We start from the raw sequence: 119,658 nt of genomic DNA on the forward strand, positions 1-119,658 counted from the left end.
GGGGTAAGGGGGGATAACGAGTCATATTTTGCATCGTCACTGCAAGCGATCATGACTCTCAAAAAAACGGTTTACTTCTGAAGATCACTTTAGCACCGTCCTAAAAACCTGATTCAAATTCGACACAAACCTTCAAATAGGTATGTCATCACACATTATATAAACTCTTTATAGTGTTTTACTTACATTTTAGAGGCAATAAGGTGATAAGTTGGACAGATCGAGTGAAAAAAAGCAATTTTCCCACACAACATCTCTCCTCACTATCACGCATTAGTTTCGCTTCCCCACCCGCCATTTTTAAAAAGACCCGACGGTGCTCATTGCCTTCTTGAATTATGCAGAAACGGGCAGTGTTTAGGTCATGTAATTGATTCTGTTGGAAAGGGGAGAAATTGTGCTTTGTAATGGTATTGACATTAAAGTTGATCTGGAAGTATTACGTTTTTGGGGCGTTAAAATAAGGTAAATTGTATGGACCAAGGCGATGTACAAAAGTGAGTGCGTTTACGTTACTTGCCTGCTTCAGCAATGTCATCGTATTTCCAGTCCACTATAGTGTCCCCTCAGATGTTAACTAGATTGCCTGCTACCAGTCTGTGAGCTAATTAATGGTAGCTAGCCTGTTGACTGTTGTTCAAGCTGTAGTCATTCACCCAAAACGGACCAAGGTAGCCTACTTAGGGTTCTCCCCAAAGAATGTACGAGAGGCGCTGGGAATCTAGATTGCAGGAAATGGCAGTTACAGGTGTTTTAAAAAATCCCATCCCCCCTCCCACCTTGTTAAAAAATCCTGGGGAGAACCCTCCTACTTGATTTAACTTGTCATCTTTTTTATGTTTGTGTTTTCTTTGACGACTGTACAAAATCAATTGCTCAAATTTACAATTTGAAGAGTACTTGTCATTAGGTATTAGTGCTAAAATAAACTGGCTTGTGATTGGATTTGTAGCTACTAGCCTACCAGCCAGAAGAGAGAGGGTAGCTATTATGATTATTAGCTACCTAGCTAATTGTATGTTTATCTGTGTAATGACGCCTAACAAATAGTAAGCCTTCTGGCTGAGAACGCAATAACTCATGTATAACCCTTATCTATGAGGGGTTAAATGAAATGATGTTTCTCAAATGTCAGAGTGAAAACTTTAGAATGATAAAATGTAACTTTGTCACCTTGCCAACAGGTTGATAACTTGTAGCTACACAGTCCTTCCATTCATGATCCCATTATGTGCTAAAGGATGAGGAGGACCATGAGGTCATGGACCTCTTGGAGGAAGATGCTTTTGATGGGGAGCTACTTGGTGAAGAGTATGAGACACACAGACAGATGAACTGGTTTCCCCCCTWAACTTCCTAGGTTGATGCTGGTGGTGGCTGCTGTACATACCGAGCTGGTGGTGCAGGTCGTAGAAATTCTATAGCCTGGTCCTAGATCTGTTTACACGGTCTAGCTAACTCCTAATGTATGCTTGGCTATACATAGGAGTTGGCTGTATACAATGGTGTAAAGTTTTTGGGGGTATCTGTACTTTACTATTTATATTTTTGACAACTTTTACTTCACTACATTCCTAAAGYAAATATTGTACTTTTTACTCCATAAATTTTCTCTGACAACCAAAAGTACTTATTTCCTTTTGAATGCTTAGCAAGACAGGAAAATGGTCAAATTCCCGCACGTATCAAGAGAACACGTGGTCATCCCTACTGCCTCTGGACTGGCGGACTCACTAAACACAAATGCATCTTTTGTAAATAATGTGTGTTGGAGTGTGCCCCTGGCTATCCGTAAATTTTAAAAACAAGAAAATGGTGCTGTCTGCTTTGCTTAATATAAGTATTTTTGAATGATTTATACTTTTACTTTTGATACTTAAGTATATTTTATCAATTACATTTACTTTTGATGCTTAAGTATATTTAAAACCAAATACTTTAAAACTTTTACTCAAGTAGTATTTTACTGGCCGACTTTCACTTTTACATGAGTAACTTTCTATTAAGGTATCTATACTTTTACTCAAGTATGCAAATTGGGTACTTTGTACACCACTGGCTGCACAGCACAAACAGATCAAAGACCAAGATAACATTTGGCTGATTGTCAGAACAGAAAGAGTGAAGCTTCAATGTACTTGAGAACTACTGTAGAAATTGTTGGCTTTGTTACAGGACATATAGAAAAGAGAAGATGATGTGGTTTGCTTGTTTGGCACCTGAATGCAAGGGCAACAGGTTGTGTATGATGTTACGGTTATGATAGTGATGTAACTTACACTTTGTTTTCAGCTTCAATGAGAATGTATTCCCCTAACTGTATTCTTTCAATAAAAGTATTGTTTTAATAATGTTATATTAGTTGTCTATGTCTTTCCTTATCATATGTAAGACTCAATGCTTTCTGTCATTTGTTTTGGTGCCTACAGGAAGTATTCACGCCCCTTGACTTTTTCCAAATTTTGTTGTGTTACAGCCTGATTTTAAATGGATTAAATAGAGAATTTGTGTCACTGGCCTAAACACAATACCCCATAATGTCAAATCAAATTTTATTGGTCACACACATATGGTTAGCAGATGTTATTGCGAGTGTAGTGAAATCCATGTGCTTCTAGTTCCGACAGTGCAGCAGTATCTAACATGTAATCTAACAACTCCACAACAACTACCTAATGCACACAAATCTAAATAAAGGAATGGAATAAGAATATATACAGTTGAAGTCGGAAGTTTACATACACTTAGGTTGGAGTCATTAAAACTCGTTTTTCAACCACTCCACAAATTTCTTGTTACATTCAAACCTATTACCGTTTTCGGCGAAGTCCGGAGTTCACGCACCATCTGAGCTTCTTCTTGCATGACACAAGTATTATTTTCCAACAACTGTTACAGACAAGATTAATTTTTAACTTATAATTCACGCGTATCACAATTCCAGATGGTCAGAAGTTTACATACACTAAGTTGACTGTGCCTTAAACAGCTTGAAAAATTCCAGAAAATTATGTCATGGCTTTAGAATCTTTTCTGATAGGCTAATTGACATAATTTGAGTCAATTGGAGGTGTACCTGTGGATGTATCTCAAGGCCTACCTTCAAACTCAGTGCCTCTTTGCTTGACATCATGGGAGAAAATCAAAAGAAATCAGCCAAGAACCTCCGAAAAAAATATGTAGACCTCCACAAGTCTGGTTCATCCTTGGGAGCAATTTCCAAATGGCTGAAGTACCACGTTCATCCTGTACAAACAAAGGTACGCAAGTATAAACACCATGGGACCATGCAGCCGTCATACCGCTCAGGAGGAGATGCATTCTGTCTCCCAGAGATGAACGTACTTTTGTGCGAAAAGGCAAATCAATCCCAGAACAACAGCAAAGGACCTTGTGAAGATGCTGAGGAAAAACAGGTACAAAAGTATCTATATCCACAGTAAAACAGAGTCCTATATCGACATAACCTGAAAGCCGCCTCAGCAAGAGAGAGAGCCACTGCTCCAAAAACCGCAATAAAAAAGCAAGACTACGTTTTGCAACTGCACATTGGACAAAGAATCGACTTTTTGGAGAAATGTCCTCTGGTGTGATGAAACAAAAATAGATCTGTTTGGCAATAATGACCATCGTTATGTTTGGAGGAAAAGGGGGAGGCTTGCAAGCCAAAGAACACCATACCAAACGTGAAGCACGGCGCGAAAAACCGTGGCACAGCATCACTGTTGGGGTGCTTTCTGCAGGTGGGAATGGTACACTTCACAAAATACGATGGCATCATGAGATGAAAATTATGTGATATCTTGCAAGCAACATCTTAAGACATTTCCAGTCAGGGGGAAGGCCTCTCACAATAAGAAAGGGATGGCTTTAGGGAATTAAATACGTCGCTAAATGGGTCTTCTAAAATGGACAATGACCCCAAGGCCTACTTCCAAAGTCAACAAAGTCAAGGTATTGGAGTGGCCTCACAAAGCCCTGACCTCAATCCCATAGAAAGTTTGTGGGCAGAACTGAAAAAGTGTGTGCGAGCAAGGAGGCCTACAAACCTGACTCGGTTACACAAGCTCTGTCAGGAGGAATGGGACAAAATTCAACCAACTTATTGTGGGAGCTTGTGGAAGGCTAACCCGAAACGTTTGACCCAAGTTAAACAATTGAAAGGCAATGCTACCAAAATACTAATTGAGTGTATGTAAACTTCTGACCCACTGGGAATGTGATGAAAGAAATAAAAGCTGAAATCATCTCTCTATCTATTATTCTGACATTTCACATTCTTAAAATAAAATGGTGATCCTAACTCCTAAAACAGGGAGTTTTTAGTTGGATTAAATGTCAGGAATTGTGAAAAACTGAGTTAAATGTATTTGGCTAAGGTGTATGTAAACTTCCGACTTCAACTGTACATATAAATATATGGTGCTCTCGATTGTGCATCTGTAAAGGTTTGTGAGTGTTTTTGGTGACAAGCCGAATTTCTTCAGCTCCTGAGTTGGGAAGAGCGCGGCTCTGCACCTTCTTACCACGCTGTCTGTGTGGGTGGACCATTTCATTTCGTCCGTATGTGTATACCGAGGAACTTAAAACTTTCCACCCTCTCCACTACTGTCCCGTCAATGTAGATAGGGGGCTGCCCCTCTGCTGTTTCCTGAAGTCCACGATCATCTCCTTTGTTTTGTTGACATTGAGTGTGAGGTTATTTTCCTGACACCATACTCCGAGGGCCCTCACCTCCTCCCTGTAGGCCGTCTCGTTGTTGTGTTGTATCAAGCCTACCACTGTAGTGTCGTCTGCAAACTTGATGATTGAGTTGGAGGCGTGCATGGCCACGCAGTCGTGGGTGAACAGGAGTACAGGAGAGGCTGAGAACGCACCCTTGTGGGGACCCAGTGTTGAGGATCAGCGGGTGGAGATGGTGTTACCTACCCTCACCACCTGGGGGCGGCCCGTCAGGAAGTCCAGGACCCAGTTGCACAACGGGGTCGAGACCCAGGCCTCTAGCTTAATGATGAGTTAATGACGAATAATCGGTGAACAGCATTCTTACATAGGTATTCCTCTTGTCCAGATGGGTTAGGGCAGTGTGCAGTGTATGGCGATTGCGTCGTCGTGGACCTATTGGGTCGGTACAGCAAATTGGAGTGGGTCTTAGGGTGTCAGGTTGGGTGGATGTGATATGGTCCTTGACTAGTCTCTCAAGCACTTCAAGATGAACGGAATGAGTGCTCACGGGCGGTAGTCATTTAGCTCATTACCTTACTGTTCTTGGGAACAGGAACAATGGTGGCCCTCTTGAAGCATGTGGGTGAACTAAGCAGGGAACTGGGGATAAGGATTGATTGAATATGTCTGTAAACACACCAGCCAGCTGGTCTGCGCATGCTCTGAGGACACGGCCGGGGATGCCGTCTGGGCCTGCAGCCTTGCAAGGGTTAACACATTTAAATGTTTTACTCACGTTAGCTGCAGTGAAGGAGAGCCCGCAGGTTTTGGTAGCAGGCCGTGTCAGTATTGTCCTCAAAGCGAGCAAAAAAGTTGTTTAGTCTGTCTGGGAGCAAGGCATCGTGGTCCGCGACAGGGCTGGTTTTTATTTTGTAGTCCGTGATTGACTGTAGACCCTGCCACATACCTCTCGTGTCTGAGCCGTTGAATTGCGACTCCACTTTGTCTCTATACTGACGCTTAGCTTGTTTGATTGCCTTGCGGAGGGAATAGCTACTCTGTTTGTATTCAGTCATGTTTCCGGTCACCTTGCCCTGATTAAAAGCAGTGATTCGTGCTTTCAGTTTTTCGCGAATGCTGCCATCAATCCACGGTGTCTGGTTGGGGAATGTTTTAATAGACGCTGTGGGTACAACATCACCGATGCACTTGCTAATAAACTCGCTCACCGAATCAGCGTATTCATCAATGTTGTTGTTCGCCGCAATGCAGAACATATCCCAGTCCACGTGATCGAAGCAATCTTGAAGCGTGGAACCAGATTGGTCGGACCAGCGTTGAACAGACCTGAGCGCGGGTGCTTCCTGTTTTAGTTTCTGTCTATAGGCTGGAAGCAACAAAATGGGGTCGTGGTCAGCTTTTCTGAAGGGAGGGCGGGGGAGGGCCTTATATGAGTCACGGAAGTTAGAATAACAGTGATCTAGGGTTTTGCCAGCCCTGGTAGCACATTCGATATGCTGATAGATTTTGGGGAGCCTTGTTTTCAGATTAGCCTTGTTAAAATCCCCAGCTACAATAGGATATGTGGTTTCCAGTTTATATAGAGTTCTTTCAGGGCCGTCGATGTGTCTGCTTGGGGGGGAATATACACGACTGTGATTATGATCGAAGAGAATTCTCTTGGTAGATAATGCGGTCGGCATTTGATTGTGAGGAATTCTAAGTCAGGTGAACAAAAGGACTTGAGTTCCTGTATGTTGTTATGATCACACCACGTCTCGTTAATCATAAGGCATACAACCCCGCCCTTCTTACCAGAGAGATGCTTGTTTCTGTCGGCACGATGCGTGAAGAAACCAGGTGGCTGTACTGACTCAGAAACAAAGAACGTGAAACAAAGAACGTTACAGTCTCTGATGTCTCTCTGGAATGCTACCCTTGCTCGGATTTCGTCTACCTTGTTGTCAAGAGACTGGACATTGGCGAGTAGTATGCTCGGGAGCGGTGCGCGATGTGCCCGTCTACGGAGCCTGACCAGAAGACCGCTCCGTCTGCCCCTTCTACAGCGCCGTTGTTTTGGGTCGCCGGCTGGGATCCGATCCATTGTCCTGYGTGGTYGYCCAAACAGAGGATCCGCTTCGGGAAAGTCATATTCCTGGTCGTAATGATGGTGAGTTGACGTTGCTCTTATATCCAATAGTTCCTCCCYACTGTATGTAATAAAACCTGAGATTTTCTGGGGTAACATTGTAAGAAATAACACATAAAAAACGAAATACTGCATAGTCTCCTAGGAACGCGAAACGAGGCGGCCATCTCTGTCGGTGCCGAACAGCAAGGTTCTACTGTTGGTTCATCTGAAACTTGATGATTGAGTTGGAGGCGTGCTTGGCCACTCAGTCATGGGTGAACAGGAGGGGGCTGAGCACTCACCCTTGTGGGGCCCCAATGCTGAGGATCAGCGGAGTGGAGGTGATGTTTCCTACCTTCACCACCAGGGGGCGGCCCTTCAGGAAGTCCAGGACTCAGATGCACAGGGCGGGGTTCAGACCCAGGGCTTCAAGCTTAATGATGAGCTTGGAGGGTACTATGGTGTTGAATGCTGAGCTATAGTCAATAAACAGCATTCTTGCATAGGTATTCCTCTTGTTCAGATGAGATAGGGCAGTGTGCAGAGTGAAGTGGGTCAATTGGGGTGGTAAGTAAATTGAAGTGTGTCTAGGGTGGCAGTTAAGGTAGAGGTGATATGATCCTTGACCAGCACTTCATGATGACAGAGGTGAGTGCTACGAGGCGATAGTCATTAAGTTCAGTTACCTTAATCTTCTTGGGTACAAGAACAATGGTGGCCATCTTGAAACATGTGGGGACAGCAGACTGTGATAGGGAGAGATTGAATATGCCTGTAATCACACCAGCCTGCTGGTCTGCGCATGCTCTGAGGACGCGGCTAGGGATGCCGTCTTGGCCGGCAGCCTTGTGAGGGTTAACACGTTTAAAAGTTTTTCTCACGTCAGCCACGTGAGCGAAGGAGAGCCCAGAGTCCTTGGTAGCGGGCCGCGTCGGTGGCACTGTGTTATCCTCAAAGCGTGAGAAGAATGTGTTTAGCCTGTCCGGAAGCAAGACATTGGTTTCGGCGACGTGGCTGGTTTTCCTTTTGTAGTCTGTGATTGTCTGTAGTCCCTGCCACATACGTCTCGTGTCTGAGCCGTTGAATTGCGACTCCAATTTATCTCTATACTGACGTTTAGCTTGTTTAAATGCCTTGATGAGTGAATAACTATACTGTTTATATTCTGCCATATTACCAGTCGCCTTGCCCTGGTTAAATGCGGTGGTTCGCACTTTCAGTTTTGCGCGAATGCTACCAGCTATCCCCAGTTTCTGCTTAGGGTAGGTTTTAGTAGTCACCGTGGGTACTACATCTCCTATACACTTACTTATGAACTCAGTCACCGTATCCGTGAATGTGTCTAGATTATTTCCGCAAGCTACCTGGAACATATCCCAGTTCACGTGATCAAAACAATCCTGAAGCGTGGATTCCGATTGGTCATACCAGCGTTGAAAAGTACAAAGCACGTGCACTTCCTGTTTGAGTTTCTGCCTATAGGACGGGAGGAGCAAGATGGAGTRGTGGTCAGATTTGCCAAAATGGCCTGGCCCACCACAAGAGTCGCTAGAACGCAATGACATCCCTGCCGGGCAAACCCTCCACTAGGCTGAACGACGCTGGGCCAAATGTGCACTGCCACATAGGTCTTCCAGTCGCGACAGAAACTGGACTCGAACCAGGATCTCTAGTGGCACAGCTAGCATTGCGAGGCAGTGCCTTAGACCACTGCGCCACTCGGGAGTCAGACAAACCATTTCTGTATGGACCTCGCTTTGTGTATGGGGGCATTGTCATGCTGAAACAGGAAAGGGCCTTCCCCAAACTGTTGCCACAAAGTTGGAAGCACAGTATCCTCTGGAATATCATTGTATGCTGTAGCGTTAACATTTCCCTTCACTGGAACTAAGGGGCCTAGCCCGGAACATGAAAATCAGCCCCAAACCATTATTCCTCCTCCACCAAACGTTACAGTTGGCACTATGCATTTGGGCAGGTAGAGTTCTCCTGGCATCCGTCAAACCCAGATTCATCCGTCGGACTATGTGAAGTGTGATTCTAGAAACCCATTTCATGAAGCTCCCGACAAACAGTTCTTGTGCTGACGTTGCTTCCGGAGGCAGTTTGGAACTCAGTAGTGAGTGTTGCAACCGAGGACAGACAATTTTTACGCGCTACACGCTTCAGCACTCGGTGTTCCTGTTCTGTGAGCTTGTGTGGACTACCACTTCGCGGCTGAGCCATTGTTGCTCCTAGATGATTCCACTTCACAAAAACAGCACTTACAGTTGACTGGGGAAGCTCTAGCAGGGCAGAAATTTGACGAACTGACTTGTTAGAAAGGTGGCATCCTATGACGGTGCCACGTTGAAAGTCACTGAGCTCTTCACTAAGGCCATTCTACTGCCAATGTTTGTCTATGGAGATTGAATGTCTTTGTGCTTGATTTCATACAACTGTCAACAACAGCTGTGGCTGAAATTGCAAAATTCTTCTAATTTGAAGGGGTGTACACATACTTTTGTATATATAGTGTATACACTACCGGTCTAAAGTAACACCTACTCATTCAAGGGTTTTCTACATTGTAGAATAATAGTGAAGACATAAAAACTATGATATAACACATATGGAATCATGTAGTAATCAAAAATCTGTTAAACAAATAAAAATATATTTTGTATTTGAGATTCTTCAAAGTAGCCTTGGCATTCTCTCAACCAGCTTCACCTGGAATGCTTTTCCTTCACTCTGCGGTCCAACTAATCCCAAACCATCTCAATTGGGTTGAGGTCGAGTGATTGTGGAGGCCAGGTCATCTGATGCAGCACTCCATCACTCTCCTTGGTCAAATAGCCCTTACATAGTAGTCCCACTAAGTGCGAACCAGATAGGATGGCGTATCACTTTTTTGGTTACTACATGATTCCGAATGTGTTATTTCACAGTCTCATCGTCAACAGTGAAGAGGCGACTCRGGGATGCTGGCCTTGTTGCAAAGAAAAAGTCATATCTCAGGCTGGCCAATAAAAATAAAAGATTAAGATGGGCAAAAGAACGCAGACGTTGGACAGAGGAATTCTGCATAGAAGGCCAGCATCCCGGAGTCGCCTCTTCACTGTTGACGTTGAGACTGGTGTTTTGCGGGTACTATTTAATGAAGCTGCTAGTTGAGGACTTCTGAGGCGTCTGTTTCTTAAACTAGACACTCTAATGTACTTGTCCTCTTACTCAGTTGTGCACCCGGGGCCTCCCACTCCTCTTTCTATTCTGGTTAGAGCCAGTTTGCGCTGTTCTGTGAAAGGAGTAGTACACAGCGTTGTACGAGATCTTCAGTTTCTTGGCAATTTCTCGCATGGAATAGCCTTCATTTCTCAGAACAAGAATAGACTGACGAGTTTCAGAAGAAAGTGCTTTGTTTCTGGCCATTTTGAGCCTGTAATCGAACCCACAAGTGCTGATGCTCCAGATACTCAACTAGTCTAAAGAAGGCCAGTTTTATTGCTTCTTTATTGATCAGAATAAGTTTTCAGCTGTGCAAACATAATTGCAAAAGGGTTTTCTAATGATCAATTAGCCTTTTAAAACAATAAACTTGGATTAGCTAACACACTGTGCCATTGGAACACAAGAGTTGTCACGTTCTGACCTTTATTTCCTTTGTTTTTGTCTTTATTTAGTATGGTCAGGGTGTGAGTTGGGGTGGGCAGTCTATGTTTGTTTATCTATGTTTTTCTATTTCTGTGTTTGGCCTGATATGGTTCTCAATCAGAGGCAGGTGTTAGTCATTGTCTCTGATTGGGAACCATATTTAGGTAGCCTGTTTTGTGTTGGGTTTGGTGGGTGGTTATTTTCAGTCTTTGTGTGTCTGCACCAGACAGAACTGTTTTGTTTCGTGTTATTCTCGTTTATCGTTATTTTGTTTGTTTGTTTAACGTATTCTATTCAAATGGATACTTTTCACGCTGCGCCTTGGTCCTCCTCTCTTCCTCCATACGACGAACGTTACAGGAGTGATGGTTGCTGATAATGGGCCTCTGTACGCCTATGTAGATATTCCATAAAAAATCTGCCGTTTCCAGCTACAATAATCATTTACAACATTAGCAATGTCTACACTGTATTTCTGATCAATTTGATGTTATTTTAATGGACCAAAAAATTGCTTTTCTTTCAAAAACAAGGACATTTCTAAGTGACTCCAAACTTTTGAACGGTAGTGTATATACAGTATATATAAAAAATACAATTATTTGATGAAACATTTGCCTGCTATTAGCCTATAGAAATGCATTGAATAACATATTCATACATGGAAAAGCAAGGAAGTAGTTTTGAAGTGTCTGTCCTATATCTGAGAGGTATTGTCAAAGACTCTAGTCATAGACTGTTCTTTCTGCTATCGCACAGCAAGCGGTACCGGAGCGCCAAGTCTAGGTCCAAAAGGCTCCTTAACAGCTTCTATCCCCCCAAGCCATAAGACTGCTGAACAATTAATCAAATGGCCACCCGGACTATTTACATTGACACCGCCCGATTTGATTTGATAGGAAAGCTACATTTTTGTATTACATTTTTTACCATGAAATGACCCGTATACCTTTGACGTGGAAATGCCCTATTCACGTCCATTGCTTTTTCGGCCAGGTACCGGGTAACCGTGACACTTGGGTCGCAGAGCAAAACGGAGAATAGCGTTCGTGAGTCTCTCATCTTTCCATTAGTGTGTACCAAAACCGTTCGGGCGCTACAGACATTTTCGTGAGAAGACCGATTTTKGAGGTTGTCGCCTGTTCTGACAAACACAACACTGTACCTCTGCCACCTTCCACCGCATATGCGGAAGGCCGACATCGGCGAATGCGGAGGATTGAGACTTGAAGAGACGCAGCCCTTGCAAAAACAACAGATATATCTAACTTAAACAGACATTTTGATGGGAATGTTTGTATTATGTTAATTAGATTTCCACACGGGGGCTGACATCAACTCTGTTTATTTATTTTTTTAGAAAAACTATTATAGTAGATCAAAATATATTCACTGTTACAGAGACATTAGTAATGCAGGGATCGAGGAGGCTGTCAAACTTGGCCCTTTTATCAAGGTAAGGGGAAAAGAAGACATGAATGAAGATCAACTGACACTCAAGCCAGCCTGGTTCTCATATACACAATATATAGTTGTGGGGATTTAATAGCATAAAACAATAGTACAAAACATTTATCCTATTACCGCCATTATCCCTGACTGTAGACTATAACATATTCTGTGCCTTTGGAAAGTATTCAGACTTTTTACACATTTTACTACATTGCAGCCCTATTCAAAAATTTGATGAAATCGTTTTTTTCCCTCGTCAATCTACGCTCAATACCCCATAATGCCAAAACAAAAACTGTTTTTTAGAAATGTTTGCTAATTTAAATAAATACATAAAATATTACATTTACATAAGTATTCATAGCCTTTACTTTGTTGAAGCACCTTTGGCAGTGATTACAGCATCGTGTCTTCTTGGGTATGACGCTACAAGCTTGGCACACCTATATTTGGGGAGTTTCTCCCATTCTTCTCTGCAGATCCTRTCAAGCTCTGTCAGGTTGGATGGGGAGCATTGCTGCACAGCTATTTTCAGGTCTCTCCAGAGATGTTCGATCAGGTTCTAGTCCGGGCTCTGGCTGGGCCACTCAAGGACATTCAGAGATTTGTCCCGAAGCCCTGTTGGAAGGTGAACCTACGCCCCAGTCTGGGGTTTTCATCAAGAATCTCCCTGTACTTTGCTACGTTCATCTTTGTCTCGATCCTGACTTGTCTCTTAGTCCCTGCCGCTGAAAAACATCCCGGTAGCATGATGCTGTAGCCACCATGCTTCACCGTAGGGATGGTGCTAGGTTTCCTCCAGACATGACGCTTGGCATTCAGGCCAAAGAGTTCAATCTTGGTTTCATCAGACCAGAGAATCTTGTTTCTCATMGTCTGCGAGTCTTTAGGTGCCTTTTGGCAAACTCCAAGCGGGCTGWCATGTGGCTTTTACTGAGGAGTGATTTCCGTCTGGCCACTCTACCATAAAGGCCTGATTGGTGGAGAGCTGCAGAGATTGTTGTCCTTCTGGAAGATTCTCCCATCTACACAGAGGAACTCTTGAGCTCTGTCAGAGTGACCGTCAGGTTCTTGGTCACCTCCCTGACCAAGGCCCTGCTCCCCCGATTGCTCAGTTTGGCCGGGCGGCCAGCTCTAGGAAGAGTCTGGTGGTTTCAAACTTCTTCCATTTAAGAATGATGGAGGCCACTGTGTTCTTGGGGACCTTCAATGCTGCAGAAAGGTTTTGGTACRCTTCCCCAGATCAGTGCCTCAACACAATCCTGTCTCGGAGCTCTATGGACAATTCCTTCCACCTCATGGCTTGGTTTTTGCTTTGACATGCACTGTCAACTGTGGGACCTTATATAGACAGGTGTGTGCCTTTCCACATCATGTCCAATCAATTGAATTTTACACAGGTGGACTACAGTCAAGTTGTAGAAACATCTCAAGGATGATCAATGGAAACAGGATGCACCTGAGCGAAGGATCTGAATACTTATGTAAATAAGGTATTTCTGTTTTTTATATTTCATAAATTTGCTAAAATATGTTTGTCATTATGGGGTATTGTGTGTAGATTGCTGAATATTTGTTTTTTATTTCATCAATTTTAGAATAAGGCTGTAACGTAACAAAATATGGAAAAATTCAAGGGATCTGAATACTTTCCGAAGGCACTGTATGAAATTATACTTATGATTAGATGTATGCAGATCACAATTGAGAAGGGTTTTCGCTATAAAGTTGCTCATCTGTGGGAAAAACTGGAAGGAAGAAAAGCAGGTGTAGGCCGGGACGTAGTTTATACCATCAACTTGTTGTGTTGTTCTAGTAGAATCTTAAAGTAGATGGAAGGGAATCTGAACATGAATCATTTATAACGTAATGCTTTTCTTGAGTTAGCTTGTGAGGAGTTAGGTTACTGATGCCATAGCTTCTTTCAGTGTTTTCCTCTTCGATTGTGGCACCCGCTGTGGGTTGCTGGCACGGACTACATGAGAATCAGGGCCTTGTCACACTGACTTCAAGTTTACTCCAGAGGGCAGTAGACACACACTGATCTCAGGGACATAGCAGACATAGCTGACATAGCTGTGGTGCTGTATGGAGAAAAGTGCATCATCATGTTGGGAAAATACAAAATAGTACACTGCGTGGTTTTGACCATTTAGGAGACATTATGTCTTACTGACTCTTATCATGTGACACTTTCTACTTGTTGCTTTGCTCGAATACTTCAACACTTTTGTCAACTTGCTAATGCACAATGGTATTCTATGATGTTTGGTGTTACGGTACGTGTTTTGGGCAAAAGTAGTGCACTATAGTGTAGGGTGTGGGGTATCAAGAGAGATATTTCCTGAACCTTGTGGTCTGCTCTGAGTCTGACAGAGATCGAGTAGGTATTGGTGAGAATAAGGGCGAGCAAACAATATCATAGATTCTTTTAAAGTGTTGCTCCCTTTGTGTTTGCTGTAGGTCTTGATATGATCTTTTCTCTTCCCTTTCTTATTTTTCCTCTACTTTCCTCTTTTTCCTCTCCTTTCCCCTTTTTCCTCCCCTGTTCCTCTTTCTCCTTACTCCAGCAGGTCTGCATGGAGAGCAGAGGGTGATCCATGTGCATGTATCCAACCTGAGGTTCCTCTCCTGCACCGCTGCCTTACTCGGATTCTGGACCACTTCAACCATCTCTACCGTCACAGGTTTCTCCAGGTGTGCAGGCTTGCTGCTCGCCACGCCCTCCCACCACTATTCCATCCCAGCGGCAAACGTGGAGAACATCTCGCCACCTGCTAATAGGGCTCCAGCCCCGGTGAGGCCCTCGTCTCCTCCAACCTCAACAGCAATGGCTCTGGTTGCAGCTGAGTAACACAGGGTGAGTCCTTGTCCCCTCCTAATTCATTTCATTGTAATTATTTAGCCGGGATAGTCCACTAAGGAAAACACTTGACACTGTTTACCAGGGAGTCCTCCTCCCTCTCCTCTGGTATCTCCAGACCACTATGATCAAGCTGGAATAGCTCAGGAACTGGGAGCAACTCAGTACTGCACGCTCTTACCAAGATGCCTAATGAGGATAGAAGTTGAGGACTTTTAGTACGCTACATAATATTGATAAATATACAATATAAAGTAGATGATAAGATAGTTGATATCATTTGAATAGAAAGTCGTTCATTTGCAACTATCAAACTGTCAACTGGTTATTCATTACAGTATGAACTGTAAAATGATTGGGACAAACGCAACACAGCTCGCCTCATGGTAGTTTTTACAAACAGTACAGCACCACCCTCACCCAAGAGGTCTGTGATACATGAGTCTACAACCTTATCATATTATCAATAATATTGGAATATTTACTAATCATTGTAAAAAAATGTGGATTTGTTATTTGGGGAATACCAAAATAAACCGAAGGCCGACCCAGGTAAAACCAGGMTCATATTCATTAGGGTCGACCATAGACAAATATTTTGCTAAGGAAAACAAGAGTTTCTTATTGGAGAAGTTCACATTCCCTCCCTGTTTCAGTATGTTTTCTTATGTTTGGTGCATAATGAACACTGCCCAGGGTTATTAGTCTGGGCCAGATGTATCATGGGTCCTAGAGCAGCACTCCTACTCTGAGACCCTTGATACATACAGCCTCTGGTGTATTTGGAGTTAAAAATGTCACTGTTCCTGATCATTCACAAGGGGGCAGCCTCCACTACGAATAGAAAGTGACTGTCTGTACGTGAGATATGGGCTGCATTGCCATAGTCTAAAGTGGCTTCATCTGTTAAATCTCATGTACACTGAATCTGATGTGAAAAAACTGGACAAGTGGAAGCAAATGCCTAGTAGAACTCTACCGTAATGATTTTACCTAGTCTGTTTTCACATCAGGGCAGATGGAGGAGATGAGGAGCCATTTTGGGAAATGGCCGATAGGGAGCGATCTATTATGACTTCTGTCTGTTCTCATATATTTGGCTTCAAAACTTTCCAGTTTCAATTAGTTGATGCTCTTCCAGTATTATCTGTACATCTACACTTTTTACATTTTGTGTTTGAAAATTAAGAAATTCCAATCAACATTTTGGTCAATAGACCCTTCATTCGTTGAAAGCCTGAAGAAGATCTGCGGTGTATTCATTACATCGATTCAGTTGCAAAATGTTTCTTAAATGGAAGCAAACAGAACAAAATGGGGAGGGACCAACCTGAATTTGTCCTATAGAAACTTTCGTTTTCATTGCAAACGCAACTTTTTGGATGAATGATTACACCCCTGTTGACTGAAATGTTGCTCGGCGTTTACTTCTTTTCGAGTGCAAAATGTGCAAAACATTATGTAAATGATGAAAAAGCTACAGTGATTGAAACGGTAAACTTTTGAGAGCAAATATATCAGAACTACCCTTTTGTGTTCTTCTGAGATAACTTTCGTTTTTTTTGGAAGACTATGCCAGATTACCAGTGTGCTGGAGCTTCTTTCGTTTCAAACAGGTGTTTTTCTCTATTTACCTGAAAATGCACTAGCATTAACTACAGTTTTTTAAAGTACATTTTCTATTAGTCATGGATCATGGTCACTGCATCTATATCAACAACGTCTTAGTCAAAACTCCATCAACGTCACAACCCTGGATGGTCATGAAATTGTAGACTGACCAAAGAGATGGGATATAATGTTTCACTCACCGTTCTATATTTTACACCCATATATTTTCTCTGTCATGAATATTTTACTCCCATTACAGAATAGTGAGAACATAATAGAATGGATTGTTGTGGGAGATTGATGCCAGATCAGAAGATCTAAAAGATCGATTTCCAATGTACAGTACCAGTCAAAAGTTTGGACACACCACATTCAAGGGTTTTTCGTGATTTTTTTACTATGTTCTACATTGTAGGATAATAGTGAAGAATGAAAACACATATGGAATTTTGTTGTCACCAAAAAAAGTGTTAAACAAATAGAAATATGTTGTATATTTGAGATTCTTCAAAGTAGCCACCCTTTGCCTTTATGACAGCTTTCCAATCTCTTGGCATTCTCTCAACAAGCTTCATGAGGTAGTCACCTGGAATGCATTTCAATTAAAGGGTGTGCCTTGTTAAAAGTTCATTTGTGGAATTTATTTTCTTCTTAATGTGTTTGAGCCAATCAGTTGTGTTGTAGGCCAATCAGTTGTGCTGTAACATACAGAAGATAGCCCTATTTGGCAAAAGACCAAGAACAGCTCAAATAAGCAAAGAGAAACGACAGTCCATTATTACTTTAAGACATGAAGGTCAGTCAATGCAGYTAATTTCAATGACTTTGCAGTCGCAAAGACCATCAAGCGTTATGATGAAACTGGCTCTCATGAGGACCGCCACAGGAAAGGAAGACCCAGAGTTACCTTTGCTGCAGAGGATAAGTTCATAAGAGTTAACTGCACCTCAGACTGCAGCCCAAATTTTAAAAAATGTTGCTCTACAACATTCGCAGAGTACGACCCTGCCTCACGCAGGAAGCGGCGCAGGTCCTAATCCAGGCACTTGTCATCTCCCGTCTGGATTACTGCAACTCGCTGTTGGCTGGGCTCCCTGCCTGTGCCATTAAACCCCTACAACTCATCCAGAACGCCGCAGCCCGTCTGGTGTTCAACTTTCCCAAGTTCTCTCACGTCACCCCGCTCCTCCGCTCTCTCCACTGGCTTCCAGTTGAAGCTCGCATCCGCTACAAGACCATGGTGCTTGCCTACGGAGCTGTGAGGGGAACGGCACCTCCGTACCTTCAGGCTCTGATCAGGCCCTACACCCAAACAAGGGCACTGCGTTCATCCACCTCTGGCCTGCTCGCCTCCCTACCTCTGAGGAAGTACAGTTCCCGCTCAGCCCAGTCAAAACTGTTCGCTGCTCTGGCACCCCAATGGTGGAACAAACTCCCTCACGACGCCAGGTCAGCGGAGTCAATCACCACCTTCCGGAGACACCTGAAACCCCACCTCTTTAAGGAATACCTAGGATAGGATAAAGTAATCCTTCTAACCCCCCCCCCTTAAAAGAGTTAGATGCACTATTGTAAAGTGGTTGTTCCACTGGATATCATAAGGTGAATGCACCAATTTGTAAGTCGCTCTGGATAAGAGCGTCTGCTAAATGACTTAAATGTAAATGTAAATAAATGCTTCACAGAGTTCAAGTAACAGACACATCTCAACGTCAACTGTTCAGAGGAGACTGCATGAATCAGGCCTTCATTTGTGAATTGCTGAAAAGAAACCACTACTAAAGGACACCAATAATAAGAAGAGACTTGATTTGTCCAAGAAACACGAGCAATGGACATAAAACCAGTGGAAATCTATCCTTTGGTCTGATGAGTCCAAATTTGAGATTTTTGTTTCCAACCGACGTGTCTTTGTGAGATGCAGAGTAGGTGAACGATCTCAGCATGTGTGGTTCCGACCGTGAAGCATGAAGGAGGAGGTGTGATGATGTGGGGGTGCTTTGCAGGTGACACTCTTGTTATTTATTTAGAATTCAAGTCACACTTAACCGGCATGGCTACCTTAGAATTCTACAGCGATACGCCATCCCATCTGGTTTGCGCTTAGTGGGACTATCATTTGTTTTTCAACAGGACAATGACCCAAAACACACATCCAGGCTGTGTAAGGGCATTGCATTGTTAGATATTACTGCTCTGTTGGAGCTAGAAACACAATAATTTCACTACACCCACAATAACATCTGCTAAACATGTGTATGTGACAAATACAATTTGATTTGATTTGGCTATTTGACCAAGGAGAGTGATGGAGTGCTGCATCAGWTGACCTGGCCTCCACAGTCCCCCGACCTCAATCAAATTGAGATGGTTTGGGATGAGTTGGACCACAGAGTGAAGGAAAAGCAGCCAACAAGTGCTCAGCATATGTTAGAACTCCTTCAAGACTGTTGGAAAAGCATTCCAGGTGAAGCTGTTTGAGAGAATGCCAGTGTGCAAAGCTGTCATCAAGGCAAAGTGTGTCCACTTTAAAGAATCTAAAATATAAAACTTCTTGATATAAAAATAAAAATTGGTAACAAAAACTATTAGATAAATGACAAAGTTATACACATAAAAACATGGTTCAATTAACTTTTTCATGAAACATATGCTTCATGTTTTCAGTAGGCTACTGGAAAGCGACAAACAAGTTTGAAATAATTTATGAACGTAATACGATTTGAAACCGATTCTGATTGTAAATTGTCACGAGAATGCATTTTCTGAACCCATTTTCCTTTGAAAAAAATGGGACTACTTTCTCTCAAATTGTAACGGTTCTCGTCCTCTTCGTCTGAGGAGTAGCAAGAATCGGACCAATACGCAGCGTGGTAAGTGTCCATTTTAATTTATTAAAACTGATCACTGAAAAATACAAAATAACAAAGTGAATAATACCGAAAACCGAAACAGTCCTGACATGTGAAACAAACACTACAACAGGAAACAATCACCCACAACACACAATGACAAACAGGCTACCTAAATATGGCACCCAATCAGAGACAACGACTGACACCTGCCTCTGATTGAGAACCATACTAGGCCCAACACATAGAAATCGAACAACAGAACAAAACATAGAAAAACAACATAGAATGCCCACCCCAACTCACGCCCTGACCAAACTAAAATAAAGACATAACAAAGGAACTAAGGAACGTGACACGAATGGAGGACCATGGTAACAGTTCAACACCACAAGATGACCCATGTGAGCTCATTAGAAAATAGCCCACACACGTTAGAAACATAATTGATTGTGATTTCCTTCTTGATTCGTAAACGGTTAAAGAAATACACAAAGTTTTACAACTAACTCGAAAGATATAATAATAAAATGCAAGAATGTCCCAAAATGAGGTTAACTATTCTACTCTTATGTATCAGTGCTGCGTGCATGTCTTGAAACCGTTGGCACAGCCGTGTGTCTGCTGCCAAGCCAGCAGCTTCTCTTACTGGAGTCCTGCAAAATTAAGGCAGTTATACCATTTTTAAGAAACATTACAACAGAATTCACAACACACTGTGTGCCCTCAGGCCCATACTCCACTACCACAAATCTACAATGCAAAATCCATGTGTATGTTATCATGTGTTTGTATAAATGTGTCTGTGTCTGTGCCTGTGTTTGTATTACTTCACAGTCCCCCGCTGTTCCATAAGGTGTATTTTTACCTGCTTTTGAAATCTGATTCTACTGCTTGCATTCGTTACCATTCTCTGTTTCACGGAAACATGGCTCACTCGGGATACGTTATCAGAGTCATACAGCCACCTGGTTCTTCACGGATCTCGCCGACAGAAACAAACATCTCTCTGGGAAGAAGAAGGGCGGGGGTGTATGCCTTATGATTAACAAGTCGTGGTGTGAACATAACAACATACAGGAACTCAAGTCCTTTTGTTCACCTGACCTAGAATTCCTTCCAATCAAATGCCGACCACATTATCTACCAAGAGAATTCTCTTAGATTATAATCACAGTCGTGTATATCCCCACACGCAGACACCTCGACGGCCCTGAAATAACTTCATTGGATTCTATGTCAACTGGAAACCACATATCCTGAGGGTGCATTTATTGTAGCTGGGGATTTTAACAAGGCTAATCTGAAAACAATGCTCCCTCAATTTTATCAGCATATAGAATGCGCGACCCAAAATTCTGGATCATTACTATTCTAACTTCCGTGCACACAAAGCCCTCCTTTCAGAAAATCTGACCCCGACTCCATTTTGTTGCTCCCAGCCTATAGACAGAAGCTAAAACAGGAAACGACCGTGCTCAGGTCTGTTCAATGCTGGTCCGACCAATCTGATTCCACGCTTCAAGGTTGCTTCGATCATGTGGACTGGGATATGTTCTGGATAGCCTCAGACAACAACATTGATCTATACGCTGATTCGATGAGCGAGTTTATTAGCAAGTGCATCGGTGATGTTGTACCCATGGTGACTATTAAAACCTTCCCCAACCAGAACCCTTGGATTGATGGCAGCATTCGCACAAAACTGAAAGCACGAACCGCTGCTTTTAATCAGGGCAAGGCGACCAGAAACATGACCGAATACAAACAGTGTAGCTATTCCCTCCGCAAGGCAATCAAACAAGCTAAGCGTCAGTATAGAGACAAAGTAGAGTTGCAATTCAATGCTCAGACACGAGACGTATGTGGCAGGGTCTACAGTCAATCACGGATTACAAAATGAAAACCAGCCCCGTCGCGGACACCAATGTCTTGCTCCCAGACAAACTAAACAACTTATTTGCTTGCTTTGAGGACAATACAGTGCCACTGACACGGCCCGCTACCAAAACCTGCGGGCTCTCCTTCACCGCAGCCAACATGAGTAAAACTTTTAAACGTGTTAACCCTCTCAGGGCTGCAGGCCCAGACGGCATCCCTAGCCGCATCCTCAGAGCCTGTGCAGACCAGCTGGCTGGTGTGTTTACGGACATGTTCAATCAATCCCTATCCAAGTCTGCTGTTCCCACATGCTTCAAGAGGGCCACCATTGTTCCTGTTCCCAAGAAAGCTAAGGTAACTGAGCTAAATGACTACCGCCCTGTAGCACTCACTTCCGTCATCATGAAGTGCTTTGAGAGACTAGTCAAGGACCATATCACATCCACCCAACCTGACACCCTAGACCCACTCCAATTTGCTTACCGCCCCAATAGGTCCACAGACGACACAATCGCAATCACACCGCACACTGCCCTAACCCATCTGGACAAGAGGAATACCTATGTAAGAATGCTGTTCACCGATTATTTAACTCATTAAGCTAGAGGCCCTGGGTCTCGACCCCGCCCTGTGCAACTGGGTCCTGGACTTTCTGACGGGCCGCCCCCAGGTGGTGAGGGTAGGAAACAACATCTCCACTCCGCTGATCKTCAACACTGGGTCCCCACAAGGGTGCGTTCTCAGCCCTCTCCTGTACACCCTGTTCACCCATGACTGCATGGCCATGCACACCTCCAACTCAATCATCAAGTTTGCAGACGACACTACAGTGGTAGGCTTGATTACCAACAACGACGAGACGGCCTACAGGGAGGAGGTGAGGGCTCTCGGAGTATGGTGTCAGAAACATAACCTCACACTCAACATCAAGAATACAAAGGAGATGATCGTGGACTTCAGGAAACAGCAGAGGGAGCACCCCCCCTATCCACAGGCGGGCTGTATCACCGCCTGGTACGGCAACTGCTCCGCTCATAACCACAAGGCTCTCCAGAGGGTAGTGAGGTCTGCACAACGCATCACCGGGGGCAAATTACCTGCCCTCCAGGACACCTACAACCCGATGTCACAGGAAGGCCAAAAAGATCATCAAGGACAACAACCACCCGAGCCACTGCCTGTTCACCCCGCTAACATCCAGAAGGTGAGGTCAGTACAGCTGCATCAAAGCTGGGACCGAGAGACTGAAAAACAGCTTCCATCTCAAGGCCATCAGACTGTTAAACAGCCAACACTAACATTGAGTTGCTGCTGCCAACATACTGACTGAAATCTCTAGCCACTTTAATAATTAAAAATTGGATGTAATAAATGTATCACTAGTCGGCATCTGCTAACCATGTGTATGTGACCAATAAAATTTGATTTGATGTGGAATAGAGTTCCATGTAGTCATGGCTCTATGTAGTACTGTGTGCCTCCCATAGTCTGTTCTGGACTTGAGGACTGTGAAGAGACCTCTGGTGGCATGTCTTGTGGGGTATGCATGGGTGTTCGAGCTATGTGCTAGTATTTTAAACAGACAGCTCGGTACCTACAGCTTGTCAACACCTCTTACAAAAACAAGTAACGAGGCAGTCAATCTCTCTTCCACTTTGAGCCATGAGAGATTGACATGCATGTCAGTAATGTTAGCTCTCCGTGTACTTTTAAGGGCCAGCCGTGCTGCCCTGTTCTGAGCCAACTGCAATTTTCCCAAGTCCCTCTTCYTGGCACCTGACCACACGACTGAACAGTAGTCCAGGTGTGACAAAACCAGGGCCTGTAGGACCTGCCTTGTTGATAGTGTTGTTAAGGCAGATCAGTGAGTTATTATGGATAGACTTCTCCCCATATTACTACAACTGTATCATCAAAGATATTATCTAAGTGAGTTTCAGAGATAGTCAGAATATGAATGTTTCTCAGGCTGCATATGTTAATATGGGCTATTMTTTAGCACTTTTCTGGGTTGCTTGATTGTTTTTAATGCTTTACTGGGAAGCTTATCAGAAGTAGACTTGATAGTGCAGGGTGAGCTGCACAAAGTGGTCTTCCTACTAGGGCACACCGCCTCAGTGCTAACAGTGTGACTCTGATTCATAGGCTCATGATTACTGCATCCAATAGCTGTAGGATTAACAAAGGTATTCAGGGCAATTAGAGGGACATAAATTAAGTTACTTACTATTTGTCTGCCAACGCCCCTAGGATAATGTACATTAGCTGCATCATTATGATGACTCATTGTCACAATGGTAGGGATTAGCTGAGGCGGTCTTGGGTCCTTGATAAGTCATTGTTTCAACGCTGCGTGGACAGGAGTCCAGGAGCCAAGAGTATCTCCTGTTTCCAGAAGGTGCCAAAGTTATCTATAAAAGTGACTCCAGCAGAGATACAATAATATTTTAGCCAGATGTGTACAGACGTGCCAGATGTGTACCAACGATGGTACGATGGTAATACAAAAATCAGTTCTTTAAAATCAATTTTCAGATGTTCCGAGCTAGCCCTCCTGATGTCGTTAGATCCCACATGGACTACGACAGTGCCAGCTCCCGGCATCTGTCGTAGAACAGCCGGAAGCTGCTTTGTGATGTCTTGTACTCGTGCTCCTGGGTAGCACAGAGTTTTTGCCTTGGGAACTGAGATGTTTCTCCCCATAGAGCTGCCTATGATGACAGCTGGCGATGTTAAATGGGCCGGTATCTCAGGCAGCCTCATGGTCTGATGAGGGTGGGCGCTCCGAGGATCTGAACCCGAGGTAGAAGCCACCAGAGAGGGAGACAGAACAGAGGACGAAGACGCAGGTACCCCCGGATCCGATCTTGAATGGAAAGCCCGKTGGAACCTCTGGATCCAGGGTGGCAAAGCTGTTTCTGGTCTCTGTCAGGTCCGGGCTCAACATCTCCAAGGAGACTCCCGTTGCCAGAGGACGCTGTCTTCGACTTCCACAGCGAGTGACGTATCTCCATGGCTGGTTGGTTGGGTCGAGAACAGCTCCGTTCTCCAGGGAAGGGGGAGACCCCTTTGGGGATGGAACCCTGCTGAGCACCTGCCAGTCGGCTGTGGAGAGCCAACACAGCYACGACACTTCCACCAGACCAGAGCGGCATCCGGCTACTGGGGTGGAAGAAAAATAAAAAGTAGACGGTGTGGATTCCCCAGTAGCTTATGTAGGTTTGCCACGTGCTTGCTAAGAGTAGCCACTTCGCCCCTGTAGTCCTCCGCAAGCAAGCAGCTGCTACATTGAAAGACAGCACGGTCCACATTGTCCCGGAACAAAGCAAAATTAAACACAGCTCCTGCAGCGCTGGAAATGTTCAATGGTGGTCTCAAATGGAGGACCCTGAGCCAGCTAGGCTAGCTGGGCTTCGGTGCCTCTCTGCGGAATCTGGAGGGATCCCGGGACAGACAGCAATGCTCACAGCAACTAAGCGCAAAAGAGCCATCAGAATCCAAAATAAAATTGGAAAAATGTTCAAGAAATGGAACAATGTATCAATCAATCGAGTACAAAAGGTAAGACAGGGCACGCCACCCAAGAACCTATGACAAACATGTAAACAATGCATTGTGTTTGTCACCGACAAATGAACATTGAAATTGTCAGCTACAGGAGAGGCTGCAATGTTTCGAGACTTAATTGAACAGGGGAAATAATCTTAAAAACAAACTTAGAAAAGCATGTCGCCATATGGACTAGATGGAAAACGGTCTATATAGGACTGAAAACAGCTTGCAAAGAAGATTACGCTAGGCCTTSCTTATGAAAAAATATTGCAGTCAGAGTGCAGTATCACTGCAGTACACTGTAGTATAACTATAGTTAGAATGCAGTATAACTGCAGTATTCTGCAAATACTGCGTCCAAAATAACACTTTTTTTAATTCGAATAATTTTGCAGTCTAACTCCAACTTGGGCGGCAGGCAGCCTAGTGGTTAGAGRGTTGGGCCCATAACCGAAAGGTTGCTAGATCGAATGCCCGAACTGATAAGGTAAATATCTGTCATTCTGCCCCTGAACAAGGCAGTTAACCCACTGTTCCTAGGCCATCATTGTAAATAAGAATTTGTTCTTAACTGACTTGCCTAGTTAAATAAAAAAATTCTGCAATCACTGCAGTTTAAAAACTGTTATCTTTTTTTGTAAGTGATTTACAATACAGCCTACGCTACACCACAACTTTCTTAGCTTCTGCAGCAGTGCGTGGGTAAAATCACTGGATAAGCTAAGAAAATGTATTGTGATTATTGCATTGTTTTCTCTATAACCTGTTAGTTCATATGTCTTGCGACCTTGATATATAGGTCTAAGGCAGAGACAAGAAGACACAGTGGCAGAATAAATTCAACCATGCCTTTGTTTCATCACAATGAGCAAACTCTGTCCAGTGAAGTGCACATGAAGTATATTGCATGTAAAAAACAGTTACATGACCAACAGCATGGTCAAGCAAGTTAATGTTTCTGACATTTTCGGACTACTAAACAACTGTTGATTTAGAACCACAGCGAGTTACCACAAGTCACTATGAAAACAGGAGCTGCCTCCACTATTCCAGCACCATTTCATCATAATCAAATGACTCGGTCAATAAAGAAGTMGTCAAATGACACAGATGCTAAGCTACAGGACTGTTTTGCTAGCACAGACTGGAATATGTTCCGGGATTCTTCCGATGGCACTGAGGAGTACATCACATCAGTCACTGACCATATGTACATACCCCAATCAAAAGCCATGAATTATAGGCAACATCCGCACTGAGCTAAAGGCTAGAACTAACGGAAGCTTATAAGACATCCCGCTATGCCCTCCGACGAACCATCAAACAGGCAAAGCATTAATACAGGACTAAGATCGAATCGTACTACACCGGCTCTGAAGCTTGTTGGATGTGGCAGTGCTTGCGAACCATTACAGACTACAAAGGGAAGCACAGCCGAGAGATGCCCAGTGACACGAGCCTACCAGACGAGCTAAACTACTTCTATGCTCGCTTCAAGGCAAATAACACTGAAAACGTCTATGCATGAGAGCACCAGCTGTTCCGGAAGACTGTGTCATCATGCTCTCCGCAGCCGATGTGAGTAAGACCTTTAAACAGGTTAACATTCACAAGGCCGCAGGGCCAGATGGATTACCAGGACGTGTACTGCGAGCATGCACTGACCAACTGGCAAGTGTCTTCACTGACATTTTCAACCTCTCTGTAATACCAACATAAACAGACCACCATAGTTCATGTGCCCAAGAACACTAAGGTAACGTGCCTAAATGACTACCGACCCGTAGCACTCATGTCTGTAGCCATGAAGTGCTTTGAAAGGCTGGTCATGGCTCACATCAACACCATTATCCCAGAAACCCTAGACCCACTCCAATTTGCATACCGCCCCAACAGATCCACAGATGATGCAATCTCTATTGCACTCCACACTGCCCTTTCCCACCTGGACAAAAGGAACACCTACATGAGAATGCTATTCATTGACTACAGCTCAGCGTTCAACACCATAGTGCACTCAAAGCTCATCACTAAGCTAAGGACCCTGGGACTAAACACCTCCCTCTGCAACTGGATCCTGGATTTCCTGACGGGCCGTACCCAGGTGGTAAGGGTAGGTAACAACACGTCTGCCACGCTGATCCTCAACATGGGGACCCCTCAGGGGTGTGTGCTCAGTCCCCTCCTGTATTCCCTGTTCACCCATGACTGCACAGCCAGGCATGACTCCAACACCATCATTAAGTTTGCCGATGGTAGTGATAGGCCTGATTACTGACAACGACAAGACAGTCTATGGGGAGGAGATCAGAGACCTGGCCGTGTGGTGCCAGGACAACAACCTATCCTTCAATGTCAGCAAAACAAAGGAGATGATAGTGGACTAAAGGAAAAAGAGGACCGAGCACGCCCCATTCTCATCGACGGGGCTGTAGTGGAGCAGGRTGAAAGCTTCAAGTTCCTTGGTGTCCACATCACCAACAAACTAGAATGGTCCAAACACGCCATGACAGTCGTGAAGAGGGCACGACAAAGCCTATTCCCCCTCAGGAGACTGAAAAGATTTGGCATGGGTCCTCAGATCCTCAAAAGGTTGCTCAGCTGCAACATCGAGAGCATCCTGACTGGTTGCATAACTACCCGGCCTCCGACCGCAAGGCACTACAGAGGGTAATGCGTACGGCCCAGTACATCACTGGGACCAAGCTTCCTGCCATCCAGGACCTCTATACCAGGCGGTGTCAGAGGAAGGCCCTAAAAATGGTCAAAGACTCCAGCCACCCTAGTTATAGACTGTTCTCTCTGCTACCGCACGGCAAGCGGTACCGGAGCGCCAAGTCTAGGTCCAAAAAGGCTCCTTACCAGCTTCTACCTCCAAGCCATAAGACTCCCGAACAGTTAATCAAATGGTCCCGGCCCCACCCCCTCTTTTACACTGCTGCTACTCTCTGTTTATTATCTATGCATAGTCACTTTAACCCCACCTACATCTACGTATTACCTCAATTACCTCGAATAACCTGTGCCCCCGCATATTGACTCTGTACCGGTAACACCTGTATATAGCCTCGCTACTGTTATTTTACTGCTGCTCTTTAATAACATTTTATTTTATCTTATTTTTTACTTATCTATTTTTARTTTGCACTTATTTTACTAAAAATGCATTGTTGGTTAAGGGCTTGTAAGTAAGCATTTCACTGTAAGTTCTACTACACCTGTTGTATTCGGGGCATGTGACAAATAAAATTCGATTTGATCAAATCACCTATGCTTAGTCTAATACAGTAACAACTAAAAGATGCCAAAAACAATTTAGTCAAATCAACTTAAGCTAAATAGTGTGTGCAAGTAGAAAAACATGTTGACTCACAAAACYCCAATGCCATCCTTCTCTCTTTCATGTTGACCATCCAGTCTATGACTCTGTCATACAGTACATGCTTGTATTTATTTTTGACCTAGGCTACCTGGCTAAAATGCTTGCTCGCTAGCCTAACTTCCTTTCATGGGCAACAAATGCACCAGGCCAGCCAGTTAACATTAGCCTACTACATTTACATATTGAACTTACATCCTCTCAGGCCAGGGGCACAATGTTTGAATTTATGGTTGGATCAGAATCGCCGTTATAATCATTGGCTAGTATGGAGAATTAAAAATTAAAACCACAAGTCCAAATCACTTTCTCCATCCATGGAAAGGGCCAATTTTAGCTAGCTAGCCATCGGAGGACAACAACACAACAAGATGCAACAATTCAAGTTATTTTCTGTCAATGACGCTTTGGATCTCGATGTGACGTGATTTTTCTTTTTTGGTGCACCAGGTCCATTCACAGTTTAGCTCACTCAGTTTAGCTCAACTCGGGTTGGKTATGATTTTACACTTTATTTTTTTTATCAAGGGAGGCCAAATGCTCGCTGGCTTCCCTTGCACCCTTGCTCGCTCCGATGCTTTCTCTGGTGAGATACATTCAGCCTCTTGCGAATTGAAGGAAAATMATGAAACACAGAGAGACGAAAGATAAATTACTGTATATTTCTTTCTTAGTCCATTTTTGGGGGAAGCCTGGCTTCCCTTGGCATCCAAGAATACATGCCACTGCTTAGCTTGACATTGGCTATTGAGGAAAGCCTGGGGTAGAGTATTGAGCCCATAAACTGAGTGATAATCACTTGAATTTACAGTAAATGGATGGAAAAATATACATTTACATCGTGGCGCTGTGAATGCCAAAAAGAAGGCGCTGTCTAATGTTAAGGGCCTCTAGAGGAGCAAGACCAGTTGAGCTGTTTAGGTCAAAGTGGAATGGGATTGGGACAACATGTGGAATGTAAACTCAGCAAAAAAGAAACGTCCTCTCACTGTCAACTGCGTTTATTTTCAGCAACCTTAACATGTGTAAATATTTGTATGAACATAACAAGATTCAACAACTGAGACATCAACTGAACAAGTTCCACAAACATGTGAATAACAGTAATTGAATAATGTGTCCCTGAACAAGGGGGGGTCAAAAGTAACAGTCAGTATCTGGCGTGGCCACCAGCTGCATTAAGTATTGCAGTGCATCTCCTCCTCATGGACTGCACCAGATTTGCCCGTTCTTGCTGTGAGATGTTACCCCACTCTTCCACCAAGGCACCTGCAAGTTCCCGGACATTTCTGTGGGGAATGGCCATAGCCCTCACCCTCCGATCCAACAGGTCCCAAACGTGCTCAATGGGATTGAGATCCGAGCTCTTCACTGGCCATGGCAGAACACTGACATTCCTGTCTTGCAGGAAATCACGCACAGAACGAGCAGTATGGCTGGTGGCATTGTCATGCTGGAGGGTCATGTCAGGATGAGCCTGCAGGAAGGGTACCACATGATGGAGGAGGATGTCTTCCCTGTAACGCACAGCGTTGAGATTGCCTGCAAAGACGACAAGCTCTGTCCGATGATGCTGTGACACCCTGCCCCAGACCATGACAGACCCTCCACCTCCAAATCAATCCCGCTCCAGAATACAGGCCTTGGTGTAACGCTCATTCTTTCAACGATAAATGCGAATCTGACCATCACCCCTGGTGTGACAAAACCGCGACTCGTCAGTGAAGAGCAGTTTTTAGCCAGTCCTGTCTGGTACAGCGACGGTGGGTTTGTGCCCACCGTTGTTGCCGGTGATGTCTGGTGAGGACCTGCATTACAACAGGCCTACAAGCCCTTAGTCCAGCCTCTCTCAGCCTATTGCGCACAGTCTGAGCACTGATGGAGGGATTGTGCGTTCCTGGTGTAACTCCGGCAGTTGTTGTTGCCATCCTGTACCTGTCCCGCAAGTGTGATGTTCAGATGTACCGATCCTGTGCAGGTGTTGTTACATGTGGTCTGCCACTGTGAGGATGATCAGCTGTTCGTCCTGTCTCACAGTACGGACATTGCAATTTATTGCCCTGGCCACATCTGCAGTCCTCATGCCTCCTTGTAGCATGCCTAAGGCACGTTCACACAGATGAGCAGGGACCCTGGGCATCTTTCTTTTGGTGTTTTTCAGAGTCAGTAGGAAGGTCTCTTTAGTGTCCTAAGTTTTCATAACTGTGACCTTAATTGCCTACCGTCTGTAAGCTGTTAGTGTCTTAACAACCGTTCCACAGGTGCATGTTCATTAATTGTTTATGGTTCATTGAACAAGCATGGGAAACAGTGTTTAAACCCTTTACAATGAAGATCTGTGAAGTTATTTGGATTTTTACGAATTGTCTTTGAAAGACAGGGTCCTGAAAAAGGAACGTGAGTTTATGTGCTGATTAAATTCCCAGCTGTGTTAAGTGATTATTCTTAAAGGTATATTTACATTTTTAGAGGGTCCACTCAAAAAAAAWYTTTTATGCTATTTTGTTTATTTAGACAAAACATTTGTTTTTGCTCTTGTTGCCTCTGAAGAAAATAGCATAAAATAACTTTGAAAATGTATTATTTCTGTTTTTATTTTGGTCTATCCATCAGTTGTCAGTGCATCAGTTCTGATTTGTTTTCAAATGCAGGTGCTCCATATACTGGGAAAGTAAAGTAGGGGTGTAGGTATCATTCTAAGAAAGTGGAGAGAGAGACAGCTTGAAAGAGATGTGGTTCTGGGGGGAGGGGGGGAGGGGGGGAGGATTATGATTAAATCACATACATTTACAATGTTTATCAAAGTGCTTAGAGTGAACCCCAATTGATAGTTTGCTCCAGAACAAATCAGTTGGGCATTTGATTTCCATTTGGTAGGCCCGTTTTTTCATGAGTTTCAATTCTGGAGAAGCTTACAATTTATCCTACCATTTCTACCCAGTTATGAATATTTATATATGCACATTTCCATGAAACAGTTTCATTCAATAACAAAATTTTAGTGTCTTAAACTCATTGTTACATGGTTAATCATAAAAATCTGAAGTAAAACTATACAAATCTTAAAGTAAAAATTAAACTATAGCTAGAGCACTAGCCTCTGCCATATGGACACATTGATACACTGTGATCCATTGGCAGTTAAAGAAATTAGAACATAGAACTCAGAGATCGCCTATGGGCCAATGCAACAGTAGGCCTATAGCTTCCATCATCAACTAAGTAAAATACATAACATTCATTAGCTAACACCGTTCCGTACACATTTTGGGCAACTGCGTCATTCAAACGAGGCTGCAATGAAAACTAATGGGACTGTAGTGACTGTGTTGGCATCAAAATCCAGGGTGTGAACTAAGTTTCTATTCAGCGTTGATTGACATGGTAATTGACCAATAGTATTTGAGAAAAGTTGAAAAATCGGACCCCCTCTGATGCTGTATGTCAAAGTGTGATGTGTCACGAACGTTATGCAACTCATTCTGTGCCGTACAGTCTCTTTCCGCCAGGTGTAGCGCCTCTCTCGCAGATTAAAAACAAGAAATTATCAATGGTGAGTGTAAAGTTAATTACTCGTGAGTTCATCAATAGTTAATTCAATCAATTGTAAAAAAAAAAAAAAAAAAAAAAATTGCGTCATCACTGCGAGCCATCATGACTCTCAAAAACCGTGACAGCCGCAGTTTACTTGTGAAGGTAAATTTAGAGTCGCCCTAAAAACCCTATTCAAATTCGACACAACCCTTCAAATAGGTATGTAATGAGACATTATATAAACTCTTTATAGTGTTTTATTTACATTTTAGAGGTGATAAGTTGGACAAATCGGGTGAAAAAAGCAGTTTCCCCACACGACATATCTCCCCCTTTCACTATCACTCTGTAGCTTTCGCCTCCCCGCCCTTCATTTTTAAAAAGACCAGGCGGAGCTCCATTGCCTTCTTCAATCATGCAGAGACGGGCAGCATGAAGATCTCATCATTGATTTGGCTGGAAAGGGGAGAAATTGTGCTTTACAATGGTATTCATAATGCATTTGACCTGGAAGTATTACATTTTTTGGGGCGCTAAAATAAGGTAAAGTGTACGGAACAGAGCGATGTACAGAAGTTTGTTAGCTAACGTTAGGCCTAAAGCTGACAAAATAAAAACAGTTGAAAATATCCTTATGAAAATTCTGTTTAATTCAAACACATCCATATCTCTTCTACACTTGTCTGCCTCCCTTTCTATCTGTCTTCACTTGAGCTATTGCTAGTGAAGTTGTACATTGTATCAAAGTATCACAGAGTCCAGCCAAGCAGTCACTAACGAACTTGCAACATTGTATCAACTAGTCTATTCCGGGCCTTCAAAGTTTCTTGCGCCATTGAGCTCGAGACAGAAAGCTGTTTTGTATGACGTTTCTCCTCGATACAGTATAAGGGCTTATCAGATCATGATATTTTGCTCTTTCACACCCAGGCTTGGTGATTATCGAGGCAGGGAGTGTTGGAAAGACTTTTCAAATAGTATCATTCACAATGAATAGCCTTCATTACTCAGAACAAGAATAGACTGACGAGTTTCAGAGGAAAGTGCTTTGTTTCTGGCCATTTTGAGCCTGTAATCGAACCCACAAATGCTGATGCTCCAGATACTCAACTAGTCTAAAGAAGGCCAGTTTTATTGCCTCTTTATTAATCAGAATAACAGTTTTCAGCTGTGAAAACATAATTGCAAAAGGGTTTTCTAATGATCAATTAGCCTTTTAAAATTATAAACTTGGATTAGCTAACACAACATGCCATTGGAACACAGGAGTGATGGTTGCTGATAATAGGCCTATGTAGATATTCCATAAAGAAACTGCCGTTTCCAGCTACAATAGTCATTTACAACATTAACAATGTCTACACTGTATTTCTGATCAATTTGATGTTATTTTAATGGACAAAAAATTTGCTTTTCTTTCAAAAACAAGGACATTCCTAAGTGACCCCAAACATTTGAACGGTAGTGTACTGTAAATTTAACTGAGATTAAACCGTCTTTCAGTCTCGATCAAATAAATTATCAATATTTCAATATTTTATTTGGACGGGCAAGGAGGTACAGTAGGGGGGGTCACGGGCCTCCCATAACGCCAGCCCTGGTTTATGTACGTATGTAATGCAAAAACACAATATGCTACTGAAAAAACTGTTGGTCACTAAATCTGGCGAGAACTAGGACCATGGAAAAAAACAGCTAGCTGGAGCTTGTCTGAGCGGTTGGCTGGATATGCCCTCACCGCTACATACTTAATGCTGATTGGTTTTGGTTCTGCCCACTATAGTGCTGTCCAGTCAGAACATGATGTTGCAATGGATAACAATACTCCAGAGCTAGCAATTAGCTAAGAGCTAGCAAACATCCCCGCAAACTTCTTACTTATAAAGATACATTACATGGTAAAATAACCAACACTCACTTAGATTACACCCATTATGTAGCATTTCCAACACTCACTTGTCAATGGACGCACAACACTTCAGTTAGGAAACAGCATGTCAAAAGTCTGTCAGCAACACAACACGTTCAAGTAGGAAACAAGCATGTCAGACGTCTGTCAGCAACACAACACTTCAGTTAGGAAACAGCATGTCAGAAGTCTGTCAGCACACAACACTTCAGTTAGGAACAGCATGTCAAAGTCGTCAGCAGCACAACACTTCAGTTAGGAAACAGCATGTCAGAAGTCTGTCAGCAACACAACACTTCAGTTAGAAACAGCATGTCAAAGTCTGTCAGCAGCACCACACTTCAGTTAGGAAACAGCATGTCAGAAGTCTGTCAGCAACACAACACTTCAGTTAGGAAACAGCATGTCAGAAGTCTGTCAGCAACACAACACTTCAGTTAGAAACAGCATGTCAAAAGTCTGTCAGCGCACAACACTTCAGTTAGGAAACAGCATGTCAAAAGTCTGTCAGCAACACAACACTTCAGTTAGGAAACAGCATGTCAAAAGTCTGTCAGCAGCACAACACTTCAGTTAGGAAACAGCATGTCAAAAGTCTGTCAGCAACACCACACTTCAGTTAGGAAACAGCATGTCAAAAGTCTGTCAGCAACACAACACTTAGTTAGGAAACAGCATGTCAAAAGTCTGTCAGCAACACAACACTTCAGTTAGGAACAGCATGTCAAAGTCTGTCAGCAACACAACACTTCAGTTAGGAAACAGCATGTCAAAAGTCTGTCAGCAGCAAAACACTTCAGTTAGGAAACAGCATGTCAAAAATCGTCAGCAGCACAACACTTCAGTTAGGAAACAGCATGTCAAAAGTCTGTCAGCAACACAACACTTCAGTTAGGAAACAGCATGTCAAAAGTCAGTCAGCAGCACAACACTTCAGTTAGGAAACAGCATGTCAAAAGTCTGTCAGCAACACACACTTCAGTTAGGAAAAAGCATGTCAGAAGTCTGTCAGCACACAACACTTCAGTTAGGAAAACAGCATGTCAAAAGTCTGTCAGCAGCACAACACTTCAGTTAGGAGAAACGCATGTCAAAAGTCTGTCAGCAGCACAACACTTCAGTTAGGAAACAGCATGTCAAAAGTCGTCAGCAGCAACAACACTTCAGTTAGGAACAGCATGGTCAGAAGTCTGTCAGCAACACAACACTTCAGTTAGAAAGCAGCATGTCAAAGTCTGTCAGCAGCACAACACTTCAGTTTAGGAAACAGCATGTCAAAAGTCTGTCAGCAACACAACACTTCAGTTAGGAAACAGCATGTCAAAAGTCTGTCAGCAGCACAACACTTCAGTTGGAAACAGCATGTCAAAAGTCTGTCAGCAACACCACACTTCAGTTAGGAAACAGCATGTCAGAAGTCTGTCAGCAACACAAACTTCAGTTAGGAACAGCATGTCAAAAGTCTGTCAGCAGCACAACACTTCAGTTAGGAACAGCATGTCAAAAAGTCTCAGTCAGCACACAACACTTCAGTTAGGAAACAGCATGTCAAAGTCTGTCAGCACACAACACTTCAGTTAGGAAACAGCATGTCAAAGTCTGTCCAGCAACAACACTTCAGTTAGAACAGCATGTCAAAAGTCTGTCAGCAGCACAACACTTCAGTTAGGAAACAGCATGTCAAAAGTCTGTCAGCACACACACTTCAGTTAGGAAACAGCATGTCAAAAGTCTGTCAGCAACACCACACTTCAGTTAGGAAACAGCATGTCAAAAGTCTGTCAGCAAGCACAACACTTCAGTTAGGAAAAAGCATGTCAAAAGTCTGTCAGCAGCACAACACTTCAGTTTAGGAAAACAGCATGTCAAAGTCTGTCAGCAGCACAACACTCAGTTCAGGAACACACATTCAGAAGGTCTGTCAGCAGCACCAACACTTTCAGTTAGGAAACAGCATGTCAGAAGTCTGTCAGCAACACAACACTTCAGTTAGGAAACAGCATGTCAAAAGTCTGTCAGCAACACAACACTTGCTTCTTCTCAAGACAGCAGATGCTATGCACTGATGTGAAGTGGAAGGAGGCTGAGCCCTTGAGTGTGTCCAAGTGCGCTGATTGGTTGTAATGAGTGGAAGCTTGAAGGGTAATTGACAGGGCTGCAGGCCAATCAGGTTGAAAGGGATGGCTTTTTTTTACAGCAGCCCCTGGATTTCTGGTGTATATCCACCCATCTTTAAGGCCTCAGTGGGGGGTTTAGTCCTGAAAGGGCCTAGTCCTACCTGGCAGGTAAGAGAGGCAGAGCAGTGAAGGGACCAGACCAGGTGGGGTCCAGTCCTACTATGAATCTGGCCGAACTAGAGGGGCAGCTGATTACTAAGGTCTCTTTAGAGGACCATGGGGGTCAGGAGAATGCCGGCTCAAGGGCATGCAATGGGCTTAGGGGCCGCCCCGTCAGGGCGGTGCACAGGGAAAACAAAAGCAGTCCTTGGCCGCCCCATGGAATGCAACAAGGATGGGGGAGGATCCTCTAACTCAGCTGGTACAGGGCCGCTGAAGGCTGGCCACAGATGGAGGTGGCTTGCCTACTGCGGCGTAGAAATGTGGCAGGCCCGGCCACAACTGTTGTTGGCAGCTCACTGGCTGCTGTTGGGGTTGGTGACTCTCTCACCACTGCTGAATGTGATGGTTCCCATGGTGGACAGGTTGGGACTGCTGTACGAAGCTCATCAGGGATCTGAGAGCGGGGCCGGCTGGGCCCCAGAGAAGTGCAAGTGCCGGAGGGTCTTCCATTGCAGGAGGCAGGCGGCCCCCCAGAACTGGAGACAGCAGGCCCCCCGGGTCAGAGAACGGGGTCTGAGAGCCTAGCAGGGCAAGAAACTAGGGCCCCGACAGGGCAGGGGACTTGGAACCTACTACTAAGATTGAGGAGTGCAAGCCAGGTATGGCGGGAGGCTGCAAACCTAGCTGAGCAGGGAACTTGTAGCCTAACACTAGGACAGGCGACTTGGTGCTAGCAGAGGCTGGAGACTGCAAACTGGCTAGGGGCAGGGACTGCAGACCTAGACGAGCAGCTCGCTCTGAGCCTAGCTGAACAGGAGATCCAGGGCCTGGAACTAGTGCAGGAGGTTTGGAGTGTAACACTAAAGGAGCTGACTGCTTACCAACTGAGGCTGTGGGCTGCTGACCAACTGAGGGCAGAGCCTGCAGATCTAGTAATGTTCGTAAGAGGGGATATGCATCTTTCAAATTATTTGCTATGGATATTTGCCAAATGAAGGACTGCAACAGGTCTTTCTCGTCAATATCACTGTTCACCGTTTACTCCTCTTTCAACAGGGTGTTATTCCCTTTATAATGGGAGTTGAGACATACATTTAACAGCATTAGAAATTCACACTATAGCAGTAAGCAAAAAAAACAACTAAATAGACGAGACGCATCTGTTATTCCAAAACTGCAGCTCGTGATTGGAACACATTTCTCTTCTTTAATCAACCAGCCCATTTTGAATTTGTGATAAAGCTGTCGTGATTTGGCAAGGAATTTAACTTGTCTACCGTTTTGTTTGTGTGCCCCATCAGTTAGATATGTTTCTATAGGCAGTCATTTCTGTAGGCCTAATGGGAGCTTGGGTGCGCAGCACGCATGTGTGTATAGGGAGCGGTTTGAATGAAATTCAATGAGAGACATGTAATGGAGGGAAAAGAGAAAGCAGGGAGAAGAACTGTGATCACTTGGCTAGGTTACTTTTTGTTGTAAGACGCTAATGCATATAACAAGTGGAAAGGAACACTAGAGTCAACGTGAATTAACTGTTGTCTTTGGGACAAAATTTCACCTGCCTGTTTGGGCAGATTCCAGATTCCTAAGCTTACTGTGTGACTGTGGTAGAACTTCATTGCCCCCTAGTGGTCAAAGCACGCTATATGATTTCACGTGGAATTTGATGAAATTCTCAAATAGTTTTAATGGAAAACCGATAAAAATAAGGCTGTTTAAACATGAAAGAAAATGTTAATTTGTCACATCCCTACAGGACAGTCATTTTGCTCAGACTATTGTGTTCTACAATTGCATTCTTATATGGACTTTAAATTAGCCCGAACCCGACCTAGACCTCAAAAGAGTCGTAAGTGAAAAAAATCTGTAAGGAAACCTCAAGAATGTGTGTTTCAATGACTGTGTTTTTGTATGTTGATTGTTTTTAGTCTGCATTCTGCACTAACGGTCTATTTGTATTGGTGCTTGCAGGATGAAATACCATCACTTACATGTTAATTAGACTTTGGAGCAGTGACTTTGAGTTGGAAGTCTCTTTAAACAATTACCCCAGTGAATCTTGAATCCTTATCTCCGACCTGCTAGCACACTAAGATTTTGTGTGACACGGGGGTCATTTATTGTATGGGTATCAATTGCTCGTTGGCCTGCATGGRGACAATTCTGAAGTGTCAAGAGCTGGGACTTCAGTTCTGACAAGGATTTGTTTCAATTTTGCTTGACAATTCCCTATAGAGATACCGCACCGCAGATATTGAAGCAGGACTTTCCTCTCACACAGTCACGCAGAGTATCTGCGCATGTGCACAGGTGCGCGTCACACTGCCACAACGTGGTAGCTACGGGACCAAAACAGCACAGAAGTTTAGTCTCATGCTTCAACGCTTTTACGTTCTGAACACAAGGCTCGTGTTACGTGTGCGAGCGTTGCAAAATAAATGTACACATACATGTTATTCAGTCATTGCATCCAAACTGCTTGCGAACGTCTGCGTAGCCAGGCGCTAAAATAGAACTTGGTTCTATTTGTGATGCATGACACTCTGCAGGTCCTGCCTCTCCCATCTCCTCACTGGTTTTTAGGAGCATATACCCATGTGGGTGATTGAAAGGTCCACACTCCAGTCCAGTTGGTGATGGAAATGCACCTTAAAGTTGGTTGCCAACCACCATATAAAGTCCAAAGAAGAAGCCTGAAGGAGGAGAGATTACTAGAAACAAACTCGGGTTTAACCTTTTATCTGTGGATTAAATGTCGGAGTAGAGGACCTTGTGCATTTCAGGTAAAATAACAACCCAATGTTTATATCCCAGGACAAATGAGCTAGCAACAGCAAGCTAGCTAGCTAAATTGCCATGAATGTTTAATGCTTTTCGGGCCTGTCCCCAAGTTGGTTCAGAGTTCGTTTTTTTATATTTCAACCTGTGTGTCCTGGTCGTGTCTGGTGTGGATGGACAAAATCAACATGTGCATGATGGTGCAAGCAGACTCAAGCCGCATCTGGTCGAGCCAGCATGTAAATGGTTGCGGAAATTGACGCATCACTGTGTTTACTTTGTGCATGCAACGTCTACCTTTAAACAAAAAAACATATTTGATGACTGGACCGTTCATAAAGCCTCCATAAGTACTACATAGATGTTTATTACATCTTTCAAGCAAATTCATACATAAAGGGTGATATAAAGGTCCTCACATCTAGTGCTTTGACAAATGCTTTGCCATTGATATAATGTGACATTTGTTCAGGGATAGATTTTGGACACTGGCCAGCCGGGCTAGACCACCATTTTTACTAGTCCGGGTGCAAAACCTGTGCCACCCCATATTTGTAAAGGCAACGTTTATCTAGAAGGCGATATCATAATTGAGCAATATAGGCTATAGTCTAATTATGATTACTGATTATAACAATATAAACAATATGGAACATGTCAGTTAATTAAATGAAATGGGTATCAATTTGCGTAAACCGTTCTGCATGTCCCTCCATTCCAAGCTCTACATTACCCTCTCTTTTTTCGTAACAAAATAGTAGAAGTCTATGTGTTATCTAAAACCAACCACAGTAGCATATTGCAAATGTTTTGAGAAATCAACATTAATTAGGCTACTGTTTTTCTTTCGTCCTCATAAATATGAGGTAGTGTAAAATAATAGAAAACATAACGCTCATTTATTTATTAGGCCCACTACAAAATATTTGTAAGACTATGGACCACTCTTACACTGTCTGTCAGCAATCCGTTTTTCCTTGGTGACAAATCCGGACAAACCTATGGTCCGCTTATGTTACACTGTCATTATAAAATATTCAGCCGTGGAAAATCTGCGTATATCCGCGCGGTGAATAATCTACCACCAACTGGCCGATAAACATAATGACTTTGTAAATATGCCGGTAATGGTAGTCGATTTGCATGCTTGAACTTCTCGGCTGTATCCAGTGCGCGTGTGACTTTGACAGTTTCATTAGGTCACACTTACAATAAAATCAAGTGGACATGACATTCGATCAGAACGACGGGTTCATTTGTTGGTTATCTCCACCCACAGCAGCAGGTCTGAGAACAGAGAAGGACGAGGATAACAATGGCTCTACCGTGGCTCACAGGTTAGTGAAGGATCTTTCAGACTATACATTTGTTGAACAACGCTTGGCTAGATGTCTCCGCAGCATAAGGAAGGATTGCATGGTGACAACAACACCTGTTCACCGCAGCAACAGTTGGGTGTAGTCTATTATCAGACTCTCAATGCTGTCGATATTGCCACCATTCGGAAATTGCATTCCATTCCATCGTCCTCTTTTACAATAAGTTCGCATATAGGTTACTTCACATTGTATTTATTGTTTAAGGGAACTAGAAAACAGGATACATTATTGGGTAGGCCTATATCAGATAGTTTATGTATTAGGCCTATATTTTCAAATCAAACTATGTTCCGGTTCAACCCAGTTTAAAAACCAATATATATATATTCATTCGGCTTATTTGTTAGGTTCCTGAGTGAATGAACAAATATTAAGATTAAACAAGACAACATAATTTAGCCCATTTCTAAGCAAACGCGACCATAGAAAAAAACATCTTAATAAATGACATTTTCCCACTAAAATGACGGGAATTCGTGAGGAAACAAGGCGCTATTCTTAGTTGTCCTCCTATGCTGGTTGTTGGTGTATTGTTTGGCTTTGTGAGCAACTTGCGTGTTTATTGCCGGAGCAGAGAAGCGCATCTCGCTCACGCTACCCTCTGACGTCACTGATGTGTCATTCGATATTTGTAGGCTTTGTGTTCACATTTTGTGTTCAAATGTTTCTATTTTTAAAACCAAAAAGCAGCATATGTCGTTGAATAAAAAACATTAAATCAACAAATCAGATCAACGGAAAATGTATCGTTTTAGTTCATACCACTTTCTAGAATGGATTTGTCAATGTGGTTTTTCAGATATCTCTTAAACATTTTGGGCGTTAGCCATATTTATCTGTTAAATCCTTTGATTAAGTATCCCTATTTGTTTATTATGTAGGCCTACGTCGATTTGAATTGTTGATGCCTACAATTTAATCATTTATTCAAAGATAATTTGCTTAAATTATAGTCTTAAACCCCATTACAGGAAATAGTTAGGCTACATTTGATTTCATTTCAAATAAATGACTCTTATCAGAACGAAAGGTGCTTTTAAAACCATTTTATTTCGTCTAAATAGCCAGGGTTGCCTTGTTGGTATGCTCAAACAAAGACACCCACATGTCCATTTATGGGCATTAAACAATCCTTATCCTTAAAATGTTCGTTAATTATAAATGTCTCTTAACGAAGTAAATAATAAAGTAACTTTCTTTCGCGAAATCAAGTAAAAATGTGCATACAATTGATTTCAATGTTTCCCTAGTAGACACAAGTAAAGTACACCGTGGTTGAAATAAACTCCTGATTAAGCTGGTTTGTTCTAAACACGTTAAATGAATAAATAAGCATAAAACATGTACCTGTTTGCTTGTAAAATGCTGTTAGACTCCCCAACACACATTTCCTTTCCAACAGCATGGCCTGGCCTGACCCATGGCTATGTCAACAATGTTTCGTTTTTCCTAGCAGTGGATATAAAAAAAAGTGAGGGATTGCTGGCTGTAATGCACGAGTTAAAACGTCGAAATAAACCCCCCCGCACTAAAAGAAATGAGAGACGAACTGAATTAGCCCTTTGAACTCTATTGACAGAAATGCAGGGTAGAGAGGAGGCAAACTTCCTTTCGGGAGCTTGGTTCGTGAGATGTGGGGGGTTGGGTGACGTTGGCTAGGGTGAAGGAGTCCACCAAATCTGTGGTTGGGGATGTTGCTATTGAAAAAGCTCTGGAATCTCGATTTGGAATTGTTTAACGTCTGTGAAAGTGGCATTAAGCTGTATTATTGTGAGGATCTGATCACGTTTGATCAGTTGGTTTGGTTTTAGGCTAATCAATAATTGAGATGACATTCTTATTTTCCAATTGACTTAATTAGTTTAGTCACTTATTAATCACTGCATGTGTTTATGTTCATTGGCCTTTATTATGAGGTTGGAATCAGAATCAACTTTATTCGCCAATAACATTTACACGTAGCCTACTAGGAATTTGATCTGGCGAAATTGTGCTGACAACAATAAGAATATACAGACAGAATATAGACAAAACCTACAGAATCTACAGATTACGTTTCGACTTTTTTTTATACAGCATCAACGCTTTTATTKATTTTGGCCTTAACAGAGAATGTGAACCATACAGAATCAGAATGTTATTATTTTAGCCTTCAAAGAATAGCCTAAAATACATTGCCAGTAGTCCTAATAGCCTACGCTTGTGGATGATTACTGATGCATTTCAAATCCGGATTTACCCCAGTGTTTTACCCTAAAGGCTCAGACGTTTCTGTTTCCATCTACATGGGCCGGCACCCGTGGCTCTGCGTGCCACGACTCCGGCGGACCTCCTCTAACTTGGAACCAATGCAAGGCCCTGGGTACTTTTCAGCCACCATTTACATCACAATGGCCAACTGTGAACTTTAACACCTCACAAATCAACAGTCTTGAATGATGCAGGGCTGTTGATTCTGATCGCCACATGTCTTTCGTGTCACACTCCTGATGGAAACACGATTACACTATAGCTTACTTAATATAAAACACTGGCGGCCCACTGGTGTGGGGTTAAGTCTCATTGGAAAAGCACCAAACATAGCTCTGTTCGGTCAGAAAAAAAGCCCTTCCCAGGATATGAGTGAGTCGATAACATCTGACACCGTTGACCGGCCCTGTGACCCAAACCATCATTTTTGTGGCCACTGTGGAGCCCTCCTCACCGCATCTTCAAACAGAGAATTTGCGCGGGGGTTGGGCCTTTGTTGGAGGTATGAGGTAAACTCATGAATTCCGGAGGGTGGGCTCTTTGGTGTTGCTTTGCTGCTGGGTGGGTGGGGGTGGGTTGTTGTTGATTCATTCCTTCCCAACGTGTTTTTCCCCTTTGACAGTTTTGCGACTGGATGTTGACAAAGAGCTGATACATTGATAGTTCGCGTGCGATACATCAGACTCATGTTTCCAGCCATACTCTCGTAGGCATAACCTACTGCGCATAGCCGCGGGAACTCGTTTGGGGGTAGGGGTGCTGCGATTTTCTTTTGTTTTGCTGAAGAGGTCTATATTGGTCAGCTAATACAGGACTAGTAAAGGCCCAGCGCACCCCTCCCAGTACCCCTCTTTTTAAAACTAAATGTATTGGAGTGTTTACCAGTATTTGTAACTTGAGTCTGATAATTATCTGTACAAAACAGTTATTATGATAATACTTGTGGAATATACAAAAAACTTGCTTGATATATGTTTTCTAGTTTCTTGAAATACTTTGCACATGGAACTTATTTCTATGTGGAAACTGAAATGGTCTTTTCATTCCTTTCCATTTCAGTTGACATTCTTATCCAGAGCAATTTACAGTAATGAGTACATGCATTTTCATACTTTTTCATACTGGTCCCAGTGGGAATTGAAACCACATGGGAGTCACCACATTACATCACCACAACCCACTTGATGTCTCAATGTACTCAATTACTGTATTGTGTGCATTGTTTTTCTTCAGGGTGGTAGAACGTCTACAGGTACAAACCTAGATGAGCCTCGAATACAGTAATGCACATTTACATGTAAGGATGGTAAATTAATACTGCACAAAAAGTGGTTGTTATCCATGTAATTTGATAAAGGAAAACATTTCATTTGGTGTGGATGTTTTGTCTTTGCCCATAACTTCCACTGTTCCCGGTAGGCCATCATTGTAAATAGGAATGTGTTGTTAACTGACTTGCCTAGTTAAAATGAAGGTTAAATGAAAATGACAATCAAAGAGAAAGGGACAGGGCAACAACTCTTACAATTCCAACTATTGATTTCTGAAAGATACTGTTCTTAATTAAACTACCTTTTTTGGTAAAGCAGAGATGTTTTGCCTGCCCTACAGATGTACAGAAGTCTACATCGGTCCACTAATACTAGTAAAGGCCCAGTGCACTACTTTTGTGATTTAAAAAAATCTTAAATTATATATATATTTTTCCCGATTTTCAGCACCCTCAACACCCCTAGTTCACGCAGCTATGTTTGTGCGGATGTTGTCCATTGTTTGATTTGTCCTGAAGGACCACACATGCTACCCACCCTTCAGTTTTATCAATGGAAATCTTGGCAGCGTATCAGGCCTTTATAACCATACGTGTACCACTTAAAGTTAACCAAATAAATCTACTAGATTTGTAATTGAAGTCATAGCCTAAACCTAATAGTTTGTGCAAGAGAAGGAGGAATATGGGGCTGGTCATGTGAACATGAACTCAATGTAGGCGTAAATACGTTTTCATCAAATGCATATGGAAAATTCTATTTACTCAAAGGTTAATGAATACAATCTTTAGGTTATTATTTGGCGATATGTTTAACGAATGAATTGACAATTTTAGTAAATGCAGCAATGAATTATGTTCAACAAACAATTGTAATCTATAAATTCAAATAAACCCCTCAATTCCCAATCTCATAATGATTAGGGCTATTTTACCACATGTGACCCACCGAATGGAGCTCAGAAACGTAGGAAAAAGAAAGTAATATAGTTCTATAAAAGAAGCAGAATAACAGATTTAATATTTACTGCACCAGATGTTTGTTTGCGTAAATCTTTTTTTCCCAATCTTTATATTTCCAATGTAGTGCATTTAGCTGCTGTTAATCAAATATGACATTTTAGAAATGGTTGATTTTGCTATTAAAATTGTCGTTGACGAGTTGAAAACAAGGCTGACCATTGCCATTCACACGACTCTCAACCGAAGTTGTAAAATGTTTTTGTAAGATAATGGGTATGTGACCGTGTCCATCCTTTTATAAAAGTGTGTTATTGTGAGGACACAACTGACCACTGGGACCTTATAATCGGTTCCGAGTCCGTTTCCCTCGCTGCACTCTCCTCCTCTCCCCGCACTCCCTTCCCTGGATCCGTACTGAAATTAGCAGCAAGAAAGCATGTCATTGACAAAGTCACGTGTCCAGAGGCACAGCCAGCAAAGCGAGCGGATGAGAAAAGGAACGAGCGAGTGCAAGCGCTCGAAGTGGATTGAGTGTGGACGGGATTGAAGGAGAGACATGACAAAACATCAAGAGGGAAAGCACGCACTACCATGCGAGCTAAATTTGTGACCGCTGGAATAGAGGATGTCGGATTAATGGTGACTATTATAACCCGTTTTCGCAGAGGAAGCTTTTCGATTGGGACTTTGGAAGAGAGAGGGGAAACATGGCCGAAGGTTATTCTGCAATTATTTTCTATTTTTTTTTGCGCTTACTTTTTCTTCTGATGGTATTGAGGGAATCCGCGAAGGACTATTGTTATAGATCCTATATGTTATGTACCGCCCACGATTATTTCCATGTGAAAATATGCCTTGGGATCTTGTTGGAGCAGTTTGTCAACGGTAAAGAGCGTATTCTGCCCAACTGGGGCTTGCATGGTGAACCATGTGTGTAGCCTACACCTGCCCTTTGAGTTTCATACAATGCTGGTMAAGCATGTTAGATGCACGCAAATATGCTCCAGAATAAAACTTTTTTTTTTAAAACGTTGAGCATGCATTTGCAAAGGCAAAGCGACCAATTGCAAATCGCTGACCGTTGTGTAGTTAGAAATCCCCACAAGTAGCCTATTTTACCCAGCTTTGCGTTTATGTTCGAAACATTCTACCATGCGGGGAGAATTCGAGCAAAGACTAACCTCACACATCGTCCAGTGATGGGGATTTTCAACAAACCGGGTTCCATAAAAGTTGTTTATGGGCAACTACTAGGCCTACTATACGCGCGCACGACTATAGGGAAAATAGCCTACTTGGGCGCCTTCTACACCTGTTTATCAATACATACTGTATTTAGCTAACTCCTTTCATTTGACTTTTAGGAGGGGCGGTTAAAGGTGGCGCAGAATACACCGCCAAATCGGCGGAGCAGGAAGAGCGGATTCTGCCCCAGCCTCTGTCGGGAGCAGGCCACTGCAAGTGGTTCAATGTTCGAATGGGTTTCGGATTTATATCAATGACCAGCAGCGAGGGGAGCCCCCTAGACCTCCCTCTGGACGTATTTGTCCACCAAGTAAGTTCCCCCGAACGAGAGAAATCTTCCACGTTGATGTTGTGCTGCTATGAGTTTGGGTTGTGGGCATTGGGCATCTCCCTCTTTGGCGCAATCCTCCATCCCGTAGACTACGTTATAGCCTTCTCCACCGTGTTAATGATAAGTAATGTTTCAATAGGCTAGGTCAAGCAGCACAGGCTATCCTTTCCAAAAGAGTAATTACTGGATTTTAATTCTACAAATTCGTTTTATTAACCTGTGTCCATGCGTGGCAATAACGACACGTGTTAATGCGAAATAGTGACACATTCTTTGGCCAGTGTTGGTTGCAACATTTGTATCCCTTCATGATTGGTAGTTCAAGTGTGTTACTTTGAATCATCATGACGTTTCCCTAGCATGTATATGGCAAAACATGCTGTGGGTTTCCTTAAAGTGACACGTTCCCTCGTTCACTTCCCCTTGAACTTCGTGGAGGGAGAACACCACTAGTATGACAGTTTGTCGTTTTTCTATTGCCTCGTGGACAGGGAGATTATGGTTGATGGCCCACCATATCGGAAAACGTGCTCAAATACTTTGAGTAAGTAGCCTACAAGAAAATATAAATAGAATGGAACAGAAAGAAACATCACACTCAGTCTAGAAACAACGTGTTTGTTTTTGTTGACAGTAAGTGCAAAACGCTGTCATTTGAGTACTCGTACAATTGCTTCGTCGATAGTTATAACATAGATCATTTGGGTGTGTAGAGTTCATATTCTAATAACCTAGCCATATTTTCAGCTGATTCTGTTGCCGTTAAATAGCGTTTTTTTTACGGTCCAATAAAGTCGCTTTTAAAGACTCGAGGAGAACCCAGAAGGGAGTAGTCATTTTCACCATCTTATTTTCCCACACGGTTTYGCGGTGGAGGTGCTGCTATTGTGGTCTCACGGGAAGTTATTTTATTGAACTGGGAGAGAACATTCTGGTTCAAAGATGTAGGCGCCTAGCACGGCCCCAACCCGAAGTCTTGAAAACATCTGTCAAACACGAGTGAGTAACAAGAGAGTTTACAGTGATGAATTGCGCAGCTTTAAGCTGCTATGCTGCAGCTGTAGCTGCCACCATTGAGGTCTCGTGGGGAATTTGGGTGAACACGTTTCCTTGTTGTTGTTGTTGTTGGCTACTCCCATCATCACTACCCTTTTCACATGGCAGCAAAATATGCTATGAAAAAGGAACTCCCAAGTCTTAAGATGTATTTCACTATTTGCATACTGGTTAAGTTATTGGTTCAATGATCAATTATTTCTATTGTCTCCCTAATAATATTCAAATGATTAGAGCTCCATGCTGGCATATAGTATTTTCTTTTCGTGTACTGTGTGTTCGTGTGTCCTGTTGATATTTCAGCAGAGAACATGTATGTTAAGAAACAACCGAAAGACATAACTTGCAGCAGTAGAAGACAGTTCATGCAGTGTACTATATTTTCCTTTGCAGAGGAAATCCAAATGAGTAGAATAGGTCGAGAATTTCGAATCTATCSTATTCATTAGTGGATACGTCAGATGTACCTACTTTAGCCTTGCGAGCTTCCTCCTTGCCAAAGATGTGTGCTTAGAGAGCCCTGCTGAAGTCAAATAAACATTGTCTGGCGTGCAGTTTCTTAGCCTGGGCCTGAGCACAGAAGTAAATAGAACATCATTGGGCTATTAATAGGCCTATGCATTATAGGCTCTTGTATCTCTATGGTACAGATTTAGATGTAGACATTTCTTTAAAACTTTCATGATCTKAATGTAGAGGAATACACACGTTCATGAGATAATAATAACGATTGTTATAATGTTGATTAAACCCCTACAGAATTCTATTGAGCCATTTCTTATAAACGTTCATGATTTTCGAAGAATGGGCTACTTATATTCACAAGATAGCAATACCAATCGTTGTGTTTATACGGATGCTACATCCTGCAGAATTCTATTGTCTTTTGTTAGAAATGTGCATGGTCTCATAGTAATAGCAATCGTTATAACGCTGATAATGAGAATAATAATACATGCTTTTCTTATAAATGTGTCTGATTTTCAATTTAGAGGAATACACGTGCTCATTCATAATGTGGGAATAACTACTGTAATGATGTTGGTGATGATGACAGTGTAGTCTTTCAAATGTAAATTATGTGTATGTACAATGTAGGCGCCTGAGCTGAGCCATAAAGAGAGGCATCTCCCACTATCAGATTAGGGGGTGCAATGTAGCCTGTTTTTTGTCTCCCCAATTTGGTTCTGAAATAACCATCACCCACAAATGAACTTGTCACTTTTGCAGATTAAGTGTTTGACTAGTATCAATCAATATATATATCAATATATCAATATTTATATTTGTACAAATGTAGCTATGACATAGCCAATGAATATATAGCACAACTTTGGATTTCACCCTATCATTTGATTTTGACCATTTGGAAATGTTTACGTAGAGATCTTCCTTACTCCTCTTGCTTCGGCCACGCAGTGCGCCTCACAAAAGGGATTGCTCATTATGAAATGATCAACTTTACCCTGTATATCTAAAAATGACCATATACACYGATTTGTTTAAAGCAAAACTACCAAAACTGTTGGTGATGGTGAACCTGAACAATCAAAGTAAACTATATTATAAGCCCTGTTTAGCAGGTATAGTCAGATAAGTTGGGTCTCCGGTAGCTTACTTTTATTCCAGMAAAACACAATGTACAACACAGGTTATCACTCAAGGAATAAAGCACAATTTCATGCAAGCCATTCATGCAAGCTGAAGGCGCCTCGCAGATGTGCACGGTCCAGAACAGGCCCCCTACCTCACTGTGATCAGTGCACAAAACAACTATATTACTGAAAAGTTTATTGATGGGACAATTTTTCGTTTGAATGCATAAAAACCTATCTAAATTTGGAATGTAACCTTGTGGTTGGGTTGATTGGGGGGCCCGGTATGCTTGCTTTTCAGTTGCAGACATGCCTGATGAGTTATATGACGTAGCCTCAAAGGTTGGAGAGCTGACACACGCACACATACTTACTTTCCTGTTATGGGGTATTTCTGTTGCTCGCTGCTTGGGAAGATTGTACCATTTGTAAACATTTTCTCCAAAGATAAAGACACATTTTGTCCCAGAGAAAAATGAGCATTTTGAGTGCAAGCTTCAGATTGGGCTCCAGTTTGTGACAATGTGTGATAATTTTCTATGCATGCAGGAATTCTTGAGATAATGAGAGGGGGAGGGGGAGGGGAGGAGAAAGAGAGAGAGAGAAAATAAATGAGAGCTAGAGACTAAAGAGGGAGGTTAGGAAAGAAGAGAGAGGACAGGGAAAGAGAGAATGGAGGAAGAGAGGCGATTGGGAGGACAGGAGTAAGAAAGGTAGTGAGAGGGAAAGAGGAGGGGTTTGGAGAAGCAAATGAGGGAGCGGGCAAGGGAAGGAAGAGTGGGGAGAGGGACGGAGGGGTGGGGAAAAAGAAAACAGGAGAGTGGTAGGAAATACATTTGTGATGGGGAAGTAGATTAGAAGAGGGATAAATTAGTGATGGGGAATTAGATTAGAAGAGGGAGGTAGGGAGGGAGAGCGATAGAGTAGTAGAGAGGAGGTAGAGAGTTAGAGGTAGAGAATAAGAAAGAGGCAAGGAGAGAGAGAAAGAGGATATAAAGAGGTAGAAAAGGAAGGAAAGTGAGAGGAGGTGTAGAGAGGTAGAGAAGAAGAAAGATAGGTACAGAAGGGAAAAGAGAGAGAGGAACAAAAGAGAGTATGTTTGAAAAGAATGAGCGATAAAGCGCTTGAGATAAGGAAAGATACAAAAAAGAGAGGGAGAGGTATAAACGAAGGAGACCGAGTATGTAGAGGGACAGAGAGAAAAAAGAGGGAGAAAGAAAGAAATAATGAGCTGGTCCCATCTTGACCCCAGAGAAATCTTCCCGAGGGGGCCAGACATCAGGGGGGTTCCCGTCCGATCACTTCCAGTGTGTGTGTGTGTGCGTGCTTCTCCAAATGACCACTACTACTACCTTGTGTCAGCGTCGCACCCGCACTATGACACATTTGTATTCCGTTTGTTTGTTTATTTCACCAGTGATGATTTATGATGAATTACATTAATGAATTTCCTCTTTTGGAGATTAAATGTAGGACTATTCTGTGTGTGTGTGTGTTCATATTTTCTCGCTTGGATGTTTAGCTGGCACATCAATCAACCCATTGCTATTTACCCACAAGTCTCTTTTGTACCTGGTGTGTGTGTGTGTGTGTGTGTGTGTGTGTGTGTGTGTGTGTGTGTGTGTGTGTGTGTGTGTGTGTGTGTGTGTGTGTGTGTGTGTGTGTGTGTGTGTGTGTGTGTGTGTGTGTGTGTGTGTGTGTGTGTGTGTGTGTGTTTGTCATGGGGGTGGATGTGGGGTGGATGTGGATGTGTTTGTTGGAAGAACGTCTTTAAAAGATGATGTTGCGCTGTCTCCTCTGCTTGTGGTCTGAAAAACATTAACATTGTGTACTGCTGCACTGGCCCTATCCCTCCATCAGAAACCTCCAAGTGTGTGTGTGTGTGTGTGTGTGTGTGTGTGTGTGTGTGTGTGTGTGTGTGTGTGTGTGTGTGTGTGTGTGTGTGTGTGTGTGTGTGTGTGTGTGTGTGTGTGTGTGTGTGTGTGTGTGTGTTGGTGTGTGTGTGTGTGTGTGTGTGTGTTGTGTGTGGTTGTTGTTTGTTTGTTTGTTTGCACGAGTGGATGTATTTTTTCAGTTGCTTTTTTCTGTTCTTGCCAGCAGGTCCACTCCGTAATAATATCTGAGCACTTGGAGATTTTTGGTTTTGTGTGTATGCATGCATGTGTGTGTTGTGTGTTAAAGTGGGCCCCTAGTGAGATTTATTTTTAAATGTATTTTTATTGAAACTTTATTTAACTAGGCAAGTTAAGAACAAAGTCTTATTTACAATGACGGCCTACTTTAAAGCCCCCCTAGCCAAACCCTCCCCTATCCCGGACGATGCTGGGCCAATTGTGCGCTGCCCTATGGGACTCCCGATCGAGGCCGGTTGTGATACATCCCGGGTACAAACCCAGGTCTATAGTGATGCCTCACAGGCCAGAGGTTGATGTCAATGGCCTCCCGAGTGGCGCAGCGGTCCAAGGCGATGCAGTGCCTTAGACCGCGATGCAGTGCCTTAGACCGCTGCGCCACTCGAGAGGCCATTGAGATGAACCTCTGGCCTGTGTCTCCATTTGGCATGCAAGCCCTACCCCTGCCCAGTCCCTGCCACAGACCCACCTCCCCGTCTTTACTTCAATGCTTAAAAACTGCAGAAGAAGAAAGTGGAGCGGTCATGTGACTTCCCGTCCATATATGGGGAATGTGATTGGTCATTTGAAAGGTAGATTGTGTTGTAGAATAGACTGATTCCACTTTTGGTGGGTGATCTGTTTTCTTGGTATTGTCTAGAGCAACAACGGGTTTGGTTTTGGCATTGCTTCTGAAGAAGCTTGGTTGATTTGAATGCATTTTTTATGTAACTGTTTTGTGTGTTTCTGTGAAGTTGTATGAAGTTAAGTGTTTTATTTCAGGGGGGAAAAAATTGTTTTACTTGTTCAGTTTATTTGCTTCTAGATAAGGTCTGTTTTATTTCAGCTTTTATTTAGACAGTATGAAAGACCCTTTGTTCTCAARGACCTAAGACCCTGGATCAAAAACTCTTGGTTGATTTGTTATTGTCAAGTTGCATTTCCCTCAATGTTTAAATTATTCTAGTTTTTTTTTACTGTTGGTTGTTTTTGTTGATACATTTTTTAATGGAAAGAAAGTGGCACAACAAACTGTTAGTTACCTTAGTTAGCAAATAGCAACACAGTAGCCTGTGGATCTTGTTTGTGACATTTCCCCATGTTTTTAATGCCTGTCGTTTGTTTACAGGATAAAATTATGATAAAAGTTATTAGTAGTATGTATTTCTAATGAGTTTTGATCCTATATTTACTTGTTGTTGAACCTGAGTACGAAATGCTGTTTTAATGCAACCAAATTAGCATTTAGCTAACATTTCACTAGCATTCACCTAGCATTTAGCTAGTATCTACCTAGTATTTACCTAGCATTTAGCTAATATTTACCTCGCATTTAACTAGTATTTACCTAGCATTTAGCTAGTATTTAGCTAGCATTTAGCAAGCATTGACCACAAGTCTTTATGATTATGATCTCAACTCATCTGGAGGAAATAAGGCAGACTTGTTTCTTTTTGTAGAAATAGGAAAAATATGGAAACAAATTATAAGATAATTAATGGTTAATATAAAACATAATCCACAACTTGTATAATTGTGTGTAGAAAGATCAAACCAGTAAATGTTCAATAGTTGGTCTGAAACTTCATTTGACAATAGGGAACTTTTTTCTAAAACCTAATTTTGATGGTAAGGAAATAGTAAACAATTTCAGTGTGGCCCTCCGGACTTCGTTGAGGAACGAATGTGACCCCCCCCCCCCCGGCAAAATTAGTTTGACACCCCTGGTCTAAAGTCTGTTTTATGAATCCAGCAGTAGGTTTAATTCTGGTTACTTCCAAGTTTAATTGTGAACATTGATCCATCTTAGTTTATATACCGATGGCATTGAGCTCTGTTTTACGAAGACAAAGTGTAGTCAATGAAACAAAATATTGTCTTAATTTAAAGGAGAGCTACAGGTACCATGTTAGCAATACTTTTTTATTTTTTGAAGAATACGGTTTAGAAATATCTGAACTGCAGTTTGTATATGTACGTACACAAGGTAGCCAGGCCGGCGAATCGTTATGGAAGAGCAACCTTTTAGCGACAAACAATGTATAAAACCACATTTAATTGGTGTAATTGTATTCCTTTACTATTACAGATATATCTTTAGATTGACATTTAGCATGATTCTGAATTGAAATGCCACTTGAATTAAATTTGATTTGTAGACACGTTTAGATCAGGGTCATGTTCATTAGGCACCGCATCGAAGAAAACTGACTGAAACACAGAACGACTACCTGGACTTGTCCAATATGAAACACTCATTTTAATTTTCTATTGCAAAACATTTTCTGTTGCATGCTACAATACACACAACCTAGCAGTGGGCTTTATCACGCTCGTGTTTGCTTTTGTTAGAAGTGAGAAACAAAAAAAAACATGTTTTTTTTCAGTGGTGTTAAGGCTTCTATTTCTCCTGCTCCATCCATTAGTTTTGCAGTTTTTGAACAGTGGGCGATTTACATGACAATTGAGAAGCCAAAACAAATGCAACTCTATTTTCAATGCTGACCATTGCTTTTTGCTGTTATTTTATGTCTCCCATTTTCAATGAAGTGAATTCAGATTTTCGCCCCACTACTACTACTACTGTGTTCTTTCTCCTCAGCCACCTAACCTAGGTTAATTTCCTTCCTTTCGATAAACCCTTAGCAGAATGATCTAGTGCCCACCAACCCCCTCTGATCAAACATTTGTCCGGTCCATAATCAGGGCTGTTGTTAGTTTGGGCAGAGGGGAAACGGGAACACTCTTTATTGTTTGATGGGGGGTTGGGTAGAGGTCAGGGGTTAGGGGCTGTAATGAAAACGTGCGGAGGAGGGCGAGGGGTGTCAGTGCAGTGAGCTTTTGGCTTTGTTGGTGGTTCGCTCTGGTGTTTTCCCCCCCCCTCTTCTTCTTTGGTTTATATGCATCCTGTTGGGTCATATCCATCTGTGACGATCGGGGCCAGCTTTGTCCACTTAGCATTTCCTGTGTGTAAAAAGCTACTTAATGTCGTCACCCATCCCCATCCCCTTCTGCTCCTAGCCCTCCTCCACCACCCCTACACACACCACACACCACACACACACACACACACACACACACACACACACACACACACACACACACACACACACACACACACACACACACACACACTGCTTCCACTATGCTGCTGCGCACCGACCAGTAGCTCCATCCAATGATGAACACTCACACAGCCATGCGTCACCATGGTGAGACAAGAGGAGCAGGAGGTCTTCATATCCTCTTCTCTCGTTCCACTTCCTGGATCGATTGCTGTGACTGGTGATGACGATGGTTTGGAGGATGATGAAGAGGAAAGGCTATTTTGATCCAGGCCACTGGGTTCATTGATTGCTGCCTCCATCTCAGTTCACACACACACACACACACACACACACACACACACATTCTGAACGTAGGCTTATAAGCATAATAAGCACAAACACCTACAAATAATCAGGATTTGGTCTGAGTGTGTTTATCAGTATGTGTATGATCTGTTGCAGAGTGATTTTAGTGTTGATCTATTTTTTTCATCATTCTTTTACCAGGTATGTTGGCAGAGAACACAATCTCTTTTACAGAACAAAGTTAGTGGAGGGAAGAAGAGGACGATTTCATTTGAATGTGGAGCTGGCTATATTACACGGGTTGTTCTCAGGACAGACAGGCAATTGGGAGGAGTGTGGGGGATTGGTTGGCTGGTGTGCTCTCTGCCTCCCTCCCTGTCAGTGGGTCCTCTCTCTGTGGGGGGAGGGGGGTTTCTGCCCCTGACCCAGGGATTTCTGGAGCTGACCTGCGGAGCTCCTAATCAAATGGGGGTTTTGTTCCAGATCGCTCCTCGTCCTTCCTGGGCCTGGTCAGGAGTTGCTCCTCCATTGGAGCTGAATAGAATGCGCTGGCGGCATTTCCATGGGCTCACACCCTCCCCTTCTCCCTCTCGTGCACACCACCACCCTGTCCCAGGCAACTCCTCCATTTTGTTCTCTCTCTCTCTCTCTCTCTCGCTCTCTCTCTTTCTCTCTCACTCAACTATTACCGCCCCAACTTATCCACAGATGATGCGATCTCAATTGCATTCCACACTGCCCTCACCCACCTAAATGAGAGGTATACCGATGTCAGAATGCTGTTCATTGATTATAGCCCAGCATTCAACACCATAGTCCCCTCCAAGTTCTTCATCAAGCTTCAGACCCTGGGACTAAACACCTCCCTCTGCAGCTGGATCCTGGACTTCCTGACGGGCCGAACCCAGGTCTTGAGGGTTGGCAACGTAACTTCCGCCATGCAGGCCCTTAACAAGGGGTCCCCTCAGGGATGTGTGCTTAGTCCCCTACTGTACTCCCTGATCACCAGCGACAATGAGACAGCCTATAGGGTGGAGGCCAGTGACCTGGCAGTGTGGTGCCAGGACAACAACCTCTCCCTCAACGTCAATAAGACTAAGGAGCTGATCGTGGACTATAGGAAATGGAGGTGAGCACGCCCCCATCCACATTGACAGGGCTGTAGTAGAGCGGGTCAACAGCTTCAACTTCCTCGGTGTCCAAATCACTAAGGACTTAAAATGGTCTACCCACAACGCACACAGTTGTGAAGAAGGTGCGACAGCACCTCTTCCCCCTAAGAAGGTTGAAAAGATTTGTCATGGGCCCTCAAATCCCCAAAAAGTTCTACAGCTGCATCATTGAGAGCATCTTGACTGGCTGCATCACTTGGTATGGCAACTGCACCGCCCTCACTCGCATGGAACTATAGAGGGTGGTGCGGACAGCCCAGTACATCACCTGGGCCGAGCTCCCTGCCATCSAGGACCTCCATATCAGGCGGTGTGAAATGAAGGCCCGGAAAATTGTTAAAGACTCCAGCCACCCAAGCCATAGACTGTTCTCTTTGTTTATCATATATCTTGATGCCGAGTCCTATACACTCAGTATCTACCCCTACCACTCCAGTATCCCTGCACTGCTACTCTGTTTATCATATATCTTGATGCCTAGTCCTATACACTCAGTATCATACCCCTACCACTCCAGTATCCTCACTGCTACTCTGTTTATCATATATTGATGCCTAGTCCTATACACTAGTATCTACCCCTACCACTCCAGTATCCCTACACTGCTACTCTGTTTATCATATATCTTGATGCCTAGTCCTATTACACTCAGTATCTACCCCTACCACTCCAGTATCCCTACACTGCTACTCTGTTTATCATATATCTTTGATGCCTAGTCCTATACACTCAGTATCTACCCCTACCACTCCAGTATCCCTACACTGCTACTCTGTTTATCATATATCTTGATGGCCTAGTCCTATACACTCAGTATCTACCCCTACCACTCCAGTATCCCTACACTGCTACTCTGTTTATCATATATCTTGATGCCTAGTCCTATACACACAGTATCTACCCCTACCACTCCAGTATGCCTGCACTGCTACTCTGTTTATCATATATATTGATGCCTAGTCCTATACACACAGTATCTACAGTTGAAGTCGGAAGTTTACATACACTTAGGTTGGAGTCATTCAAACTCATTTTTCAAACACTCCACAAATTTCTTGTTAACAAACTATAGTTTTGGCAAATTGGTTAGGACATCTACTTTTACAGACATATTATTTCACTTATAATTCACTGTATCACAATTCCAGTGGGTCAGAAGTTTACATACACTAAGTTGACTGTGCCTTTAAACAGCTTAGAAAATGCCAGAAAATTATGTCATGGCTTTAGAAGCTTCTGATAGGCTAATTGACATCATTTGAGTCAATTGGAGGTGTACCTGTGGATGTATTTCAACTCACTGCCTCTTTGCTTGACATCATGGGAAAATCAAAAGAAAAAAGCCACGACCTCAGAAGAAAATGTGTAGATCTCCACAAGTCTGGTTCATCTTTAAGAGCAATTTCCAAATGCCTGAAGGTACCACATTCATCTGTACAAACAATAGTACGCAAGTATAAACTCCATGGGACCACGTAGCCATCATACCGCTCAGCAAGGAGACTTGTTCTGTCTCCTCGAGATGAACGTACTTTGGTGCGAAAAGTGCAAATCAATCCCAGAACAACAGCAAAGGACCTTGTGAAGATGCTGGAAACTCCCTCTGATCAAACCCCCTCTGATCTGTTTCCAGATGCTGGAAACAGGTACAAAAGTATCAATATCCACAGTAAAACGAGTCCTATATCGACATAACCTGAAAGGGCGCTCAGCAAGGAAGAAGCCACTGCTCCAAAACCGCCATAAAAAGCAAGACTACAGTTTGCAACTGCAGATGGGGACAAAGATCGTACTTTTTGGATAAATTTCCTCTGGTCTGATGAAACAAAATAGAACTGTTTGGCCATAATGACCATCGTTATGTTAGGAGGAAAAAGGGGGAGGCTTGCAAGCCAAAGAACACCATCCCAACCGTGAAGCACGGGGGTGGCATCATCATGTTGTGCTTTGCTGCAGGAGGGACTGGTGCACTTCACAAAGTAAATGGCATCATGAGGAATGAAAATGATGTGGATATATTGAAGCAATATCTCAAGACATCAGTCAGGAAGTTAAAGCTTGGTCGCAAATGGGTCTTCCAAATGGACAATGACCCCAAGCATACTTCCAAAGTTGTGTAAAAATGGCTTAAGGACAACAAAGTCAAGGTATTAGAGTGGCCATCACAAAGCCCTGACCTCAATCCTATAGAAAATGTGTGGGCAGAACTGAAAAAGCGTGTGTGAGCAAGGAGGCCTACAAACCTGACTCACTTACACCAGCTGTCAGGAGGAATGGCCCAAAATTCAACCAACTTATTGTGGGAAGCTTGTGGAAGGCTACACAAAACGTTTGACTCAAGTTAAACAATTTAAAGGCAATGCTACCAAATACTAATTGAGTGTATGTAAACTTCTGACCCACTGGGAATGTGATGAAAGAAATAAAAGCTGAAATAAATCATTCTCTCTACTATTATTCTGATATTTCACATTCTTAAAATAAAGTGGTGATCTTAACTGACCTAAAACAGGGAATTTTTACTAGGATTAAATATCAGAAATTGTGGAAAACTGAGTTTACATGTATTTGGCTAAGGTGTATGTAAACTTCCGATTCAACTGTAGCTTGTTGTGATGTGTGTTTTGTCCTATATTTTTATTTTTTATCCCAGCCCATGTCCCCGCAGGAGGCCTTTGCCTTTTGGTAGGACGTCATTGTAAATAGGAATTTGTGCTTAACTGACTTGCCTAGTTAAATAAAATAAAAAATAAATTGTTGGGAAAGAACTTGCAAGAAAGGCATTTATTTCCCTGTACCTGACAATACAACTTTAAACTCTCTGTTCTGTCCTCTCTCTCTCTCTCGCTCTCTTGCTTTCTCGCTTTCTCGCTCTCTCTCGCTTTCTCGCTCTCTCTCGCTTTCTCGCTCTCTCTCGCTTTCTCTCTCTCTCGCTTTTTCTCTCTCTCTCGCTTTCTCTCTCTCTCGCTTTCTCTCTCTCTCTCTTCACTACTCTCTCCCTCTCTCTCATTCAATTCAAAGGGCTTTATTGGCATGGGAAAGCCCTTTTGAATTGAATTTACAAAGCTGTTTGTGCTTCACTGGTTGCTCTTTTCTTGTGGCAACTGGTCACAAATCTCGCTGCTGTGATGGCACACGGGTGTTTCACCTAATACATACGGGAGTTTATCAAAATTGGATTTGTTTTCAAATTCTTTGTGGGTCTGTGTAATATGACGGAAATATCAGTCTCTGATTGAACATGCCCCGATCCACATCGAAGGGACTGCAGTAGAGGGAGTCACAAGTTTTAAGTTCCTCGGCGTCCACATCACGGAGGACTTGTCACATAGAGCAACAACATCACCACTCTTGTCAAGAGGGTGCAACAGCGTCTCTACTTCCTAAGGCGGCTGAAGAAATTCGCCATGCCACCCTGGGTCCTCTCCAAATACTACCGCTGCGTCGAGATCATCCTGCCCGGTTTCATCGCGGCCAGTCACGGGAATTGCACCGTCCACAACCGCAAGGGCGTCCAGCGGGTGATGAAGATGGCCGAGTACATCACTGGGACCGTGCTCCCGCCCATCCAGGACATCTACTCAAAATGATGCCTGAGGAAGGCCACAGCATCATCATGGACCCCACACACCCCAGCTACAAGCAGTTCTCTCCCTTACCATTGGGTAGACAGTATCGGAGGATGAGATATTTTTTTCTCATATATATATATATATATTTATTTATTTATTTAACCTTTATTTAACTAGGTAGGTCAGTTAAGAACAAATTCTTATTCACAATGACGGCCTACACCAGCCAAACCGGGACGACGCCGGGCCAATTGTGCGCCGCCCTATGGGACTCCCAATCACGGCCGGTTGTGATACAGCCTGGATTCGAACCAGGGTGTCTGTAGTGACACGTCTAGCACTGAGATGCAGTGCCTTAGACCACTGCGCTTGAACTGGACTGACCACCTGCTCTGATTCTCTGCACCTTAGCACACATGCACTCACTCACGCATACACACACAGACACACACACACATTCTCTGGTCTGATGAAACCAAGATTGAACTCTTTGGCCTGAATGCCAAGCGTCACATCTGGAGGAAACCTGGCACCATCCCTACGGTGAAGCATGGTGATGGCAGCATCATGCTGTGGGGATGTTTTTCAGAGGCGGTGACTGGGAGACTAGTCAGGATCGAGGGAAAGATGAACGGAGCAAAGTACAGAGAGATCCTTGATGAAAACCCTCTCATGCTTTCTCATTCTCTTTCTGACCGTGCCCTCCTGACCTCTGTGTGTAAAATGAAACCAGGCAAGACACCCGCCAGGACACTTGAGAGGAGGGTATTTTACACACACACTCACATGCTGACCACACCGCTCGCGTCGGTGTGGTCAGCATGTGACTGTGTGTCAATTTAACAAGGCACAACTGTTAATTGAAATGCATTCCAGGTGACTACCTCGTGAAGCTGGTTGACAGAATGCCAAGAGTGTGCAAAGCTGTCATCAAGGCAAAGGGTGGCTACTTTGAAGAATCACAAATACAAAATATACACTACCGGTCAAACGTTTTAGAACAGCTACTCATTCAAGGGGTTTTCTTWATTTTTTACTATTTTCTACATTGTAGAATATGCCAAGAGTGTGCAAAGCTGTCATCAAGGCAAAGGGTGGCTATTTGAAGAATACAATTTTTTTGGTTACTACATGATTCCGCATGTGTTATTTCATAGTTGTGATGTCTTCACTAATATTGTACAATGTAGAAAATATAAAAACTATATAAAAACTATGGAATGAGTAGTTGTGTTCAAACCTTTGACTGGTACTGTCTGTCTGTCTGTATGTAGTGAATTAATTGATGTTGATTCTTCTGTACATATCACACTTTACATTTAGAAAGGTTCAGGGTGTGCAGGATTTAATTCATGAATATATTGAAGCATCTTTAAATAGCTTTGTTTTGACTATCTTAATTCTAACGGGAAAAGTTGATTATAGAGTAATAAAATAGCATTATACGAGCATAAAACAATGTTTTGTGTGTATAGATTTTTTTTTTTTTATAGCAAATAAATACCTTTAAATCCGTATATAAAAAATGTACGCCTTTAAAAAAAAAAAATGGTACTGACTGCAATGCATCTTTCATTTCCCCCATTCTTTTTTATTTGTTTCCAAGGGTAATGTTTAATTAATAACATTGGTATGAAAGGTTCATAAAAAAAGACTAATATATTGTGCCAGATTTACGAAAGCAATTGCATTCTACCTATTATATTTTTGAGAAACACAGAATTTGTTTTTCATTAATTAACCCTCATGGTTTATTCATACTCTTATCTTACTCAGACTCGTACATTTATTCTTACCGTTATTACACTCTTGTTTTTCCTTAGTCTTACATATTTGTATGTTGTTCACCGTAGAGAAACAAATGCGACATTTGCACTGTTGTAAATGACTTAGTAAATCTAACCTAAACAGTATCCTTTCTACCGGACTGTATTCTGGGTATACAATAATTCAGCCTTCTCTCTTCTTTCTGTCACTCAAATGTCCACATTTCTCTCTTACATGTCTTCACTTTTCTCTTTGTACTGTTCTCTCTCTCTCCTTCCTCCATTTTCATATTCTCTCTATTGTTTGACTCTCTCCATTCTTATTCTTCCCTTGTGTCTTCTGTTCTCTCTCTCTCTCTCTCTCTCTCTCTCTCTCTCTCTCTCTCTCTCTCTCTCTCTCTCTTCATTCCCTCCATCTATGTTGTTTGGCAGCAAGCTTGTTTGAGTAGCTCTTTATAGGCCTGCATACTGTTGGCTTACTCTCACACTCTTTCAACTGTATTAAAGCATGTCATGCTGTGTGGGTATGTTTGGTTCCCTCTGTTACGTTTGGTTACGATTTGTCTAATCGTAAAAAATAAAAGCTACTGATTTTCCGATTGAATAACATTTTTTTGTAAGACATTTAACGGCTATGACAGGAATGAAATACTAAATTGACATTCTGAAGGTTTGCTCTGAATAAGGCATACCTTTATGCCAGTCCAAAAATCATTCGTTGTAAAAGTGCAGCGTTTTTTTAAAGGGGTTGTCTGGGTCTAAATGTAATTACATGGTTATAGTTCATTATCTTTTAAAAGGCGATTTTCGGTCATTCAAATTCTATGGTTAAAGGGGAGCATTTTTAAAGGGGTGGTCTGTTTATTCTTTCCACCACAGAGTAAGCTGGTGATGGAGGGCTTCCGCAGCCTGAAGGAGGGCGAGCAGGTGGAGTTCACCTTTAAGAAGTCCTCCAAGGGCCTGGAGTGCCTGCGGGTGACGGGGCCGGGCGGGGGACCGTGCGCGGGCAGCGAGAGGAGACCCAAAGGGAAGGCCACGCCCCAGAAGAACCGCAAACAAAAGGGTGACCGGTGAGTACAATAGCAAAGCATGCTGGGAAGGCTCTGATTAACAGGAAGTCAAATGTGGATGGAGCTTTGCTGTAGTAGGCACAGGTGTTGAAAATGACATGGACAAAATGGTTGTTACTGGAAACTAAAGTTAAAGTAACATTAGACAAAATAAATAATTGAAAAGGCTAAGATGATTCTAAATATGCTTTGAAAATATATATAATCAATTTTACACTTAAATGAATGTGAGTGTTTAGAGTGTGTTTTCAAAAACCTCTTTACAAAACCTACATAACCAAACATTTTCTAGTGGTATTCATATGGTGGCGATTTTTGTATTAGCCTTAAATGGACAAGTTCAGAAAGTATCTTACTGCTCCCAGCTCACAACACAAATTTTTTACTTTATAAACCAAAAATATAAAATAAAAAAAATCTTCCTATAAGGAGAGTTGGAGTAAAGTTACAGCTTTGTACCCACAGTGACTTCAGAAAGTATTCACACTCCTTGACTTTTTCCACATTTTGTTGTGTTACAGCCTGAATTTAATATTGATTACATTTATATATTTGTGGTCACTGGCCTACGCACAGTACCCCATAATGTCAAAGTGGAATTATGTTTTTAAAAATGTTTACAAATGATTTAAAKATGAAAAGCAGAAATGTCTTGAGTCAAGAAGTATTCAACCCCTTGGTTATGGCGAGCCTACATCAGTTCAGGATACAAATGTGCTTAACAAGTCACATAATAAGTTACATGGACTCACTCTGTGTGCAATAAGAGTGTTTAACCCCCTAGAGTCGATTGACGCAATTTAAGCCAGAGATACTGTTTCGTTTTTTTGCATTGTATGCGTCTCAATCCACAGCATCCAACGACGTCGCACTTCTGCATCTGCGGTGAAAGGTGGCAGAGGTAAAGCGGCGTTTGGTCCTTTCACAAAAACGTCTGTAACCTCCAAACTCTTTGTGGAAAGATGAGACTCTCACAAACATGACGGTGGTCTCCTCGACCACCCCCGCAAGTGTCAGGAGACTCGTCTGAAGTTTGTACCGTTGACGTGTCGACTTCTGTTTGTAGCGTCCAAACTGTTTTGGCTACAAACTAATGTGACCCCACTGTGGAAAGGGGAGATTCTCACGAACATGAAGGTGTTCTTCGTTTCTCTCTATGACCCCCATAAATGTCACAGGAATCATCTGAGGGTAACTGGTAACGTTTTTTCTTTTAAACAATGGAAGAAGGAAGGCAGTTTTGCACTAAATATGTGTAAAAACAAATATATATATATATATATATCTCCTAGAAATAGGACAGACACTTCAACACCTTGTTTCTTATGCTTTATGTTGTTACAGTCCTTTTTGCCATTTATTATTGTGTTATTCAATGTGTTTCTATTGGCTATTTTTTTTTATACCTAAAGGGGTTCTACAAATCTACATCAAATAGCTATATGGTCCGTAGTATGACCATCTTAAAACAATTCCATAGGTCAGCTTAGAACCCCCCACAGTTGCCGGTGAGGAAGGAAACCGCTCAGGGATTTCACTGTGAGGCCAATGGTGACTTTAAAACAGTTACAGATTTTAATGGCTGTGATAGGACAAAATTGAGGATGGATCAACAACATTGTAGTTACTCCACAGTAGTAACCTAATTGACAAAGTGAAAAGAAGGAAGCCTGTACAGAAAAAAAATATTCCAAAACATGCATCCTGTTAGCAGCAAGGCACTAAAGTAAAACTGCCCAAAAATTGGCAAAGAAATCAACTTTATGCCGTGAGTACAAAGTGTTATGTTTGTGGCAAATCCAACACAACACATCACTGAGTACCACTCTTCACATTTTCAAGCATGGTGGTGGCTGCATCATGTTATGGGTATTCTTCCCATCGGCAAGGACTAGGGAGTTTTTTATAATAAAAAGAAACGGAATGGAGCTAAGCACAGGCAAAATCCTAGAGGAGAACCTGGTTCAGTCTGCTTTTTACCAGACACTGGGAGACAAATTCACCTTTCACCAGGACAATAACCTAAAACACAAGGCCAAATGTGTACAAAACATTAAGAACCCCTTCCTAATTGAGTGTCATAGCTTTCACCTGGTTAGTCCAAGGTGACATTGCACTGTGGGCACTGGAGTTGCTTACCAAGATGACATTAAATGTTCTCGAGTGGGTTATTTAGAGTTTTTACTTCCATCGGCTTGAAAATGGCTGGCTAGCAATGATCAACTATCCATTTATCAGAGCTTGAACAATTWAAAAAAAAGAATAATATGCAAATATTGTGCAATCCAGGTGTGCAAAACACTTAGAGACTTACCCAGAAAGACTCACTACTGTAGTCGCTGCCAAAGGTGATTCTAAGATGTATTGACTCAGGGGTGCGAATACTTATTTAAATGAGATATTTTGGTATTTCATTTTCAATCAGTGAACAAACATTTCAAAAACATGTTTTCACTTTGTCATTGTGGGTTCTTGTGTGTAGATGGGTGAGATTTTTATATAATTGAGTCCATTTTGAATTCAGGCTGTAACACAACAACATGTCGAATAAGTCAAGGGGTATAACTACATTCTGAAGGCACTGTATATGTTTCTGTCTTCATCATCAGTTAAATATTTCTCAGGGGGCCTATATTGTGGATTTAAACCTAGATCTAAGTACACGATGGTTGCTATGGTTATTCTGCTCGATGATCATGCATTGAATAGGGCACTTTGCCCGCTATTTCACAGCTATTTAAAGGCAATTTGTCAGCTTCCACATTGTAGACCATCTTAAATGTGGGCCTGGGTAAGTTTGTGTGAATCTCAATGCATTTTACTGCAGCCATTTTGATAGGGGGTGTTTTGTCAGAGGAAGGCCCATAACATTGTCAAAGACTCCAGCCACCCAATCCATACACTGTTCTCTCTGCTACCGCATGGCAAGCGGTACCAGTGCACCAAGTCTGGGACAAACAGGATACTGAACAGCTTCTACCCCCAAGCCATAAGACTGCTAAATAAGACTGATAAATAGCTAATCAAATAGCTAGCTGGACCACCTGCAATTATCCTTTTGTCTTGTACCTAACTGTCTTGCACTGACTATGCACACACACTGGACTTTACCCACACATTTACATTACATTTACATTTAAGTCATTTAGCAGACGCTCTTATCCAGAGCGACTTACAAATTGGTGCATTCACCTTATGATATCCAGTGGAACAACCACTTTACAATAGTGCATCGTAACTCTTTAAGGGGGGGGGGGGGTTAGAAGGATTACTTTATCCTATCCTAGGTATTCCTTAAAGAGGTGGGTTTCAGGTGTCTCCGGAAGGTGGTGATTGACTCCGCTGACCTGGCGCTCGTGAGGGAGTTTGTTCCACCATTGGGGTCCAGAGCAGCGAACAGTTTTGTGACTGGGCTGAGCGGGAACTGTACTTCCTCAGAGGTAGGGAGGCGAGCAGGCCAGAGGGTGGATGAACGCAGTGCCCTTGTTTGGGTGTAGGCCTGATTCAGAGCCTGAAGGTACGGAGGTGCCGTTCCCCTCACAGCTCCGTAGGCAAGCACCATGGTCTTGTAACGGATGCGAGCTTCAACTGGAAGCCAGTGGAGAGAGCGGAGGAGCGGGGTGACGTGAGAGAACTTGGGAAAGTTGAACACCAGACGGCTGCGGCGTTCTGGATGAGTTGTAGGGGTTTAATGGCACAGGCAGGGAGCCCAGCCAACAGCGAGTTGCAGTAATCCAGACGGGAGATGACAAGTGCCTGGATTAGGACCTGCGCCGCTTCCTGCGTGAGGCAGGGTCGTACTCTGCGAATGTTGTAGAGCATGAACCTAACAGGAACGGGTCACCGCCTTGATGTTAGTTGGAGAACGACAGGGTGTGAAGGATCACGCCAAGGTTCTTAGCATTCTGGGAGGAGGACACAATGGAGTTGTCAACCGTGATGGCGAGATCATGGAACGGGCAGTCCTTCCCCAGGAGAAGAGCAGCTCCGTCTTGCCAAGGTTCAGCTTGAGGTGGTGATCCGTCATCACACTGATATGTCTGCCAGACATGCAGAGATGCGATTCACCACCTGTGTTATCAGAGGGGGAAAGGAGAAGATTAATTGTGTGTCGTCTGCATAGCAATGATAGGAGAGACCATGTGAGGATATGACAGAGCCAAGTGACTTGGGTATAGCGAGAATAGGAGAGGGCTAGAACAGAGCCCTGGGGGACACCAGTGGTGAGAGCACGTGGTGCGGAGACAGATTCTCGCCACGCCACCTGGTAGGAGCGACTTGTCAGGTAGGACGCAATCCAAGCGTGGGCCGCGCCGGAGATGCCCAGCTCGGAGAGGGTGGAGGAGGGGATCTGATGGTTCACAGTATCAAAGGCAGCCGATAGGTCTAGAAGGATGAGAGCAGAGGAAGAGAGAGTTTAGCTTTAGCAGTGCGAGCGCCTCCGTGACACAAGAAAGAGCAGTCTCAGTTGAATGACTAGTCTGAAACCTGACTGATTTGGATCAAGAAGGTCATTCTGAGAGAGATAGCAGGAGAGCTGGCCAAGGACGGCACGTTCAAGAGTTTTGGAGAGAAAGAAAGAAGGGATACTGGTCTGTAGTTGTTGACATCGGAGGTGATCGCGTGTAGGTTTTTTCAGAAGGGGTGCAACTCTCGCTCTCTTGAAGACGGAAGGGACGCACACACTCACACATACTTACACACTCACACATACTTACACACACACACATACACGCCCACACACACACATAATGTACGCACGCACACACACACACACGCACGCACACACACACACACTTTCATACTCTCCACATAAGCTGCTGCTACTGTCTTATCTACCCTGTTGCCTTGTCACTCTACCCCTACCTGTATGTACATAGCTACCTGAATTACTTGGTACCTCTGCATATCGACTCAGTACTGGTACTCCCTCTATCAGTGGTGTAGTGGAGTTCTGCGGGGCCCTGTCCAAAGGTCCAAGCAAAGGCCCCTCCCGAACCCCATTGGGGCAGAGAGAATGTGCAGTTGTATAGCTAATGTCATGCTATTTTGCACGTTTTGCTATGAGGCTTACAGAACATGTTGCTGTTTTAGTGCTCAGGGATTCTTGAAAGACAGGACAATCAACTTTTTCTCCACAAATATTTGTCTTAATATTAACAACATTTTAAATATATATTTTGATAGACCAATCAGCTATCACACCATGTAAAAGAACAACCTCCTATTTGTATTTAAAATGCAACAAATTGCATTTTTTTCAACTCCTCCAGGCATTTCATTTTTTTACAATTATTGTCCGAAAACTGTTTAAAGGCCTTGATTGTTTAATTCTAACATTAGATTATTCAAATCTCCAATGTTCTTTTTGTTTTATTTATGAGCGCTATTAAAAGCTCCAGGGATAATGTCTTCAGCATTTTGGCATGTTTGTCTAGATTTAGAGCGTAACACAACATTTATAAAGTAAACATTTTCCCTTCGGTCTAGCACAGCAAGTACTTCAATTGTTTAAGCATCTGTTGCAGAACAGTGATTAAGGGGTTAACCATCAGTGGCTTGTCAACTCCGTCACTGCTGGCTAACCCCCTTAATCACTGTTCTGCAACATATGCTTAAACAATCGAAGTGCTTGCTGTTGACGACAGATATTCAAAACTGACATATTTTTGTCTTAGAAAGTAAGTTCATTTGTAAAATATGGAAAATGATTCATTTGAAAATCTCCAAATGAAACAGAACAATTCTATGAAATCTTTCAGGACTCTGGCAGAGTCAAGTTTAGACAACAATGGTAAACACAGTAGCAATTAAGTTTTTCCTGACTCTAAAACCTTATTAAATGTAACATATTTGAACCAAAATTCATATTCTATTCTAATCTGTCAGGCAGATGGAGTTGACAGTTTATGGTTGTGAACATGGTGATTGCAATATTGTTTGTTTAAATCGATCAAAAGTAGAGAACTTTACAGATCATGACACGTATAAGGTCCTTATGGTATGGCTGACCCTGCTCATTCCTGATTCATTTAGGATTTGACCAAATCTCCAGACACATCTTTTAAGAATCAAAGTTTTGAGATAAATATTATTTAAAGTCACGGAGGGCTATTTCAAGAAACTACATACGATACACTTTTTAGTTAATTTCCATTATTCCAGGCATAGAGCCGACATGGAAATAAAATTTAGAAAATCCCCCTAAATGTAACTTTTAAGCTTAAATAATGCAACAATACGTTTCCCTGCCCGACAAGGATTGTCACGACTTTCAAGAATCCCTGAGCTAATTTCCTGCTATTCTACACATTTTGTCATGAGGCTGGGAGAAAATGGTGTAGTTATAAAGCTAATTTCCTGAGTTTTTTCATGGCTTATGACGTCGTCATATGCTATCTGGAGGGCCTGACTTCGTGTCACTTTCTATTATTATTTAAATGTTATATCTTTAACTCTGCATTGTTGGAAAAGGACCTGTAAGTAAGCATTTTCACTGTTAGTCTACACCTGTTGTTTACAAAGCATGTGACAAATACAATTGGATTTGATGTCTGAAGACTGAATACAGTGTGTGGTGTTGTTTTGCCCTATTACGAGCGCAAGACTTAAGATTTTCAATAGAAGTGATCGTTAAATGTGAGCTCTTTCCCGACATTAGTATTTTTTAAATGTCTTGTATAGTCCCCAAGGCTTATATGGAACGCCCTGAAATAGCTTGATGATTGCTGTATCTGTGCCCTCCCTCCCTCCCTCCCGTCTCCTCTTCTACTGAGAGAACATGCAGTTCCTACTCTCCATGTGTCTGTGCACCTGGTGCTGCAGTGAACACAGAGAGCCAGTTAATATAGCCAGATAGAGCTATATCTGGCTCCTTCGTAGGAGGCTACTTCACATAGCTACACTGTACAGTGTACATTAAAGCCACAGTCTGGAGTTTGTGTATTTAGCCCCAACGGCAGCCCCTCCGCCACTTGCAGTGCTGAAGAAATGGAACTACTCTCAAATTCACACACACAGCTCGTAAGGCATTTCTTCTAATTCTTCAACAATCAATGGCTATAGGGCAGGCTAACCCTTGAACAGCAGGAAATCTCCCTGATTATGCCTTTAAAAAAACGCTTTTTCCATCTCATAACCAATAGAACAACTAAAATAACAAATAGAACATCTTCTATTCTAGATTAAATTTCTCTCAAAAATAAAACACCATATTAAATAACAGAAGACTATCTAAAATGTTCCTTATGCAAAACCATATCTGAGACTCAGAGCATACAAAATAATTTTACAATTACAGCTAAACTGTTTAAAAAATTGTAATTCGATACATATCGGGCTTAATTTGCTCATCTATGGCCATAATATTGGGCCAAATTGACATTTATTAAACCTAGGATTCATTATTCATTACAGGTACATAATTTAATGTATTAAATTCATAGTTTAGTTCCAAAACGACATAATAAACACTTTAAAGCTTGTTTCTGAAGCTTCTATATTCCATTATAAACTGGGTGGTTTGGGCCCTGATTGCTGATTGGCTGACAGCTGTGGTGTTTCAGACCGTATATCACAAAGTGTGACAAAACCTTTATTTTTACTGCTCTAATTAGGTTGGTAACCAGTTTATAATAGCAATAGGGCACCTTTGGGGTTTGTGGTATATGGCCAATATACCACGGCTAAGGGCTGTATCCAGGTACTCTGCGTTGCGTTGTGACTAAGAACAGCCCTTAGCTGTGGTAAATTGACCCTATGCCACACCCCCCCGTGCCTTATTGCTTAAATATAAAAACACTTTCCTAATGTTGAGTTGCCCGTCCGTTTTGCCCTCAGAACAGCCTCAATTCTTAGGGGCACACAAGGTGTCGAAGCGTTCCACAGGGATGCTGGCCAATGTTGACTGCAATGCTTCCCACAGTTGTGTCAAGTTGGCTGGATGTCCTTTGGGAGGTGGACCATTCTTGATACACACAGGAAACGGTTGAGCGTGAAAAACTCAGCAGCGTTGCAGTTTTTGACACAAACTGGTGCGCCTGGCACCTACTACCATACCCCGTTCAAAGGTACATAAATATTTTGTTTAGCCTATTCACCCTCTGAATGGTACACATATACATTCCATGACTCAATTCTCATGGCTTAAAAATCCTTCTTTAACCTGTCTCCTCCCGTTCATCTACACTGATTTGAAGTGGATTTAACAAATTACATTAATAAGGGATCATGGCTTTCACCATATCAGTCTATGTCATGGAAAGAGCAGGTGTTCCTAATGTTTTGTACACTCAGTCTAGTCTACACACCATAGAAATACAATGGATTTTACCTAGCATACTACGACTCCCAGGGTGCAATGCTTCGCCCAGGGCTGCTGGCTGGCTATCATATTACTGTATAATGCTGAAAATAATATATGTCATTGTCGCTCCAAAATCATTTGAATTTAGTTGCTGGTAGAATAATGTTACAAAGCAAACGTAATGTGTAAAATGTTTTTTTTATGTATTTTTGGAGGTAAACCTCCCTTGCACTGCACTGCTTTGTAACACCTTTTGCATAGTTTTTTTTCTTTTCGGTAGGCTGGTCTTCATCTGCTCTGTAAGCAAAGTATTCACATATTTCGCTTCTGGAGCCAGTTTTGTAGTAAACAACCTGCTGGAGTGGAGGTATGATGTTTTCGTTAGAAGAAGCTATGTTGACGCCATTTTCTCTCTCTCGCTTCTCAAAAGTGTCTCGCACTGTGACAGCAGCATGCGCAAGCGCAAGGAGCCTGGCTAGCTTACTACTGCCACCTTGAGAAGATTCAGACAAATTCCTAGACAGACTCGCTCATCTCAGACCGTATATGACGTGAGACACATTTGACAGAAGTACCGAAGGTAACACATTCTAGTGCCAAACCGTTTTTCATGTTCTAGTATTGAAAAAGTACAGACGTTTTGGTATACCATGCAACACTACAGTAGATGTGAGAGCAATATCTGCATAGACCAAATCACTGTGTCATTACTATACTAGTCTGGCTATCCAATCCCACGATTACTCCCCCTTATCTGCCGAAAGGGTTCCCTGGTTATTTCAGTGTAGTTTGGATAATTGGAGTACTTTGTGGTTTGTTATCTCAGTGGTGTTCTGATTGTGCTTCGGATTGGAAGCTGTGTTGGTATGTAGGTGGCAGGTACTTGAGCCTGATTAAACCTCTTGGTTCTGTGTTCCCGTTCCATATAAGGGGTCACAGTGCTGCGCTACTGAAGCCGTCAAGACATCCACATACTAATGTTGGGTTTGCTCCTAGCAGAACCCGGCTAGGCAAAGCAAACGTCTGTGCTTGCATACTCCCGAAAGCAGGGGATATCAAAGTGGGTTCTACTTTGGTAGAGGTACTGCAGAGGATCCGCAGCCAGATAAAAAAAAATACAAAATCAAATAATCTGACCAAGGGATCTGTGAAATAAGTTTAGACGGTGTAATACAAAACAAAACAATGTAATATTATTAACTTAAAATMTATGTTCCTAATCATGGGCAACATAGGACTGGGAGGCTCACAGGGCTATTGGTATCCACAGTACTCCACCAATTATACATTTACAAATGTTTGTGTTCCCCAAAAATGCACTTAATTTACAGTAACTGTCGACTACAAATCTCACTTTTAAATGTTTACATTCCGTTAGCTCATACCCAAATAATGTTGTTGACTCGTCATATACTTGTATTTGTGGTCAAAGAATGACCTTTACTTATCAATTAAATGTTAAGTAAAAATAGACAAGTAAAAATAACAAATAATTAAAGAGCAGCAGTAAAATAACAGTAGCGAGGCTATGTACAGGGGGTATCGGTACCGTGTCAATGTGCGGGGGTACAGGTTAATCGAGGTAATTGAGGTAATATGTACATGTAGGAGTTGTAGGAGTTGTAGGAGTTAAAGTGACTATGCATAGATAATAAACAGAGAGTAGCTCCGGTACCGCTTGCCGTGCGGCAGCAGAGAGAACAGTCTATGACTAGGGTGGCTGGAGTCTTTGACAAGTTTTAGGGCCTTCCTCTGACACCGCCTGGTATAGAGGTCCTGGATGGCAGGAAGCTTGGCCCCAGTGATGTACTTGGCCGTACGCATTACCCTCTGTAGTGCCTTGTGGTTGGAGGCCGCGCAGTTGCCATACCAGGCAGTGACACAACCAGTCAAGATGCTCTCGATGGTGCAACTGTATAACTTTTTGAGGATCTGAGGACCCATGCCAAATCTTTTCAGTCTCCTCTTCACGACTGTCTTGGTGTGTTTGGACCATAATAGTTTGTTGGTGATGTGGACACCAAGGAACTTGAGGCTCTCAACCTGCTCCACTACAGCCTCGTCGATGAGAATGGGGGCGTGCACGGTCCTCCTTTTCCTGTAGTCCCACAATCATCAAATCAAATCAAGTTTATTTTATATAGCCCTTCGTACATCAGCTAATATCTCAAAGTGCTGTACAGACACCCAGCCTAAAACCCCAAACAGCAAGCAATGCAGGTGTAGAAGCACGGTGGCTAGGAAAAACTCCCTAGAAAGGCCAAAACCTAGGAAGAAACCTAGAGAGGAACCAGGCTATGAGGGGTGGCCAGTCCTCTTCTGGCTGTGCTGGGTGGAGATTATAACAGAACTATGCCAAGATGTTCAAAATGTTCATAAGTGACAAGCATGGTCAAATAATATCAGGAATAAATGTCAGTTGGCTTTTCATAGCCGCATCATTAAGAATTGAAAACAGCAGGTCTGGGACAGGTAGGGGTTCCATAACCGCAGGCAGAACAGTTGAAACTGGAATAGCAGCAGGGCCAGGTGGACTGGGGACAGCAAGGAGTCATCATGCCCGGTTTGCCGTGACGTATGTCCTAGGCTCAGGTTCTCCGAGAGAGAGAAAGAAAGAAGAACGAGAGAATTAGGGAGAGCATAATTAAATTCACACAGGACACTGATAAGATAGGAGAAGTACTCCAGGTATAACCAAACTGACCCTAGCCCCCGACACATAAACTACTGCAGCATAAATACTGGAGGCTGAGACAGGAGGAGGTCAGGAGACACTGTTGGCCCCATCGATGATACCCCCGGACAGGGCCAAACAGGAAGGATATAACCCCACCCACTCTGCCAAAGCACAGCCCCCACACCACTAGAGGGATATCTTCAACCACCAACTTACAATCCTGAGACAAGGCCGAGTATGGCCACAAAGATCTCCACCACAGCACAAACCAAGGGGGCGCCAACCCAGACAGGAAGATCACGTCAGTAACTCAACCCACTCAAGTGACGCACCCCTCCTAGGGACGGCATGAAAGAGCACCAGTAAGCCAGTGACTCAGCCCCTGTAATAGGGTTAGGGCAAAGAATCCCAGTGGAGAGAGGGGAACCGGCCAGGCAGAGACAGCAAGCGGGTTCGTTGCTCCAGAGCCTTTCCGTTCACCTTCACACTCCTGGGCCAGACTACACTCAATCATATGACCTACTGAAGAGATAAGTCTTCAGTAAAGACTTAAAGTTGAGACCGAGTCTGCGTCTCTCACATGGAGGCAGACTATTCCATAAAAATGGAGATCTTATAGAGAAAGGCCTGCCTCCCGCTGTTTGCTTAAAATTCTAGGACAATTAGGAGGCCTGCGTTCTGTGACCGTAGCGTACGTGTAGGTATGTACGGCAGGACCAACCCGAGAAGATAGGTAGGAGCAAGCCCATGTAACGCTTTATAGGTTAACAATAAAACCTTGAAATCAGCCCTTGCCTTAACAGGAAGCCAGTGTAGGGAGGCTAGCACTGGAGTAATATGATCAAATTTCTTGGTTCTAGTCAGGATTCTAGCAGCCGTATTTAGCACTAACTGAAGTTATTTAGTGCTTTATCCGTAGCCGCGAAAGTAGAGCATTGCAGTAGTCTAACCTAGAAGTATCAAATGCATGGATTAATTTTTCTGCATCATTTTTGGACAGAAAATGTCTGATTTTTGCAATGTTACGTAGATGGAAAAAAGCTGTCCTTGAAACAGTCTTGATATGTTCGTCAAAAGAGAGATCAGGGTCAAGAGTAACGCCGAGGTCCTTCACAGTTTTATTTTGAGACGACTTTACAACCATCAAGATTAATTGTCAGATTAACAGAAGATCTCTTGTTTCTTGGACCTAGAACAAGCATCTCTGTTTTGTCCAGTTTAAAAGTAGAAAGTTTGCAGCCATCCACTTCCTTATGTCTTGAAACACAGGCTTCTAGCGAGGCAATTTTGAGGGGCTTCACCATGTTTCATTGAAATGTACAGCTGTGTGTCATCCGCATAGCAGTGAAAGTTAACATTATGTTTTCGAATHACATCCCCAAGAGGTAAAATATATAGTGAAAACAATAGTGGTCCTAAAACGGAACCTTGWGGAACACCGAAATGTACAGTTGATTTGTCAGAGGACAAACCATTCACAYAGACAAACTGATATCTTTCCGACAGGTAAGATCTAAACCCGGCCAGAACTTGTCCGTGTAGACCAATTTGGGTTTCCAGTCTCTCCAAAAGAATGTGGTGATCGATGGTGTCAAAGGCAGCACTAAGGTCTAGTAGCACGAGGACAGATGCAGAGCCTCGGTCTGACGCCATTAAAAGGTDATTTACCACCTTCACAAGTGCAGTCTCAGTGCTATGATGGGGTCTAAAACCAGACTGAAGCATTTCGTATACATTGTTTGTCTTCAGGAAGGCAGTGAGTTGCTGCGCAACAGCTTTTTCWAWWWTTTTTGAGAGGAATGGAAGATTCGATATAGGCCGATAGTTTTTTATATTTTCCGGGTCAAGGTTTGGCTTTTTCAAGAGAGGCTTTATTACTGCCACTTTTAGTGAGTTTGGTACACATCCGGTGGATATTGAGCCGTTTACATAGCATACATCATCTCCTTTGTCTTGATCACATTGAGGGAGAGGTTGTTATTCTGGTACCACACGGCCAGGTCTCTGACCTCCTCCCTATAGGCTGTCTCATCGTTGTCAGTGATCATAAGTCAGTGATGGTGTTGGAGTCGTGCTATGGACGGAAGGAAAACTTTTGAACTCATATTGTAATTAATTATTGGTCATATTTCTTAGGAATCTGGAAACACCGGGCAGTTACTTTAAGCTTTAAAACTGCAAGGTTTTCTCTGCCTCATGGCAATATGTGTAGAATTGCAGGAAATTAGCTTTAAAACCCTCTTGAGCCACCGTAGCAACAACATAGCCAGAAACACTTCCTCAAAATAGTCCAAGATAAGATGAATCAAGAAATCTGTATTAAATGTTTACGTTTTTGCTTTAGAGGTGTTAGTCGTGCAATTTTACAACTAACTAAGATGTTTGGTGCAGTATTTCTCAAGTGAAATAAATTGCATGAAAATTAGTCGTCTGTCAATGGATGACAACGAACACTTCATTGAAGAATGCCGTCCATAGTTCCCACTTCCACTAGGAGTAGTACTGTACACCAATCACCGACGAAGGGGCGGAGACTTCAGCTACCGAACTTCGACTTTCCTCTATATTGTTTTGTGTGTACACGAACAGCCGGGAAAAAACCTGGAAAACACCAAAACAAACAAAAACGTCACAAAATGTTGTCATAATATGTGCGCAAAGTGTTTCGACTGTGAAGCATGCGACAGGCTTAGCGCTACTCTTCTCCCTGCTGTCCAGAGCTATAACTACAACTATACTTGAACACAGTGTAGAAGTACTGCATTCCAATATTCTATATATTATATACACTACATGACCAAAAGTATGTGGACACCTGTTCGTCGTACATCTCATTCCAAAATCATGGGCATTATACTGGAGTTGGCCCCCCCCCTTTGCTGTTATAACAGCCTCCACTCTTCTGGGAAGTCATTCCACTAGATGTTGGAACATTGCTGCGGGACTTGCTTCCATTTAGCCACAAGAGCATTATTGATGTCAGGCACAGATGTTGTGCGATTCGGCATGGCTCGCAGTCGGCGTTCCAATTCATCCCAAAGGTGTTCCATGGGGTTGAGGCCAGGGCTCTGTGCAAATCAGTCAAGTTCTCCCAAACCGATCTCGACAAACCATTTCTGTATGGACCTCGCTATTTGCACGGGGGCAGTGTCATGCTGAAACAGGAAAGGGCCTTCCCCAAACTGTTGCCACAAAGTTGGAAGCACAGAATTGTCTAGAATGTCATTGTATTCTGTAGATTTCCCTTTACTGGAACTAAGGGGCATAGCCCGAACCATGAAAAACAGCCCCAGACCATTTTTCCTCCTCCACCACTATGCATTGGTGCAGGTAGCGTTCTACTGGCATCCGCCAAACCCAGATTTGTACGTTGGACTGCCAGATGGTGAAGCGTGATTCATCACTCCAGAGAATGCGTTTCCACTGCTCCAGAGTCCAATGGCGGCAAGCTTTACACCATCACGCTTGGGATTGCGCATCTTAGGCTTGTGTGCGGCTGCTAGGCAATGGAAACCCATTTTTTGAAGCTCCTGACGAACAGTTATTGTGCTAACGTTCCTTACAAAGGCAGTTTGGAACTCGGTAGTGAGTGTTGCAACAGAGGATAGTTACAATTTTGACATACTACACGCTTCAGCACTCGGTGGTCCCGTTCTGTGGGCTTGGATGGTATACCACTTCGCTGCTGAGCCGTTGTTGCTCCTAGATGTTTCCATTTCACAATAACAGCACTTACGGTTGACTAGTGCAGCTCTAGCAGGGCAGAAATTTGACAAACTGACTTGTTGGAAAGGTGGCATCCTATGACGGTGCCACGTTGAAAGTCACTGAGCTCTTCAGTAAGGCCATTGTACTGCCAATGTTTCTCTATTGAGATTGCATGGCTGTGTGCTTGATTTTATATACCTGTTAGCAACGGGTGTGGCTGAAATAGCCAAATTCACTAATTTGAAGGGGTGTCCACATACTTTTGCATATATTGTGTACATTCTGGGGCAAGAGACCTAAAAAAGTATAATATTAGGGGTTTGGGAAATGCTGAGAAGTACTTTTAACTGTTTTTCCTTAACTGAATGAATGTTCACTCAAACAAAGGAATATTTTACCACTCAATCCATCTTTAATCAAGACCGTAAACCAGAGTTAAGAATAGGTCTAAATGACCTCTTAGCAATAGAGTTCGTCACATTGGATTCAAGGGTCCTGTTTCAGCCAATGATGTACAGTATATGAACACTAGATTGTCGATGCTTTTGGCACGAATCGGCTCAAAGTCCATAACAAAAAGGGAGACGACGTGGAGATTAGGAATAGCACAAATGTATTTATTAACTGAGGTAACGTAAATACAGTTAACACCGATGTGTGTAGTCAGTAATCAGCGGTGTAAGTGAGTGGTTGCGTACATAGACGTGATAATGAGGGGTGTTGAAAGGTGCCAAAGCAAACAAAACAGCCACAACCAAAATCTAACAGTGTGTCTGCATGAAGAGAGTCTCAATGACTGGGGAAGAGGTGTATTTATCCTGGGACACACCCGGGTCCAGGTGCGTCCCGTTATCGCTGACGACCCTCCCAGCTCCGCCCACCGACGTCCTATCAAGGAAAAGAAGAGCGAAGAGAAAGAATATCGGCAGACAGAGTGGGAGGGTCGTCACACTATGTATTAGCCAATGAGAGGCTAAGTCACCGCAGAAAGAGCAGCCCTCCATAGAATGAATGGAAATCCTACAGTATTTAAATTCAGTGTTTCACGGACCAAATTTCATGTAATTAATGATTTTATTTGTTTTGTAGTGGGGACAGCAAAAAAAAAGACTGTTTTTCTATATTATTTTATCACTGTCCGCCCCAGGACCATGGTGAAACCAAAACAATAACTACGGTGCTGTGGCGGTCAGACAATACTAATGACCGAGCAGATACAGAAGCAGTGGGACGGCAGGGGGTAGCAGATTCCTGCTTTAAGGTGACTGTAGTAGAAGAAATGTGGCAAACAATTATGGAGACATTAATAAACGCATTTCTATTGCTTCTAAAATCTTTCAACGATTCATTGTAAAATAATAATTTCACCAGTACCATTTTTCCTTGTAAATTCCAAGAAAACGTCAAACGGACTATGACATAAAGCAAATCAGTGAGTTGATTCACGAGTCCCTTGTTAGTGCTAAAACCTGCCATACAACCATTTTTTCAATCTAAATTCTGCTATTCTGTTGCACATTGTAAGGATAACTAGATAARACAGCTCTCTAACATTTGCTGTTGTACATAGTATGTTAAATTATGCAACAAAGAGAGATTTCTGGACAATAAAGTCACTACCGGTTGAGTCCAAGTCCGCACTGGTCGAGGTTGATTCACGAGTCATGAAAATCTTGACTCGAGTCCAAGTCAAGTCCCAGTCCTGGACTCGATTACTACAACACTGAAGCATATTCACTGAAATATAAACCAAGTCTATTCTCAACACTTATGTATATATGTGTTCATTTAAAGTATTAATCAGTGTTAACTTTCAGAGTTAAATGAAACATTTGCTGTGTAACCAGGAATTTGTAACAGAATAAAAAGAGAATAGGCCATATGACACCCAACAAATGCTTTATTGTAGCAGCAATCCCTGGGAGGAATATTATAATATTGCAGATGATGTGTATATGCTACACTGAGGAGGCAAGGACAAATGAGGCAGTCTAGACTATGTTGGGGGAAGCATCCCAAATGGTTTCCTATTCCCTAGTGCACTACTTTTGACCAGATACCTATGGGCTCTGGTCAAAGGTAGTGCTCTGAATAGGGAATAGGGAGCCATTTGGTGGAATGCAGTCATGATGCTAACAGCATTCTGCATCCAGCCTCCAAGTATTACCGTGGTAACCACCACAAGTTCCTTAGTAACCCACAAGGTCCCAGTGAAGTGTGTTTGCACCACTTCTTAGCTCGGTAAGAGCACATGAAGTTCATCGAAATATCGAGGGTACGAAATCTTCTGAACTGAGGTCAACTCCTGTTCAAGCCTGTCTGGTAATTGAATTGGATGTTGCGTTTGAGATATGCAGCAGGTAGCCTAGTGGTTAGAGTGTTGGGCCAGTAACTGAAAGGTTGCTGGATTGAATCCCTGAGCTGACAAGGTAACAATCTGTTGTTCTGCCCCCTGAACAAGGCAGTTAACCCACTGTTCCCCGGTAGTCAGTCATTGTAAATAAGAATTTGTTCTTAACTGACTTGCCTAGTTAAATAAAGGTACAATTTAAAAAATATATGCAATGGCGTTTTCAGTTATAGCATTGCCTTTTTCAATTCAGCTTTTCTCCGGCAGTTCAATTGAAATTGAAATTTGGCTTGACCCTTGCTCGCTTGCTTAATGTTTTTATTGTGATTGCGTGTCAAGGAGTGTGTGTGTGTGTGAGTGCTTTTGAGAGAGAGAGATGGAGTGTGTGTGTGTGAGTGATTTTGAGAGAGAGAGATGGAGTGTGTGTGTGTGAGTGATTTTGAGAGAGAGGAGATGGTGTGTGTGTGTGAGTATGAGAGAGAGAGATGGAGTGGAAGTGAGTGTGTTTGGGGGTCGTGTGATGGTGTGTGGTGTGTGTGTGTGTGTGTGTGTGTGTGTGTGTGTGTGTGTGTGTGTGTGTGTGTGTGTGTGTGTGTGTGTGTGTGTGTGTGTGTGTGTGTGTGTGTGTGTGTGTGTGTGTGTGTGTGTTGTGTTGTGTGTGTGTGTGAGTATGAGAGAGAGAGATGGAGTGTGTGTGTGTGAGTATGAGAGATTGAGTGTGTGTGAGTATGAGAGATGGAATGTGTTTTCATCGAGGAGGAACACTTCATCTCAGCATCCACATTAAGTGCAGCTTTCTTCTACGTCTGCTCCTTGATTTGTTATTGAGCGGCGTGTTTGTCTTATAACAGGGGTCTTAGAGATGCACCAAGAGAAATGCAAGATGCCCGTCTTATAGTGCTCACCGTCCATTGTGTCTGTCTGAGAATCAAATGCTACAGAATGCCAGCCATAGTTTTTTTTCAAGCCATCCAAGCCATTAAGTCTTTCAATTCAATGCACTGTGTTCCATGCACAAATTGAGAACGCTTCCTATATGAGGAATGTATTGAGGGTGGTGTGTTTTGCTTGTACTTTAAAATGATGCACCGCTTCATTTTTTACATGACTGTAAAGCATCTATGTTGTGCTTATGAAGACTTAATAAAACCTAGATTTGTTTGTCGCCAGGAGAACGCTAAAGTGGGACCCCCCCACCACGATTTGTGTAAATACTGTATAGATGAAACTCTACTGGGTAGTGATGGAGTTGTTGCTCACATTTCAAAAAGGACTTGTGGCCTTTGTTATACCCCCATCTAGTGGAGGAAGGGGCATAGCATTTGGTTGATATCTGTAAATTGCTTTTATTCTTTTAAGTAACAGTTTACATAAAACCGACTGGTATAATGCATTAGTAAATGTTCTAAGCTTGTTTGAGCCTTTATAATGTCTAATTAGGCCTTGTATGTAACAGTTTACATAACACCGACTGGTATAATGCATTAGTAAATGTTATAAGCTTGTATGAGCCTTTATAATGTCTAATTAGGCCTTATATATCATCTTTCTATGATACATTTTCAACTGACTCAAAATGGATGATGTTTGGTCGAGGATTTCTATGTTAGGATAAATACACATAAGGGGGTGTAGATGCTTATGACAATAATTGCAATGCATTATAACGCCATTGTAATGCTTTATAGCCTTTTACTTTATTAAAGCATTATCTAATTGTTGATTCATCCTTATTTGAATTATTGAATATTGTTTCGATATAAGTAGCAAATCGGTGGCGTTTTCTGTCCTTTACCTGTTCCTTCTTCTCTCCCTCCTTTCTCTCCATTCCACTCCTACTGTCCTCTCTCCAGCTGTTATAACTGTGGAGGTCTGGACCACCATGCCAAGGAGTGTGGCCTGCCCCCCCAGCCAAAGAAATGCCACTACTGCCAGAGCATCATGCACATGGTGGCCCAGTGTCCCCAAAAGGCACTGGCACCCCCCACTGGCTCTCAGGACCCCCTGCACCCCTCTACCTCGACCGACCTGTACCCCCCCGGCGAGGAGGAGCGCTCGGGCTCATCCCCCCTCGATGGCCCCTCGTCCTCCCCGGAAGAGCCACCCCAGTCGCACTGTGGTGGCCCCCAGAGGTGGAGGAAATAGGCGGGGAGATGGGGAGAGGTGTACCCTGACCCTGACTCCCCTAACCTAAGGAACCACCAAAATCCCACCCCTAATCTACCTCACACTCGTGAAAAAAATGGGAGGTATATTTTTGGGGGGACCAGCGAAGTTATGGCAACGATCACCGGGGTACGGATTTGTGTGAATGTGTGTGACTGACTTACTGGCTGTCATCTGGTGGCAGCTATGGCAACCATCACTGGGGATACGGACTCATGTGAATGACTGTGTGACTTCTCAATCAGTGCAGCTCAAGAGACGAAATGGTCTAAAAGAGAAACCAGGGTTAGGGTTAGGGGTTAGGGGTAAGGGTTAGGTGTTAGGGGTTAGGGTTAGGGTGATTGTGAACCTGAGTTAGATGACTGGTGTCATCCGTAAATCTTTGTGTGGTAGTTTCTGAATAGAACTCGGTTTCCTTTTAGATTTTGGTTCACGTGTTACATATTATATTATTATTCTAAACATCATGATGCCTCTTTTTTAGCATTAAGACTTTTAAAAAAGGCCTTGATGTAGGCCAGTGTTTCCTCATCGCGGATATTTGAGTTTTTGCCCTCGCAGTAACACACTTGATTTAACTTATCGCCAAGCCTTTGATTATTTACAATCAGGTGTGTTAGTGACACATCAACAACTCAAATGTGTACCCCTTTGACTCCCCGGGACCAGGATTGCAAAACACTGATTGGTCCTCTATAAAATAGAACCGCAAAAAATCTGAATCCAAATGATGCTTTAGTGTGACCTATTGATCAGTGCTGGCTCGAGCACCATGGATACCAGGGTGAAAGGTTGGAAAGAGGATGGGGGGGGGGTGTAGGACACTGATTCAATAACCCTTGTGGTCATGTGCAACGCTCTGCTTTACAGAAACAGAACTGGACCAACTGCCTGGGGGGGAAGCAATGGTTGCAATGGCTTCATAAGAACCAGGAACTGGTTGTATGGTTGTGTGTGTGTGTGTGGCATAGCCTGGTGCAGTGGAGTCACCTTTGCTGTGTACTTCCCCAGAGGGTAGATTTTGGCACAAGACATCATTGCAACCAGTTTTCTGCTGCGAAAAGAAGCCTAACTGTCACTCCTGAACCACAGAAGATGAGCTTTTCTAGTTCAGTGGTACTAACAATTGACTGCAGAGTGCTAGCGGGGGAATAGTATTGAATCCAGGCATGTGTGCACACTTGCTTGTGTGCGAGTGGGGTTGTTAGGAACGTGTGAGAGACGTTGTTCCTTTCCTAAAACACAACAGTGGCGGACGAGAAGTTTGATCCGGGCTTTGAGATTGGGGCCAACCTCTAGTCGACTTGATATGAACAATTCTGTTTCATGTAATCCTAGAAAGACATGCCTTAGAAAAAGTGTTTTATCACTCGAGACCTTGCCTGGCTACCCAGACTCCTTGATCTGGCTAAACGCTAAGCCACGCTCACAGACGTTAATTTCTTCTCCGCATTGAGTCTGGATCTGAGTACCTCCCAGACCCTTCACCGAATGCCAACACATTCGAGGCCATCTGATTGGTCCAGGAACCGATGGTTTGGGCCAGAGCTAGAACAAACATGGGTAAAAGCGGCGGTTTGAAAAGGTGTTATTGGCTTTGATACTCTGATTGGTTAGAGACGATCCAATTGATGTTGACTTTGTTTTGTACCAAGCCCCTCGTGTCCCTCGTCACCACAAAATCTTAAATGACGGCAGACTAAAGTATGTAGCGAATGAGAGAGCAGAAGAAGAATTTAGTGTGAGTTGTTAGGCTACTCGAGTCCGGTCTCCAGACCACATATTGAGTGTCTCGGGCTTGTCTTGGATACATTTTAACTCTGTCTTGACTGTTTTGACTCAGTCTCGGACAATGAGGACTCGTAAAAAAAATCTGAATTATCAGCCCCCGTTCAGTCAATGCTTCACAATGCCAAATATTCACACTCCTTTTATAACACCTTTGATACTTACTCATAACAACACTGTCCTTTACTACAGTGCATTTGGAAAGTATACAAACCCCTTGAATTGTTCCACATTTTGTTACGTTACAGCGTTATTCTAAAAAGGATTAAATAAATGTTTTTCCTCATCGATCTACACACAATACCCCATAATGACAAAGCGAAAACAGGTTTTTAGACATGTTTGCTAATGTATTACAATTACAGAAATACTGTAAATTTTTAGCTCTTTTTTTATGGCGGCGATCCGACACAATTTCAATCGTGGCCTTGAATTGGACTCGCATTGTTCTGGTCTCGTTCTTGACTCGGACTCGCCCCCCTCCCGGTCTCGGTCTTGACTCGGTCTCACAACACTTCTTAGATACGAAACCATTTTATCCACCTCTAGGTTTAAGTATCAAAACATTGGAAAAAAATGCCATTATTTAATTGGACTTCTACTATCTACATTTGGGTTGTTGAAGATAGTGTCACAGTTTATGAAGTCACAATTTAAGTCATTAATATATGTATGAAAGAATAGCATATTCTAAAATAATTATTACATTTAAGTATAGAATAAATTATTTCTGTCATAGTTTAAGAAAGTCCTGTAGGATTCTTTATTGTCAAGCACCATCACACCTCTCCCTTTGACCTGTGTGACATCACTCATTTTACCCGTTCAATCAATGCCCTCCCTGTTTATAATATGAAGTAACTTCTACATTTATGTCTCTCTTTATTTCTATCAGTCCATCTCACTCTTATCCTCCCTCCGCATTATCAAAATATCTGATCACTCTCACATCACTCTACCTCTCTCTATCGTTCTATCTGTCCCCTCTCCTCCTTTCCGATTAAATGCCTTACCTATATAGGAAAAACTCGGACCCCTAGTCATAGGCCTAGTATTAGTCAAATCACATACCCTCTACATCTGTCTGATGTCATACCTTTCTAACCCTACATACACACCCCTGTCCCTCTCCCATCTATGCCTGTGGTACCACCTGTTTCCCACTCAAAATGGGATTCCAAAACACTGCTGCTCGTTATTCAAATAGTCCAGAGATTTATTAAAAATTGTAAGTGCTGCTTTTCGTATGACATGAATCCTCCGCGAGTTTCTAGGAGCGCTTATACCAATGAAACATGACAACTCTTCTCTGACCATATTGAATGTGAAAAGAACTCTGAAGTGACTCTCCTCACCAAAGTTAATGAGAGTTACTTTGGAATCGTATCTTCTCGACGTGCTGACAAATCAAGTGGCTTCGTACGATGATGTCAAACTAGCTTGTGTTTTCTCAAGCTCTGAAACAAATTACATAGACAAGCAACAGTTTTTTGGTATACATTTCTAGAAAAGAGTTTGGCTTTTTTTGAAGGCATTTTAAAAGCAGGACTTGCTTTGCTGTTCTTGCTCCTTTGGTATTTCAAGGGATTATTTCTGAAAGTTCAACACTGAAGTTGTTAATGTATAGCTTTCTGAATGTGTGATGTGCATCGAATTGAAACCAATAAGCGGACCACAACGGAGAGGGGGAAAAAAGAGAATGACTAAACCACACAACGAGCACAGCCCATTTTTGTACTATGTATATATTTTTTTATCCACAATTCCTCTCAGGATGATAAACTGTTCTCAGGGAATTAACCAAAAAAATGTATATTTTATTATTTTGGGAATCATCCACCGACTGCTCGATGAACTCTGAACAGTAATGTTTAAGGGTTCTGTACCTCTTCATGTACTGATATTAGTAACTAACTACCTCTCGAGTTATACATAGTTGTGCATTTTCTTCTTATTATGTTATGTTTTGATTGATCTTGTATGATTAACTGTAGGACTTTTTTTTTTTTTTTACAGCAAAAGCCTACCTCATTTCCTTTGTTTTTTCCCGCCCCCAGCCCCGGCTCTCCCCTCCCCTACCACCTCTGCACAGTTGTTTGTTACAAGCGTCCGGTGTTGGCACAGTAGCCGCAATGCAGTTTCAATCAATCACATCGCTGAAATGGCAGATCAGTTGTGACTCCAACTCCTCTTTTCCAATCAAAGCCGTTTTTTTTGTCGTTTTACTTACTCTCCACATCCAGGGTGAACTCTGTCTGCCAGCTAAGTGTGTGTGTGTGTGTGTGTGTGTGTGTGTGTGTGTGTGTGTGTGTGTGTGTGTGTGTGTGTGTGTGTGTGTGTGTGTGTGTGTGTGTGTGTGTGTGTGTGTGTGTGTGTGTGTGTGTGTGTGTGTGTGTGTGTGTGTGTGTGCGCTTTTCCAGCATATGTAGGCCTATACACTTAGCTGCAGACAACAACCAGTGAGTTTAAGTGTTTGTACATATTTTTTCTCCTAACCTCATTTCTCATTGTAACCACTTGACAGGCATGAGGTGGACACAAATTGGATTGTACTGTAAATGCACAAGAAGATAGTGCCTATCTATGTTTTGTCTGTGTATTCCCATCGTATTACCAAATAACACTTTTTCTCTCTTTGGTCTACTCAGTAAGTAACCTAAATATCAGCCATTTTGACAACCTCCGAAAATGACAAGTTGTCTTGTCTCGAGACAATTGGTTCTTGTTTTTGTGAACTACACTACGTAGTTATGAGTGGCATTAATAATTCTTAAGAAATGGGTAGATGTATGTACTAATTGTGACCTTGCATATGTTGAGATCCTTAAAAAAATGGTTTATGAATATTACTATTCTTTTTTTGACTGAAAAACTCTTGAGATTAAAAAAACAGATTTCTTTTTTTGGGTGGGGGCTGCAGTATTCCAGTACAAGCTCACCTCATAGTCTTCTTTGCAGTTTGCAGTACATGAGCGACTAGTTTACACCGGCATATGAACAAAAAGTACCACCGTTACGGATAATATTATTATTATTAATTATTAGCTTTACAGTTGAAGTCGGAAGTTTACATAAACCTTAGCCAAATACATTTTATCTCAGTTTTTCACAATTCTTGACATTTACACCTAGTAAGAATTCCCTGTCTTAGGTCAGTTAGGATCACCARTTTATTTTAAGAATGTGAAATGTCAGAATAATAGTAGAGAGAATGATTTATTTCAGCTTTTATTTCTTTCATCACATTCCCAGTGGGTCAAATGTTTACATACACTCAATTAGCATTTGGTAGCATTGCCTTTAAATTGTTTAACTTGGGTCAAACGTTTCAGGTAGCCTTCCACAAGCTTCCCACAATAAGTTCAATTAATTTTGGCCCATTCCTCCTGACAGCTGGTGTAACTGAGTCAGGTTTGTAGGCCTCCTTGCTCGCACACGCCTTTTCAGTTCTGCCCACACATTTTCTAAAGGATTGAGGTCAGGGCTTTGTGATGGCCACTCCAATACCTTGACTTTGTTGTCGTTAAGCCATTTTGCCACAACTTTGGAAGTATGCTTGGGGTCATTGTCCATTTGGAAGACCCATTTGCGACCAAGCTTTAACTTCCTGACTGATGTCTTGAGATGTTGCTTCAATATATCCACATAATTTTCATTCCTCATGATGCCATCTATTTTGTGAAGTGCACCAGTCCCTCCTCCAGCAAAGCACCACCACAACATGATGCTGCCACCCCCGTGCTTCACAGTTGGGATGGTGTTCTTCAGCTTGCAAGCATCCCCCTTTTCCCTCCTAACATAACGATGGTCATTATGGCCAAACATTTCTATTTTTGTTTCATCAGACCAGAGGACATTTCTCCAAAAAGTACGATCTTTGTCCCCAAGTGCAGTTGCAAACCGTAGTCTGGCTTTTTATGGCGGTTTTGGAGCAGTGGCTTCTTCCTTGCTGAGCGGTCTTTCAGGTTATGTCGATATAGGACTCGTTTTACTATGGACATAAATACTTTTGTACCTGTTTCCTCCAGCATCTTCACAAGGTCCTTTGCTTGTTCTGGGATTACTTTTCGCACCAAAGTACGTTCATCTCTAGGAGACAGAACGCGTCTCCTTCCTGAGCAGTATGACGGCTGCGTGGTCCCATGGAGTTTATACTTGCGTACTATTGTTTGTACAGATGAACGTGGTACCTTCAGGCATTTGGAAAATGCTCCCAAGGATGAACCAAACTTGTGGAGGTCTACAAATGTTTTTCTGTGGTCTTGGCTGATTTCTTTTGATTTTCCCATGATTTCAAGCTAAGAGGCATTGAGTTTGAAGGTAGGCCTTGAAATTCAACCACAGGTACACCTCCAATTGACTCTAATGATGTCAATTAGCCTATCAGAAGCTTCTAAAGCTATTACATAATTTTCTGGAATTTTCCAAGCTGTTGAAAGGCACAGTCAACCCAGTGTATGTAAACTTCTGACCCACTGGAATTGTGATACAGTGAATTATAAGTGAAATAATCTGTCTGTAAACAATTGTTGGAAAAATTACTTGTGTCTTGCACATAGTAGATGTCCTAACCGACTTGCCAAAACTATAGTTTGTTAACAAGAAATTTGTGGAGTGGTTGAAAAACAAGTTTTAATGACTCCAACCTAACTGTATGTACAGTGGGGCAAAAAAGTATTTAGTCAGTCACCAATTGTGCAATACTTATTTTCCACCATAATTTGCAAATAAATTCATTAAAAATCCTACAATGTGATTTTCTGGATTTTCTTTTCTCATTTTGTCTGTCATAGTTGAAGTGTACCTATGATGAAAATTACAGGCCTCTCTCACCTTTTTAAGTGGGAGAACCTGGACAATTGGTGGCTGACTAAATACTTTTTTGCCCCACTGTAAACTTCCGACTTCAACTGTATATGTTCTTTGAATCATTGTAAGTACTTATTGCTTATTGTCTACTCTTTCTATCCTGGTCAGTTTTTAACTGTCAGGTAGGGAATTATTTGAAGACTCTACTGAGAACACCTCTCATTGGCTCTGTTCCAATACACATACTAACATACTACTTTGAATACATGCTGAATACGCATAGAAAGTGGATACGCATGTACGTATTTTTGGAGGGATTTTTGTGACACAAAAGCATTACGTTAGCTAGTAAAAGAGTATAGGAGCGGTTGCTAACTAACTGTAAATAACTTTAGCTAGCTTGCCAACTTGGCTAACTGGGGTGAAACAATTCATTTATTTTCAGTTCGTTAGTTACTACACTGCTTTTCGTGAGCAAATGTAATGCTGCCTCCAAAACTGATGAGGTGTCACCGCTAATGTTTTAATTTTGATGTTTATGACGTCTCCACTTCTCAAACGCATACATGCCAATAAATTGCTCCATACTAAGTGGTATGCTGGTTTTGACATTTGAACAGAGCCTCAGCCTCAGTGAAGGTAAAAGAATACGGTCTCTCTAAAGTGGCTGTGTTTAGATTAAGTTTCTGTTGGGGGCTGAGCCACCATCTGATTATTTACTTGTTTAATAGGCTGCATTGAAAATGTGAGAATGTTTCACACTCTCTCATGTGTGGTAGAGTTGACTCCCAACATCTCTGGCAGCTGCCAAACCAGACACTTGACTAACACGCACTAGAGCAGGGGTAGACAACTAGATTCAACGCGGGACGATTTTTTGTTGGAGTGGATGGTCTTGGGGCCGGAAAATAATTATAATAATTTGTACACAGCAGATTTACCACAACTAAGCCCAAAAAGTGATTGTATTTGAAAACAACAGCCTTATTTGAACCAAAATCACTGCTTTAAGATTTGAGTTTCAGGCCTCAGTCGCTCAAGGTGTTTATATTCAATAATTATTTTACTGGCGATGACCCACATTTCCTTTTTGATTCCATCAAAGGTTTAAGACTTCTACTTTTACCCTCTGAGGGGTCGGGTTAAATGCGGAAGACACATTCTGGTAGACTGGTTGACGTCCAGTATTGGGAGTCAGTTCTCGAGATCTATAAAGCCTTCAAGAACAAGACTGATCCCTAAAGTGACCCTAAAAAAGAGGTGGGAACTAAAGTTCACCATACAATGCCCTCCAGTGGGTTAATTAGGAAATTACAGAATATGGTTGACGTTCACATACCTCAAATGCCACGGTGCTCTGTTCTTCTGTTCTTTGCCTTTTATCCACCCTTAGTGGCTAAAGAGGTGTGTATTCTCACCCCTGTCCCCTCACTTGTGTAAATTGAGTATCCAAGCAATGATTGCTTTTATCATTACAGAGACATTACTTTGTGTACATATCACTCATTATTACAGCCCCAATTTAAGTATACTGCCTTAAAAAAATTCTGTGAATCTTGATTTTTTTTAAATGTCTTAATTGTTTTACTTGACTGGAAATAAACATATTACATTGGCATTAAACTCATTTGTGGGTCTGTTTTGACAATGAAACACAGGCATTGTACATAGTCTAGGTAAAGGGACTTAGCCTGATGAAACGCATCCCGTTTGTTTAAATTTTGTCAGGTGAATGCTGAATCCCAAACTGACCTATAAGGACTACCTAGACTATCAAGACTCAGGCTAAGACCCAGATGCAGACACAGGAGGCGGATAGTACGAGTCTCAAGGGGCAGGCAAACGGTAAGTCAAGGCAGGCAAATCCATAGTCATAATCCAATCAGAGTCAGGCAGGTACAGGACGGGTCAGGACAGGCAGAAAGGTCAGAACTGGGAAAACTAAGAAAATCATCAACTAGAGCACAGGAAACACAAGAAAACGCTGGTAGGACCTGACGGGATAAGACAAATTGGCAACAGACAAACAGAAAACGCAGGTATAAATACACAGGGACAAGCACAAAGACAGGTGAAACAGATTAGGGTGTGACATATACTGTGTTAGCTAATGTTAGCTTAGCTACAGTGATATAGTGGTGAAAACATATGTGAATATACACACCGATTGCCGTTCACGGTGAGTAAAGTAACGCTCCCTAAACTTTCATTTCATTTTTCCCGCAAAAGGCGGCTAACGCTCATGCAAAATAAAAAAGGTGATTTATCAACTCAAAACTATAATTTCCAAAACAATATCTTACCTCGTATAATTTACAGAACAATATCTTACCTCGTTCAGTCACATTGCACATTGGTGGCAAGATAGCATGTAGAAAGAACTAAAGAAAAAGCTAGCTTCAATTAACATGTTTGTGCTAGCTGGAAGAAAACGCCTGCTGGCAGTTCTGCCAGGTGAAAAAAACATATTTAAAGTTAATAGTATTAATATCTAATCAAATAAAATGCCCTCGTACATGTGAACGCTTCATTGATGGTGAGAATTTTAATTTTAAAGATCGGCTGTCTGTCAGCCAGTTGGAGGCTGGGCTTAAGGGAACATTTATAATGGTGATTGGCAGCTTAGTGTGCGCACACATTTTTTCCCCAGTTGGTTTGATCAGCTTGCCATGTTTTGTCTTTCAGGGCCAGCACAAGAGCATCCCGGAGTCGCCTCTTCACTGTTGACGTTAAGACTGGTGTTTTGCCGGGACTATTTAATGAAGCTGCCAGTTGAGGACTTGTGAGGTGTCTGTTTCTCAAACTAGACACTCTAATGTACTTGTCCTCTTGCTCAGTTGTGCACCGGGGCCTCCCACTCCTCTTTCTATTCTGGTTAGAGCCAGTTTGCGCTGTTCTGTAAAGGGAGTAGTACACAGCGTTGTACGAGATCTTCAGTTTCTTGGCAATTTCTCGCATGGAATAGCCTTCATTTCTCAGAACAAGAATAGACTGACGAGTTTCAGAAGGAAGTTCTTTGTTTCTGGCCATTTTGAGGCTGTAATCGAACCCACAAATGCTGATGCTCCAGATACTCAACTAGTCTAAAGAAGGCCAGTTTTATTGCTTCTTTAATCAGGACAGCAGTTTTCAGCTGCACTAATATAATTGGAAAAGTGTTTTCTAATGATCAATTAGCCTTTTAAAATTATAAACTTGGATTAGCTAACACAACGTGCCATTGGAACACAGGAGTGATGGTTGCTGATAATGGGCCTCTGTACGCCCTGTCTCTTATACACATCTAGATGTGTATAAGAGACAGCTGTACGCCTATGTAGATATTCCATAAAAAAATCTGCCGTTTCCAGCTACAATAGTCATTTACAACATTAACAATGTCTAGACCTGTCTCTTATACACATCTAGATGTGTATAAGAGACAGCACACACACACACACACACACACACACACACACACACACACAATTCTGTCATTCTGCTGTTCCTGCACTAGAGGGTAAGAGAGTGCCATTGTGACATTCTATTCCTCACTCTGAAGGACACAGCAGCCAAGGCAAATGAATCACCCAGACACATCTGTGACTCACCATAGACGTCATTGTTTCTTTATAGAGTTGTTTCTATTCCCCAGCCTATGGTCTATGGCCTGCTTTTATTTAATAGGAGATTTGCTTTTTTCTCTTGTCCTTAACTGTGGCCCAAATGGCACCCTATTCCCTATATAGTGCACTACTTTTGACCAGAGCCCTAATTGGGGAATAAGGTGCCATTTGGGATTAAGCATTCTGGTTACTGTAAGGATAGCCTGTATAAAAGTAAAGTAGTAATGTTTGTTAACTATTTCCTTGCCAATACACATCTGGCAAAGAGATGAGCAGATTGCTTAATTCTCTCTCTCTCATAACGCTATCCCTCATTCCAAAGCAATATGTTGACCTTTGTAATCATGCCTGCGGACTGTATGTTTTAACCTTTGCAGCGAGGTACCTGGAGCCCGCACTCGGGGAATGGAAGATAAATCGGAAGCGCTGACTGTTCCACGACGGGCTACAATGAGCACACACACACACATACGTACGCACGCATCTACACATCTACACACACAAGCGCACATAGCCATGTATCAGCGACCTCACCTCATACTTGCAGCTACAACAGCATGCTGGGCTCTTGTTTTTACAAGTCCACCTTGAATAATATATTCGTCATTAGTCTCCACTTTGAATAATCATAGTAACCCATGCCCATGTATTCTTTTTTATCTAAACATAAAGGTTAAGGAGTCCTTGCTGGACAATTTCAATATGAAAACCCAGGCTCAGAAAGGAAAGAAAAACCCCATTTGTATCCAGGTTTTCTCTCCCGTTAGAATCCATGTTGAAAGAAGGATCAAAGAGGCAGAGGAAAATAGGAGAAAGAGATGAGAGGATCGACATCTCTCTATTTGGCTCCCTGTGAGTGGAGAGAAATGACTTTAAAGTGGAGGACAGGATGAAAGAGTGGAGCGTCGGCTAGGCCTAATGCATTCCCCTAACACTGGGATAGATGGAATAGTGTGCGAGTGAATAACTAAGGGAGAAGAGGGGAATTAAATGGAGATTTCTTTAAGGGGGTGGGGGGGGGGGGTATTGGCTCAGGTACACTCTTAGAAAACAGGGTTCCTAAAGGTCTTGCTGTCCCCATAGGATAACTATTTTTGTTTCCAGGTAGAACCCTTTTTGTTTCCAAGTATAACTCTTGGGTTCCATGTAGAACCCTCTGTGGAAAGGCTTTTACATGGAACCCAATAAGGTTCTACCTGGAACTGAAAGGGGTTTTCAAAGGGTTCTCATATGGGACAGCTGAAGTACCCTTTTAGGTTCTAGATAGCACCTTTTTTCTGAGTGTAAAGTTCATAAAGACTCCCCAAAAAGTGGACATATTGCACACTTTGCATCTTGTATGTGCTTATACTTACAAATAGCAATGTTAGCATGCATGTGAGCGATGTACTGCCTACTGCTTGAATTGCTCAGTTGGTAAGAGCGTTTGGCGCCACTTAACTCACGTAAGGCTCTCAAACATGTCCAATATCCATCCAGTTGTCCATGTTTCATAAGCCAATCATGTATAGCTTCTGCTTCTGAAAGGAGGACAGCCAATACCGTCGCACCCTGTACATCAGTGGTTGCACGATGGAGGGGTGTGACGCTATTTGTTGAGTCAGCCAACCACCTGGGAAAAAAAGGGATGTCCAGTCAGTGCACATCAAGACAGAGCCTTCTCCAACTTTCTTCTGGACTATCAGCTTTTCATACCACACGGTAAGATTAAAAACAGAACTTGTACTGCAATGGCGATATTAACAAGACCCAACTTGTCTTCAAACAGTAGAATTTAAATAGCAACCGCTAACTATCAATAGTTGCTGCTTAATGAACGTAGCTGCCTGGCCAGCTAGCTAGCTAGCATGGTAAGGGTAAATTACAGTAACGTTACAGTAGCTATAGCTAACATTGTTTGATAATGCTTTCATATCCAGAGGACAAACTACAGTTACCTATATAAGTAATTTGTTTATGAATTAAAATGAGTCCATGAGATAGCCTGGCTGATATAGCCTAAGAGTTGACTAATTTGCCATGACGCCTTATTAGCCTACTTGCTTGAATACTGACACATTTCCCAATAAAACGAATGTATTGCTGATTGTTCATGTGGTACAGTGATACATTCATTCCTGTTGCTTTCATATGTCTAAAAATACCAATAAGTCCCAGAAAGGAGTGGATGTGAGGGGAACATTTTTGAAAAATAAGGAAAAGGGAAACATTTACATTTACTTATTTATTATATGCTGAAAAACAATTAACGTTTTGTTTCCCCCCCTGTGATTTAGGAAGGGGAAGAGTGGGCCCAAAGTTCCACAGTTCGGGGAAAAAAKCGGAAATAACATTTCTAAACAACCACTGTGGTCTCAAAGTGTTATTATTTTCACATTGGTGAATTTAAGATCACCTGAGTTAATGGAACATTTATGGTAGTGTTACCGGCCTCGGTCTGTAGCTGAGGTGGCCTGTAATAGTAAAAAGGACGGACACAAAGTTCTGGCGCTTTCTTTATTCTGAAGAATGTTTTTTTTCTCTGGTTCACTTGTCTATTTTCTTGTTGTATTTTTAAAAACATTTCACATTAAAACCTTTCTCGCCCCGGGGTTCCGCTAGCGGAACACCCACAACATTCCGCTGCCTTCGCAGCGCGCGAAATTCAAAAATATTTTTTTGAAATATTTAACTTCCACACATTAACAAGTCCAATACAGCAAATGAAAGATAAACATCTGTGAATCCAGCCAACATGTCCGATTTTTAAAATGTTTTACAGCGAAAACACAATATATATTTATGTTAGCTCACCACAATAGCCAAACACACAACGCCATGTTTTCACCGCAAACATAGCTTTCACAAAACCCACAAATAGAGATAAAATGAATCACTAACCTTTGAACAACTTCATCAGATGACAGTCTTATAACATCATGTTATACAATACAATTATGTTTTGTTCGAAAATGTGCATATTTATAGGTATAAATCGTAGTTTTACATTGCAGCCACCATCACAAATAGCACCCAAACAGCCAGAATAATTACAGAGAGCAACGTGAAATACATAAATACTCATCATAAAACATTTATGAAAAATAGATGTTGTACAGCAAATGAAAGATAAACATCTTGTGAATCCAGCCAATATTTCCGATTTTTTAAGTGTTTTACAGCGAAAACACAATATATATTTATGTTAGCTCACCACAATAGCCAAACACACAACGCCATTTATTCACCGCTAACATAGCTTTCACAAAAACCACAATAGAGATAAAATTAATCACTAACCTTTGAACAACTTCATCAGATGACAGTCTTATAACATCATGTTATACAATACATTTATGTTTTGTTCGAAAATGTGCATATTTATAGCTACAAATCCTGGTTTTACATTGTGAATACGGCGCCATAATGCACCAAATTGTCCGGAGATATTTTGGACAGTCACGTAATCTAACCAAAAAACTCATCATAAACTTTGCTAAAAAATACATGTTGTACAGCAAATGAAAGATACACTGGTTCTTAATGCAAGCACTGTGTTAGATTTAAAAAAAATAACTTTAGTACAAAGTACAGCATGCAATATTCTGAGACAGCGCCCAGCCTTTCTCCGCCATGTTGGAGCCAACATATTCCACAAAAATACGAAATAACATAAATATTCTCTTACCTTTGATGATCTTCCATCAGAATGTAGTGCAAGGAGTCCTAGTTCCACAATAAATCGTTGTTTTGTTTTAGAATGTCCATTTCTCCTGTCTAATTAGCAACTTTGGCTAGCATTGTGGAGAGCACATGTCCATCAACTCTTGGCACATGGAACAAAAAATTCCAAAAGTCATAATAAACGTCGAATAAACTGGTCAAACTCAGTTGAAAATCKATTTTTATGATGTTTTTCTCATATGTATCCAATAACGTCGAAGACGGAGCATTTCGTCGTGTATACCTAACGCATTTCAGAAAACAATGTGGTGTTCCCTGGTGCGCAGRTGAATACTGCCAATAGGGCGGGCCTGTCACTCCAAAAGCTCTCATTCGGTCTCACATCAAGCTAGACACCCCATTCAACATTCTACTGCATGTTGACATCTAGTGGAAGGCGTATGAAGTGCATACAGATCCATAAATAAAAGGTATTTGAATAGGCAAGGCCTTACACAGAGACCCATTTTCAGAATTTTCACTTCCTGTTTGTAAGTTTGCTGCCAAATGAGTTCTGTTTTACTCACAGATATAATTCAAACAGTTTTAGAAAGTGTTTTCTATCCAATAGTAATAATAATATGCATATCGTATGATCTAGAACAGAGTACGAGGCCGTTTAATTTGGGCACGATTTTTCACCAAAGTGAAAACAGCACCCCCTATTCACTAAGAGGTTATTAAACAAGTGTACACTTTAAATTACACAACATAAATGCACTTTACCTAAAGCAGAATAAAACAATGTTCCACAAATAACCCTGACCCTGTCACATGAAACCCAATATGTATTTAACATTCATACAATAGAAACACTTATATATGAAGACCAAAAAAACGGAATGTTTTTCTACATACCCCTACCAATACAAAAAACTGACTACAATACATTCAGCTTTAAGATAGTAGCACCTCCGTAAAATCGCCTCTCTCTCATGCACCCATACTGTCTGCACTAAAAGTCCACGCTCCAGACTGAGTGTGAGCGGCCAGTTTACCAGCTCGTGAGCACAATTTCACACAAAACCAATAACATGTAAAACAAACTCAGAAATCCCTAACAAATGGATTCTTTATAAAATCTCCTAGACAAAATCCAGTACAAGTAAACTACTCAGTAAACATGGTCTCTGGGACTTGTAAATCGTTTTTTACCTCAGCTAGTATCAAGCTACACACTCTCACTCATTGTAAATCACGTTCTTCTCTCACTCAGTTTGTCACAAAACCAACACAAACCTTTTCCTAATGTGACAATACATTGACTAAGTGGTTAAATAGCATGTTATTACATATTCTTTCGATATTAGTACGTTTGGAAGTTCTGTTACTGTAATAGTAAAAAGAATGGACACAAGTTTACGACTGCAAAGTTTTGGCACTTTCTTTATTCTGAAGAATGGTGCGTGCGCAAATGGTGCACGCGCATGGCCAGAACGTGCTGTTTCTCCTACCACCACAGTGAAACAGAGCCCGCTTCTCCTTGGCTGATGTGAGTAAAACATTCAAATGTGTTAACCCTCGCAAGGCTGCTGGCCCAGGCGGCATCCCTAGCCGCGTCCTCAAAGCATGCGCAGACCAGCTGGCTGGACATATTCAATCGCTCCCTATCCCAGTCTGCTGTCCCCACATGCTTCAAGATGGCCACCATTGTTCCTGTACCCAAGAAGGCAAAAATAACTGAACTAAATGACTACCGCCCCATAGCACTCACTTCTGTCACCATGAAGTGCTTCGAGAGACTATTCAAGGATCATATCACCTCCACCTTACCAGCCACCCTAGAACCACTTTAGTTTGCATAACGCCACAACAGTTCCACAGAAGACGCAATCGCCATCACACTYSACACTGRCCTATCCCATCGGGACAAAAGGAATACCTATGTAATAATGCTGTTCATTGACTARAGCTCAGCKTTCAACACTATAGTAACCTCCAAGCTCATCATTAAGCTTGAGGCCCTGAGTCTCAAGCCCGCCCTGTGCAATTGGGTCCTGGACTTTCTGATGGGCCGCCCCCAGGTGGTGAAGGTAGGAAACAACATCTCCACTTCACTGACCCTACACACTGGGGCCCTACAAGGGTGCGTGCTCAGCCCCCTCCTGTACTCCCTGTTCACCCACGACTGCGTGGCCATGCACGCCTCCAACTCAATCATCAAGTTTGCAGACGACACAACAATAGTGGGCTTGATTACCAACAACGACGAGACAGCCTATAGGGAGGAGGTGAGTGCACTCGGAGTGTGGTGTCAGGAAAACAACTTCTCACTCAACGTCAACAAAACAAAGGAGATGATCGTGGATTTCAGGAAACAGCAGCGGGAGCACCCCCCTATCCACATCTAAGGGACAGTAGTGGAGAAGGTGGAACATTTTAAGTTCCTCGGAGTACACATCACAGACAAACTGAAATGGTCCACTCAGACAGACAGTGTTGTGAAGAAGGCGCAACAGCGTCTCTTCAACCTCAGGAGGCTGAAGAAATTTGTCTTGTCACCCAAAACCCTTACAAACTTTTACAGATGCACAATTGAGWGCATCCTGTTGGGCTGTATCACAGCCTGGTACGGCAACTGCACTGCCCTCAACCGCAAGGCTCTCCAGAGGGTGGTGCGGTCTGCCCAACGCATCACCGGGGGCAAATTACCTGCCCTCCATAACACCAAAGCACCCGATGTCACAGGAAGGCCAAAAAGAACATCAAGGACAACAACCACCCGAGCAACTGCCTGTTCACCCCGCTACCATCCAGAAGGCGAGGTCAGTACAGGTGCATCAAAGCTGGGACCGAGAGACTGAAAAACAGCTTCAATCTCAAGGCCATCAGACTGTTAAACAGCAATCACTAACTCAGAGGCTGCTGCCTACATTGAAACCCAATCACTGGCCACTTTAATAAATGGATCACTAGTCACTTTATACAATGCCACTCTAAATAATGGCACTTTAATAATGTTTACATATCTCACATTACTCATCTCGTCTGTATATACTGTATTTTATACCATCTATTGCACCTTGCCCATGCTGCTCGGCCATCGCTTATCCATGTACTTATATGTACATATTCTCATTCACCCCTTTAGATTTGTGTGTATTAGGTAGTTGTTGTGGAATTGTTAGATTACTTGTTAGATATTACTGCACTGTCGGGAACTAGAAGCACAAGCATTTCGCTACACTCACATTAACATCTGCTAACCATGTGTATGTGACCAATCACATTTGAATTGAACAGCGCCTTCTATTGGCCTGATGGACTACTAACACTAAAGCATGTAGAATATACCATTTAGGTTTAATTAAGACAAATACATAAACACATTGGTTTAAAAAAATGAAGAATAAAGGGGTTTCTGTTTTTAGTGACATTGCTTTCAAACCATTACAGTAGCATAATAACATATGTGTTGTTCTAATGAGCTTGGTTTATTACTGTACTATACTCCCGTTACCCTGCTTATGCAATTAGTATCTTAAATTATCTGTTGCGGTTTCTTATGGACTACATATTACCTGATTATAATTATAAATACATCATATGTACAGTATGATCATTTACTCTGAGAGCCACATATTTGAGTTATTGTAGTGTGGTGCGTAACTGGCGGGCAGAGAAGTCAGGCGCAGGAGAGCGAAAACTGATTTACAACGGTGTCGTTTAATATCCATAAACCACCGTCAAACAGAACAATACAATAAATGGGTCAAACAAAACCCGGTAAATACCAGCATACCGTGCATAAGCACTACAAGAAACAATTACCGACAAAGGACATGGGGGGGAGAACAGAGGGTTACATACACAACATGTAATTGATGGAATTGGAACCAGGTGTGATGGAAGACAAGACTGTCACTGCTGTGTGTAAAGACGGACCAAGGCGCAGTGTGCTCTGAGTTCCACATCTTTATTTCGTGAAACTTACCAAACAAAAAAAGAAACAAACAACGAACCGTAACATAAGAGGTACTACATGCACTAACTCTAAACAAGATCCCACAAAAAAACCAGTGGGGAAATGGCTGCCTATATATGATCCCCAATCAGAGACAACGATAAACAGCTGCCTCTGATTGGGAACCATACCAGGCCAACATAGACATAAAACAACCTAGATAACCCACCCTAGTCACACCCTGACCTTACCAACACAGAGAATAAAAGGCTCTCTATGGTCAGGGCGTGACAAAGACAAAACCAATGGAAAATGAAAAGTGGATAAGCGATGGCTAGAAGGTCGGTGACGTCGACCGCCGCCCGAACAAGGAGAGGGACCAACTTCGGCGGAAGTCGTTACTGTTATAACACAATCAACAGTAATTAAAGGAATTTGTTGAAATATAGAAAGATGTTTATTGATGACAAAAGTTAAACATAACACATACACACTGATAGGATTTCAATTCCGTTTGAACTTCTAAAGTGGAAGGGAGTGGTTTGTTGACACACAAACAACCGCGGGTTAACATTCGATCTGATTTGAATCGATCCCCTAATTTTAGAAAGAATATAAATACAGTAGAGTGGAATACAGTAGAGTGGAATACAGTAGAGTCTATGTGGAAACTAGTGATGCATTGCCACTTATCAAACCAATATTTTTTTTTGCATTGGTGGAGTTTGCTGGCAGTAGACTGGGCTGTGGGTGAAGCAGGCCAGGTACTGGTGTCAGGCAGGTACTGGTAACTGGAGGAAGCAGGTTGGACTGTAGTGGCTGCAGCCTGGGTGCGGCGGGCAGCGTCATTCAGAATACTACCATCTGTGATGAAAATGACATCAGAATGCAAAACAAGACATGAACAGATGAATATAATTACTCACGACGTCTTCATCACATCAAAAACACTGACACACAGTTTTGTTTCTGACATGTCTGAATGCAGGAGTTCCCAAACTTTTTCACTCAAGCCACGCTTCCACCTCCTGCAGCTGTGCCCTTGATCAAGGCACTTAGCCCCCACATAGAACTACTGTGTTAGTCACATGTTGTCAACATGTGGTCAACCCTCCGTCTGGAGCTCCTGGGTGTGCAGGCTTGGCTTTTTCAACATTACAACCAAATACTTTTGTCTTTATAAAAGTATTCCCTCTTTCAATAAATCAGGGATCACATGGATAAGGTAGGATACTTCAAAGCAAGGTATCTAACTAGACATTATTTATATAAGGCTCAATATTCATGTTTCGGGGGAGATCTATGCACAGCAAGTTATTTATCAATTAGGCTATTCTTAAAATATGCTAACAGTTGTCGCAATTACGTCTACTGTTTAATAGAGGGGAATRCCAGTTTTCCAACTTTGCAGATTTATTTAGGCTCTACAGTGCCGGTGGAAAGGCAACAGCGGAATGAATGCTTAGTTAGCTATAGTTATCTAGCGAGATAACTGCTTCAAGTTATGTTTTGAATTGGTGCTCTAGTTATTCTGTCTGTCAGTATTTCATACCTGCTGCTGAAATGTCGCGCTCTCTCTCCAGCAACTCCCCACTCGCACTGGTACACACGCAGCACCACAGACATGCACTGATGGGTCATTCCGATAATGGCTGATATGCCGTTTTTTAAATTGCTAGTTCATATTTAAAAGTTTGCTTTCGTTAATTACATTAACAACAAGTATTAAACTAACTTGTCTTGTCATGACTTGTCATGACCTTAGAAACCCTCATTTGACAACTTGGTACAGAGCATCATGCCATTCATGCTGGCACATTTTCAATCTGTGCAATCTCCAAGAGCCTGGACGTAATGATAGTAGTTATGAAATGCCAGTGTGTTACGTACTGAGGTTCCTCATATTTACCCAGACAGGATTTCTAGGCACATCATGCAGAAAGGAAATAAAGAAATTAACGAAACACGTGTTTATGAATAGTAATATGGACAATTAGGTCATGTGATAAGAGAGACAAAAACCTAACAGACACAATGAGCAAATGAGAAAACCAAGTCACCTGTCAAAAGGATTATTTGAATCAGTGTTCTGTCATGGCAGCAGAGTTGTCCATGGACCTGCAGTGGACAATTGTTCCTGCCATGATAGAACACTGATTCAGATAACCAAGTCACCTGTCAAAAGTATTTCTCCTCTGCTCACTGTGTCTATTAGTAATTTTCTCTCATCACATGACCATATTGTCGGTATTACTATTCATATTTATTTATTTCCTTTATAATTTCTGCATGATGTGCCTAGGAAGCCTGTTCCGGGCAATCTGATATAGCTTAACCTGTCAAGAGCTTGTTTGATTTCATATATTTGTTTTTAATACTTCTTACCCTCAAATAATGTTCATATTAGGTTATATTTACATTTTAGTCCTTTAGCAGACACTCTTATCCAGAGCAACTTATAATCTTCCACCATTCCCCCTTTCTCCCGGCCCCTCTCCAACCCTGCTATGGGCCTCTGTGAAAGCCACCTGGCCTTTCTCCCAGACCCCCTCTGCTAAGACCACCACTGCCTCTGCTGTCTATTAGGCCACTGCCAGCTCTGCTAGAGTCTCTATAAATGCTCTCCTCTGCTAAGAGGAAACTCAGTGCATAACACTGTCATTTTTGAACTAATATCATTTTTTTGTTTTAAAACCTGTTGGGGCTGGAGGCGGCGAATTGGAAAAACTGGAAAATATGCGCACATTTTCAAACGGCCTTTTAATCAATTTCTGATCTTACAAATATGCATATGGTTAATAGTATTGGATAGAAAAGAGTCTCAAGTTCTAAAAACGTTTAATTTTTCTCTGAGTGAAACAAGTCCTTTGGCAGCACTTCCCGACAGGAAGTAAAATGCAAGATGTTTATGCTCGCTTCAACACTCTGCCTATACAGTCATGCCACTTATTAACCCAGGAACACACCTGTTACGCCTTCCTCTGGTTGTCAAGAGTACGTCAGAGGAGAAATCATGCGTTTTATCTTGTTCTGACGTGAAATAAGACCTATTTCTTTGACATGACGTCAATTGTCAGGAATCAGAAGCGTGCGACTTGGGAAGATCCATGTTTGGTTGCTGCGCGTTCGATGTGAACATCTCCAGCTCGGATTTGATTTGATAAATGAGGACCATGTCATCGTAATGTATGTTTTTTCAAGTATAGTTAATCAGATTATTGGAATTTTTCCCGCGGAGTTTGCCGATGTACCGTAATGTTTCTTTTTTAAGTTGGAGGGTCCGTCCAACCTCGACGAGTACCCCATGCTAAATAAGATGGAAAGTTGCCATTCTGAAGGATTAACGAACTCTTCTGACTAGCGACAAAACTTGATCAACATTCTGATGAAAGATCAGCCAAAGTAAGACCCAAATTTATAATTTATTTCATTCTCGTGCATGTCAACTGGTCTGCGCGCCCCAAGTGTTCTGTTCTGCGTGGCTATGCTGATTAGCGCTACATATTAGTTTTTCGATTGTAAACATTTAATAAATCGGAAAAATTGTCTGATATCACAATAAGATCCTGTTTTCAATTGCTGCACAGTAGTATTTCTCAGAAATGTTTTATGAGAGTAATTAGGTATTTGATGTTGGTTGTCTGTAAATTATGGACTGCTTGTCTGATGGCTAGCTGGAAATGTAATTAATGAATTTATACCATAAAATATACACTATTTTCAAAAAAAAAAAATGCCATAATAACAATAAATATGATTTATCAGACTGTGTATCTTATGAAGTGTTTCTTGGTTAGGCGCTATAAATCTTCCATTGGTCGAAATAGTTTTGATAGAGTGACGGAGTTAAAACCTGATGCAGTTACGAAAATGGCTCGCTTTGTCTGACGGGTTAGACTATTAGATTACCATAATTTTGTCTTCCCTGTACAACATTTTACAAATCGAACAGTGGTGTTAGATATCACAAATGTCTGCCTTCATGTATGCTGTATTGGACTTGTTAATGTGTAAAAGTTTAAATATGTTTAAAAAAAGGTTTTTTTTAGATGAATTTGCCGCTCTGCCTTTTCAGTCGAATGTGGGAGGAGTGGCAGCTAGCGCACTTCCACAGCCCCCACAGTGTTCAGGAAACTCAAGTTCCTGCTTTTAACTTACCAATGGACGTTGTAATAGTAGATTGCATAAGCTGCAATTTATTTTTCCCCTGTCACTCATTGCAGATCTTAGAGAGCTATTTATAACTTGTGAGAAATGTACAGATCAAATAGCAAAATGCCAGCTAATGTTTTTTAGCTAGTTTTTTTTAGCCCGTTCATTTTGTTGTAATGTTTGAGTCACTCAAATATCACATGAACACACATAAGAACACACACTCTCCATTAGACTGATGCTGCTTATCCGTCTCATCGAGAGTTGGGCCGATAGCCTACAATAGAACATCGCGCATTCAAGTGTTCGAACTGCAGGAACTTCGAACGCGGCTGCAATGGGATTTGTCAGATAGGCCTATAAAGTTTTGTTGCATCCAATGGCAGTGTTGGCGGTAAGGTAACACAAGGAGCCACTTGTGGATTCCACAGCTCTAACGCAGTTCCACCTCAGACACCGCCAAAACAACTGCTATGCGGGTGTTCGACCAATGCTTATTTGATTGAATTGAGCCCTAGAACTTTCAGATGGAGTTTTCTCCTCTGTTTACATGGATGTTGTCATCTGTTTGGATCCTGTTGTGTCATACCCACTCATTTACCTTGGGCTCATAGGGTGTGTGTGTGTAATGTTTAACATTTGTCATTAATAAACATGTTTCTAGGTCAATCATTCTTCACTTTTAATAACTCAAATATGTGGCTCTCAGAGTAAATTGTCATACATGTGATGTATTTATAATTACTTTATATATGCAAAAGTATGTGGACACCCCTTCAAATTTGTGGATTAGGCTATTTCAGACACATTCGTTGCTGACAGGTGTATAAAATTGAGCACACCGCCATGCAATCTCCATAGACAAACACTGGCAGTAGAATGGCCTTACTGAAGAGCTCAGTGACTTTCAACGTTGCACCGTCATAGAATGTCACCTTTCCAACAAATTTCTGCCCTGCTAGAAATGCCCCGATCAAGAAGTGCTGTTATTGTGAAGTAGAAACGTCTAGGAGCAACAACGGCTCAGCCGAGAAGTGGTAGGCCACACAAGCTCACAGAACGGGACCTCGGAGCGCTGAAGAGCGTAGCACGTAAAAATCGTCTGTCCTCAGTTACACCACTCACTGCCAAGTTACAAACAGCCTCTGGAAGTAACGTCAGAACAAGAACCCTATGTTGGGAGCTTCATGAAGTGGGMTTCCATGGCTGAGCAGCCGCACACAAGCCTAAGATCACCATGCACAATGCCAAGTGTCGGGTGGAGTGGTGTAAAGCTCACCACCATTGGACTCTGGAGCGATCGTCTGGCAGTCTAACGTACGAATCTGGGTTTGGCGGATGCCAGGACAACGCTAGCTGCCCAAATGCATAGTGCCAACTGTCACGCCGACTGCGAGCCAGCCCTAATTGCCCAACATCAGTGCCCGACCTCCCAACATTGTTCCAACATCTAGTGGAAAGCCTTTCCAGAAGAGTGGAGGCTGTTATAGCAGCGAAAGGGGGACCAACTCCATATGAATGCCCATCATTTTGGAATGAGATGTTGTGTATGTCAGGTAATATGAAGTCCACAAGAAACCGCAACTGATAACTCATAATTTTAAGATACTAATTGTATAAACAAGGTAACGGGAGTATAGTACATTAATAAACCAATGTCATTAGAACAACACTTCTATATGTTATGTTTATGCTACCATAATCGTTCCATTAACTCAGGTACAGAAGAGTATTAAGGTCAAGTGAAGAGAATTTTTTTTATAAAAATGGCAATGGGTTGTGGTACTTAGATTTGTGATTTTTTTGCATGGTAGTACTTTCAAAAAGTGGCAATATTTTGAGATTAAACTCAATGTAATTTCGAGAATGAAGTCAAAATGTCGAGAATAAAGTCGTAGTTATATTTCGATAAAAGTAGACGATTTGGTTAACTGCATGTCTCTCTGGCTCCCTTTGTGCTGTGTGCGCCACCATTGAAATGCCTGCAGTTAGATGACTTGGTGAAACGTCATTTTAGAATTGGCATTATCAACAAGGAAATCATTTCTCTTTTAGCACATAATAACCATATTATTACTATAAGTAGGCCTTTTAGGATGTGAAAGAGGTTGTGCCACAGATTATTTTTTAGAAGGACACACACACACACACACACACACACACACACACACACACACACACACACACACACACACACCATATCCCCAAAGCAATACCATTCTATCGGCCATGGTGCTCAACCTGGTCTCAGGGCATTTCATATTATTCTGTAATGTAAATCTGTGACATTTCCATTTAGTATAATATGTTACGTTTTGTATTGCTACATAAGACAGATGGTTAATTAAGGAAAAAAAGAAAGTAGGGTGGTTGGTCAGGGTGGATGGGTAGGCATATAACGTGAACGTCTAGCAACCCAAAGGTTGCGAGTTTGAATCTCATCTTGTACAACTTTAGCTTTTGTAGCTAATTAGCAACTTTTCAACTACTTTCTACTTTTTAGCTACTTTGCACCTACTTAGCATGCTAGCTAACCCATCCCCTAACCTTAACCCTTTAACCTAACTCCTAACCCTAAACCCTAGCCTAGCTAACGTTAGCAAGCTAGCTAACTTTCGCAACCTAGCCACCTAGCTGGAATTCGTAACGTAACATATTGTACGTTTTATACATTCGTAACATACAACACGAATTGTAATTCGTAACATGTCATACGAAATGGGTGATGGACATCCACAAACTAATACATACTATACGAAACGTAACTTATCATACTAAATGGATATCCCGGATTTAGTACAGAATAATACAAAATGCTCTTAGACCAGGTTGTTGCGCGTTGTCAGACTGCGAAGAGACATGGAGTTGCGTGCAGACATGGTGCCCTTTGAATTTGTGCCAATGTTATCCTCACTCCCCTGCTTATGCCAACACCTTGCATAGTATATTGTAGAGAGTAACAGCTAGGCCAGCAGCCTATATGTCGAAACGAAAGGTTAATTTACAAATGAGTGCTTAAAATGGCATGGTGTTTCATGTATGCTACACCTCCAATGAAGTAGTCTCATAGGCCTATGCTTGTTATCTTGTGAACGTAGGTCACGGATTGCGTGGAGAAGGATTCCGCGTCCAGTTGGGCTCAAGAGCAGCCCCCAAACCGCTGTCATGGACCTTGCCACGGAGCATTGTGGCAAGGGTTTGGGTAAAGCGCCGTCTGTGACGGTAATTGTACATTCTATTATTGTAACCTAACAGCCAGCAGGTCTAGCCAGTAGCCTTTATAAGGTGAACAAGTGGTAGCAGTAGCATAAGTTAGCGTTATAACTGAAAAAAAATGGCCTATAAAGGAGACAATTGCACACCGTAATGTACGATTAGTCTACAGGTTAGGGTACTCAATCTAGTGTGCCGCTATAGTTTATAATGGTCTGCAAAAAAAAAGCGGTGTTGTAGAGAATTTGGAGAGCAGCCTGACATGGGACATACACACACATAGCCCCCGGTCTCCAGCATGCTAAGATAATGATTTTATTGGGTGTGTGCTCACGTAGCCTACTAACCTATAGTCATTAGAAGGATAGTTACCATAAGGGGACTACTACTGTTAGTAAAGCACCATGGTTAGGGTCATTATTAGTTTCCATTATGCACCGTTTTTTTTTTTAAGATGTTCGCCTAGGCTACGCAGCTGAACGTTGTAGCGAATTCGGGGGGCAGACTGACAGGGACTCAACCCCAATTCTCTTCGTACTCAGTGACAGTGCCAAGAAAGCTTTTTTGCTTGTGCTCAAATGCGCCATGGCTGTTAGAAGAGTGTATGCCTATAGACTGAAATTACCAGGGGGATACTTGGTCTGTGTGTGTGTGTGTGTGTGTGTGTGAGAGAGTTATTAGATCATTAGATTGATAAGAGTGAGTGCGCAGTGACGCCTGTTTGAACAAGTAGATTAGATCATTAGCTTGATGGCCATTTGTTTGTTTTGCCCCGACTCTTACCTCCCACACACACAACCCGCCCATCTCTGTATGTAATCACTGTTCCTCCTTCTGTAAAGAGTCTGTGGCACAACCTTTTCCAGGTCCTAATACTTATACTAATATGATTATTACGTGCTAAAAGAGCAAGGATTTTCTTTTCTCCAGGTCATCAAACTCAGGTATTTCAATGGTGGCACGCACAGCAACAGGGAGCCAGGGAGACATGCACTTAACCCTACATTAATCTTGAAATAAAACTGAGACTTTATTCTTAAAATGTTGACTTTATTCTCTAAATCAAATTTCAAGTTTATTTTTTAAAATATTGCCACTTTATTCTCTAAATATTGCTACTTTTTTGAAGTACTATCATGCAAAAATATTATAATCCAAGTACCACTACCCCATCACTGTTTATTCATTTTTCCCTTCACTTGTCCCTAATACTCTTCCATACTTCCGTAACTAAGGTAATCTTAAATTCACCAATGTGAAAAATAATAACACTTTAGGAGACCATAGAGGTTGTTAAGAAACGTTACTTCTGGCCAAGGCGGGATTCAGACTGGGGACCTTTGGGTCCACTCTTCCCCTACCTCAAACACAGGAAAAAAACAAATTTTTATGGTTTTTCAGCTCATCATGAGATATTTATGAATAATAAACACTTATATTATGAGGAAGAACCCAACATTGTTTCCTTTTACTTTTTTTCTGTATTTWTTTCTCTCCCATGTTTCATGAGCTGAAAAAGATCCCACGAATTTGTTTACATCCCTGTTAGTGAGCATTTCTCCATTGCCATTGCTATTCCTATTTTTAAAAAAGCCAATACTTAATTTCTTAAAGGCCCAGTGCAGTCAAAACTTTATTTTCCTGTGTTTTATATATATTTCCACACTATGAGGTTGGAATAATTGTCAGGTTTTGGCCAAGACTGTTCGGGTTTTGGTCACTAGATGTCCCCATTGCACCTTTTTTGTACCTTTTGTTTTTTCTTGCTCTAATTATTGTTTGCACCTGTAGGTTATTCCCTTGTTAGTATTTAAACCCTGTGTGTTCCTTAGTTCCTTGCTCAGTGTTTGTAAGTTAGCACCCAGCCCCAGCCTTGTTTTATACAGATATTTCTCTTGTTGGATTTTCCAGAGGTTCTCTGGTTTAGTTCTTGTGTATTATTTGAGTAGTCTTTTGAGGTTTGTTTTTCCCTGCTGTTTTTTACCACTTTGTGGAGTTTCTTTTGTATTTTGGAGGATTTCCATTTTGTGCCTCTTGGCTTTATTTTTGGACATTGTGGATTTAGTTTCTTTGCCTGAAGATTTTGTTCTTTAATTAAACCACCATCTCTAGTACTGCTGTGTCTGCCTCATCTTCTGGGTTCTGACGATTATTAGTGACTGTTTCTCGCAACGGGTCCTGACAATAATACTGTGAAATTGTGAAAATGATGATAATGCCCTTTTAGTGTAAGAGCTGTTTGAAAAAACTGCCTGGAATTTTAGGAAGATCTGAGATAATAGCCCAATAAGAATTATAGTTCCAAACCTCTCTGCCAATAACAGCTAGTTGACAGGTGTGGCATATCAAGAAGCTGATTAAACAGCATGATCATTACACAGGTACACCTTGTAGAATTTGGCAGTATGTCCAACCGGCCTCACAACTGCAGACCACGTGTAACCACCTCCACATCCGGCTTCTTCACCTGTTGGATCGTCTGAGACCAGCCACCCAGACAGCTGATGAAACTGAGGAGTATTTCTCTCTGTAATAAAGCCCTGTTTTTATGGGGAAAAACAAATTCTGATTGGCAGGTCCTAGCTCCCCAGTGGGTGGTCCTGGCTCCCAAGTGGGTGGGCCTATGCCCTCCCAGGCTCACCTATGGCTGCCTTTTTTTATGGGGAAAAACAAATTCTGATTGGCAGGTCCTGGCTCCCCAGTGGGTGGTCCTGGCTCCCATGTGGGTGGGCCTATGCCCCCCCAGACTCACCTATGGCTGCGCCTCTGCCCAGTCATGTGAAATCCATAGATTAGGGCCTAAATCATTTATTTAAATTGACTGATTTCCTTATATGAACTGTAACTCAATAACATTTTTGAAATGGTTGCATTTATATTTTTTTTGTGAGGCCGTTCAGTATATTATAACTACTTGAGGCTCAGGCTTTTGTGGTATAGGTATTTAGGCGCTTTCTGCAAGGCAGGGTCCAAGTATTTGGTGCTACCTCATCTGTTATCACTCACTCTACTATTGTTGGGTATACAGCAATTACACTATGATGCCAATAACTATCTGTATCTCATGAAAGAGAGAAAAGACAAATATGTGTTTTCAAGCTGATCTTGTCCAAAAAGGCAAGAAGTAATAAACTCAAATTGAACTCTGAGCTGTGGTCAGGCTCCTGCCCATATGTTAGTCAGACTGTCTATGGAGTGACTGTGGACTGTTCATTCACCCTAGCTAGTCACTCGTCATTCAGATGACTCACTCCGTTGGTGTGTTGCCTGTGTTTTTTTTTATTTGTTTGGCGTGTGAATTCTTTGTTTTAGCCTAATATACAATTATTTTATTTCTTTGTATTGTTTGGGTTAACGTTTTTATCCACACCATCTTCCACGCTCACGTCGCGGTTAGCCCTTGTGGCAGGGCCCACTCCAACCTGACCCGAACTGGGATGCCACTGGCCTACCGGTGTTTTTATATACGGCTGGGACCACTCCAACCTGACCCGAGCTGGGATGCCACTGGCCTACCGGTGTTTTTATATACGGCTGGGCCCACTCCAACCTGACCCGAGCTGGGATGCCACTGGCCTACCYGTGTTTTTATATACGGCTGGGACCACTCCAACCTGACCCGAACTGGGATGCCACTGGCCTACTGGTGTTTTTATATATGGCTGGGCCAAAATACGATAGGTGCAAGATGATTTCTACGCAGAAGGAGGCAGAAAAGGTGAAACTGATCGATGGACAGGGGTACGCCTTCCCTAAATGCATCACCATCAAGCAGCTTCGGGAAGAAATTCTCCGGTTGTTAGCTCAGCTGCAGCAGAAGCAAGACTTGCTATCAAACTTCACCAACCTAGCTGCAGCCCAGCCGAATCACATCACGGTCTTGAGTGACCTCTACATTGATCTGCCCCCCACTCTCTGGCCCCCTCCCATGCTATCGAAGGGGTTCAGAACGTTTCAGCCTTCTTGTGCCCTCAAGGAAATTTGCAATAACAATAATATTTCCTTTTGTGACAATTTGTATTGGAGCAACCAGGACTTTTTAAAAGAGATGGGATTCACCCTAACCGCAGGTGTTCCAGGATTATTTCCAGCAAACTCTTTTATAGACTGGGGTCTGATAGTGCTCCAGTCCTCCCTGTCAAAATTAGCAACAGAGGATATGGAAAGCATGTTATGTCTATTCAAAGTGCGGCCAATGTACCTAGCCTAATTGATGTTCCTGAATAGCTGTCAATCCGGCAATACTTCTGTTAACCCGGCAGCTGGTGAATAACTCAACAAGTGCTATAAGTTCTATTGTGAATCCCGAAAATATGGAGACTCCGTCGGTTTTCAAATCACGTAGAGGGCACAAAGGTGGTGACCCCTCCAACCGAAATAATTATCGCACTATCTCGAAATTGTCTTGCCTCGGATTTGTTTTGAATCCTTAATAAACTGTCAGCTTAGATCCTTCCTAGCTGCAAGAATTATTCTAAGTGTTCACCAGTCTGGTTTCAGGCTGGGTCATAGTAGCATCTCTGCTACAACCTTGGTGTTAAATGATGTGGTAAAGGGTATGAATAGGAGGAAGCACTGTGTTGTCCTGTTTATTGACTTATCGAAGGCTTTCGATACCGTTGACCACTCTTTATTGATTCAACGATTGTCTGCAATCGGTATGAATCAGTCGTCATGTAATTGTTTTGAAATGTACTTGACAAATGTACTTTTCTGATTGTGTTAAGTCAGGTCTCCTTGATATTACGAAAGGTATCCCACTGGGATCAATTTTAGGTCCTGTATTTTTTACTATCTATATAAACAATGTTGGTCTATCTGCAGAATAAACCAACCCTAACCCTAACCCCTAACCCCAACCATAACCCTTGTTATTATGGGGTACTGAATTCAGGCTGTAACACAACACAATGTGGAATAAGTCAAGGGGTATGAATTCTTTCCGAAGGCACTGTATGTTATTCTCCAAATCACGTAAAAAATGTATCGGAGGATTTATGCAATTGGATGATAACCTCATTGATCACGTCCTCGCTAATAATTACCTGGGCATCTAGATTGATGAAAAGCTATCTTTCAAAAAGCATGTTGATGAGTTAGTTAAAGGTCCAATGATGACATTTTTATCTCACTGTTATTATTTTCAATTAAAATGGTCAAAATAAACAAAAATAGCTTCTTAGCAAAGAACAATTTCTCAAGCAACAATTTTGCTAAGACCACCTAGGAGTTGTCTGAGTGGGGAGGGGACAACTGAAAACTAGCTGTTATTGGCAGAGAGGTTTGGAACTATAATTCTTATTGGGCTATTATCTCAGATCTTCCTGAAATTCCAGGCAGTCTTTTCAAACAGCTCTTACACTAAAAGGGCATTATCATCATTTTCACAATTTCACAGTATTATTCCAACCTCAGTGTGGAAATATATATAAAACACAGAAAAATAAAGTTTTGACTGCACTGGGCCTTTAAGAAATTAAGTATTGGCTTTTTTAAAATAGGAATAGGTCATGCCTTTCATTAAATATTCATGCCGGTTAAAGACTATGGTGATATTGTATATGTGAATGCAGCTGCCACTGAATTGAAGCCATTGGATGCAGTTTATCATAGCGCAAGACACTTTATTATGGGCGATAGGTTCAGTACACATTACTGCATTTTGTATCAGAAAGTAGGCTGGCCCTATTTGAAGTCTCGTAGATCGATGCATTGCACTCTTTTTGTTTATAAAGCCCTCCTGCATAAACATCCACCGGAACTTACTTTATTGTTAATTAACTTACAAGATACAGTACCCGACCCGGTCTCAGGGATGGCTAACTCTGGAGATCCCTTCCATCTCCACTGAGTTGGGTAGATCTGCCTTTAGTTTCTTTGCACATTTAAGTGTGGAATGATCTCCAATGCACTTTAACATCGAATGAATTGGTGCCTCTAGGGCATTTCAGACGCCTGTTGGGGATCTTTTTACTAAAGAATGTGTCTGTTTTTTATGATTGTTTTGCTTTTCATGTATTGTTGTGTATAATAATGTGTATTTCATGTGTACAGTGCCTTGCAAAAGTATTCACCCCCTTTGCTATGAAGCCCCTAAATAATATCTGGTGCAACCAATTACCTTCAGAAGTCACATAATTAGTTAAATAAAGTCCACCTGTGTAAGGGGCACCACCAAGCAAGTGGCACCATGAAGACCAAGGAGCCCTCCAAACAGGTCAGGGACAAAGTTGTGGAGAAGTAGGGTTGGGTTATTGGGTTATTAAAAAATATCAGAAACTTTGAACATCCCACGGAGCACCATTAAATCCATTATTTAAAAAAATGAAAGAATATGGCACCACAACAAACCTGCCAAGAGAGAGCCGCCCACCAAATCTCATGGACCAGGCAATTAAGGCATTAATCAGAGAGGCAAAAAAAGAGACCAAAGATAACCCTGAAGGAGCTGCAAAGCTCCACAGCGTAGATCTGTCCATAGGACCATTTTAAGCCGTACACTTCACAGAGCTGGGCTTTACGGAAGAGTGACCAGAAAAAAGCCATTGCTTAAAGAAAAAGATAAGCAAACACATTTGGTGTTCACCAAAAGGCATGAGGGAGACTCCCCAAGCATATGGAAGAAGGTACTCTGGTCAGATGAAACTAAAATTGAGCTTTTTGGCCAGCAAGGAAAATGCTATGTCTAGCGCAAACCCAACACCTCTCATCACCCTGAGAATACCATCCCCACAGTGAAGCATGGTGGTGGTAGCAACATGCTGTGGTGATGTTTTTCATTGGCAGGGACTGGGAAACTGGTCAGAATTGAAGGAATGATGGATGGCGCTAAATACAGGGAAATTCTTGAGGGAAACCTGTTTCAGTCTTCCAGAGATTTACATTTACATTTAAGTCATTTAGCAGACGCTCTTATCCAGAGCGACTTACAAGTTGGTGCATTCACCTTATGATATCCAGTGGAACAACCACTTTACAATAGTGCATCTAACTCTTTTAAGGGGGGGGCTTAGAAGGATTACTTTATCCTATCCTAGGTATTCCTTAAAGAGGTGGGGTTTCAGGTGTCTCCCGGAAGGTGTGATTGACTCCGCTGACACTGCGTTGTGAGGGAGTTGTTCCACCATTGGGTGCCAGAGCAGCGAACATTTTGACTGGGCTGAGCGGGAACGTACTTCTCAGAGGTAGGGAGCGGAGCAGGCCAGAGGTGGATGAACGGGCAGTGCCCTTTGTTTGGGTGTAGGGCCTGATCAGAGCTGAAGGTACAGGAGTGCGATTCCCCTCACGCTCCGTAGCAAGCACCTGGTCTTTTAGCGGATCGAGCTTCAACTGGAGCCAGTGAGAGAGAGCGGAGGAGCGGGGTGACGTGAGAGACTTGGGAAGGTTGAACACCAGACGTGGCTGCGGCGTTCGGATGAGTTGTAGGGGTTATTGGCACGAGGCAGGGAGCCAGCCAACAGCGAGTTGCAGTATCCCAGTACGGGAGATGACAAAGTGCCTGATTAGGACCTGCGCGCCTCCTGGTGTGAGGCAGGGTCGTGACTCTGCGAATGTTGTAGAGCATGAACCTCAGAACGGGTCACCGCCTTGATGTTAAGTTGAGAACGACAGGGGTGTGTCCGGATCACGCCAAGCGTTCTTAAGACACTCTGGAGGAGCACATGGAGTGGCAACCGTTGATGGCAAGATCATGGAACGGCAGTCCCTTCCCCGGGAGGAAGAGCACGCTCGTCTTGCCGAAGTTTAGCTTGAAGCGTGGTTGATTCGTCATCCACACTGATATGTCTGCAGACATGGCAGAGAATGCGATTCGCCACCTAGTTATCAGAAGGGGGAAAGAAGAAGATTAATTGTCTGTGTCGTCTGCATAGCAGAATGATAGGAAGAGACCTATGTGAGGACTTATGACAAGCCAGAGTGACTTGGTGTATAGCGAGAATAGGAGAGAGGGTCCTAGAACAGAGCCCTGGGGACACCAGTGGTGAGAGCAACGGGTGCGGAGACAGATTCATCTGTGCCAGCACCTGGTAGGAGCGACCTGTCAGGTGGGACGCCAATCCAAAGCGTGGGCCGCGCGGAAGATGCCCAACCGAGAGGCGTGGAAGAAGAGGATCTGATGGTTCACAGGTTATCAAAAGTGCGGCCGATAGGTCTAGAAGGATAGCAGAGGAAGAGAGGTTAGCTTTAGCAGTGTCGGATCGCCTCCGTGACACAGAGTAAGAGCAGCTCTTGGAATGACTTAGCTTAAACCTGACTGATTTGGATTTCATGAAGTCCATTCTGAGAGAGATAGCAGAAGAGCCTGCCAAGACGGCACGTTCAAGAGTTTTGAGAGAAAAGAAAAGAAGGATACTGGTCTGTAGTTGTTGACATCGGAGGATCGAGTGTAGTTTTTCAGAAGGGGTGCAACTCTCGCTCTCTTGAAGCCGGAAGGGGGAGTAGCCCAGGCGTCAAGGATGAGTTGATGAGCAGTGAGGTAAGGGAGAAGTCCCGGAAATGTTGGTCTGGAGAAGACGAGGGGGATAGGGTCAACGGGCAGGTTGTTGGGCGGCCGGCCGTCACAAGACGCGAGATTTTCAATCTGGAGAGAGAGGGAGAAAGAGTCAAAAGCACAGTGTATGTCAGCTGTGAGCAGAACCACGGTGTTTTTGACTTAGCAAACGAAGGATCGGATGTCGTCGACCTTTCTTTAAAAATGAGTTGAGCGAAGTCATCCACAGAGAGGGAGGAGGGGGGTGAGGGGGAGAATTCAGGAGGGAGGAGAAGTGGCAAAGAGCTTCCTTAGGGTTAGAGGCAGATGCTTTGAATTTAGATGGTAAAAGTGCTTTAGCCAGCCAGAGAAGAAGAGCTGAGAATGTAGAGAGAGGAGTGAAAGATGCCAGCGTCCGCAGGAGGCGAGTTTTCCTCCATTTCCGCTCGGCTGCCCGGAGCCCTGTTCTGTGAGCTCGCCAATGGAGTTCGGTCGAGCCACGGCAGCAGGAGGGAGAGCGACCGAGCCGGCCTGGAGATAGGGGACATAGAGAGTTAAAGATGCAGAAAGGAGGAGAGGAGGGTTGAGGAGGCAGAATCAGGAGATAAGTTGAAGAAGGTTTGAGCAGAGGGAGAGAATGATAGGATGGTAAGAGGAGAGTGCGGGAAGAGACGCAGGTTGGACCGGCGCAGGATACCATCCGAGTAGGGGCAGTGTGGGAAGTGGTGGCATGAGAGCGAGGGGAAGGATACAAGTAGTGGTCGGAAGACTTGGAGGGAGTTGCAATGAGATTGGTGAAGAACAGCATCTAGTAAAGATGAGGTCAAGCGTATTGCCTGCCTTGTGAGTAGGGGGAAGGTAGAGGTGCAGGTCAAAAAGAGGAGAGGAAAGTGAAAGAAGGAGCAGAGAGAATGAGTCAAACTTAGACGTGGCGGAGGTAAAGATCACCCAGAACTGTAGAGGTGAGCCATCCTCAGAAAGAAACTTATCAAGGCGATCAAGCTCATTGATGAACTCTCCAAGGAACCGGGGGCGAATAAATGATTAAGGATGGTAAGCTTGAAAGGCTGGTAACTGTGACGCATGAATTCCTAGGAGGCGATAGACAATGGTCAGGGGAGAAAGAGAGAATGTCCACTTGGGAGAGATGAGGATCCCAGATGCCACCCACCCCGCTACCAGAAGCTCTCGGGTTGCGAGAAAACACGTGCAGACGAGGAGAGAGCAGTAGGAGTAGCCAGTGTTATCTGTGTAATCCATGTTTCCGTCCAGGGCCAAGAATCGGGACTGGAGGGAAGCATAGGCTGAGATGAACTCTGCCTTGTTGCCGCAATCGGCAGTTCAAGAGGCTGCCGGAGACCTGAACTCCATGTGGGTCGGTGCGCGCATGGGACCACCAGGTTTAGAAGTGGCCACGGCCACGCGGTTGGGAAAGCGTTGTATGGTCTGTGCAGAAGGACGAGGAAGAAGGATAGACAGACACATAGTGACCAGGCATACAGAAGAAAGAGCTACGCTAATGCAAAGGAGATTGAATGACCAAGGTGGACTACACGTCCGATCGAATTGATTCAGAGAGTAAGCTATATACGTTTTGCAAAAAAATATCTTATTGACAAAATCCGACCCTACAGTGCCGACTGGCTGGTGAAGTAGTCTAGCTAGCTAATGAGCTGCAGTGAGTACTTAAGTTTGAAAGTGTAGCTGGCTATAGGTTAGCCTACGAATAAGTCTGGCTAGGTAAACCTTGACAATTTACCTACCCACCATTACACAATTATCTTGACTGCTGGCCCAGTAGCAGTGTTGCCTACGTTAAAAGACAGAAAAATAGCTGGACTAGCTAAACCTCCGGTAATTACGATAATTACCTCTAAACTACACAATTATCTGATACAAAGACAGCAACGACCACCCCACTACCTTGTAGCTTACCACTGACAACGACCCAATCAAGTCAATTCCGTTGAATGTAATAGTTTCTACAGTGTTTGCTATTCGGCTAGACGAATAGACGTTGGCTAAGCTGAGCTAACGCTGGCTAGCTAGCAGATTGTGCCTTATCGTAGAAGGACGAAAAATAGACTGGCTAGCTAACCTCGAACAGCATGTAATTAACGATAATTACTCTAAACTACACAATTATCTTGGATAACCCAGAGAGACAATCTATGTAGTCTAGCTAACACTTACACTAGCAAGTCGTTCCCATCTGTACAATGAGATTACTTTTCTACAGTTGCGTTCTATTCGGTAGACGCGTCAGACGTGCGCTAGCTGGCTAGCTGCTGGCTAGCTAAGCCCCCAGTGTTGCGACCTACGTTAGAAGGACGAAGAATAGCTGGCTGAGCTAACCCTCGCCCGGTCCGAATTAACCGATACTTCCTAAACTACCACCAACCATCTTCTGACCCTCACCCACCTCCAACCGCGAACCGGCTAATGTAGGCGTAGCTAAACAACAAACTACCCTAGAGGTGTCCCTTAAGGGCAAGAAATTGTTGCCTTAGAGAAGAAAAATTGTAATCCTGCGAAGAAAAAGCTATTTTTGATCTATTACCATTTTTAAATTGAAAAATAATAGACGAGTGAGATAAAAAATAGCACAAATAGTCCACGTTCATCAATGGACCTTTAAACAAAGACTAAAAGAAAACACTCGATTTCGAGACATGGCGCTTTTTGAAAAAAAAGAATTAGAGCTTTCATTCAACAATCTAATAGAATACCCAAAAAGATGGAGGAAATAAGTATTAGCCAGATAGCGACGTGATCAATAAAGGGTTATCATTCCCAAATTGCATAAAAAATCCCAACCACAACAATTTTCACGTAGGATGAGAATGTAAGACGAGTGGTGACAAGTGGCCTTCCGGAAGTGAAATTCATAAGCGCGCGCCGTGGAACCTTATCAGTACTTTGTGAGGTTGTTTACAGCCTGAATTCCTGTGAGAACCCCATGAATGGGAACCAGGTATGGTGGGGGTAGGGAGGTAAGTTGGGGTATTGTGTGTGTGTGTCGTACTGGCAAGATGTTGTGTTGTGTGAGGGAAGAAGAACCATAACCAATATTTAAATAGATAAAAGTAAAAGAATAACAAGAAACCCTCAAATATTGATCCCAAGTCAGAGGATACCCTTTACCCGTAATATCAAGAGAAAAGATCAGACACACAACCCTCGGTTGTACTGTAAATGAAATGTAATACTACCTGCCGGAGCGAAATGCCACCTCCCAACTCGTCTTTTCTAGTAGAATTGTAGGCAGTGCAGCTGACATAAGGCGCAGGGCTAAATACCTAGCAAAAGATCTCTATCAGAATGATCATGAGCCAGGTGCGGGATTGCGCGACGAGATATGTAGTGAGGCCAGCCAAACAGAGAGCTATACAGGTACGCCAGTGGTGTCTCAGGTGTTTTCCAGGACTGTTCAGGTTTGTGGTCACTAGTGATGTCACCCATTGACACCTTTTTGTATGCTTACCTTTTGTTTTTTCCTATGCATCTACAGTTACCTTGCTCCCATGCACCTGTGTGTCGTTCCCTTGTTAGTATTTTAAACCCTGTGTGTTCCTCAGTTCTTTGCTCTAGTGTTCTGCTCATGTTCTCAGCAACCCAGCCCCAGCCCTCTGTTGTGAAACAATATATTTCGCTTATTGGATTTCCAGAGGTTCTCTGGTTTAGTGCTTGTTATTTTTTTGAGTAGTCCTTTGAGTTTTTACTCCCCTGCACTGTTTTTACCACTTTGTGAAGTTTCTTTGTATTTTGGAGGTATCCATTTTGTGGCCTCTTGGCTTTATTTTGACGTTGTGGATTAATATTCTGTGCACCTGAACATCTATAGTACCTTTTATTTTAAAACCCACCATCTCCCTCATAGTACTGCTGAGGCTGAGCCCCAGTGCTATCTAGGTTCTGCGACTATTAGTGACGTCTTCTCACCGGTTCCTGACAAAACACGGAGCCTTTAAAATGAACCCAGAGGCAGCCTAGTACCCAGGACTTTTTCCGCATTAGCTGTCCCCCACCCGACGGGACTGTCCTCTCGTCACGGTAAGCTGCTCATGGTTCAGCAAGCAGGCCCTTACTGATTCGTGCGACCCATGCCTCACTTACTGTCGGAGATGAATGACTTCCATAAAAAAAGCACACTTCACGATTTACAATCTTCGTGCCCCGCAACCGCCTTGCTGCTCCAAAGTTCATCAGATTCAAGTGCCCGTGGCAAGTTAATACCCCCTGGCTGAACCCCTCCGTCTGCCGACCTCAACCCAACGTCCAGTTGATCCGAGTGTTATGTAAGGGCGTTTTTCCCCAATTTCTGCTCCGCCTTCGAGCGTGCAACCCTCGATCGTTCCCAGCCGAGCCGCCGTCCGAAGATAGCTATTATATTCATCACCAGCACCTGCTGTCGGAAAACAGCCCTAAGCCTGGTGACTATCTGCTCGTAGTGGGAATGCCACAAAACCGTCCCTGACTGTGGCCAGCATACGCTCTGAACTTTCTTGCTGCATAGATTCAAGACGAGTGTTAGCAAGAATCCCACCAGGGTCCGTGATCTCAGCCAAACAGCCTCACTAGACTTCTTACAAGCCAAAGTAGGCCCAGCGTGACGGACTATGCCATCCAGTTACCGCACAACAGACCGCTGCCCAGCAAGCGAGTGGCACACCTGAACGACGACGAGCGCTCACAGTGTGTTTTTTGAAGGGTCGTCCGACCACCATCCAAGATGAAACTGGGCCACTCGCGGAACCACCGGAACAATGCCTCGAGTCCCTGATCGAAGTGTTGGCGTGTGCTTCACGCCATAACCCCTAAGCGTCTGATGGAGAGATAGACGAGACTTCAACCGTAATCTCTTCACACCCCCCTAGCTTCCTATCTTTGGTCCCAGCTACCGAGTCCCCACCTTTCATAGCCTCGCTGACTCCAACCGTGGCGAGAAACCCTTATAGCAGGTTCTCCACGCATTCCCAGCCGCCTGCGCAGAAGCACGCACCCCGCCAAGACATGAACAGGAGTAAGCGGTATGCTGTCTATATTGCGGCTAAAACCAGGCCATTCTGCCCTCCACAGATGTCCGGGACCTTCCAGGTAGAAAACGCACTCTCCCGTGCAGCCTGCAGGCATCTCGGTAACGCGCTCATCGCTTTT

General features: G+C 42.6%; 2 protein-coding genes and 1 long non-coding RNA gene across 5 annotated transcripts in view; 2 read left to right on the plus strand and 1 right to left on the minus strand.

The window, feature by feature from the left end:
* Positions 1-19,046: 19,046 nt before the first annotated feature.
* Positions 19,047-41,521, minus strand: LOC139028740 (uncharacterized). The gene is made up of 3 exons (XR_011480965.1): positions 41,246-41,521; positions 20,076-20,216; positions 19,047-19,863 (listed from the first exon to the last, which is right to left on the minus strand). It is a non-coding gene; the product is annotated as an uncharacterized lncRNA (long non-coding RNA).
* Positions 41,522-44,852: 3,331 nt separating this feature from the next.
* Positions 44,853-89,078, plus strand: LOC111972536 (protein lin-28 homolog B-like). 3 transcript variants are annotated; one of them, XM_023999541.2, is made up of 4 exons: positions 44,853-45,098; positions 45,746-45,936; positions 61,462-61,652; positions 80,546-89,078. In XM_023999541.2, exons 1-4 carry the CDS (start codon positions 45,089-45,091, stop codon positions 80,835-80,837), a joined length of 684 nt encoding a protein of 227 aa, XP_023855309.1. In that variant the 5' UTR covers positions 44,853-45,088; the 3' UTR covers positions 80,838-89,078. The 3 variants fall into 3 exon arrangements, with proteins under 3 accessions (XP_023855309.1, XP_070302588.1, XP_023855307.1); XM_070446487.1 differs by having other exon boundaries at positions 44,853-45,020; XM_023999539.2 differs by lacking the exon at positions 44,853-45,098 and adding an exon at positions 45,105-45,266.
* A 25,828-nt stretch (positions 89,079-114,906) lies between these two features.
* LOC111972903 (fibronectin type III domain-containing protein 1) overlaps positions 114,907-119,658 on the plus strand; it is a 22,115-nt gene continuing 17,363 nt past the window's right edge. The window contains exons 1-2 of the mRNA XM_070446761.1: positions 114,907-115,054; positions 119,399-119,638. Of these exons, the coding sequence (XP_070302862.1) occupies positions 114,907-115,054; positions 119,399-119,638 (388 nt within the window). The remainder of the gene's footprint in view (positions 115,055-119,398; positions 119,639-119,658) is intronic.

The sequence above is a fragment of the Salvelinus sp. IW2-2015 genome, linkage group LG14 (assembly GCF_002910315.2).
Source record: "Salvelinus sp. IW2-2015 linkage group LG14, ASM291031v2, whole genome shotgun sequence".
In the NCBI taxonomy this organism is placed as follows: domain Eukaryota; kingdom Metazoa; phylum Chordata; class Actinopteri; order Salmoniformes; family Salmonidae; genus Salvelinus; species Salvelinus sp. IW2-2015.

What these genes read in the sequence shown, in the direction of transcription:
- LOC111972536 (XM_023999539.2), top strand. Translation starts at nt 45,149, where the DNA reads ATGGTATTGAGGGAATCCGCGAAGGACTATTGTTATAGATCCTATATG. An exon ending in GTTGGAGCAGTTTGTCAACG is followed by an intron (nt 45,267 to 45,745) that starts GTAAAGAGCGTA and finishes TTTGACTTTTAG; the next exon opens with GAGGGGCGGTTAAAGGTGGC. An exon ending in CGCAAACAAAAGGGTGACCG is followed by an intron (nt 61,653 to 80,545) that starts GTGAGTACAATA and finishes TCCTCTCTCCAG; the next exon opens with CTGTTATAACTGTGGAGGTC.